The following is a 144,179-nucleotide window of genomic DNA, read 5'->3' on the forward strand; positions in this document are numbered from 1 at the left end:
ATTACCCCTGCCTTGTGGGTCACTTTGGAGCACCTTTCTATTTTATTTATTAAACAGTTTCTGCACAAAGCATGTTTTGCTCTGCTAAGGCATCACGCAGTGAATACTAAAAGGATGCTGTAGCTCTGAAGCACTGGGGGCAGGGGGAGTGCGGGAACGCCCCTTTTATTCCTGGAGTTATTGTTTTATAAATAAAAGGTGCTGCTGACACGGTGTGTACAGCGCAGATAGGGCGTAAAGAATCACTGCAGTGGTTTGATAGGGATGATCTGTCGCTGAAAACCCATTAACGCAGACGGTAGGTGAGGGAAATGTGCTGAAATGTCAGGATGTGGAACGCCGGGAGAACAACCCTTAAAATAGCTCCTCCAAAAATAGCCTCTGTGGACACCAGGAGGGGGTTCTGCCCGCGTTTATTTCTGCTACCAGCTCCTTGACACGCTGTCCCTCGAGCGCAGGAGCCCGGGGACAGGGCGCGCTTTGTCCCGCACACATGTGCCGCTGCGCACCGCTGCAGCCTGCTGAGGGATGGCAGCGCGGCTCGGGAAGCAAATCCCCTCCGTCTCCAGACAGCTGGGGGAGGAAGCACCGTCCTCGAGCAGCTGGCACATACACCAGGTGAAAACCCAGCTCCCCAAACACTCCAGGGTGCCTGAAGCCAAGCACATTCCCGTCCAATAACCCGGTAAAAATCGCCTCTTCTTAGCGTGGATGTTACCCGCAAAGCTGGAGCAGCCCTCAGGGGCTACAGGTGGTGCCTATGCAGTCTTCGTTTGTTTGGGAAACCACTTCTGTGGTTTTGGAGGAAAATGTAGCACTTGAGGTTAAAACAGCACAAAGATTCAGGGTGACAGCAGAGGTGCTGAGCGGGACCGGTGTGACCCCAACCAGGGTGAAGGGGAGGACCTAGCGATGCTTTTTAGCTGCCAAGTACATGTCTCAGCCACATCTCATGAAAGGATGAGACCTAGAGCTCAACTACATTTCCCCACCCACCTTTGGTTTCTGCAGGGGAAAAAAACCAATAATAATAATTTAAAAAAAAAAAGTCATTTAGGCTAGGACAAGGTCAGCACGTATCCCTGAGCATGCCGGCCGCAGGACTAGTTATGCGCCTTTGCTCTTGGTGCACACCACAGGCACAAACCAAAGCAGAGAGGGAAAGGAAAACTGTAGCAGAAACTCACGTTTTGGCACACAGTGAAACACAGCTGTGTCAGCACCGTTTCATCTGCAATGTGTGCAGCGAACATAGGTGGGAACTCAGAGCCTGGGTTTGCAGGCGGCAGCTTGCGATTCAGTGTGATGACTCAGGACTTTCGGTTTCTCTGCAGGCAAAGGCTGCTCAGACCTTACTCATTTTCCAATTTTTCTCAATTTCCATTTTTTCATGATAAAAGGCCACTCCTTGCTCTCCTGGGTCTTGTCCTGATGAAGCTAATATTGCTAACTCACGGCACGTTGGAAATTATGTAGACGATTGTCATAGCCCTGAATAGAGTTGTAATCATTGTTTGCTGGCTTTACAGTCACCTTTTCTGTGCTTAGAAGTGATGTTCTCACACTCTTTTTGAAATCCATTGACCTCATGTTGTATCTGCCCAACCTCCCTGGGATCTACAAGGGAAACATCATTCCCACATCCACCTCCATCAGGTGCAGATGTTACAGGTGCACCTGATGTTACAGGTTACAGGACTCTTGCTCCTCATGTCTGGTTTTGTTTGTACCACCTGTGTACCTCCACCTCATATTCAAGCCCAAAGGGTCCAACCTCTCCTTAAAGCAGGAGGCATCCAGTGCTTTCAACATCTCCAGTGCTTTGCTTTCCTCCGGAAGAACTGACAGCAGAAGATGGGAGGTCAAACCCAATTAAATAACGTGGGATTTGGAATAAATGAAGTGTAAACTGTTCATTTCAGGTGTTGGAAAGGATGAGGTGGAATGAAATCTGAGTGATGCTGTGACTGTGCAAAGAGTGGAGTGAGCAGAGGCGTTGCTGCACTTGGGAAGGTATCAGGAGGAGGCAGAGTGTAGCCTCCAGAAGCGTAAATCACGGATCGTATCCATCTTCTCCAGTCATTAGGAAAAAAGAATGAACGACAGAAAAAGAGAAAGAAGAGAAGGTCAACAGAGAAGGGCTAAAGGTTAATTTCCTGATTGCCGGGATATGAAAGGTAATGGCCCCAGATGCCTGTGAATTTCCTTTCAAAAGAGGCATCATCATTTAATGCACTCTTTTATTACCGCACTCATGTCAGCTTCCTAGTGTTCCAAAACGGTCTTTTCTTCTGCTATTAATGCGATAACAATTCACATAACGTGGTCTTCTGATGGACCTTGAAGTTTTTGACGTGTTAGGTAAGGGCAGTAAATCTGTCAGAAACATAACCTGTTCCTTCTGAAGTCAATGGGAACTTTGCCTCCGATGTCTGTGGCAATGTGAAAGGTCCGATTGTGATGACTAATGGCATTAGTCACATCTTTACTGGAACCTGTTGTTTATGAACAGTTCCAAAATGTTTGTTCAGAGGGCTCAATTTGGATGCAAACATTGCCAGCTTGTACTACGTTTTATGATATCAGGAGCTCTCAAGCTCTGCTGTGTGTCACCGGCAGCCTGCAGGCTGCCCACTGCTCCCATTTTAAGTGAGGGATTTGCATTTGGGACGGCGGGTAGCTTACAAGGGGCTCTTTCTTATAGGAAGCATTGTACACCATGGAAAAGCTGGAGGAGTGATCTTAGACCAAAGGTTGGAAGGTAATGAGCAGGTGGTGGGACTCACGGCCCCGCTTCTATCCTTTTCTAAATGGACAGTCACCGTGGAAGGGCTGAGTATCAACACCCTAGACTCAGCCAATTCACCTCAGTAATCCCATAGAAATCAAAAATTTTTGCAGGCCCTTTCGTATGGGCAACAATTCCAGCTCCATCATTCGCTGACGGTGGGCAAGGGGCACGGCAGAGGACGTCCACGCTGCAGCCATGCAGTCACACGTGGACTGGCACCTCTCCCTGGGAGGATTGCTGCCTCATACCTGCTGCAAGGGGTCCAAAAATGGTCCTCGCTGGGGCACGAGCACCCAGCAGTCCTCCGAAGGCCCGAGCTGCAGGGAAATAGATGGGGAAATAGTTTGAGTTACGCCTTGACCTCTTTAGTTCGGGACAGGAACTAAATCTGGTTGAAAACTGATGTATGGATCCAGCGCGTGTGACTTATCTTCGTACCCTCCAACTACGCCGGAGCATTTTACACTTGAGCAGGGAGCTGATCCCTACACAAACGGGCACTGAACAGAGTTACGCCCTATCGGCACATCTCGGGACGTCAGCCATGTATATTGCCATTTTTCAGGATGTGGGATGTACGATGAATAGATTTCATACCAGGACTTCCAAGCCTCCGTAGCGGGGCTGCTGATCAACTGCCCCATTCAGCGCAGCTATGGCAGCTATTTGTGTGAAGCAGATTGCAGGCTGAGCGTCTCAGATTTTCTCGGGGTGATGTGTTGCTTCAGCTTCTTTTACGTCAAAATTGGTTCGCGTGAGGAAATGCCATACTCACATTCCCTTGGGGAAAAAAAATAAAAATTAAAAAAAAAAAAAAGAGAAAACAACAACAACTTGCCAGTGGACTCAATTTTAGCCATTTTTTGTTAGAGATGTACTGTGATGTGGGGCTGCATGGGCTGCTTCTTGATGACCATCACTTATTAAAACCCTTAACTCTTTCCGTGTCTTGTAAGGAGACCTTTATGGCAGATGCAGTGGTAAAGACTTCACCACCTCCTATAAAAATAAGTTTACTTTTCGCATTTTCGGCCCGGATCCTTTCCGACTGAAGTCACCAACCTAATTCCGTGCTCTATCAGGCAACGAGTAATTCTTTACGTACCATAAGTTACAAGACTCAAAAGTAATCAACTCCTTATGTTATTCGCAGCTTGGTATTTATTGGGATTAGAGTCAGATTCTTTGGAAACACTTTCTCGCACTGTTTAAAGACTCTCAGTTTTCTGTTTTACGTAGTTTAACCACTTGGAAGCTTTTGTTCAGAAATAACTCCGCAAATATTCTTATGACGTAAGTATAACGGGATGATCGCATTACTACAGAAATCCTGGAAATTTATATAAATACGGTGACAAATCTTCCCCTGCTTCCTTCAGGCTGCTCGTGTGTGCTTCCTCCCTCTCGCACGCTCCATGCTACTGATGAATTGATCTGGGCTACTGATGAATGGGTGGATTCCTCCTTGTTTTGGTACAATTGCAGAAACCTCCGTTCCCCTCTTGTAAGAGGATAAGGAGGCAGGAGCACCAGGGCTGTCCTGTGCAGGCAGGGTCGCAGCCTTTATTCCCCGGTGTCTTTGCCAGGCCATCGTCCCCGTTGTCCCGGCACGGTGGTCACCTCCACCAGCTCCACACCGGGCACATCCACCCAAGGGACAAGGAGCAGAGCTAAGGGGGTCCGTGCGGCCATGAAATGGGGTCTTTCCCCGAGTGCTGCCAGCAGCAGGAGAGCAGAGGCTGGCGTCGTGCTCCGCTCGCAGCCGGCTCCTCCGGGGCTCTGCTGCTGCTGCTTCTCAGCGCCGAGGGCTTGGAGTGCCTGCGCATCACCGGAGTGCTTTCCTAAATCAACAGCCTCCTGTTGCCGCAGAAATACCTAACTGGAGCAAAGATGTTTATTTTCAGAGTGGGAGACGTTGCTCCTGTGACAATGTTTTATTATAATGATTTTGATCCCAAGACTGCAATCTTTACACAGAGACAAGACTCCCCTTGATTTCAGCGCGAGCTTTGTCTGACTAAGGCTTTCAGAATTAGCTCTTTGCTTTTATTTTTGTTGGAAAACAAGCTCGCGCTTGACAAGGGAAAAGCAGTAAGTGGATCATGTCAGGGAGACAAGTTCCTGTGAGAAATTTCTAGCAGGAGAACCGCAGCCTTCCGACGGCACCGCAGTAAGCTACAAGGTTACAGCTCTAAGGTTTCTGCAGGGGAAAAATGGCAAAGGCGCTGCTGGAAGGGGGCCCAGTCCCCAGGGGGGGAAACCCAGCCCTGTGCCCACCTCAGGTATTCCTCTGTTAAATCAGCTGTGGCCCCGGAGCGAACCACAGGGAAATATTTCCAGGAACGTTTACAACGTCCGTGTAGCGGAATTAAACCCGTTTCGACCTGAGGGTTTCCAAGGGAAGGTGGCACGGCAGTGCTTAATGCCACCCCAAAGGGCTGCGGTCCCAGGGGGGCTGCGACCCCAGTGCCTGCAGCAGGGGCACCGAGCCCAAAACGGGCCACTCGGCGGCCTCAGGCACCCCATATCCGAGTGGGGTGCCAACCCACAGCCCCCACTGCCCCCCCTAAGGACATTTTGCCCCCCTTCTGGGTGGCTGCCGAGCCCCCACCAAGAATCGATCGCCAGGAGCCGAGGTAGGGCCAGCACGGCTCTATGAAAATGAGCCTTCGCAATGGCTCGTCCTCACAGCAGCCTGCCAATACGCCTTAATGGGATTTCGCGGCCCCGGCGCTCGCGCTTTTCAAAAAAAAAAAAAAAAACCAGAGAGAAAGAGAGATAACACCGGGGTCAATATTTTTAATTAAACTCATTCCTTCGCAGGGTGCGAAGCGCAGCCGGCCGGCCGGCCAGCGAGGCGCGTGGGGGGGCAGCGATGGCTGGGGGACCCCCTGCCCGACCCGCGTGCGCTGATGGAGGGGTTTATTACAAAATAAACTCCATTTCATTAGTTTGTATCTTATTATATTTATATTGATTATTTATTTATATATATTTTATTATAATTTATTATAATTTATTTTAATTTATTTTAATTTATTTTATTATAATTTATTTATTTTTGTTATTATTTTATTTTGTTTTTATTTTTGTATATTTTATTTTATTTTGTTTTTATTTTTGTATATTTTATTTTTGTATATTTTATTTTTGTATATTTTATTTTTGTATATTTTATTCTTATTTTATTTATTTATTTATTATTTTATTCTTATTTTCGTATGTTTCATTTTTCCATCTCATTTTAATTATTTATTTTCATTCCCTTTTTCTCCCCAACCCCCCCCCCCCCATTTTTTTCCCCGACCTGCAGCCCACCCCCCTTCCCCAATTCCACCCCCCCCGCCCCCCAGGGGTGTCAATACACGGGGGGGGGGGGGGGGGGTGCCGGCCCGGCACGCCCGGGGGTCCCCGTGCCGCGTGTGCGCGCACCCCGCGGCCGCCGCCCGGCTCCGCAGTGCCCCCCCCCCGTCACCTGACCGCCGCGCGCGCGCGCACCGCGCCGCCCCCCCCCCACCTCCCGTTCTCCCCCCCCCCCCCCACCTCCCCTCTGTTCCCCTCCCCTCCCGCGGGGGCGGGGGTGCCCGGTATATACGGCCCCGCCGCCCCCGCCCCTGCCTGCCTCCTGCAGCAGGGGAGGCCGCCGGCCGCCGCCGCGCCCGGCCGCAGCCCCAGCCCCAGCCCCGGCAGGTGGGCGAGCAGCGCCCCGCCGCAGCGGGGCCCCCCCCCCGGGGTGAGTGCTGGGGACCCCCCCACACTACGCGGGGGAGTGGGGGGGGGGGGGGGGGCTCGGACCTGGTGTGGGGGCGGCTCCCGGTGGGGTTGGGGGGGGTGTGGGGAGCCCCCCCCCCCCGCTCCGTCCCGGTCCCCGCGGTCTGGGGGTGGGGTGGGTGGGGTGAGGGGGAGCCCCCTGGCAGCGGCTCCCGGCGGAAAAGTTTCCGCAAGTCCTAAAATGCCGCGAGGGGAGGGTGGGAGGGGGGTCCCCGCGGGGGGAGCGGCCGTGGAGGGGGGCTCCGGGCACCGGGGGGGCTCCGGGGGGGCTCCGGGGGGCACCGCGCTCCCGTCTTGTGGTGCGGAGGGCGCAGGGGAGCGGCCGCCTCCCCCCGGGCAGCCGCGGTGCCGATGCTGTAGGGCGCGTGCTGGAAGGATGCTCCCCGCTGTGATTTTGGTGCTTTGGGGTTTTCCCTGAAGTTATAACACCCCCGCCACCCCTCGAGTCCCCCCCCCCCCCCTTACCCCCCAAAGTTCCGCCAGCATCACATCCCGACTGCGCTTTGCCCCGCGTGGAACCACCCTAAAGCACGCCCCGCGCTGCTTTCTCAGCCCTGTTTCCCTCCTGAGAGCTGCTCGGTAAGCCCGGCTGTGGGGCCGTCACAGACCCCCGCCAGGAGCGAGCCCACCTTGGGCATCTGGGAAGGTTCCAGAAGCGCGGTGTGGCCGTGGGAGCGCCCCATGCGCCCACCTCCTGCTGGGGGCTGCGCCGGGGAGGGGTCTGTCAGGATCCAGCCCCAACGCTGGGCGACCCAGGAGGTGGTGGTGGTCCCATCGCTGGGCGTCTGTGGGGCCGTGACAAGGGCTCGGCTCCCCTTGGGCACCATCCGGGCTCTGGCTGTAGGTCGGAGCGGTCACAGAACCTGAACACCACCTGAATGTGGTTTTTGCCACGCCGCTCGCACCGGGGTGGTTATAAGACATCCGTGTTGCTGAAGGAAGCCAAAAAGGATGGGAGTTGGTGATGCTTCCTTTCAACAAGCCCCTTCCTCCTGCAGCGTTGCAGCAACAGCTGCCTGCCCAGCGTAGATGTTAAAAACCCTTGATGCAGCAGGACGGGGTGGTTCTGCTCTCTAATAAACTAGATAAATTACACAGAATTGGCCAAGAGGGGCCATCAACTTGGAGGAGAAAGGGAACAAGAGTGTTTGAGGAGACCTTGATTTCAAACGTTGCCGTGCGAGTCTGCCACTTGCCCTAACCAAGCACCTCCTGAAGGTGTGAAATACATGGCTTAAAGCCTTTTTTCCCCCGCGGAGCTTTGGCGGGAAGGAAATGGTTATTCAGAACTGTGCGTTTCACGTGTTTCTTAAGCGGTCTTTCCTATCGATGGTGTAGCCCTAATATTAAAATACCTGGAACGCGTGTCTCTGCACCTCGCATACCGCATTTAAAAACGAGAGCATCATGGGCGAAATCCTAGGTGGTAGGTCTGGGGAAGGGTGGGGTGTTTTACGGCTCCAACCCGCCTGGCAGGTGAATAACATCTTCCCAAATACCTGGGTCTTGCAGGTCTCCACCATGGCTGGCGCCGCCAGGGCTGCCCTCCCACATGCGGCTCGGTGCGACGCGTAAGTACCAGGCGTGTCGTGTGTCCGTGTGGATTTCGGCAGATGATTATTTTTTTTTTCTCCCCCCCTCTTTAAATAGGCGGGTTGATTGCGACAAACTGGGATGGCAGCATATTGCAGATGTTTTTTGGTTGGGAGGCATTGTGGGTAATAGCCGAAAGACTCCGCTTTTCGTACCGAAAAAAGAGTAACTTGCCAAGAATTTGCCTGTATTTCCAGTGCTCACATCACCAGCACCTATTTCACCTTTTCATGTGAAAGAATGAGATCTTTCCATTAATTTGCGGCAATGCTATGGCCTTTCTTGAGCCATTGAGATGTCGGCAGGTAGGTACCCTAAGGATTGCTTTAATGCCACTCAACACTCAATGGCTAGATGAAAACCACAGAGCAAAGCTAAGGTATGGTAACGTATGTAACTTGTTTCACGTGAAAATTGTGTTTTTTTTAATGAAATAAGAATGTAAACTGCCTTATCAGCATGAAACATCTGCCTATTAAATGCCTGTTCCGAGGGAAGAGTTGGCCACGTTTCACCACAGGTTAAGTAATTGTGGGTTAATAGGATTCTGTCAAATACATGCTGTGAAATATTAGTGTAACGAGTAACTATTCTTCTTACCGTGCCTGCGTTTTTACCTTCAAAAGAAGTCCGTGTTTCTGAAAACTCCTAGTACCGCATAGATGCGTGATGGCTGTCTGGAGACGCAAAATACACTTCAAAAGATGCCGTGGAGGGGGAGAAATAATGGATGCTCATGAGATGAGCAGTTTTAGAAATGGAAGGCGGGGGTGATCGGGCCTTTCTGCGAAAAACGTGCCCTACCTGATTATTTTCCCTTCAGTACCTCGGGCTAAATGATGCTCCATTTTGACTTGTGTTAGCATTGTATTGTTGTTGGCTATTCTCGGTCAGGCTTGCCTTTCAAAAGGCAAATGAGGGCTACAAGTTTTGGTTTTAATTAAACTGAGCGTATGCAGTGAGTCCAAAGAGAATGTGGTATTACTTAAAATTGCTTTGAAAACAGAAAATGTTGTCTGTACTTCAACAGTGTCTTCAGTATTCTCTGATAGCATGTATTTGGTATTTAATGTCAAGGTAAAGCTGCCTAAAGTTGCTCACGTAAATGGCCATTAAGTAAATGTGATGCTCTTTCATGAGAAACTTGCACTTCCTATGAATTAGACGGTTAAATTCATGTGTTTACTGAAAGTTTCAGAACTGGAATTTCATAAAGTTTTTAACATTCTTTTCACATACTGTGTATTTGTGTAGCAGTGCCAATATATATGCATGGTGCAGGGAGAGGAAACAATAACATTTGCTTCATCTTATTTTAACCATTTTGTGCAGTATGTCATATGCAGATAGAGCGAGGGCGATGCAGGCTGCCTTGTTAAAAAGGTAGGGGGGGAAAAATCCTCGCTAAAAATATTTTCAGGAAAAATGATTAATACAGGCTCCCCTGATTTTTGGTGTGGGGGAGTGGGTGCTTTGGAGGAGGGTTATTTTTGCTTCTTCTGGTAATTCTTCATTTGTAAAGAACCGGTTTCCTAGTTTGGAAATCAGCAAGGGAGGGAGGGATGGGAGGTGTTATTACAGGAAAAGGTCAGTGCTGCTCTCTTTCTTCATTGTTTCATTCATGGGGCTTTCCTTCTCCTCGTGTCTGACCTGCCAAAATATTATCTGGGAGGGAATGAGAGGAGGAAAAGTGCGTGTTTAAGATGCACGGGTGTATTAGGGGATGCTTACTTAGAAGCCTGTAGTACAGCCCTACAGCCTAATGGAGTGAAAACATGACAATCCTGAGTCAGATGGGTGGGGCACAATGCAGTGCTAACTGTAAGCCTTTTGTCTAATAAAAATGCCTGAACCAAAGTGGTTGTCTGGCAATCAGCATCCCGCCTGACCTTTTTAAAGACACGACAACAAAGTTAATGAACGTGTCTTTCAGCTGCCCTGCAATATGTCGGGATTTTTGTGCATTACCAGAGAGCCAGGGCTCGTTCCGCTGTGGCTCGTGTCGCAGCATGGCTATTCCGGAGTTCGGGAGAGTATTTATGAAATTATTATTAAAGCCTTGAGCAAAAGGACAGCCTGCATACAGCTCCTGAACTGGTTTGTCTCATTCTCTTTAAGGTTTCTTTTCTTGGGAGTGCAATGAATTAACTTCACGAGTTTCACACGGTTGCTGGAAAATGAATTCCTAAGCTGCGCTCTAAGACTTCTGTAATACCGAATAGTTGGAATTGCTAGATAATCACTGAAAACCTAGTTCATTATGTAAGTTAAATGTGGGCATTGTTTAAAAACCTTAGCTTAATGAGATAAAGCGAAAATGCTTTTTTTTTCGAAAGCTGAAAATGCTGCATGATTATTGAAGAATGCGTTGCGTTTCGTAAGCAGGATGCGTGCAAGGTGCATCAAGTCGAATAATCCCAGATGTGTGAGCAGCTATTTGTTTTGCTAAATTTGCAATGGAATAAAATGTACAGCTTCTTCAAGACCCAAGTAAGCCTACACCTACTGAAAAATCGTGTTGTGCGAGGGACTCTCTGCTCTGGCAGAGAAGATCATCAGTGTGAAGAGAATTCTATATGGCTGTGAGGTACCTTGGAAATAATAAAACTAGTATTTGTGCTGGCTTGTTAGCCCATTAAATGCTTAATTACTTCCTTTAAACAGGATTGAGGAATTTCATTTACAAATTAATACTTGTTTTTAATGCTAGGTGACAGTTTCACCACCGACGTGCAGAATTCTCTGTGGCTTATACTTTCTGTAGAGACAAACAGAATTTAATTTGCATGTGTCGAGAAGAAAATGGTGGCTTCTCCTCTCAGTGAAGACTGAATAGAAAACTAATGTGGTGACATCTTAATGCTGAGGCACTGTTTTGCAAAGGATAATGCATACGCTGGAGTATCATCATAAATTTAGACAAACTTTAAAATGAGCAGTGAACGTTTTGAGAGGCAGCTCCTTTCTGCTATGCTTAATATCTGTATGTTGTAATGGGTGTCTGCATTAATAGAGCCCACTCAGACTTATGATTATAGATAAAATTTAAATAAGGAATAGGCTATGGAGGGAAGTAAAGTGCTATCCAGGAACTGATTTTTTTTTCCTAAGCTTACTCTAGGATATTCAATGGTAGGATGAAAAAGTATAAATGGTAAACGGTACATATTTATCATCTGTGCAGTATTGATCTAGATGAAAAGGAAACAAGTAAAAATCAGCATTTTAAATGGAACTTAAAAATGAATCTCTAAGATTTTGAAACCTGTAATCAGCCTAAATTGGAGGGGAGGAGAAGGAGGGGATTGGGGGAACTGTTGCAGGAGGAGAGCACATGCTCTACTTCAGCTGTGTATTTAAGGAAGTAGGTATTGTGATGGGGAAGATATAAAGCGACTGCTTAAATTTACTGGGTTTCAGATCAACTAGTAGCACTTGTGAATTACACAGCATATTTCTGAAAATCAGCGTGTTGCATCTGTGCTTTGTTTGAGCAGCAGACCTATTTGCGAAGCTGTTTGTCACACTGTCATTTTTATTCTAATAGGGCTTATATGGAAATATTCCTGCAATGCATCTAAAGAGAAGACAAATGGCAGCGTTTATGGAAGGTGGCAGATTGTACCGCAACGTGCGTATAGGGTGGAGGAGGCTGGCGTCCCGTCCCCCCGCTGCAGCCCCTTACTAAAGAGGGATTGACATCATTTTGTTTAAATATGATGCGTGTTACACTGGCCTGATGTAAAGATTAACACAATAGAGTCCTTAACCTGCTTAAGGACTCTGGGTCCTGCCCCAAGGTAAATAGCGAATACAGTTTTGTTTGCCCAGCGGGTCTCGCTGTGTGCAAAAATAGCTGGGAGTCTGCTCTTTTTTTCTTGCTAACTGCTGGTCTCACACACCAGTCAATTCAAATTTGGAGTTTTTCTGAAGAAGTAGTTCAGCCTTTCTAACAAACCAAAAGACTTCTTGGATATAGTTGCTCTACTTCAGCTGAAGTCCCATTTTATTTTTTTATATTTAAAGAACAAACCCATCAACTTCAAAAGAAAAAAAAAGCTGACCTATCTAGCTGATGTAAAGCAGCAGTTGCTCTTGTAGACTTGGGATGTTCAACCTCTGTAGCAAATGCGTTCCTTAGTAATTCAGCAGTATGCTGTTAATTTCGTGTAAGCTTGGAAATTATTTTTTTTAAAGCAGAAGGGGGGAGGACACGAACGAGGAAGGTGGAAAAGAGAAAAATAGTATTTTTGCTAATTAGCAAAGAACTACTTTCCTGGCTGAATGGATTTAATTTTTCCCTCTTCCCTACCAAGGGGTAGCATGTGAAGGAAGGCAAATCTTAGGGTTTAATGAGAAGGAAGGTGCAAGGCTGGACAGAAGCTCCGTGGTGTCCCGATGAGTTGTCACCTTCTTCCGACATCCTAGTGCTGGGGCTGGGAGGCTCCAGGCTGGTGACGGATAGGTCTGGCTGGGGTTTTGGCTGCTCTTTGTTCTGGTGAAAATCAGCATTTGTCTTGGAGGTCGGTGAATAATAAATGGATTATTTTAAGGATTTACTGAAATGCAAGTTTAAATTTGATTTATTTTTTTTGAGAGGGAGTTAAAGTCTAGATTTCTTCACAAATGAAAGAAAAGTATTACTTTACTCTTTTGTCTAGCTATTAAGGTAAGGACACCACAGGTGGTTTGAGAGCATCTTGCAAGGAAGGGCTGCCTCCAGTCATCTCAGCTGTGCTTCCAGCAGCAAGAGCCCTTATCCAAATCGTTGCTGGTGCCTGCTCATGTTGCAGTTGGCCAGGCAAAAGCTCTGGTAGCACGAGCTCTGGGTTTTCACTGAGTTTGCCCATGCACTGTGGGCTTTCTTCCAAAGTGTTTGACTCATCCAGGCCTCTTGAACCAAACCTTCACCAGGGTGAGGCAAAGCACTGCTGTCATCAAAACCATCAGGAACTGTGCTGCTGGCTGCTGCTGAGCTGAGATGTGCATTGCTGGCAGCCACGCAGGGGTTTGCATTTGCCCTCAGAAACCTGTGGGGAAGAGGGTCTGCAGAGGCACCAGAGTAGATGGTCAATGCAAGTCACCTGTGAGGGCTTGGTGGTTTTGCTGGAAGCTGGTGGAAGTGCTCTCTGTGCGTTGTGGTAGGTATTGTGCTGGTGATTGTGTGTAACATCTCTGCTGCTGACGGATCACAAGGTCCCAGTGAGCCAGGGAAGGAGCGGACAGAAAACTGGACAAGACCTAGGCACTTCTGGTGTGAGTTATTCCTTGTTTCCCCTCTGCCCTGTCCTGGGGTGCTGCTGGGGATGGGCACACATGCGGAGCACGGAGCTGGTGCTGGCTGGGCGAAGCTTGCTGCAGGGGGTGATATTGCAGCTGGTCCCAGAAGCGCAGCCTCATCGGGTCTTCTGCTGGTTCCCTAGCTTGGAAAATGCAAAACCATTTTCCTTCGAAGCGCTCCCTGAGGACTAACGCAGGGGTTGAAGGCTGGATGCGCGAGGGACTTAAGACAGGTCAATCTGTCACCAGTGCCAAGCCTGACCTTGGGCACGCAGATGTAAGCTTCCCTCTGGCATTGCTTTTCCAGCCAAGAACTGGGTGCGGTGGTGGGAGTGCTGCATATCGAGTTCCTGTGAGCGTGGTGTCAGGTCTGGTGTCTGTAAAGGTGTTTGTGATCCTCTGGGGAGAAATGGGCAGCCTCCTCCTGCTTCGTAACCCCATTCATATGGGTGAGGTGGGAAGTGGGGCCTGAATTTCTGCCCCTCAAAACCTTGAAGGCTCCTTCCCAAAACGCGGGTGGTGTTCTGGATAGAGGGGTTGATCCCCAGGGTGTCTGCGTGCATCATGCAGCTGGCTGTCAGTACCAGAGCGTACCGGAATACATAGCGTACGGGTCTGCGTGCAGCCTTCTTTTGGGGGAAGAAAGGCTTTTTTCCTTCAGTGACAGCGATGCCCGCTGGCTGGAGGAGTGGTGGGGGAGCACTGTGTGCTCCAGAGCCTGCCGAGGGGCTGTGGCCCCGGCGGGTGGATGGGACGTAGCGCTGTGAGCGATGCGCGCTCAGCAGGAAGGCCATGTGGCTGTCTGGCTTCGCCCCTGGACAGCGTCGCTGGCTGGGTTATGGAGGCTGTCGTTTGTCATCACCGTCTGTGACTGAAAAAGGCGGTCCTGACAAAGCGACGGGAGCGCTGGGGATGGCTGAGAAGCAGCCTGCAGGGCTGGTGGGCCTTAAGTAGGAAAGGGAGTGCAGAGGAAGGAAAGGAGGCTGGGAGCATCCCCCGAACACCCACAGCGGCAGCTTTACCCTTGCACGGGGAGTTGAAATTCTCATGAAGAACTGAGAGCAGTGCAAATAAATGTGCCTATTTGATTGCTAATAGACAGGGATTATTCCTTTAAAAAAAGGACAACAGGATTAATGCTCCTGCCAGTCGCAGTACTTGGTGGCTTGATTCTGCCTCTGCTAGTCCGTCTGGTTTCTGTCCTTGGTTCCAGCAGGTGCCCCTGCTCGGTGGGAAGGAAGTCGCCTCATGGTGGATAAACTGCACAGGCTCACTGCTAGCATCGAGAAGTGCTGAGCACTCGTGTGCCTGCTGTTCATGCCAAGACTGTGGTGCCCTGTACTGCTTCGTGTGTTTGAGGGCTGCTTGCCTACTCGTGCAACATGAGGTGTCCTGGAGACCTGTTTTTCCTTCAGGTATGTCTTCAGTGCCACGGAAATAACTGTAAAGCCCGCTGGCCTAAAGTTTCAGCCAGATAATCCACTGCCTGTCTTCCTCAGCTGACATCCCTGCCTGGATTGCTTCCTTTGGTGGCTCACTGCATTGTCCTCCTGCAGTGCTACCGCTGCAACAGGCACCCCCGTGCTGCGGTGTCACCACTAATAGCAGGGAGTGCAAGAGTTTGCTGCTACGGGTGTCCCAGGGGAGGTGTGGGTGCCAGTCCTGCTCCTGAGGAGCCTGGGTTTTCTGAGAACGTGCACCCCATGAGCAGCCGTGGCAATGGCAGTAGGAAGCTCCAGGACGCATCTCTACTCATACCCACAGCCAAAATAGTCACCAGAACACTTAGCAGTCAGCAGTCCAACATGTCCTGGGTGGTATAGATTTTATTTTTATGTTTAAAGCTGTATTTGGCTATTCAAGAATAGTATGACTTAAAGTTTTTCTGGAGGCTTCATGCTGAAGTGGCAACGGGTCTTTTTTGTGCTGTGTCACGCTACAGCTCAGGAACACCACTGCTTATCTTTGGGGCGTGTGTGTGGCTGTTGGATCATGATGTATCATGTTGGGTATCAAATACCAAGGAACAGCTGAACAAAACCTGTTTTAAAACAAACAAAAAAACCCTACACCAGACCTCGGAGGCCATAGCAGTGCTGGTTTTGCAAAAGAAATCCTGGTTAAGTCAAGCGATTCCTTAACCCTGCCAGCCCTGAAACTTGGGAGGGAACACCACTCTTGTAACTCAGTGGGTCCGAATGTGTAACTTGGGTGCCTGAGGAAATAAAAGGGCCGTCAGGATGCCTGCAGCTTGCCTGCTGCTACGGAGCTGCTGAAAACACAGCTGAATTGTTGCTACTGCCTTGTGAAAAGGCTGGCAGGGCAGTGTTGCTGGATTTCCTCCAGAAATCCAGGAGTATGAAGCGGAGGTGAAGGAGGTGTTTCCGACGGGCAGAAGTGGCACAGGTTGTTTCACAGGTACCTGTTCTCACATTGTCCGCATCTTGCCTTGCGTTGCCTGCTTGTCTTATAACTAGATAGAGGCAGGAATACGCATCATTATATAAATCTGCAAAAAAAAAAAAAACAGGATGTTTTGGGTATTCTGCAGCTCACTTAAAAGGTTTTTTGGTTTATATCTGTTTGTGGAGCGGCCATATGCCTGTGATCTGCAGTCCTAACTGGTGTGTGGGTGAGACATGAGAGGCTGGAGGGCCTCTGCGTGGAGCAGCACAGAAATAGCCTTTCCATGGCAGGGATTTGCAGGGGGCAAGATGGGGATCCATGGCTGGCACATTGGTGCTCGGGGTTGGGCTGCCCTGGGCGTTTGATCCTGGGGGAAGATTGGGAGAGGAGCCGGGTGCAGGGCATATTTTTTTTTGGCATTTATCTGGTTTGGGGCTTTTCTTCCTCTGTCCTTGCACTCAGCCTGCTCTGAAGCCACCTCAGAGGATGTGCCCTCTGTCACAACCGAGCATCCCAAGGGGAGCAAGGGGCTCCCTGCACTGCCAAAACACAGCATCACCCGGAGCCCCCGTCCCTCCCTCAAACACATGTGCAGGGGTTCAAAAACAGCGCAACCCAAGTGCAGCAATTCCAGAGCGTGAGAATCCCTCATGTTTTACTGCTGGGGAGAAAATGGCTCTGCGGGTGAACAGGAGAAAGGAGAATGTAAGTGTGTTTTGTAAGGACCAAAGGGTGTGGCTCAAGCATCAGTAACAAATGCTGGGAGAAAAAATGCTCTTTGTTCTGCAGTCAGGTGGGCTGACAACTACTCTCCTCCATCCCTGGCATGCATAACACCCAGTGCAATTAAAAGATTTGGGAAGGAAGGTTTGACGCTACTGAAAGGGCTGCGAATGCAGCAAGTGAGGAGGTTCATCCTCTGATCTGCTTCCATCTTTTTTAAATAACCAGTTAAGTTGCAGAGCTCATTGATACCAAATTCAGTGTATCTGCGTTGTACTGCTGCATTGTTTGAGTGTAGACGTTTTGCGTGCATAATGCTTCAAATGGGCAAATAAGTTAAAGCTGTTTAGCACTAAAATTTATGTTGGCCTTATATGCGGCTAGAATTGGACCGAAGTGTACATTAAAGCGTATGAAAAACATGTGTATCTGTATATGCATGCAGTACAGCAAATCAGCTCATAATGATAGCCTTGCTAATAGAAAATAATTTGAAAGCTGTTCCTTTCAAACTACCAGTGTTTGGCAGTTTTAATTGCTTTTAAAAAAAAAAAATCAGGTTCAGTTGCTTTTAGATTTTTTTAGATTGTTCCATGCTGAAGGAGCATCTTGAGCTTAAAAAATCATTTTTGAAAAAATCATTTTTTGCTTCCTCCACTCTTCTCTAAGTTGGTTTGATTGAGTGACTAAAATATTGGTGTCATCATCACACACACATACCCCCCCAAGCATCAGAACTAAAACTTGGTCTCTTTGCAGTTGATGGCAAGAAGTGAAATCTTTGTATAAGTGAAAACTACCAACTTTTTAATGAAAAGCAAGTGGGAATAAACATACAAAGCAATAAAATAGGATCTGGCCAAAATACATCTCTTCCAATTTAAGTAAATTCTTTTAAGTTCAGGATCAGGAATTTAGGTGGCTTTTTATTGTCTTTTTATTTTGTGTTTCTGTATAAGTGCGTGTGTATTTTCATATCTTCTAAGAATGTCGTATTTCTTCTGGGAGGGAGAGAAATCTACTTGCAAATTTACATCTTGTGACATTTCCTTACAACTGTGCACTGGCTTATGTACTGCTAGAGGCCAGCCCATCATTTCTTGGTAAAAAGAACCTTTCAGCTCTGTTACCTCCTGTAGAGAGCTAATTTTCCAGCAGTCAGGCTCGATCTGGATAAATAATTAGAGAGCGCGCGAGAGAGATGAAGATGATCACATCAGCGCTGCCTGTAATTCAGTTAATACCGCCAGACCCTGTGATTTCGTGTCTGCGGCGTGCTTGCGTGGTCTCAAAAGCCGCAGAGGCGAGCGGCAACAAAGCCAATCGCTTACATTTGTCTTGGAAGAATTAGCGGCACTTCGCATTCATTTGCCGAAAGCGAGCAAACAGCTGCAGCGTGCATCTGCAACGCGAGAAGGTGATTCTCGACACGTTCGCGCTCCCCCACCCCCGTGTATGCAAAAAATGTCATCGTGCAATTAATTCTGGGGTGCCGCCGTCCTGAAGGGGAGCGCTTTCTCTGCAGCTTCACGCCCTGCGGTGGGTTTGTGTTCCATTTCACGTCGGTACCGTACACGGCAGGGCAAGAGATGACTGGGTGAAGTCTGTTTTGGCACTTTGCGATTTTATAAATGCCAGTCAAAATTATCTGATGGCAGTACTAAGCTGAAGAGGTGTCTGTTTCTTTGAGCGAGCTGTAGCACTTTGTGTGGCTCTTAGCTCGATCTCTTCCACTGATGCTAGAGCAAACTACACTCTTGTACAGTCTTGGAGGTCGTGTTTATTGTTGATGCAACCTCCTTCATCCTGGTGCTATGAAGGGGTTAAAAATGCCTTTAGTTCACTTATTCCCAGTGGTAGCTCTGTAGCATTTATACATGGATCAGATTAAAATAGGTCAATATCTTTTGTGGAAGGTCTTTTGACACTTTGGTGCCTGACTGCAGTACACCTACCTTGAGGATGAATGGACCCTGAGGAAATCCGTGCATTAACAAAAACACAGCCTAGGGATGCTTTAGGATCACATCCCTTTTTTCATCAACTGAATCAAAGACTTGACAGAGGATACTTTGTCATCAAGTCGGTCCAAATAATACTTTGTGAGGTGATGGATAACTTCTGCTGCAGAAATAAAGCCATGTATTTTCAGGGGCAAGAGAGATGTGAGCGGTGTGGGTTTATTCTGTTCTTTACAGTGCGTCATTCGCGTTAAAAATGCGTATATGCCCTAGCTGAAATATTTCAGAACCTGATTGAAAAGAAAACTCTGTATTCAGGAGTTGCCTTATGGCAGGAAGTCTTTGTCTGCCTGTTTGCTTTATTGCGGTTGCTGACTGCCTTGGATTGATTTTTGGCTACCAAATCAGTACAGTGAGGACGGCGCGGGAGGCAGGGGCGCAGTTCTGCACTTGGTGGGACCGAGAAGCTGACTGCTGCCTCTCAGAGTGCAGGTTTTCTTGTTGTTTTTTCTTTAACTTGGAATTTCCATATTATAAAGAGGAAGAGGCTTCTCTTCGATATAATGGAGCCATTAATATCTATTAATAATGCAGACAGGGTAAGTAGCTGGAGTTGGAGCTCCCCGGGGGCCTCGTAAAACAGATGTGCACTATATCTTCCCGGATTTGATAGCTGCTGGGGTCGAGGGGGTCGCTGTGGTTCCCGTTTATTTCCTCCGGCAGCGGTTTTCTAATTTAAGCACCTCTGTCTCCTGGCTACGGCCGCCCGCCGCGCTGCGGAGGGGGTGCTCGCGCCTCGCCGTGCCTGCTGCGAGCAGGGGCACCGCCGGGCGTCCCTGCCTCTGCTCCTCGCACTCCCATCTCAGACGCCTTTCCCATGCAGGTGCTGCTTTTGTTGGCTTCGCAAATGGGCAGGGGAAAGAAAAAAGGTAAGCATTTCCTCCTCCTGAAATCTGCACTTTCTGTTTTCCTTTCTTGCAAGCCGAAATATTTCTCGCTTCCCATGCATTTAATGTACTGCATCGTTTGACAGAAGGGCTAGCCACTGGAGGAGGGTGCAATCACCGTATCCCCTCTTTCAAGATCGTGCTTCTTGGTTTTAGTTGAATGTATTCATGGCCTCTGAATAGATAGTGCTGCATGGTTTCTCTGTAGCTGTGTGCCCAGCTTGGGAACTGCACGCAGGGGAACTCGAAATATCTTGCATTTTATTGTAATTTTCTTACTGCAGATTGCTCTCCGAAAGTGGTGATAAAACATTAGTGCTCATAGTGCATGGCAAAAAACCATCTTTATAATCAGTACTGCACTTGCATCGTGCGGGTTTAGGACTGCCTCCAAGCAAACAGGGGATGTGAATGTCTGTCCTTGTGTGCGCTTGTATTACAATATAGTCTCGCTGTATGCATTTAAATGTAGAGGTATGCACTCCTGCTGCCTTGTCACAGATGTAAGGGAAAAGCCCTGCTACTGGCTCCAGATCCTTTTCAGCTGCTTACACCAGCTGTGTGTTATGGTTAAAAGTTTAGAAACAGAGGAAGGTCGTGTACCTCCTTTTGGAAGGAACAGACGGAATAGTTATTTTTCCCCCATCTCTTTTTTCATCCATTACTATGTATGCAAATGACTGCTAGTGTTGCACTGTGAAGACTACTGTATTATATAGGGAAAGATAATTTCTGCTGTTTTTCCTGCAGTAATACCCACAGAACCAGGTTGCATCGCTATTTGCAGAAAGACAGGCACACGAAGTAGAAAGGAACAAGAGGGGTGTGAGCAGTTTTTTGGAAGTGCTACATAAGCCAGTCTGTGGCTTCAGCAGGCAGCATTTAGAATAGGGTGGATGGGCCTTTCTCTTCCCCAAATTCACTTCAAAACTGAAAATAAAATTTGCCTATGACATTCAAAACCCCTGCATTGCATCCTTCTTTCTATGCACTGAAGTACTGCACATCAGCTTGCCTGTCCTTGTGAGTGTACAGCGATGCGCCAGGCGCCTCGCTCAGCATGGTGCTGCGTGGTCGCTGGTTAAAGTTGGGTGGGAACGGGCATGCTAGCAGTCTGACTACCTGGCAGATCTAAAAGGCATACCTGTAACACTTGTTCAAGTGCATATTTTTTCTCCAATAATGCCTGAAAATTTTACAAGTCAAAAATTAAATTATAAAAATGATTATATACATTTTTGAGGGGAAACATTAATATTGAGTTACATGTAAATGTGCAGTTCGGCTATTATGTGGTTTTATTAGATCCAGACTATACTTGCAGATAGAAGTCTTTTAATATATTGATCTTACGTTTCTGATATACATTTCAGCATAGTATTAATATCTTAGACTTGAAATGTGCAGATTTTACAAGCTATCTAAATTAAGTAGTGTGTAATTTTAATTACTGAATTTACAGATCTCTTTTAAAAAAAATAGAGCTATTTCTCTTGGGAAAACTTGCTGCCTGTTACTTCTGTGTTATTTGGTGAAGAATTGCCAGGACACTTGCTGCTCTCGTTACCGAAGAGGTCAGTAAGGCTTGTAACTGACAGGTTCAAAAGAACAATAAGATGCTGTTTTAAATCGGGTACCGAAGTCATTGCTTTCTGTTAGCATATTGCTAATTCATAATCGGTTTGGTTAGAGCTGTTACCTATTAGTACAAACCTCTAACAGTCAGCCCTTTTTCATGAAATCAGTGCATGATGCTACAGCTGCTGCTGGTGCTTAACGATACTTTTCTCCAGGCTCTAAAGTAATCCAGTCGGAATCAATGGGAGACCTAAACATCAACCAGTATAAGTGGTAGGAGCAAGCCATGCGTTTTGTAGTTCACCTATTGTGTGGTTTCAGGATTGGCTTTAACTTTTTTTGTCTGTGGCATCAGCAGCTTATTTGAGCCCCTTTTGGATTATCAATAGCAAATTTTACATTCAAAATGTGATTCGGATGCGCAATACTTGATGTTTTAACTTGAATCATAATCAGGAATTAGATATGTAATAAATATAAAATAAAACTTGACTTCAGGAAGAGTTTCTCTGTGGAATGCAGAAAGACTTATATGGCTTTTTGGGGTGTTGACGACAGTATGTTTTCTCCTTATTTTCCTGTAAGGAGGCAAATACATGCAGATACGATCAGTAATAGGAAACAGTAATTTTAATTACTTTTATGATTGTCCTATAGATGATAAAAATGCTTTTTAAGGAATAATAAACTAGAAACAAAATTGTATACTTATGGAACTTTGCCAAATGTAAAAATACATTACTAGAAGTCAGGCTTCCGCATTCTTTGGGAAACAAAGGAAAGATCCTCTTTCTTTGTTAATGGTATTTATCATCTTTAACTCATTAGTTGCTGAAAGCAGGGAGGAGATGTTGGAGGCATTACAGATTTATTATTAAAATTTACATAGATTCTTTGAAGAATGCATATGTGCAGGTATTTTGTAGATAAAATGCATACAAAAATACATAAGCTGCAGGCATTGTTCCTTCACAATGTTCCTTAAAAATGCAGTATTTTTATCCTTTGTATGTGTTTAATGCCTTCTAAATAAAGAGCAACAATCATAGGATTCCTTTTTATCTGAACTTTGGATGCGTCCTTCTGTAAAACAGAAATGCTTTGTGAGGCATCTGTGAGAACAGAACAAAATAGAAGGTATTATGGTGTGGTGCCTTACGACATGCCATGATTTGACCTTTTCTGAAAGTATAGCATCGCGACTTGGTCTAAGCAGTTTTAATTTTCTTGGAATGTTAACCTTTAAGTGATTGTCCGCAAAGTGGGATCAACTATGGGTTGACATACAGCAGTATACAAAAAATATATAAATATAAAATTTTCTTAACACGATCTCTTTTGTTTACATCATCAAGTAAAAGACGTACAAAATGTGAGGAATGCTTTTTACTTTTGGGTAGGTGTAGAGTTCTTGTGATGGTCTTTTTGCTTTTTCCAAGTCCAGTAAGTTTTTCACTATTTGAATTTTAAAAAATGGGGTTTCTGTGAACACTTCTAGTGTATCGCTCTTACATAGGATTTACAAACCCACAAGTAAGTTGCGCAGTTTTTTCTATTTATCCTGTGTGTACCCATTCCTTGAACTCTGCAAAGAGACAAAACAGTCTTCCTTCTAGTCTTTCATGTTTTTGTGTGAGATCCTACAAACCTCTAACTAGGCTCCTTACAGTAGCTGCTTGTGATAACCTCCAGTGTGTTGATACGAGGGGAGGAGCAGAAATCTAACAGCTCACACTCCAGACACCCACGCTGATTGCAATAGAAGAAACTCTGTACAGCAGCAAAACAGAATAGTAAATATAGAGTAAGAAATTAGAAAAATGTGGCAAGTTATAATTGTAAAGAGGGGACCTACACCAAGTTGAATTTTTCTGTATATGGCACAATTGAATTTTTGCAGGTGGAAAAAATCCTCAAATGTATATATGGTATTCACTTTTTGTAAATACATGTTTGTGCCTCCTGTTTTCTGATCAACCAGCCTCAAAAGGAAGTCCCTTTCTTTTCCAGGTCGTGGCTTCATGCTTTTAAAAGATACACACTTGAGTGTAAAAAGGGTGTAGCATTGGTTGGGAGACCTGAAGAGCAGCAACAAATCTCTGAGGATATATTTTTCCTAGTCCGTGTTGCTAAAGTCAGATATATAAAGTAAGCACAGACAGAAATATGTATGTGTGACAGGGTGGCTGTAAGTACTACCTGTAAGCCCTTGGGAATTCAGGATGCAGGAACCAGGGAAGGATGGGGCAGCGCTTCCACGCCCTGCAAGTTTCAACATGCAGGAATTTGAATTGCTTCTCCCATACTCTTCCATGTGGGGACAGACAGGATTGTTTGGATCACAGAAGGGTATAAATTAGTCATTTATTGAATGTGCCTGGAAAGACAGGAGACTGTATTTGTGTACAGAATGGGAGACGACTACTGATTAGGTATGCTATAAACCATACGTAGCTTAAATGCACATGTGATTAATGTCTTTATTGTACACCCTTGTCCACTTTATCAGTTGCCAATGCATTCAATCATCTCCCTGAGGACTGCTGTAAATATTGCAAACACCCAGCCCTTTTTAAATAAAACAAAACCTGTCGAGGTAGTGTTTTTTTTTCTTGCTGAAGTGATGAATTTTCCCCTCCACATATCATGCCTGTTTGGTGCTCCTGAGATGTTTGAAGGCAACTGGCTTGTTGCATGCAGGTTGGCCTGAAAGGGAGGGCAGGAACCCCCGTGCTCACCACGGGGCACAGCCTTTACCCCAGCCCAGGAGATGAGAGCTGGTGTTTGCAGGGCTGTGCTGTTCCCAGGAAGGACTGGGAGGATGCTTGGGTGGAGCTCCTTGTCTTGATCCCTTTCAAGGTCTGTCCTCTTGGTACTTTGGAGATGCAAATGGCAGGGGGAGCGCTGCCTTCTGAGTGGAAGGAGTTAAGAAAATGTGACTTTGTACCAACTTGCCTCTGCATATAACAAATTTAATTTTATTAAAATGCAAGTTCACTTCCTGATATTGTAATTGCTCTACTTTGACCTTCCCTCAAGGACATCTGTTATCCCAAAGGTAAGTTTTTTCCTTGAGGGAGTAACATCACTGTCCCTTCCTCCTGCTTATTTTATGCCCCAGCTCCTCATTTATGTGAGAATCGATGTATCTTCTTTGTGTGTTTAGACCATGAACATCGCATAGGGAGATTAAACTGCCGTGCATGACAATTATGTGTACTTGAAACTCTTCATTAGCCTCTGTGCTAAAGAAAGGAGAAAATAGATGTCACAGACAAATTTCTGCCCAGTTTAGCTTCTGCAGCAGATGAGTGGGAGTTCTGAAGTACCTCTTCTGATTCTGGAGCAGCAGCATGTGGGTTTTCAGGCAAACCTCATCTCTGTATTAGATGAATGGGGACCACAGCCACCATGCAGAGGTTTGTGCCTAGTCCTGGCTGTATCCCCAGACTGGGAGCTGGGCGTACCCCTTAAGTTTCCGGGCAAACATCACATGCATCCACGTTGCTCTGTCTGTTAGCCTTTATCTGTTACCTTCAAAGTTAAGGAACAGGGTGCAGTCCTTCATGAAACCATGGCCCCCAGTGGAGGGGCTGGAAGTTCATAAGAGGGCTTGGGTTTTCAATTCTTGCTAAATCTCTGTAAAAAGCTGTGCTAACAGCCCACCCTAGCCGGCAAGGCAAAACATCACTTTCTGCTTAAACACCAGAGGTATTTTTCCTAAGTGTGGTGGAAAGCTCTTGCTCTTAAAGTTGAACTTTGAACCATTTAAAATTCATAAAACATCTAGGGATATGCAGATTTTCATATCAAAAGTCAAATCCAAGAGCCTTTTAAATACCTAAGTACTCTATAATTGGCTTGATTAGGCTAATATTAACTCCAAGTGACACTTCAGTGACATCAACTGTGACAACGGAAGTGACATTTCTGAATTGCCTTGTTTTTAGGGAGGATGTTGATCACTGCTTTTTTGATTGTCACTGTGGAATAATGTTCATAGACCAACATATTTCTGGCAGGCACGATGTCTCTGCTGTCTGCAGAGGTGTGGATGTTCAGGTTTGCTGCTGTGTGTAGGTTTCATGTGCTGACAGTACACAGACGTGGAGTCTCTGTCAACAGAAACCCCTGGATTTCTGTCAATCTGTTCAGAATTAAAAAGATTTCCTGAAGTAGTTCTTGTAGGTATCAGTGATCTTTACAAAGGCGAACAAGAACTGCCACTGTTAATGGTAAAGTCTGTGAAACAAGGGCTTCAGTAGCCTGAGCATATGATGATGATGTCAGCACAGCATCCTTTCTTTTCTCCTCATCAGTGGGTTACGTGTTTTCTATTCTGGTGTAGCTTTCAGAGGATTACAACTTCAGGCACTCAGCATCTAAAGAGGGGCAGCTCATACCATGGTCTAGATCCCTGGTCCTGTGTGGCCTGATGACTCCCAGGCTAATACAAGATACACAGAGCAATCTTCTCTGCAAAGTGCTGTGCAAGCATTTGTTAGGCCCTGCCTGAGATCTTGGACGTAGTGTTAGCCTCGATAATGGAGGCCAATACTGCTCTTTGAGCTCATGCCCGGCAGGCTTTATTTCCAAGCTGTTTGGGCAGAAGCCTTTACTTCTGTCTGGACTTCAGTCAAGCACTGCAGCACAGTAAGAATGCTTAGACCAAGGCCATGACTGCACATCAAGTGGGGACCCAACAAGTCTTTCAGCACCCATACAACATGGTCCTCTACTGATATGTGAATGTACCAAGCCGGCTGGGTCCACTCCTAGAAGAAGGTCATGTGCTGAGGTCTTAGAGGACCATCAAGTTTGAGCTGCCCCTTTAGACACACGGGGCATAGGTCTCAGAGCAAGGTACACAGTGATCTGTCTTTCAGCTGGTTTCATAGCTGAGGGAGTGTCCTAGAACACCTCTTGCAAGGGAGGCAATACTTTGTTCAGTATATAACATTACTAAATATATAAACACTTGAAATACCTCTTTCTTTTGAGAAAAGTAATATTTTTAGTTCCTTCTAACTGCTTGCTTGTTCAGCTATCAATAGGAGATAGTGTCGATGTAATTTATAGTAGTCAAAACCATAATTGCAAAAGCAAAAATTCAGTGGCTAAAAATTCGAAGGATCTATTCAGAAATGCCAGTGTCTTCCATAAACTTCCTACCTACTAGAACAAACCTTAGCATTAAATATAAATGAGTGCTCCCACATTAAGGGGCAAAAGTGTCCCCTAATCAAGAACTAATAGCTCTAGACAAATTTTTTGAGAGAAAGCTTGTGTAGTTTCATCAAAACTTTTAATTTTTTTCACCTATCCTATTTTCACCTATCTTTGTGTAATAATTTTGGTGATAAAAGAGATGGTTTAACTAACTTCTCATCTTGGCAGATCATTGTGATTGGGGTACCGCTTCCCGAAAGATTCAATGTAGGATTTCTTTCTTTCTTGCGTGGGAGCTGCAAAATGGATTGTATCTAAGCAGATGGAGTACTGTCATTGTCTCTCCTGATTGACTACAAATAGCCATATCTGCTGTTCAATGTTCTGTTCTCTTTACCTGCTAATTCTTGTCTTTTAGCTCTGAAGGCTGTTGAGATACAAGCTTGTACTTTCCCCGTCTGTTGCTTGGGCAATGGAACCTTGGTCAGCTTTGCTGATGAATACTGCTGTAACACATAACATGTTGTAAGCTGGAGAGACCACAGCCTGGCTAGAAACCTGATTGCATTGGCCTGTGCTTCCCTTTTGCTTCCCTTCTTTCTACCATTGATTGGATTTTCATCCAGCATCTTTTAAGTAATTTGGAGATTCAGCCTTCTAGAACCTATACAGCCATACATATCCAACTTCTTCCAGTGTACACAACCATATATGTGACAACATAGCTTTGTATCCAGATCTTAAATGTTATCAGGCAAGAAAATTTGCTTTCTATCAAGCATTTTCTTGCAGGTGCATTTTGCGCGTACACACACAAAACATTTAAAGACTATTTTTTTTTCCTGTGTATTCTAGCTGTATGTCTTTTCCAGTAGGCTTGTTGAAATTAAGCCCGTGATAAGTCTCTCATTCCTAAGGATCAGGGACTTCTGTCTGTTCTCACAATTACATGAGGTAAAATCTGTAGAAGAGATATTTACCACAGATTGCCTAATCCAATTACTTCATTTTGAAAATGGGACATTCTTCTGTGCTTTATGGCTCTTGTGGTCTTAAATGCTGACACTGAATATTCCCTCATTGCTGTTGCTTGTAGCAGAGGAAGAGTGTTTTATTCTCAATTTAATATTTTCTATATAAACATATTCTAAAGCCTCCTCACACTTAATGCTATGGATATGACAGGATGAAATCACATGTGATTAACCGGGGCAGTATATCTTGTTGCACATCTATCCAATAATACTAGATAAGTTCATTGTAATATGTTGCAGCTCTGAGGCTAATTATCTAAGAGAAATAGTTATGTTCAGTTTACCTTTGTGTGATGTGGAGTGTATCCATTATTGTTGTATGATATTCTAGGATACCATTTACTATGACAGCTTTGTTATATAAAAATGTTTAATGTTAATGTTCAGGTGAAAAGGAGCGAATAAAGTAGGATACACAGAATAGATTACTTGAAAATTTCTTTGTTGCCTACACAGTGACCTTAGTTCATGTTCAAAGGTCAGACTCTTCCCTCCATTTTCCACCACAGAACTGTGAGACTTGTACGTGTCCATAGCAGCCTGAATTATCTGTGTTTTGGTGAATCCAGCGTTCCTTGCAGCGGATCAAAGCAGATCACTAGAAAGCTTGGATCACCATTACAGTTGAAAGGATGGCTTATCTGTAATGGCTGGAAACTTGTTTGTCGCAAAGTCAATGGAATGCAATTCTACATAAGAATATTCAAATACTCAAAACCAGGAGATTTTTAGTGTAGTTTAACATCATGGTGGGTAAGTAGCCATTACTTTAGTTGTATGCTGTTAGGCAGACATGGTATGTTCACCATTTGAGCTTAAAGATAGCAGTCTTCTTTTAAAAAAGTCTTTTTTAGTAAATCTAAAAAGGATTTTGCATGCAGCTATGTTTTTGCGTTTCTAGCAAAGACGATTAAATAACAGAGTTGTGTGGGATTGTCTGGAAAGGGGCACCTGGGAGTGACTACCAATCTAGTGGCTCCAGCAAATTTTGAAGAAGTTCCTTGTTCCACTTCTTGTGACTGGTCTGTGTGTGGATAATGAAGGGCTGCTGCTGGTTAAGTGGCTGACGGGTACAATCCTCATACTGCACATCTCTGTAACCAGTTTAAAAATCTCAGCTTTATGCACTACCACCAAAGATCCTGCTTACATGTTTGTAGGTTTGTTTTTTTGTTGTTGTTCTTAATATCTGCAAAAAGAAGATGGGTCTGTCTTTAAGATGACATGAAACAGATGGAGAAGCACATGGATTAATGGTCATCTGGACTGGAACACTTGCTAGGTGTTCAAATGAAGTGCTTTTCTAGTTGTACCTATTGACTAGAGTTCACGGGAGGTTCTGTTCCTGCTGTACTTCTGTAAAAACCTCTGACCATGCACATGATCTCCCTCATCTAGCTGATCGGTTGTCCCAGTTTTGCTTATCTGAGAAAATTCTGTAGGAAATAACTATACAGTTGGGTTCTGTGGTCATGCCGTAATACCTTACTCGCCAAATAATGCGAACCCTTAATTACAAACTCTGCCACATCAAAAAATGTGGAGGGCTGACCTTTGTGCCTGAATTGTGTGACGTGTTTTTTGTGGAGGTATGAGGTTGTAAGTAAGGTTTTATATGATATTGTAAAAGGAGATGAATGTGTAGTGTTTCCTTATCATCAGGAATCAAGAATTAGTTCCCTGTGATAGCATGAAGTCTGTCCCTGAACATGTGCTGTGTAGGCATTCACATGGGCTTGAGGAGCCCATCAAAAGGGCTTCCATTAACTAGAATTTTAAAACAGTGGAGAAGCAGAGATTGGTAATGTAGGAAGCCATGAGTGCTTTGGAGGCTTATTTCCAGGTTTTACTTAGTGGCAAAGTACCCCTGTCTGACCATGGCACAGTGCTCGGGTGCTGCAGCAGGGCTATCTGAGGGTGCTTGGAGCCCACCCCAGAGCTGGTGTTCGTAGCCCTGTCCTCCAGACAGTTGGTCAGTGACGAGGGGTGGCCCAGGAGGCGGTGATAGCACCATCACCCAGGTGGTCCTGGTGGGTGGTGAGCACAGGCGTGTTGCACCTCTCACAGCAAAGATCAGGGAGCTGCACAGAGGTGCATCTGGATGCCTGTTAGGGGAGTCCATCTGTGTTTGTCTTCAGGGATCTGCTGTGGTTCCTAAGCTTGCATCTCCACAAAGCTCGCACTGAAACGCCTGTTTCAGCTGGCCAATTCTTCAAAGCAATTTGCTTGTACATCCATCTCCCACTTCCCACACCTACGCAAAAGTCTTTTTATTGTTTTCTCATTTCTTTCTCCCAGCTTCTCTGTACATGAACTAAGCAGCCCAGCGAAGGTGGTTATGAAATCTTTTGCATACCGACAGGGTTGATGTTTTCTACATCTGTCCTCTATTAAGTCAAAATGATATTTTTAACTTCATCTGCAAGTCTCGCTTTTTGCTTTTTATATAAAACACAATAGATGGGAAGGGCCCAGCACTCTGCATACACTCTTCTATTCTTTCGCTCCCTAGACAGGAAGCCCTGATTTCCCTATCTTGTTTACATAATTTCAGGATTCTTTAACGCCACCCACATGCGTATGTAAGTGGTTTACTGAGCCATGCATAATGTGGTCACTTGAATGCTTCTCGAATGCATAGGTATCATGTGAAGATAATGATCCATATAAATGCATTTCCTAGCAAGAGGCTCATCTATGGATTCGTTGCGTGTAGGTTGCCATAAGTGTTGGAGCTGCTTTTTGTTTTGTTCTTCTCTCCGCTTGCTCAGCTTCAGATCCCTTTTTCAGATTTATATTTTAAAACAGATTTTCTTTGTTAGCTGCATTAAAGATATTAATTATACTCGTGGAAAGCCACAGTTAGGTGCATGTGTATCAAAAAAAGCCACTACATTCTGTATGTAGAAGAAAATTGCAGATCATTTTCTTTAGTGATTTGGGTGGTTGGTTGCTGCTCAGTGGGAGAAGAAAGTAGAACTGTATTTCATACATTTTCTATGCTCTTTTTTTGAGGAAAAGTGTCAGGTTTTCCACACATGTTCATCCTGGGTCTGCAGCCTTCCAGAAAGGTTGTTCCGTGCTGTTCTTTTGGACTATAGAAATAAAGCCATAGGTTTGCAAAACTGTTAATTAAAATCTGCTCCAAAATACATTCTTCTTAATTAAACAGCTGAAACAATCAATAATTGTAGGTGTTTGCTGGTGAGAGCTGGAACTTCCTTTTCCTGTGTGCATGTATAAAAGCATGGCTCGCCTTTGATGTGCCAGAACCTCATGGTCGAGCCATCCCCCGTGGCCCCCATTCCTCTTACTCTGAGACTTTGCATCACCCTTCCTCCTGCTGCACAGCCCTGTTACTTCCTGCTGATGGTATGAATCATGCACGATGGGTGTCTGAAGCTGGAGAGCAATTTCGGAAATTAGTGAGCACAAAAGGTAATTATTGCCCTCACCGTGACCATACAAAGACTGCAGTCTGATGTCATGAGACCTAAAAGACCATGCCATCTGGCTAGCCTTATCCAGTAATAGATCTCGCTTAAAATGAGCTATTTTCCATGTTGGTCATGAAGAGTTGATAAGGTAATAAATATTATGACTGTGCTCCTGTTTGTGGCTCGGTGCTGCAGCAGGCTTAGCTGATGCTTTGTGTCCACACTGCCAGTCTAAAGAATGGGCTCAAAAGTGATCTGACCCCATAAACATGCAGGATTTCTGTCCCTCGCGCTGATGTTCTGCCACAGCCTGCAAAACGTCCCCCATATTTAGGAAGACCTGAGTTCAAGCTCAAGTGGTATCCTACTGCTTCTTGCGAGAGGAGATACGTTGAGCTTTGAGGGGCTTCTTGACGAGTCCTTGTTTATATCCGCTTGTGGTATAGCTCAGAGGATACTTAAGCTTCTCTGCTTTCATGGAGGCACCACTACTGTGTTCTTCTTAGGGCTTCTTTGGCAGTTAAATGTGAGATTGGCCTCAGACACAAGACTTTTTTTGAATCTATAAGACCATGACTGTTGGCCACAAGCTAGTACTTTAATAAATCAAAAAAAAAACACTTGGAAGCATGAACAATAACTTATTTTAGGAAAGTACATTAATGTTATCTATCAGAATGCTGAAGACAGACTGCTGACAATTCTGATCCATGTCCAACAGATTAGTTAAAACAAGGAATAAGACTTGTACAAAGATGATCTCAGAATACTGCAAAGCCAAGCTGTTTCCATCATGTCACTGAATGTAATTTATAACCCATTGTAAAATAAACTCCCAAGTTTACATTTTGTAATGGAGGCTGCCAGAAAAAGCTAGAAAGCTTCTGATGCAGTTCATGATTTGAAAGCATTCATAATTTGGGGTAAATAAAATAGTCATAGGCAGTTCTCTATCAATGAGGAGAATGCACCCACAGTCCCTGACAAGGAGCAGGTTCAGTTTTAAGGAGAGTGAATTGGTTAGCTTTTCTTATAGCTAGATAGCTACAAAGGCGTTCTTACTGAGACCGAAATTACATTGGCATAAGATCAGTTTGTAAATGGCATTGTGCATCAGAACATAACCTCTAATTACTATCTGTATCGTAACTTCCAAGTAATCTCTTCTCCAGAGCCTTCATACTGTCTTACCTAATCAAGCAAGAGGTTTTCCTAATGTTTCAGCACACTCATGTGTAAAAGGAAAGCTGTTACAGGGCTTTGTGGCTCCTGAGCAGGTGGTTTTTCCTCTAGTGGTTGACCAGGAACACTGAGCTGGTGAAATACTTGACCTTTCGTGCCTGGCAGGCTCCAGAAACACTTGTTCTGGTGCTGGAGTGTCAAACTTCTGGCTTCCTCTTGGAAATGCAATTAGCCCTGGAAGAAGGTGCCTGCTGGAAAGCAGCATGGGGGTTTGGGTATCTTCCTCTGCCGCAGGTGCAGGGTGGCTCTGCTGGCTCCTTCTAGTCTGTCATGCTCTAAAGAAACTCAAGGAACAAGGACTTCTTGAAATGGCAGTCCTTGGGTTGCCTGCTGAGGTTGCCAGAGGTGTTAGGTGCAGGGGGCACCCATCCCCTACAAGAGCAGCAATCACCCCACTACATAAGAAGCTGCTGTGCATTGATGGCTTCCAGTTTGTAGCTAAGTGCAAGAATTGCACCTTGGTAGGTAAAAGAAAAGAGCGTGATGACAACTTAACATCTTCTCTACCAGTTCTGTAGGGCATTTCCTAACACAATCTGTGTGAAAAGCAGTAGCTATTTCTGTCCCTTCTGTCTTGTCCCAGTATATCTATTATTTTGTACTATGCTATCTCTGTGTCATAAAACATGCTCCTTGTTTTCATTTTGACCTGTAGATTCAAAACACAATTGTCTCATTTTGGGTTTATTGCTAATTCTTTTAGTGAGCAAGACAAAATATGGTAAATGTTATCAATGAACAATTGCAGGAAAACTTAAAATACTTGCCTTCAGAACACTTCGGGATTCCCTGTAAGATGCAGTAACTTCTTTAGATATAAAATGTAATTCAAATTATTGACGTGTGATAGAGTACATAGTGTGGGATTTGTGTCCTGCTTTCATCACATCCACAGCAGCTTCCATGTGAAGCTTGCAAAAGGAAGAACTCTGAGGTTAGGCAAGGCACAGAGCAAGAGGTGTGTTTGGAGCACTGGTATAAATGCTGACACTCACTGCTTTGGTTTGACCATGTATTCTAGCCCTTGCAGTAGCAGTGGCCTTCCATAAACCAGAGATGGAAAAGGAATAAGATGTTACAGTGATTGACCTTTGAGTAAAGAGATGCAGCCCATAAAGCTTGTGAACAGAGCCCATGCAAAATGTGCGCACACGACACCGCATGGAGAGAGAAGCGTTTGCACTGGAGCAAGGGTTTGATTTTTATACACTAATTGAGAAAATTGATCTTTCATAAAGTAGATTTGGAGTCTATCTGCTGTTGTTGAAATTGGTAGGTTTTTTTCAGTTGCTTTTGGTTGGGACTGTCAGAAGAGATAAATAAGATGTGGAAAAAAAGTGCTTTCTTTTTTCAGAAAAGCCCTGAAATTATCATTTTTACCTTTTGGTGTGTGAAAACTGCAAATGGTAACTTCTGTGAATCACTAGCATTGTTCAAGAAATCCACAACAATGTGAAAATTTGTCAAGACTGATACCTGGCTCTTGTGTAATCTGTGTTAAGCTCCTAAACCTTTTAAACTGTACTAAATTTGGGTTGAAATAATAGCCTTACACTACTGTATAATAGGACAGGTATTGGAAAATGTGGTTGTGCTTTACTTACCCACCACAAACTGAGATCACATTTGGTGTCCCTGCCTAGAACTGACCTCATCAATGTCACAAAGGTCAGAGCCAAGGCGTGTGGCCCCTGTGTTGCCTGGCCATGACATTTCAGTTGCAAAAGAACTACAGTCTTAAATGGAGGAAGAGGCAGAAGGGACTGCAGGCTCTGGTCTACAATCGGGAATCTTTATCTTATTAAAAATGTCTGGGCAGAAGCTTTGTTGTTCATCTTTCCGTATAAGTGGATATATTCTCATTGTCTGCTGTTAAGAGGGATATTTTTAACAGCTACAGAAAGGTCCTTAGGGTACACATCTACAATAATAATTTTTGACTTTTAAAGGAAATCATCTGTAAATCCCATTAGTTATCATTTTCCAATTTCCATGTTTCTAAGCATGATTTAACTTCAAGTGTTGCAGTTCTTAAATCTAATTAAGGAATCGCTTTTAGTTCCCATCTGAAAGTCAACCTATTGCAGATTGTTTGATTAAACTTTGGAGATCAATGAATTAAAGCCCGTGCCTGTTCTGGTGTGAAGGACCTGCAGGGATGCTCCTCAGCTGCGGTGCAGAGCTGAATGCGCCCGTCCTCTGCGTGGGAGATGCAGACCTGGCCTTGCAACCAGGGGAGGTGAGAGGGGGATGCCGGGCAGATTCCTGGGTGGTTCCCACAGTTTGGGCCTTTGCAGGCGTTGTGAGCTGGTGGCCCCACGTTGTCCCCCTCTCTGGATGGGAAGTGGTGGTTGGAAGTACCGCTCACATCAAGATGCTGGGGATGAAAATTAGAGCAATCACCAGCCCCTCTTGCAGACCATCTCAAGCTGTAAATTCTGGTTGCTGTGAAAGAAGTGTAATGACCCGCCATCATCTCAAGCACTGCTTCTTGTGCTCTACTCCTTACAGCTGATCCTCACTCCAAAACTCCCTCGAGGACAAAGCCGGGGTTCAGCTGGGGTCCTGGCTGGCTCCCGGCTGCCGTGGGGCCAGGACGGCAGCGTGTAGGACTGGCAGTGCATGGAGGCACGTTCCCATCCAGCACCCCTTTCCTGGGAGGTGCTCCCTGCCGAGGGAACAGGGCCACGAAAGCAGCCTTAGCTCTGCCCTGGGGTGGGCAGCCCCATCCCCACGGTCCCCATCTCCCGCAGAACAATGCGGTGGCCTCCCCCTCCCGCTGCGGTGGCGCTTTGCGCTCTGCAATATCCGATAGCAGAAGCCATGGAAACAGCTGCTGACGGTGGCTTGCAGAAGGATTCGTTAATTAAAAGATTTTAAATTATAATAAAGTCGCTATCTTAAATCCAGCAGGGATATTGCGAGCGGTATCCCATGCCACCATCGCTCTCCAAAACTAAAATGCAGCTGGAGATGAAGTGCCCCTCTGCACCCAGCTGTCTTTTCCTGTTATATCCCCTGTGATGGTGTGCTGAGATATTAGTATTAGCATCTGTGTAGCTGCAGAGGTGAGGGCTCGGCCCATCCCTGTGACCACCCATAAGCTCTGCTATGTCCTCCAACTCCTCGCGTTGTGAGGCAACGTGGGGTTTGTCCACATCCTTGCTGCAGTCGGGGTTTGGTGGTGGAGCCATACGCGAGACTAAAGCTGAAGTAAAAGGATGTGAGTGAAACCCATCTCCTGTGTGTGAGTGTGGGGGTCTCACAGGAAGCAACAGACTGCCTGTGTGTTTGAGGGCTGGAGCCGTGCGATGTGTGAAACTGAGCATCGCTTCCTGCCTTTGCATGCAGGAATCACACGGTGCAAGGGGGTTGTGAACCTGAGAAATCAGCAGGCTCTGCTAAAAACAGCTCTAAATGTCACTTAAGAAGCATCTAGAGAGACCATCTTTTCTTACAGGAAAACACCTACGTGGAACAATGTAAAGCAGGTGAAGCAGAAGCTGATGCAGGAATGCTCTTGGGGAAGAAGAGTTGGTGCAGGTCCGATGCTGGCCTCTGGCTGATGGTTTCCTTGGGGTATCTAAAGGCAGTAGCTGTGGTGGTGCAAGTACCAGCACGGTGGTGTGGCTGCAGGAGCCGGCACCAGCAGGGAGCCCTGAGCTGTGAGCCCTGCTTGCTCCTGGCAGACCCCACATGGACTCTGAGAAAGGGATATTTGGGATTTGTGTGGACAAGCAGGCAGGTGTGCTAAACCCCCACTGTTTCAGGGCTTCTTTACGAGCGAGCTTTGGCAGTTTTCCCCTCCCATCGATGAACAGGCTGTGAGTAGCTTTTGCCAGCGTGCAGCAGCTCTAATAGCTGATACTCGGCGCTGAGCGATTCAAACGTGTGGTATGCGGAATAGGAAGAATTAATTTGCTGGTATGTTCCTTTCATTGGAAAAGGACAAACAACCTGGACATTGAAAAACTTTTTTCTTCTTGCACTCTTTTACATGGGAAAAGAATTTAAAATAAAGACTGTATTTAAACTTTCCCCTGAAAAGTATTAACTTATTGCAAGATTGAAACCTCTCAAATTCTTATCTGTTACTTCATTCTCATTCTTATCTCAAATCAACTTTTTCTAAATCAGCCGTTTCTCCCAGAAAAATAACTGATTCCAGCCAATAACAAATGCTCATCTTTATTTCATTGGATTGTATCTTGGGCAACACAAGGGACGTTGAGTAATGGCTCAAAATATCCCTACTGTATAATGTAAGTAAACCACCACATGAATCCAGTTAAACTTCGTAACCTTCAAAAGTTAAAACTTAAGGGTTTAGATCCTGCCTATAAGTAGAATTGAGCATGCTCAAATCTTTTTTACTTTGTCATTTTCACATTAATTTACACTTAAATGCAGATATCTGTATTGGCTATTTCTGTTCATTAGTGCCACCAAGTAATTAACTTTATGTTGAAGTGAATGCATTAAAAGGAAGAACTGTCCCAGTAACATACCTAGAGTTGAACAATGTTACACTCCCCTATGCTGGAAATTCAAACCAGTCAGTTTGTAATTTGCTTCCCAAGTTTCCTAACCTCCACGAGGAATGAAAATAAACTGTGTGGAGGAAGAAAAAAACAGAAGTTGTATTGGCCTGTCTTGTTGAGTAAAGCAATTGATAAGGAGTAATTCTTTGTGAGCAGCGTAACTTATTTTATTGCGGAATGAAGCAATGTGCTTGGAAAATCACTGCTCTCTTTCTGGCAGGGTTGTTTCCACATCTACCACCTACCACTGCCACTCACAAGGATGCTTATGACAGTTGAAAGTTGCATTAAAAGGAAGGAAAGCATTTCAAGCTGACTCATTCCAATAAGTGAACAATAAACCCTGGATCCCCTGACAAGGGCATGTAGAAAGTGTGTACTCATGTTTTTCCTTTGCTAGCAACATGAAATAGGAGTAAAAGCGTTTTTTTCCCTCATTTCCCCCTGACCAGATATAGCAGGGGAGGACAACAGTAGAAGTGCCATAGCACTGCCCCATCTAATTTCATACCTCTGCCTCCTGTAAGTGCTGGCAGCTTCTTTTCTTCCTCCTGATAAAATGCTGCTCTCAAGAAAATATTACCAAAGTATTTTAAAAATGGGCTTGAATCAGGTGCAAGTGTGTGTTGACTGACTTGACTTTATCAAACTAAACAAATTTCAGATTACTTTTCCTAAGTTTTCACACTAAAAATCCACTTCAGCAGTGGTGTTTCACAAATAAGCTGTCTGCAGGTATGAGAGCAGATACCTGTTTGCTCCAGGTTCAGACCAGAACAAGGATTTGCTTTCTACGTTTACTGTAAAAGTCAGATGCAAGTCAAAAGAGAAAAAAAAAAAAGATCTTTTTTGCCAACTGTTGAGGCTGCGTTTCAGGAAGAGCCACCCCTGTGATCTGCACGCAGCATCCGTCTCCAGCAGAGATCAAATCACGAAGGGGTCTCGCTTTCTGGCTCCCGGGCAGCGCCGAGCTGTTGGGCAGGGAGCGAGCTCTTTGTTGTGAGGGCTGCCTGGGTTATTTCCACACAGGCTTCATGTCGGGCTTGGGGGCCAGGCTTCGCATTTGTCTCCCAGCTGTGTGCTTGATGAACCTGCTGAGGGTCAAGCTGGAGACTGATGATAAACAGGGGGTTAAAAGCTCTCAGTTGAGTGTTGGGATCAAACGTGTAGCAGTAACAGAAATGGGGTGAAACTGTAAAAATGTGCAGGTCTGGTTTAGGTGTGAGCCCACGAGTGGCTCATTGGTGCCTGACGTGTGGGTGCTGAACAGTGCCAGCCCTGAAGTAGATGCACTGGCATAATGTCCTGCAGAGCTGCACGTAGCGGTCTGGTTCAATAACTTGCTCAGTCTTCGTAGTTTGTTACCCTTTGCAGGATGGAGTGATTTGTGTGGTTCACTGCCACACTTACTGAAAAGGAAGGGCCTCAAGTAAATGGAGTCACCAGCCCGAAGCAGGTAGGATGCAGCTTCATGGGACAAGTGAGGATGGTATTTTTCCAGGGGAATGTGCTGCCCAAGCAGGAGACAGTTCTAAAGAGTGTCCTCTGTAGTCTGAAAGTGGCACAAACTAGATGTAAGTCAACAACGGCTGTTGCAAGGAGTCATTGCACGTAGGATGCATGGATTAATCCTTTTGAGTTGGCTGATACCAATAAGGACTCGGCAAGAATATTTGTGTGCTTGCTTTGGGTCACAAGACTTGAAGAAAGATGCAAGGAGGGGGCAGAGGTTAACAACAAGCATGATGAGGAACTTAGAAAATAGGATGTAGGACAAGTCGAAACAATCCAAGCTGTCACCAGGTCTCTTTGCTGGGCTGTGTGACCTTGAAAGGTACAAAAGTCTGCTCAAGAGAAGGGAGTAACCTGTAATCTGTCTGTTGTGAGCAGGATAAAGAGCAGCGCGTCGCATCACGGCAAATGTAGGTTAGGTTTTAAGGAAACACTTTGCAACAGAAAATAGAGAGAACCTCCTGCGTCTGCCTATGGCAGTCGTGGGGCATCCAGCACTGGGGGATTGACAAATGTTGGTCAGGTGAAGGAGACGGGGGCTCCCCAAGGTCTTTGGGCTGCGTTCATCTCCAATTTTTTGTTGTTTCATAGGAGAAAATTACTGCTGTGAGTGTGATTTTTCCTGCAATGCTAGGGGATGGAGGCGAGTGATGTGGAGAGGCGGCTCTGCCGGCCCCTTCAACATACCAGGGCAATTGCAGGTTACAGCATCAGCAGGTAGCACTGCTCCTCTTGAAGATATTTCCTTCTCTACCTGTTAATTTCTTACATTTTTAATCTCTTTTGATTATGGGGTTTGTACTTTTGTCTAAGCAGTATTTTTCTATCTGATGTACACTGTATAGAAATATTATCAGCACATCTTCTAGCCTTAATTCCGCATTGCCTCGTTTTTTTGTCATGTGTCAGGTCACTAACATCACTTCAGTAGGGTTTTATAATTGCATTTAATATGTCACTTACTATGCACGCCTCATCTGATTTCTATGGCAATAATGAGATAATTTATCTTTGCTGGGTTGCACAGTCAGTTGTGTGTTGATAACGCATTTAATTTTACCGAGTTACAGAATCTTGGCTGATTTTAGGGAAGGGTTTGAGCTGAGATAATTTTGTATTTTAAAATACTTATCAACTCCAAACCCTTAATGCTAGCTTTCTCTTTGTCTTTTCAGCTAGGGCAACTCCATCCTGATCCATTGTCACTGCTATCTCCTGCAAAATTTTACGCAGAGAATTCATACAACTTCTGTCGTTTAATTGATAGAGGAAACAAAATGAGAAATTCTGTGCTAATGTTTATTAACTGTTTAGGGCTCGCTTGGGGAGAGGGTTACAGACAGGGAGGAGACAGCCAGTTTTTCCACTATCACAGACATCACACCACAAGCCTTCCTAATTCACAGTGATAAAAGCACAGCAAACAAATCGGTGGGGGTGGAATATTTTCCATGATTTGACAGGAATTTCTGGAGCTATGTTTTGTCATTTTAGCCTGAGCGAGAGGTACCATTTTTAGGAATATTTTTAGGTTTTACCCACTTCTTGAAGTACTATATTTCACTCCGGTACAACAGTTTGGTTGTGAAGTTAATTGCTCTTTTATTTTACAGTGACCTTGACTGTATTTCATATCTGAAGAAAAGCGACATTTGGGTTTTCTAATTTAGAAGCACAAAAGAGGTTGGAAGAGACAGTGCTAGTACCCGATTCGCATGCCAAGAAAAGGTGCTTATGTTAAATTATAGGCGGCTGAAGCTGGGACCGAAGATAACATTATTAGACTTTTGCAATAAATATGATTAATGGGACAACAGGGGTATAATTTGGGCCACCTCTTGTGTATGCAACTTATTTATTTTCATGGGTAGGAATTTATCATTTAAATCAAATATATGCATGCATGTATTTTCTAACCTCTTTCTCCCTCTATTTTGAGATTTAAAAGGTACCTTGTCTAAACATGTTCATGTTTTCCAGAGCCCACTCTGGCAGAATTTTTGGTAAAAGTCGAATTTCCACTTCTGTATTGCCTCTTCCTCAGATTAAGATCTGCATGGTTTGGGAGAATACATGTTATTCTTTGTAACAGAAAAACCCGCCTGAGATGTGAAAAGAGTAGTCAGAGTGCTGCTGGGTTTTGAAAATGTGAAAGGGTAGGACAGAGCGAGTGCTCTGGCTCGTGCTGTGCATTTGGGGCGGCTGCCACACAGGACTTTGCCTGAAAGCCTCGTCCAAGCAAATCATTTAAATACAGAATTGTTGCTTTACCAAAGCTGCGGTCCTGCAAGATCTTTCATGCCTGTGCTCAAGACGGATGGATTGTAGTGTGGAAAGCTACAATGCATCTTTCAGTAGCCACTTAACCTCTTTTTAGTGCAAAGGGAATCAAAACACAGGACAACGTTTGCTTGTGTTTATCAGTAGCTTGTTTTTTGTCAAGTCTGGAAAGAAACTCGGAGTCCAGCAATAATGCTTCCTCTCCCTTACCTCTCCAAATATAGATATAGGCTGTATAAATTTCCAACTGTTTTTAAGACTGAGATGTGGGAAAAATATCCTTTCACAAAACCAAGGGGTTTTTAACCTTTAAAAGCACAGACATGGAAGATAGTGGTGGATGGTGGCATCGGCGAGATGGATTGGCACAATTCCCGTGCCTCCCATGGGGTCAGCGGAAGTGTGCATTATTCTGACACGCTGCTTTTGAGGGGAAATAAAAATCTTTTAGAGCCTTAAATCGTCTTTTGCAAGCAAAGATCAGAAAAGGTTACTCTAGCAGCTGAGATAGACCTATCAGCTATTTTCCCCTCGAAACACTGCCGTGCACTTCTTTTCACCACCTCCTTGCCTTGACTTCAGTGCGTGGCACAGACCAGAGTCTTCATTGTGCGTGTGTATTTTTCCCAGCCTTCATCGTATTTGTGTGTTGAAATTCTGTGTGTCTGTCAAGTCTCCCCTGGGAAACAGCTGATTTCTGTATTTTGGCAAACCGAAATGAAAGCTGAAAAGAGAATGTTTTTCAAATACCAGTGTGGCCTGATAAGCTGAGAGTTCTTGACTGTGCTTATGTCTCTCAGCAGGATGTTAATCACCATCTTAGAAATGGAAAATCAGTTTAAAAGGCCAAAAAGAGAGATTTGGCCTTTCTGAAGTTTGAAATATTAATGTTCTTTCCTTAAGGGCCTGGAAAACCCTTAACTGTTAGAAAGATTTTGTGAGGAATATGAACATTAAACAAAGGCGTTGGGGGCACTTTTCATCTTGGTGAAAAAAAAAATACATTTTAAGCCTATGGATTCCAAATGCTTTCTGCTTATAACCCTACCTGCGGGTGGTAATTGAGCGTGGTCCAAGATCTAGCAACTGCAGGAGGAGCAGCGGGACAGACATCCATCCTGCTTGTGACCCCTCTCGTGGCTGCTGTCACCGCTGCACGTGGGAGTTGGGGCTTAATGTGCGACCTATGCTATGTGTTTTTGAAGCTTATTGGGGCTTTGCTAACAGAGCTTCACTTTGGAGCTTGGGCTGGTGCCCAATGCTGTTTCACCACCGAGTTTTGTTTGCTCACCAAACAAGTTGTTGCTGAGGTGGTACAGTGGCTCTGCAGCCCCGAATGTTGCTCTTCTTCCTTCCCCAGCCCTCCTTCTGTGGAGAATAAAATAGGAAACACAGCTTCCTTAGTATGTCTTCGTACCTCTGCCATAAAAGGATGGATAAAATATGTTTTGAAAACACAGGCTGTCCCCTCCTGCAATTGTTTGAAGTTGGTTTCCCTACTGTAAAACTGGCTGCCTTCCCCTCGGCTAAAATCCGGTGTCTGCTCTGGAATGGTGTTTGTAAAAACGGTTTTAATCTAGGCACAGCGTGTTAAACTGACACCAGCCCAGCAAAAGGTCTATTCCGAGAAGCGTGGCAGCTTGCAATGCTCTCTGCAGAAAGTGCTGTCTTGTAGATGCTTGCTTTTTAAGGGAACAATGCTGAATTTAAATAAGCAGCAGGAACAGCTCGGCTGTTTGATCCCTGTGCTGAAGTACATCCACATTTAAGAAGCAAGACAACTCTGGAAATTCCTACATATTGAGCTGTTAAACGATGCAAAAACCTACAAAATGAATATACATACGGTGCAAAGGTGTTAGCCAAGTGCTGAAAGCAGCATAACTGCGTCAGTCTGTGACAGAGCCTGGATGAATAAATTTGGCCCCTGGGAGTTTTCCTGGCTGGTGGGAGCTGATTGCTATGCCTGCTGCTGGCCCTTCTAGGTCCCGTGGAGCTTGTGCCCAGACTTTTGCACTATGGGTCTTTGCTCAGCCTAGATGGGTGCTCTGATTTACCTCTGGTGTTTGAAGGGCCTGTCTTGGAGGAAACTCTTTGGAGAAACACTGGGGTGGGCTACATCCATTTCACTCTGCTGCCCAAGTGGCTCATGGCTAATGGGTGTGAGGCTTCATGGCAGTGGTGGATGGGTATGTATTTCCAGGGAAGTCACTGGAGGGGGAAAATGTTGAAAATGTAACACTGTCTTCAAAAGGATGTGAACCCCGTGCTTTTTACTCTCACAAATGTGGTGCTTAAAAGGGAAACATGCTGGGGATTTCTAATTCCAGATACTAACACAGTCCTGTACCAGAAATGTAGCAAAAGGTTCAGATAACTCTACATAGAAAGCATCTTTAGCATCTATGTGTTTGGGATTAGCCTTTTTTCTTTTTCTTCTTGAAAAGAAGCAAGTGAAATATTTTTATTAAACATCTTTACTGTTTCCTCCTGTTAACTTATTAACTGATGAATGAGCAGATATTTGCATCTGGCTGGTCTGTAGATGGTTTTAAGTGTCATCACATCAAAAAAAAATGTATCTGGGAACCACATTTAGCTCTTGAGTGGGTAGATATAAAAGAATGTAGGAATCTCCTTAAAACTGATAAATGATAAAATTAAGGAGAAATGGGAAGAAGTTAATTTTAATTTCTGGCAGGTTGAGGTAGAAATACTTTTATGTATCTTGCTTAGCATGTGTTGAAGACGTGTATTTTTTCCTTATCTAGGATCGCTGTCAAATTATCAACTTGGGAAATGAGACGTGTGTTGAATTTTTACACCAGTGACAGCCCAAGGAAGGGATCGGTGTGGTTTTGGTACCAGGTGACACGGTCGTACTGTGCTTTAGCAGCTGGCTTAGTGATCTCCAGGGTAAGAATTTCTTCCACTTCATTGCCAGCATCCTCTTCCGAGGAAATCAGTGTGGACTTCTGCAAATAGCTTTGTCCTTTCTCAAATAGGCTGTGCTCTTAATAATCAGAATGAGTCGCAGGCATTCCATTAATTGTCCAGATAATTAGCTTTAGGCAATCTGGCGTTTCATCTTTGTCTCAGACTTAATCTCAGCTAGTTTTCGTTCAGTCACTGGCATGTGTAATTCCTCATCTATTTTGACATTTCTGTCGCATTAGCATTTATCATATTTCCATTCCTCTAGACCTGAGGAACCTTTAATCAATCGTACTGTTCTGTGACTTACTTATGCTACATAAAACACATCATTATAACTTTTTGCATCCACAGACTTGATCAATGTGCATTTTCTGTTTCTAAAGTTCACTTGCAGCCTTAGCTGACTTTGTTTTTCTCATAGCGCCTTCGTGTAGGTTGTTAAAATCTTCAGTAAGAGTTCTCCTTCCCTGGGCACGTTTGTGGTATTTTAAACCTAACTTTGCATTTATTAATCCCCAGAACAATGCCAGATGGTGAAACCCAGGAATATGCGATATGGATGCATGTGTGCGCCCATGTGCACACATTTTATCTCTGTGCATGGCCGCTCAGGCTGAGTTAGTGCAATGGGAGGTTTTATTAGGTAATAAAGCTGTGTTTCAAGTTATGCAGGTCACTTCAAGTGAGGACCCAAAAAAAGGGGTTATTCAGCTCTGCTGGATATTGCTTCTAGAAAAGCTTTTTAGAAAGCTCTGCTGTCGCTGGCGGGGAGTTCTTATATTACTTTTCTCCGGAAGTTGGACACCTTCTGCTAAGTTCAGACAAAAAAAGAGAAACCGTTACCCTGTGTTCATTTGGAAAACTGTGAACCTCCCAGTTAGTTATATTGGTCCCAAAGTGCTAGTCTGAAACACTGCATGGGCATCAGGGGCTAGGCCTTAAATCTGTCACTGCTTCCCTAGGTATTGCGTGCTTTGTGTCTGAGGCTAGTAACGAGGTGGAGAGATTTGGCAGTAAAAGGAAGGAAGCATCTTTCTGCTAAGTAGACTTTTAATTAGGTTTGAAATTGCTGAGAAATTCAGAACATTAGAGCAAGGTGGACAGGAGGAGCTACGTGTGCAGAGGAAAAAAGTGTGGTACCTATTTGAAAATGGGAGGAAAGATCTATAAAAGGTGTGTGTATTAGTATTCATTGTAGAAAAAAAAATATGCTTCAATTAGCTCCGTTGCTCTATGCTCTATTGATTTTTCTATCCTCAGTTTGTTTTTAACAGGAGAAACACTGCTGTTTCTTCCCCTAAGACCAGAACTTTACCACTGCCTTGTCACAGAATCACAGAATCATTAAGGTTGGAAAAGACCTCCAAGATCATCTGGTCCAACCGTCCCCGTACTACCAATATTACCCACTAAACCATGTCCCTAAGTACCACATCCAATCTTCCCTTCAACACGCCAGGGATGTTGACTCCACCACCTCCCTGGGCAACCCATTCCAATGCCTGAGTGCTCTTTCTGAGAAGAAATTTCTCCTAATTTCCAACCTAAACCTCCTCTCGCACAACTTGAGGCCATTCCCTCTTGTCCTATCACTAGTTAACTGTGAGAAGAGGCCAACCCCCAGCTCCCCACACCTTCCTTTGAGGTAGTTGTAGAGAGCAATAAGATCTCCCCTGAGCCTCCTCCTCTCCAGACTAAACAACCCCAGCTCCCTCAGCCGCTCCTCACAGGACTTGTGTTCCAGGCCCTTCACCAGCTTCGTAGCCCTTCTCTGGACATGCTCCAGGGCCTCAATGTCCTTCCTGTAGTGAGGGGCCCAAAGCTGAACACAGTGCTCGAGGTGCGGCCTCACTAGAGCAGAGGACAGGGGGACAATCACCTCCCTGGTCCTGCTGGCTACACTATTCCAGCCAGAATGCTGTTGGACTTCTTAGCCACCTGGGCACACTGCTGGCTCATGCTCAGGTGAGCATCAGCCAGCACCCCCAGATCCTTTCCTCTGCACAGCTTTCCAGTCACTCTGCCCCAAGCCTGTAGCACTGCACGGGGTTATTGTGACCAAAATGCAGGACCCGGCACTTGGCCATGTTGAACCTCATCCCATTGGCCTCTGCCCATCAACCCATCCTGTCCAGGTCCCTCTGCAGGGCCTTCCTACCCTCCGGCAGATCAACACTTCCCCCCAGCTTGGTGTCATCTGCAGACAACTGAGGGTGCACTCAATTCCCTTGTCCAAATCATCAATAAAGATATTAAAGAGGATGGGCCCGAATACCACTGGTGACTGGTCGCCAACTAGATTTCACTCTGTTCACCACCACTGTCTGGGCCCAGCCATCCAGCCAGTTGTTAACCCAGCAAAGAGAGTACCTGTCCAAGCCGTGGGCTGCCAGCTTCTCCAGGAGAATACTGTGGGAGATCGTGTCAAAGGCTTTGCTGAAGTCTAGGTAGCCTACGTCACCAGGCTTTCCCTCATCCACCAGGTGGGTCACCCAGTCATAGAAGGAGATAAGGTTGGTCAGGCAGGACTTGCCTTTCATGAACCCATGCTGACTGTGCCTCTTCCCCTGGTTGTCTTGCACATGTTGTGTGATTGCACTCAAAACGATCTGTTTCATTGTTTAAGGATGGAGGCAGTGAGGCAGAGGAAACTTTGTCAAAACACAAGTGCCTTGGAAGCTGTGCTAGGACAGTGACCTACCCTCAGCCAGAGGGGTCTGATCTATGCGTGACCATCAGTGGGGGAAGCATCAGCAGCATGAGAAGCGCAGCAACCAGAGCACCACTGCCATGAGGCCCACCTTCTGTGCTCACACTGGCACCACTGTGGGCCAAAGCTGCACCAGGTCTCATGCAACCAACTGGCCACTGGTATCAAAGGTGCTGTGTTTCTGCACAGAAAACCTGCATTCTGCTGCTTGTGTTTTGACAGGAAAGTCCAAGGGGGCTTCAGAGCTGCTGTGTGGTGCTGCTGTGAAATATGTGGCCGAGGTTGAGCCGTGAGTGGGCCTACCTCAAAAGGTGCCTGCTGCTCAGGAAGGGTGTCACATGCAAACATGGATTCAGGGGAGAATAATATAGAGAGCACTACTTTTGCATGTAATAAATAATGCAAAAATAAGTGCCTAACTTTCTCCACGTGAGTAATCCTTCCTAAGTACATCATGGATTTGGAACCCATAAAATTCATGACTTCATTGATATCTAGTTGCTGTGTAAGCCATCTAAACAGTTTAAGTGCAGCTATACCATTTTAAAGATCCTCATCCCCTTTGGGCTGACGCTGCAGCAGCTATTTTTTGTCTTTTTCCAAGGACGTAGAGTAAGAGATGCAATTTTCTTGTTTAGGGTTCAGTTTCTGAAACATTGTAGTAGATGAGGTGTTTGTAGATTTTGGTAGATTTAAATGGGACTCACACTATAATCTGTTCATTCTTGTGTATGATTTCTTCTTCAAATATACTGGCACTTCGTGGCAAGATTATGTTATTTTCTATAGTCTTTTAGAGTTTGGTACAAACTGGTCAGAAGTTCCAGGCTCAAAGGTTTTCCCATAACTCATCCGATCTCTTTCATAACCACTGGCTTACATGGGTCATTGTTTGGTCTTTAACAGGAAAAAAGAATTTCAAGGCCAAGTTCACTTTTCTTTTGGTAGAATGATTTACTACTTGTAGTGGACTTCGTAGAGGAATAGGTAGGTTTCCCTCACTGAAAGGTTTTAAAACCAGAAGGAAATACTAAATTATGTAGTCAGCATAACACGAACTATAAAACGTGATTTTTAACTAGATATATTCTGCAGTGAGTCCCCCATCTGTAATGTTGAATGTGCCATACAGTACCTCAGATGTTGAGGATGCTGTTGAAGCAGCATGGTGATGAAGGTGAGTAGCAGACCGGAGCCAGCTCTGGCAGAGGTGAGGTAGGGAGGGGTAGGAGGAGGCTCGGAGCAGCACCTTTTCTGCCCGCCTCAGGTTGAAAAAATGTTTTTCTTTTTGGCCTGTTCTGGAGCAGCTCAGTTTCTCGGTTCATTTACTGAAGGAACAGAGACAGCGTTGGTTGCTTGTCTGTTCCTTTGGTGTATACGTACCATTTGTTTCTAATAAGGATGACTTGAAGTCGTATGAATTCTTGTGCTTGCAGATGACTCTTTCTCAGCCTCCCCACGCACTTTGCAGCTGTGGGAGGAAGTATTTGAACACAAATATGATTCTGGATTTATGGAGGCTGCTCGTGTGAGTAGAGTTACTTATTTGCATTACTATTTGCCGGCGTAAGCTCATGTGCTGTGACTTCCCCTCCGTGGATTTGCTCCTGCCTTGCACTGCTTTCATCAGGGCAGCAAACCTTCACTACCGTGAGCTTGCAGGGAGGCATACAAGCATTCAGTGGGTTTGGCTTCAAGCTGCAGCTTCAGCTAGGTTTTTACGCCTCTGCTTTTCGACATCTGGACCGAGAGCTTTTCTGATTCATTGCTGGTCTTCCTGGAGTACGAGGTGAGCTGCTGCATCTCTGCCACATGTGTGAGTGCTAGATAGGCGTTCAGACAAGATTACCTGAAAAATGGGCTAGGGAAACTTTAAAGCCGATGGAGCTAATCAGCATCCTGCATGCCTGGTCTATCGGGCACATCAGATTCACCAGCAGGACAGAAATCTGGCGTGCGGGAAATTAGGGTCAGGAGTGACGGGTGGGGAGGAGAGGGAGACGCTTAAGAACCATCCAGCAAGAAAATGGAAGGAGTCAGAAATGCATTTGTTGATGCTGCCTGTCAAAAATCAGAAGCTGATGTATGCTTATGAAAGGAGCTGTGTTTTTTTTTTTTTACTTCAGTGTCTCCTAGGTTGTTGTTCTGTAGTGGGTGGACAGTGTAGCACAATGAGGTCCTCTGATTCTTTGGTTGTCTTTGTGGTACTCTCCTAAATTATAGCAATAAATCTAATAAATTAAAGTAATAAGATTTAATACTTTTTTGGGGGTGTGACAGCAACAATTTGCCTTTAATCAAGAAGTTATATCTTCCTGAAATTTCATTTATAGGCTGTTTCCTAAAATTGGGAACTTAGACTATTTCCTGTCAGTCTTAGTCTGCACTATTTCTCCTAAATTATTTAAGGGTATTAAAATTGCATAGCACATACACTGTACCAAGTTTAATGAAAGAAAAGATTGGTCCTGACTTTACATGAAATTACGCACTAGCCATTATTTATTGTTGCACTTTATTTCATTTGGGAAACAGGATTAACTCAGATGAGTACTCTCTGACGGACATTTCTCAGTAATATCCCCCATGTTATTTAACATATTTTGTAGATCTGCACATTCTGTTTCCAAAGAGCTCGTTTTCCATTTGAATTGAGATGTACAAAGTTACCTCTTTAAATTACAAGAATTTATCATGATAAAATAGAGCATTTTTTTTAAAAAAAAATCATAATGTGTATTTCTGTCTCCAGTCAGGCTGGAGGGAGTTGAATAAAAATTTCAAGACAAATCCTTTCTTCCTCTCCTCGCTCTATAAGTCTCCTCTGCAATATATTTGTTTCAAGGCAAAAAATCAAATCCTTAAAACTGTAAAAGAATGTCATCAGGAAGTTGCAGCCTTGTTGAAGTACTGTGAAGTTAAGTATGAGTCTTGAATAACTTGCCATCCTATTTAAGTTGCCATCGTATTTGGGACCTTCCTTTGACTGGAGAGTCTAATAGGGTAGTAAATAGTAAAGCAATTCCGCTGATAATTTGACATGTAGTAGCCTGGCTTAATAGCGAAGTATATTCTTGGGAGAACATACGCATTGGTTAGAGAAAGGCATAATACTTTGTGCAGGAGCTGGCAGTGGTGGGGACTGGGGCTGAAGACCCGTGAGTCGCGGCTGGGCTCCGGCTCTGTGCATCACTGTTACAGCAGCAGCATTTGCATGGACGGATGAATGCCATTTGATTCAGCTTGTGCTTTCTCTCTCTTGCATCAGCAAGGCTCATGCGCTGGTTGAGATCTTCTAAATTCAGCACTTCAAGGAAAAAAAAAAAATAGGCCATTTGAGCAACTGTGCGCAGGAGGGCTGTAGTTCTGTTGCTTAGCAGAAAGGCACCATACGAGGCTGTAGTTGTCCAGATCTCTCTTCCAGGTTTGCCACGGTACTGTTTCTCAAGGTGTCTTTTCTTTTGAACCTGTGACGAGGAGTGGGATTGTTCCTTTAGCAGCCCTCGTGTGTCCGAAGCCCGGCTGGTACCCTATCTCTCACACCTTCTGGTGAGTGCTCGACCTGAGAGCTGATCTCCTGGCCATGGTGTCATCAGGAGGCTGAAGCCCTGGTGTCAGAAATGGTCTGTTTTGTAGTAAGACAGCCCCAGATGAGAAAATTTTAGCCAAAACAAGGAGTGACCTTGTCATTTGTGCTGGGTGCAGTAATTTTGCACATTTTCATGAATGTTGCTAACGTGCTATTGCTGCTGTATGAACCGGTCCTTGCTTAACTGTAGCACAGCACTAAGCTGTTAATTATAGGAGTCAGAGGAGAGGTACAGCTGCAAATCTGCCCCGTCAGGACTTATCAGGCTCCATTTTGTAATCAATGGCTTATTTATTAAACCATCAGAAAATCATGCATGCACTCTGGCCACAACAGCACGCAGCTCTGCTCGGGCATTTTGTCTGAATCGATGGAAGCAATCATCTGCTTTACATCAGGTATCGAACCCACACGGGTCCTCCAGTGATGAACGGCTTTATCGTCTGCGTGGAATCGACTGCTGCTGATGCCTGGAGCTGGGAGGGTGGTGTTAAAAACACTGAATTTCTCCATAACTTTCATTTTCATGCCTTTTTATTTCTGTATCTTGCTCTGGCTTCTGTGAAGCAAACCAGAATCCTTAACTCTGCATGGCTGAATCCCCTGCAATTAGGGAGAGGCTCGTGAAATGGGTTGAGAGGGAAGATGCTGGGAAGCACAACGGAGGGTGGCTGCAGCACTGCAGCCAAAGCCTGCTGGTCTCATTGACCCGGCCAGAAGGTTGATTCTAGGGTCAGCAGATGACAAAATTTCAAAGCACGATAGCAGCATCCTTTTATTTTTCAATCTGCTTTGTGTTTCCCTGCATGCCTGTGGCGGTTGATTAATTTTGGGAGATGGCAGGGCATTGCCTTATGTTCATTTCTGAGCACAGATTTTAATGGGGGTAGCACATCCCTCTGAAACACAGGGTGTGGGGGTACATGTTTTGTATTGTCCTAGCTTTCATTTTTCTCTTACCTCCTGGCCAGAAATCTGATAAAGAAGCCAGAGCTGCTACAACTCCCGTCACCCACTGAGTGCAGCCCCTGTAACATAAGAGACCACTTGCCTAAGGACGTTTTGGTTTGGAAACTCACTTCAAGGACCATCATCTTTTCCCTGTGTAGTCATCACGGTTGTTACAACAGCAGAAGCTCTATTTCACCAGACAGTGCAATAGTGACTAACTTTGTCTGGGTGGCACAAGGCTTGAAAGATGCTCCGCTCGTGGTGCTCGTCCTGTTTTCTGCAATGTGCCCGTGGACGTTACAAGGGAAGAACCTGGCTTGGTGTAAATCGTTTGTCTGGGGGTTAATTTCAGCCCCAACCTGTTTTTGACAGCTCGTTCACCCTAATGTGGGCTGCTGTACAGAAACCGTACCATTTGCCTGTTGTGTGAGGTCTGTTATTGACATAACGAGGCTTTATGGGATTAGAGGGCTTACTGCCAGCGCTAATTATTCAAAAGAATATATAGGTTTTTATAATCCTCCAAAACTAGCCTTTATTAGATCTGCATTAATACATTTCAGTTCTTTGCCAGCAGTAGTAATTCAGGCATACTGTTCCTTGCTTATGACCAGTGCTTACGGGAACTTAGAGGATTGGCAGGGAGATGGGCACGCAAGCTAGCGCTTCTTGTTGCAATATCTTGAAGCGGCTCCTGCAGAGTGCTGTTATCGGGGGTTAGTGTGTATTTTGTGCCATGCTGGCATGAGACATGTTCTAAGTGTCCCCTTTAATGCCTTGGTATCCAGTAGTGTAGTACTTGAGGAAAGACTTGTCAGTGTATTATAAAAAATACTGCTTTAAGTATTTATGACCAGTGTTTACTAATACTAATGAATTTCTCAGAATGATCCCTACAGCACAAGAGACGAGGGCACCCAAACCACGCACGGGATAGATGTCTGCCTGTCCCCTGGGGCGGCTGTTACAAACCAGGTGTTCACCACTCCAGGTGTTCATTTTGGTCGGTTTTGTGCTGAGTTATTGTGAGACCCTGCAAGATCAAGAGTTAACTAACTGGTGATTAATGCAATGATACCCTTCACGTATGTATCTACACTTAATGTTTTCCCCTCCATTACTGTTAGTAATAGAAGCTCAGTGAATGTAAGAATTGTGTGAAGCTGCAGATGTTATCTTCTTTCCATCAACACATTTTCTGTATAAAAGAGGTCAAATCACATTAGGTTTTTACCATTGAGATCCCAGGGCTTCAAAGAGAGCCCTGTGAGTCTGTTCAGTGGAAAATGAAACTAAAGTAACGTGTACGTACATCAATGCACTAAGACCTGCACTGATTTCTTCTTTTTCTTGCATTAGTTTAGAAGAGAGAAGTTAAATATCTGATGATAAAAGTGGATGGTAAAAGATCATGAATGGAAAGTGATTACTCTTTCGAACATCTTGTTGGACAGCCAGTTACACAAAAGGGAAAGATTGTTACCTCAGAGTTACTGTCTTGCTCCTCACTTGGGTATTAAACGCATTCAAATTTATACTAGCCAGTTCTTTGGTGTGCAATTTGTGTGCATGTTGATAGGGTTTCAAAAAGTGCTTCTTTTTTTTAACCCTCTGGGGACTCTTGATGTGCAAGCCAAGTGCTTCTACACGCATGACAGAGCAATTTCTTCGCTCTGGAAAGTGCTGCTAGATAGAAATAATAGCAGAGCAAACATTGACTTCCTCAGAATTGTTACTTGTTCAAATAAGGATACCATAACAAAACCGTACACTGGGTCAAAAGTGCTCTGCTCTGCGCTGATGAGATCTCAGTAATTTTGGTAGCATTCCAACAGGAGGATGTAGTTGATAGAAAGTTGGTGCACAGTATAGAGAATAAGCTTATATTACAATCCTGATCTTGAAAGTCACTTAGTTTAAGTTTTAAATCTATTACTAAGTATTTTCCTAACGCTTTAGGGCTTGTTTCCTAGAATAGATTGGCAGGGTTTTGTTTTGGTCAAAGGACTCATACTGATTTGCCCTCTTGGAAAATCTGAAGTTTGGTTGAGAGTTTTTTTTGGGGGGGAACTTAGCATTTTTTCATTGGAATTTATTTAATGTAGTGCCAGTGGTGCCTGGAGAGTAAAGGCATGTGTGTATATTCATTTATAAGAGGAAGAGCAGATGACTCTTCTGCGTGTACTGTACGCTATTATTTGGCAATCTGTCACAGAAACTTGAACCCAACTTAAGCGTGTGCATGTATATGTAGAGCTGATTTCAAGAACAGTTTCACAGCACACACTGATTTCGAGGGGATTAATAATCGATGAATAAAACATATCCAAGCTACATAGCAGCACTTTGGGTTTTGAAATGGCGACTGGCATGTGAAATGCAGAGGCTGTGTCCGCCCTGAAAAATGACTCGGGGCAGGTCTCCTGCTCCTGCACACCAGCACGAGGCCTTTTCCCTTTGCAGAGGGGATCCTGTTATAAACCCACGGAACATCCAGTTCAGTCTGTGTAGCGTGCTGCGGTGTCTGTCTATTACCATTGCGTGTAAGTAACAATTTCATACTAGCATTTTAAACTATTACTCCCTTCTTAAACCGTATGCTAATTTTCTTAAAGAGAAGTCTAATTGCTCTCTTTATATGCAGCTCCAAGTCAAAAGCTTAATTTCTCCCTCCAGTAGGATAATTAAATCATGCAATGTTCATCTCTTGTGACTCCTCCTGTCCCAGAAATCTTACATTTTTACTCTAGCTGTCTTCCACAGTGCACAGCCACTGACAAAGCCTTCACCTTTAATTTACTTGTGCCAGTAAGACAGCAGTTTGTTTCAGTTCAGAAGTGAGGATTCATTTTCCTCTCCTTGAGTTTCACTGCGTATTTCTTTCCCTCGAAAAGAAACCCCATCTTTCCCACAAGTACATTCTCCAGGCATTATAAAACAAAGGAATTTTTTTCCCTGTGACCTGATTTTGCAAACCTGCAAGTGCTCCTGTTTAAATCAGCAGCCTGGCTCGCATGGGGTAATAGTTTCGGGAATGGATTAACTTGAAAATCAAAGAAAGCAATTTGACTGCCTTTGTGGCACAGTACGAGGCATACTGTTTGTGGGCAGCTAGAGCTAGCGCTGCAAGAGCGAAGCTGTCGCACAGGAACATGTGGTCCCCTTGCTTCATTTCTTTTCTTCAAAAAAAAGCACTTTTGAGAACTGTGGGTGCTCAGCAGTGGATCAAGGAGACCCAGGCACGAGCAGCCCTACTAAAGTTGGGCGGACCATGCGTGTGCCAAAACTGAAGGCCTCCCAGTCAGCCTTGCTCAGAAATTTGGAAGGATTGAGCCCAATAAGGAGGGTGAACATCTCTGAAGGACTTTTCCCGTGGTCTGCTTGTGGAGTTTTAAGAGATGATGGTACAGTTTGCAAAGTGGTGATTCTGGTGTTGAAACATTGGTTCTGATGTTATTTCTTGGGCACAGCAGAGCCTATCATCATAGTCTGTTAACCATGGCTGTTTTGTTGTAGATATTTTGCTATCCAGATTGATAGATTGCTGTGTTAGTGCACATTAGGGCAAGGGTTTGGTGAAGCAAGAGAAGCTGACTGCAAAAAAAAGCTAGTGAAGGGCTAGCTTTGTGCTCTGCTTTGTGTTGGGGTGCTGACTTGCTTCTGAGTTTTCACAGTATAACATGTCTACCGGTAACGCTGACTTTTCCTTACGGGAGCTGCAGGTCAGCATCTCGTCATTTCCCCATTGATTTTTAAATGCCCATATTTTCCAGTGCCTTTCATTCGTGCCGTTCTTCAGCATCGGTACTTACAACAACAATGCCGGTTAAGGAGGTGCTCAGATGCTGCTCACCTTCTTTCCCCATCTTCCCCAGAACTTCTTCCAGTTCTTAATGTTTTAAATAAACACGTTTTGTACCCACATGTGCGCTGAGTGCGTTTACTTGCAGCGTGCTCAGCTCGGTTCATGCAGCAGTCTATTTTGTGGCGCAGTGCCTTGTTGGAAAAAGGTATCGGTTCTCCCGATGGCATTTGTAGTGTTGGCTTTCACGGATAAAGCCCTGGCTGCTTTGGGCCTTTCCAGCTTAAATGGGAGCACAGACGTGATGGAAATGTCACTCTCCCTGCAATTGGCAGGGGAGCAGAGGTGGGTGGCATCACAAGGATGAATTTTTTGCCTTCCCTTTGATTTTGAAATAGCTCAGTTTTTTGGATTTCAGGTAATCGTCTTTGCTCTTGCAGAGGTTGTAGGGTCTCAAGGGAGCAGGTTTGAGCACAAACGCGCTGCTCTGTGCAGCTGACAGGAAGGCGGGCTCTTGCCTTGCAGTCTCGTACCTGTGTAGGCTTTCTTTAAGCATCACTAATGGTTCTTTAAATGTTGTTTTATTGAAAAGTTGTTAGAAGAGCACTGCTTAAAGAATTGACTGTAGTTGAAAGAAGGGGTTGAATACCCTGAACTAGTTTCTGAAATAATGTGCTCCATGCTGGGGGTCAGCTTTAGCATCTAGCAATAGGGTTTTTGTGCGTACATTGGTCCTGAGACAGCAAGGAGCCGCATGGGAGGAAACACTGTGATACTGGGGCAGCGATTCTGCCAGAGGTCCTGTGTGCCTCTCGACAGGCCTGCTCCCGAGATCACCTGGGCTGCTGAAGCCACACAGAGATGTGGACTAGGAATCCCTTTGAACACCGACCTTTCGCTGTTCCCGTTTTAGTGATAAAATATTCAAGGGAGCAGAAAGTGACCCATTTTGTGCGCTGCCTGTCAAAGCGAGCAGAAGAGGGAGAGTACAGCGAGGGCACAAGTGGAACCCAGCAAATACAAATGATTTATGGAGTAGCTGCTTTAAGCCTTTCCAATTACCTCTATCATTATCCAGTAACATCTGTTTATGAGTATGAGCTTAAATTACGTTGTCTAGAAGAAATGGGTGACATAGGCAGCGGTGGGACTGATGCACGGTCCAGCATCTCTCCATCCCTCTGCTAACCCAGGGGTTTGCCTGGTGAAGGCGGTGCAACCCTGTGCTTCAGCTTGGCTTCTCCTTGCCCCACAGCTCAGTAAAGCAAAGTTAGATATTTGGTGCATCCAAATGATTTGCCAGCTTTAACAGTGTTCTTCTTGTAGCCTGGAAAGGAAGGAACTTTACCTGACCTAGCTGCACCTGAGCAGGAAAGATGCTTGACACGGCAGCTGGTTACTCAAGTGTATGTTCTTCTTGTCCAAAATAACATCTTCAAACAGGGTTTGCTGAAGGAGAGGAGGAGGTTGGGTTGAGCTGACCAAACTGGTTGAGCTGAAGTTATGTTAGCAAGAACCACCCAAACCAAAGGAATCAACCATCAAACTGCCCATCTGCTCTCAGTTTTGTGCTGCATAAGGTGGGCTTGGCACATACCTTGTGAGGTTGCACATTGGAGGTTTTGCAGGGCTTCTTGCAACAGTAAACAGAACACTTTACATTCCTCAGAGGCTTGAAATATTTTTTTTTCCTCCGTGGTGACAACAATACGGCCATATGAAAATATGTAATTAAAAGTGATAGCAATAGATCAGCTAAAAATATGACCATTAGATGAGACTTAAAGGGTGTTACAGATATTTTTCCTTTATGCCAAAATTTTTGAGCGTTTCCAGGAGTGAGAGCTATTTCGGGGAATCTTCTTTATCTTTCCTGTCGCTTCTTAACTTTTCTATTAAACAGTGTCCTATTTCTATCCAGCACACCGAAGAGCACGCGTTGCACTGATGCCACTAGTGAATTGGAGCTATGTCATCTTCAGGAAATGAAAAGTGATCAGATTCTCTTGTCAAGGAGGACGCCGATTTGGAGAGGTTGCATCCCTCTTTTTATAAAAATAGAACCCAGAAATAAAATTTGAAAAAACTTGCGACCCAGATATAATTACATGCCTTTAAAATGTAAGGAGATACAGTTGGATGTACGTAACCGCTTATAAGCAAATAGCCTCCAAAAAACCACTGTACTGTTTTTTCTGTATGGGCACTTAGGCCCTATATAGTAACTGATTTTATGAAATACAGGATAACTGTTAACCAGCAGAACTGAACTCTTCAGTTGCCTTAGTAACTAATCCAATCCAAGGAGGAAATAAAAATAGAATATATAATTTTAGAACCTTTAGGCCCTTTGCCAAGCAAAATATTCTCACTAACAGCAGTCAGATTTGTGATTTGAATGGGTTTTCTTAATAGAATAGATTCTATTTGTTTTATGGAGATAAATGGTACTTGCTTTTCAAATCTGATTAATTACATATCCGGGCCATTAGGTCTTGTAGCTTCTGTACTCTTCCACAAGTTTATTTAACTAAAAATATAACATAACTAAATATAATATAAATAAAAATGGAAAAAATGTTTTAGTTGCCGGCTCCTTTTCAACCTTAATCTGGTTAAAAAAACGAAGACTGCAGTATAACTCAATAAATCACATTAAATTGCCAGGAGGAATGTCATAAGCATCTGCTTAATTCAAGTGTGTTCTTTTTCTATATTGATTTGTAAAGCTTGTTGAGAGAAAAAGGATATTATTTTTTAAAAGTTATTATTGGCGAAAACTGCCGTATCATACCATGGCACTGCTCATTCAAGCAAGGTAGGAACTTGATACCTTTTAGTTGCTCTGAAAGGAATTCTCAGGCTGACAAAATATGCCTCCTGTTTTAAAATACGTTGTCAAAAATGTAGCATTTGTTGTCAGCAGTTTTAGAGGCTTGCGCTGCTCGTGCGCATTGCCTGTGCTTTTGCCAAGCTTCATACGCAAGCCTTTTGCAAATTCTGGTGAGGGTCTGCATTTTTCCCCCCTACAATTTTATCGGTGTCAGCAGTGGATGAGGGGCTTGCCGGACTGAGTCCTTACGAGTGCAAATAGCATTCCTGAAGCCAGCTCTCTTGCCCTTGTTCCTGAACGAGGTACGTGGTACGGGATCCTTTATCCTTGTAATGCCTGGATCCTGAAACTGTCTTGGTGCTTTGGGTTATCAAAACAGAGAGCGCTCCTTCCACAAAACAATACGAGTACCTGCTTCTCAGTACGTGAACTCTGATCTAATTCCCCTCTCCTCTGAACTGTGCATTTGGGAAGTTTTCAGGTATTCCTTAATCTCTCTCAGTCCAGTAAGTATTTTAAGGCAGGGCAAAAGGCAAAAGATTTGGTTTTCTGTGGCTGGTGTGTTTTGCTTGAGGACAACTACATTTTTAAGGTGTATGATTCAGCAGGTTTGCTGTTCCACTTTAGGATTATCATCCTATAGGGTAAAAAGCTAAATATAGCAGATACGTGCTCTGCACAGTAGCTTTAATGCATTTTGTTCAGTGCTTTTTTTTTTTGCTCGTGGAATTTCAGGCGCTGCTATTCTTATTTTCGGCATTGTAATTTATTAATACAGCTAACAGGCTCCTCTGAAGCAAATTAAGATTTTTCATCATTGTGCTCTGAAAGAATGGCATGCCAAATCAAGCAGGAAGCTTCCACTGGAACATCGCTGTAATTAGTTTACATGCCTGGCACTAGGAGAGATGGAGTAGGTATGCCTGAGACTGAAGAACCAAGCCACAGCAGTGCGAGCCCATTGTGTGGCTCCGCTCTCCAAAGCAGGGGTTTCCAGATGAAGGTTTTGTAAATAACTAAAACAAGCAGGAGGTGTGTGCCCACCTCTAATTCAATAATTAATCATTGCCCTTCATCCTCTTTCCTGTGCCAACCGTGGGTCATTTGCAGTTATTTTGGTAACACTTCCAATTAAGCGTGGCAGCGTGGCAACACGCTTGCCATTTCCCAACGCCAGATCACCTCCCGCTCGCTAGGTGTTGATCTTCAGCGGTAAGGTAAGTTTGGATGTGAGGGCTCCTGCAAGCAGTTGTGGTGGCCAAGAACCAGCCCTGCAAGGCTGAGGAAGCCCTGAAAGAAATCTGCCTTCCCAGCATGGGGCAGCGCCCGGCCACACGCGTCGTTTCTGTGTATGAATATGATAATTGGAGGCCCTGTAAGTTAGGAGGAGGAAATTTGGCTGATTCCCCGGGGAGGATGAGAAGCAATGGTCTGTAAGGACCCCAGCTTGCTGGAGGCTGTGGTTGGAGGAGCGGTGCTGGAGGTGCCTTCCCTCCAGCTGGTCTGACGATGCACCCACTGGTGCTGCAGCTGAGTGAGTGCACATGCTGGCAGCCAGCATTAGCTGGTAGCAGGGGTATCATCCCAGGGTTGAAACGGCAAAAAAAAATGATGCCCAGTGGCATCTGCAGCCAGGTCCTGGGCCTGAGCACAAGGTGAGGACCTTCCTTCCACCCCAGCTTGGCTCTGGTGGGTTGTATCTAGCTTTCCTAGCTTTTCCTTCATCTTTGGTCATACAACCTTCTCCCAATCTGCTTGTGTTCCTCACTCAACTCCACGGGTTGCTTGTGATATGTATTTCAGTGGAGAGCGTGCCTGCACAAAGCTTAAAGCCCCTCTGAGACCCACTTGCAACCTCCAGTAAGTATCTGGGAGCTGTACAGCATCCTGTGGTGGTGTTTGGGGTGAAACCAGCTGGAAGGAGGAAGCCCTTGTGTGGAGCCAATGCTCATTTTCTTCCTGGAGCTCCTGGCCTCTGCTGCCTTGGCAAGTTGCCGGGCCTGAAAGGTCTTGCCTGAATGTTTGTGTCTTACTGAGGATAAAAACAAAATGCAAGTGCCATGGTAAAAATGCAACTTGATCTGCTACTATTTTTTTCCAAAGAAGTTCAGAAAACATTACATTAATACAATGATTTGTGGCCAAAATGTATTATGCAGTTAATTCAAGTAAATTGCAGTTACTCTGTAGCAAATAATTACCACCTGTTTCACATCTGCCTCAAATCCACTCAAAAAACAGCAATCTAGTCGTCATTCTTGTATTATTTATGTAGTTTTGTTATTTGCAGTCAGATTTCTATTTGCTTACCCCATTTATAATAATTTTTCATGCCTTCTGTACACAGAATGGCAAATTTAATAACCTCCTTAGGATTTGTTTATAAAACCTTTCCAAATATGTTTGCAATGCATGACAGGGCTCCTGATACACCGCAGATACTCGGTGGCCTTTCTCGTAATGAACTGCGGTGCTGAGAGCGCTGCTTGCTGCTCTGAGATCCCCATGGCTCCATCTCCTCTTTAAAGCCAGTGCACGTTGAAGTGTCACGCACAGTTACACAGTTTGCTGAGCTTTTTCACTCTCAGTTGAGACAGAAGCTCCTGAGATGCGTGTTCAAAGCATTTTGGGGACAGACAGATGTTTCGCTGAAACAAACGAGGGATTTTAGCAGGGGTGGTCACCTCCTGTTACGATGGAAGTGCAGAAGAAGGACGGTGACAAAAGCCAGATGTACAATTCTTTAAAATTCTCCGAACGATATGCCAGTGGAGCTTGTGCTCTGTGATCTCTCAGAGCAAGATGTGCCATCGTAGCGTTTTCTTTCAATACTGCATTTCACAGCAGAACTGAGGGTGTGGCAGGGAGGGTGAGGGGTTACCTCCTTGTGGCACATCTAGGAGTGCTCCCTGAAACCACAGGAGCAAAACCAGCTGAGCGGCGACTGGGGCCAGCATCCCTCTGCAGGGCAGGAGCAGCAATCAGAAACCTTGCCCTCAGCTGTGCAGGGTGTGAAGAGATACAGAGGAAAGGAATGGGGAAACATGGCCCGTTACTCACCCAGGAGTTTGTCTTCTCCATCATACCCAGCCCATATGTGTGCGTTTGCAGCTCTGATACCAACGGAGTCCCCCACACTTGAACTCTGAGGTAGGGTTGCTGGCCCCCATAGATGTATTTCTGCATCAACACCCTCTCTCCTCATAAATTTTGGGCTTCCATACAGGCAACTCGATTTCTGCAGTACCCCACTGATGTTAACAGCTTTCACAGCAGGGATGTGTTCCCCTCCCCAGAAGCATCTCCGTCCAGTTGTGTCGTAGAGCTTGTGCCCCGCGTGCGTGGGTGAGGGAAGCCTGGACATGCGTTTCTCATCCCGATGCCCTGCTTTGGGAGGGGAGGGAAGGCAAGGCGTGGGCTGGGGTCTCAACGCATCTGTGATTGTACCAACCAAAAAAAAATTGCAGATCTGCTAAAAGTTAAGCTTGGAGGATTCCGAGCGAATGAGTTGCAAACTCAGCAGCGCTATTGCATGTATTTGTGATACCTCTCACAACTGCCTGTCAAAATTCCCCATCAAGGAACATCGTGGATTAGTAATTATGCGCATCTATTAGCTGAGCATCCATTCTGTCTGAAACGCTTTGTGGCAATATCTCTCCAAAGAAGCGCATATCTCATCTCGGTGTCTGCTAGATGGCCGTAACACCTCCCCGAGGGAGATGCCTCTGATAACACTGTATTAAAGACGGGGCTTGGTTTTGTCTTTTAAACCTCTATCATACAAGCCAGTGCACAAGGAAAGACACCTATTATAATTTGGTAGACAAACGTTAACAAAAGCTGCCTGCACACATGCACACATGGAGAAAAAATTCAATGTTAACATTGCAGGAGGCTGTGATGATGACAGGAGTACTTTTATTGTCATCTCTGCTGGGGGAAAAAAAAAAAAAAAGCCTTATTTGTGCAAATAACCTGAGCTTAGCTTCATTCCCGAGCAACCCATTTGCACATGTGAGTATGTTTTGTCAGCTCTGTCTTTAGGTACAGATTAAAATGAAATGCTGTGCAGTTCTCATTTTCAGAATAGTTGTGCTTGTTTCTGTTAAACAGATTAGTGCCATAATAGTCCCATCCCCCCACGGAGACGTGAACGTTGTACAGTAAAAATCCCAAATACGTGTTTTTCTCCCCCCCCAAAAAATGCTTAATTGAACTATTATGCTTAGTTTTCCTGATTGTATTCTGCTCATTAAATGAGAGTGAATCTGAATAAGAGCTAAAAGCAAAGCTAGAGGCAGAGGACAATAAAATCTATGGCTATTAATTCAGCTGAAATCCTCAAACATGACTCCTTCCAACTTGTTATCTTCCAGACACTAGATTACTTCGTTCTTTCAGTGACTACTGCTAGACAGACGCATCCTGTTGTGATAAAGGAGACCAGCTGGATTTAGGACTGCAGCTTCGTGTTTGTGGTATGACTGACCATATGTGATTCTCTGTCAAGTTTGCAGCTTTAATGGTAAATCTCCACAGTATTTGCACTTCGATTCATGTTTTTTCGCTGATTGGGTAACAAAATAGGGGGTGGCTTTGTGCAGCTGGCTTGTACTAACAGAGGTTGCACTGCGGTCTCTGCAAAGTAAAGGAAAGCTCCTGCATACTTAAGAGTTGCTTTGAGCTGGGTTTTTTTCTTTGTTTGTTTGGTATGTTTGGGGGTGTGTTTCCTTTTGTTTTATTGTTTTTCTTGATTTCTTCATCTTGGTTTTATTTTCTGTTTCTTTTTTTTCTTGCTGTTTTTATTTTTTTAGGAAGAAATGGCATACCCATGTTTCGTTAGGAATATAATTTTGAATTTGTACTCTAATCATGGTTTTTATCTGGCTTCACCAGAACTGAATAATTCTGTTAATTGTTACTGTCTTCCTGCCTGCTTTGAGAAATGTATGTCTCAAGCCTCTGCAGAGTATGGGAACAGAGGGGTATACGCCTGTGAAAGAAGCGTAACAGACAGCAGATAGAATTTGGAGAAGTTTGGGTTCTTTTTTTTTTCCTAAGGAGAAGCACTATCATAACCTGGCCAGTTTTGCTTTATTTCTGATGTCAGTGTATTTGATTCATAAGTGTGTAAGGATCATGCTTCCCACCCTTTTGTCCACGTAAGGCTCTACTACGTCGACCATGTCAAACCCTCCATTACAAAAAGTGCCAGAAGCTTTGTAATGTCACAGGCCTGAATTTCACATTTATGGTTTTTGATGCGTATACATGGTTGTTCTCTTGTTCTCATGGTCATCCTGGCTGGAGGGAGAAATGGTACATTGTGCAAGCCTTGCCTGCTGAACTCTGCCTGTGCGCCTGCATCCTGACCTCCAAGGTCCTGTCCTGCACCGGGTGAATCCTTCCCATCCACTGAGGGCTGCAGCAGAGCCTTCCCTTAGGAGAGGCACCAAATGCCTTTACAGTAATATTTCTGTAGGAGCCTGAACAATCAAGCCAACCACTTGCAGTAGAGGTTTGCCAGAGATGCTCAAGTTTATATGTGCAGTGCTGCACGCACATTGTTAAAAGCCTGTCTCCGCACAGCGGGTGCGCAGAGTTGGTTTTGGAGGCAGAAGCCAGTGCACCACCTCGCAGTGACTGCATCTTCACCTGGGGTGGAGGGTTGGCATTTTGGCTACGGGTTTGTAAAGCGTCAGAGTCTGTGCTTTCACGTACCTTGTGATTTTTGGTCTGTTTGATGCTTCAGAAATACCACGGAGCTCGGTATCAGAAAGGACAACACGATGCATGTGAAGCCCCAGCTAAATGCAGTGTTGGCTCCTCCACATTCATCTGTTTTCTGTTTCTCTCCCCCTTGTTCTTCTGCCACACCACACCACTGAAGAAAATCCCGCATTCCTGCAGCTTTTGATTTCCAGTTCCCCTGGGTTATTAAGCTGTCGTGTTAGCTCTCCCTATCCCCGGCTACGATTTGGCCATAAAAGGCACGGTGGGCAAGAGCTGAAGGTACCTGTGACATTCGGCTGCGGGCAGAAGGGAGAAACCAACATTAATATTAGTCTTCAGTTTTATTAAGGCAGAGAGATGAGGAGCAGGGGCCTCTTCTCAGTCGTCAGGGTTGAGAAATTACTGCAGCCTGAAGACTGGTTTGCTTTTCTTGGTCGTCCAGACTTGAGAGCAGTATACATAGGAGCAAAGGCCAGTGGTGGTCACAAGGATATGGGGGAAATACAAATAGGAAAATTCCCCTCTTTTTCCACTCTACACAAGTTTTACAAGGAACACGCAGTGAGTTTATTATAATTTTCAATGGGTTACTTTCACCTCCATTCTCTTGGCTCCTCTGAGCTTTCTGAGTTTCAGCCAGAAAAGTCAAATGCCACAGGAAAATCTCATCATCTGAGATTCGTAGCCTGAGGGCAACTGGAGAGGCATCAAAGCTGCTAAGCCAGCCAAGTGTCTCCAAGTCCCCTGTTTAAACAGAGAGAACGTGTAGGTTAACACCCCGTGCCCACCCCTGGGCTTACCATTTTCACTTTGGTCAAATACTCACTGTATTTGTATCTTGTATCAGACTGTGTCTTCTCTGCACCTTATCAAACACTTGACCAGCACCTCTGCCGTAGTGATCAATGTTTGCAGACGGCATCTTTTGAGAGAGGGTGGCAGGAAGGGAGCAATTCCAATTTCTTTTCGCCCTGGACCGTCAAAGCCCAGCGGCTGAGCGCAGCAGGAGAAGGGGGGAGCAGCTCCATCCTCCACCAGCGAGGAAGATGCTCAGCAGTGCCGGGCGACAGAAGATGGGAGGGGAGGGATGGTTCTTGATGCATCGCTGTGCCTTTACACTTCCCCTCCAGGATTTTCAGTGTAAAGCTCCTGAGCCAGGAGGAGCAAGAGAGGAGACACCCCATGAGCAACTCAGGCACGTGAGCTTCTGCTCATCCCGTGGGGGCTCGACGGCTTTGCATGCATTGGGGTGAATTCCTGCCCTTCCACCACACCTCAGTGCTGGGAGCAAGAGGCGAGGGCACACAAATGCTCTTCCCAAAGCGTCCCTCTTTTGGGGTAGGTGCTGGCCAGGCGGGGAGCTGGTGAATAGAGGCGGAAAGACTCAGGCTGGTGATTTGTCACTTGGTTTTGCTGGTAATTCCTCTAAACAATGAACAGGCAATCTTGTAATGGGCCATAGATTTCCGAGATGAAAGCCAGCTCATTACCGTGTAGATGTGAGTGTTTTCCGACAAAGAGTTTCTGAAATTGAGGGGTTAGTATCCAATTATTTATGAAAATTGTGCCTATATCTAAGTGGAGGCTGCATTATTTAAGTACTCTGAAAGAAAAGGGTGCACTTAAGCATTTTGTGCATATCTAAGATCTGTTTCCTTTGAGGCAAAACTAATTTTTCCAAAGCTAAAAGCTGTTCAAATTGAAAAGGAGCAGTGCAAAATAAAAGCTCTCAGCCTGTGTCCCCCACGGGGCCAGACCACGGCAGAGCATTCAGCAAGGACCGCGCCGCTGCCTGCTCCAACAGCGTGATCCTGGTGTGGACGTAGTGTTGGTGCTGGGGCAAATAATACCAGCCCCACCTTCTGTTTTGAAGTGCTGCTCCCTATTGTGTAAATCAGTTTCCTAAAACATATGGTAGTGGTGGTGGTTGTTTTCTCAGACAAGTACAGTTCAATACTCCTCAATATTTGGTTTTTGAGGCACTAGACCCCAGTCTCCAAGCCTGTAAGACGGGATGCATGAGGTACCACGGAGTGAGCTCTGCGATGAATTGTAACAGCCCTGTCCTGCTGCTACTAGGATGATAGGGGGACGGCTCTGACTTGTCCAAGTATTGCATTCAGCAGGCAAATCTATGTGTTATTCCTTTAAATCAAAACAGGCAGTGACAGCCTAAACTAATGCAGCGCCTACCAGAATGGTACGTTCGCTCTAAATGTATCCCCGAGACTATTTATTTTCTCATTACAAAGGGTATGCTGGCCCAATGTAAATGTCAGTGAACTCAGCACGTTTAGTGCAATGAAATGGGTAGATCTAAAACAGTGGCAGGTCAGAGCTGGAGCCTAGGAGCTGCTGAAGAGCACTTGCTTCCTCATTTCTTTAAGTGCTCTGCTTCGAGTCCCCCTGCCTGCTGGTTTGAGCCCGTCGTCCTCAGAAGTGCCGTAACTGTACATGCACCTGCAGGACCTCAGGGGGGAGAAGTTATTCTTCATGAAGTAGGTGAATCTAGTGTGTCGTGGTGTGTTTTTTTTGTTTGTTTTTGCTTTTTTAAGAAATGTTTTCTTAGTCTGGATTTTAAACATCTCCATGTCCACTACAGGAAATGTGAACGATGTGTATTTCTTGTACAGCTGTTGGTGGGAGTCTCCGCTGTGCAGGCAGGTCGGTGTACAGACGGCATGGTGTTAAGTTTTGGTGTCTGCAAGCAGCGACACTTAGGAAGAAACAGTAAAGCATCTGTATTATTGGGACATCTAAAAACTGTCCTGAAGTCCTCAGTGTTAATGATCAGCATCCAGTACAAGGTGATTTTTCCAACAAAGAATCAGCTCACTACAAAAGCGTCTCGCTCTGCGTAGCACATACCAGCCTTTATTAGGGGAACAGCTGATTATTATTCTGCTACCAGCCTTTATTTTCTTTTTCCTCTCTCTCTCTCTCTCTCTGTCTCTCGCAGGAAGACTGCATACAAATATAGCAATCGATGGAGGGGAGATATTCTTCCTTTACGAGATTAATTACAAACGTGGGGATGCTGTGTCTAGCCTGCTTGTATGATTGATCTTGCAGGAGGAAATGCAATAGGAAACTAACGCTTCCTTTTATCCAGTAAGCAAAGTTCAAAGATGTTTACATTCTGCTAGGTAAGCACAGCTGTCTAAAGACGCCAAGACGGATGGACTGTCCTGTCAGCACAATTCCTGCCAAGGTAACAGGCTAGCCGTCTCTGTGGACCTCTCTCCGGCCAGGAGGCTGTAGGGCCAGAATCACTAATTTAGCAAACAGCTTAATTGTTGCACGTTTTCATTAGCGTGGAGAACCACGCCGAGGCGATGCACTGTGAGGGGTGGCGAGTGGGATGCGGAGGTTGGTGGGACCATGCTGGTGGGCTGAGGAGGAAGGCTCCTGGTTACGCTGTGCATAGGGTGGCTGTCACAAGCCAGCTTTCCAGATATTATGAGGGTTTTTTTCTCTTAAAACCTGGCTGGTGTAAGGAGTGTTCTGCGTATTCTTTCAGCAGCTCACAGCATGTAGTTGTGGAAGCATCTGCAAGAGGTGCAGTGCTTAGCTGCCCTTGTCTCTGTTTGTGCATAAATACAATCTTACAAGCCATGGATTTGGCTCGGGGTCCTTCCTAAAAGGCTCATTTCATTCTTGGGCACAGGCTGGTGCTTGCATTTAGGATGAGAAACAGAGTTAAAGGTGATGGATCCAGCTTAGTGACTCAGCCCTCTTCCTGGCAGCATTTTAAATAATAGATGCACTACTGCTGATATTTAACTCCTGCCAGAGCTGCTGAAGTATATGGAGTATTTGAAATATTGATAAAATGCCGAATCTCTGCTCAGACAGAGGAGATCCCCACCTGGGGTTGGTTTTCTCGGAAGGAAAAAGAAACCAGCGGGGGGACCCCAGCCATAATACCTCGTAGGGGCCTGAAGATGCCCCTCACTGGAGGCAGCAAAGCAGTCGGCTCTGGCAGCGTGTTTGCGGAGAATCCCAAAATCGATGCTGCAGCCCGTGTTGCGTTTACACGCGCCTGTAGAGAAAGGGCGTTAAAACAGTCAGTGTAATAAATACAGCGCGGTGAGCGCGAGGGGAAGGAGGGATGCCTTTGTTCCCATCTCACCCCCTGTCGCTGGGTCTGGCGGAGTTAAGCTTCAGATGGACTTGGCCTTTTATTTTCTTCCTCGAGGTCTGGGGCAGCGTGTCCTGCTGGTGCCCGAGCTGCAGCCGGCGTGGCCGCCGTCCTTTCTCATCCCTCTCTTTGTGCATGCAAATCCTGCCGGATGAACACGGATCCGCTGGCTGTTTAGCAGTCAGTTTACGAGGCTTGACAAAGGTTATTGCAATAATTGATGTTCCTCTTCTAATAATTAATGTTAATGAGTCCACTAAACAGTAAACAAGACAACAAAGAACTGTTAATGAGACAGTCTTTACTCATTTGTTTAATCTTTTAGTAAGATAATGGGCGATAAATATATCGCTATTCAGCCATCTTCAAGTCCTTAATGCGTGGAGAGTGTTTTAAAAAGAGATTTGAGCTGATTTTTTACACTTGCCTTCAGTAAATTCAGCTGACTGGGTAGGTGGGGCATCTGAAAGAGTTTGGAGACCTATATAATTAAGTGCCTTGACATTCTGCGGCTGAAGGACATTGGCAGATATCCAAACACTGTGTTCTGCTCTCAAACCATTTAATTGAAACCATACAAAGTTGGGGGGGGAGGGCAAAAAGAGAGGGAGATCTTGGCAAAAACCTTCTGTGCGTTTTTTCGCTATTGGATTGACCAGACAGGGCAACAAAGCTGATAAAACAGGATTAGCAAAATTGCATTGTTGGATATTATATGCCGTGTGACATGTACTACAGCAAAGGAATTTGGCAGGATTAACCTGCAGAGGATAAAGATGTACCAGACAAGCAGGCTGAATTAATAGACTGCTGTGACCAAAGCAAGGAAATCTATTTGCATGGAATATTAACAGTGATAGCAGAGCCGTGGCGGTGGAGCTGCACTTGCTGTTCTGCACGGACCCAGAGACCCAGGCTCGACGGGCAAAAATTCGGGGTAGAAAAAGCATTTTATTGGCAGGGTTTCTCATTATCCTTTCCTGTTTCTAAATGAAAAATGCTAATTCATGGGGAGAGTGATCTGCATTATTGGATTGTCTCCCCCCAGACAGAGAAGTTAGTTTTCCTATTTATAGGAGATGAGATTCTTCTCCTAATATACTAGTGTCATCCTAAAATAAATATTTGGTTTTGGTGTTTTCCCTCAGGGCATGTAGAGCCAGCCAGCCAGCCAGCCAGCATGGGAGAATGCAGTGCCGTAGGTGTTGGTTACTCAGCTGTTGAGGAAATTGCACGCTTAAATACGTGTAACCTAGTGGAAATTGTAGGAAAGCTTTCCAACCATGTAGTGTTAGAGAACATGAAAACTATACCCCATAGAATAAAACCATGCTAAATAAAAATGGAAGCATATGGATATTTCCGGTCAGACATATTCTAAGACCATGTTGGACTATTGGAGGAGGTAAAGAGGCAGAAAACCAGCCTCCATCTCTGGTACAGTAAGGGCAGAGAAAGTCTTAGATTAAGTGTTCATTTCTCACTTGTCTGCTGTACTTCAGTGCAGGTTGCCTGAAAGGTTTCATAACGTTTTAAACAACCTTGGAAAAGGCTTGTGTCATTTGTTTTTCTGTTCCCACCCACAGTCCTAGTGGCAGACTCTCGTGTTCCCATGGAAGAAGGAATGTACAGAAAGCATTTGGCATTATTCTGGGTGTGACACAATGTGCTTCACCCAGTGTGCTCAGTGCCACAGTGCGCAGGGAAGGATCTGCTCAGGGGAAGCTGTTCACCTTCATCCGGCGTTACCATGTCACCGTTGATCAGGGCCAGCCAGAAAACAAGTTCCACTTTCAGGCTCTTCCTCTTCTGGGTTGAAGGATGAATAGCAGATTTGCATAAAATATAAATGCATTGTTTTGCTCCATGTAGCCTTGTGTATTAAAATTCCAGGAACTGCTCTTTAAATAAAAGCTCTGTTAGGATGACATGACTGATACTTTACAAGTACATGCACAGGTGTCAAGAAATTCATCTCCATTTCCTACAGCAGCTCCATTGTAGAGCCTGTTTCTCCAGGACGTCTCCTGTTAGTGCGTATGTTCATAGCTTTTCCTGCCTAGGTACTAACGTGACCACATCTCCCATCTCTGCAATGAAAAGACAATATATGAGGTTTCCTTTGGATTAAATGGCGTGGTGGGGAGGCACGGGGTGTACTCTCTTTGTCAGCAAAGTCAGAAGTATTACCTCCACATCAAACACATTTCAGGAGAACTACTAGAAATGAGCGGCTTCTCCCTGGAGGACTGCTAGGCTTCACATCACTTGCTTTCTGTCCGGTTTGGCTGAAGGGCTCCTGCATTTAGTTCTCACCCCAGGGATGGTCCTGAGCTGGTTCACAGAAACTCTGCTTTCTTTCGGGCTCTGATTGCTAAGGAAAGTCTGTAATACACAGGATGTTTATTATCTGCCTGTTGTTTGTGTGTGTCTAGATGAATTAGCCCAATAAGGCGTCGTTGGTATCCTATCCTGTTAAGAACTACCCAACCATTTCAAAAAAGTCATTGTACCACACCTGGAGCATTTTGAGGGAAATCAGTCAGAATCCCGTATTTGTTTCCGTATCTTTTTTTGTGTGCTTGAAAAGCTGCAGGATGACCATGGACCCGTGCTTTTCCCAAGGCCATTTCTGCAGCATTGCAGAGCAGGTCTCGTGCTGCCCAAGAAACACACTGCTTGCAGGCTATGATCCTCCATGTGCTCACTAATATCAGTGCTGTGCAGGGGAAGGGAGGCTTTTTATTTTTTTCAAGCAATATGAAAGTCCCAGAATCCAGAACTGCCTGTGTGATTTTTAAAAATCGTCTTTACTGATAAGCAGTTTGTTGTTCCTCCCAACTTCTGCAAGCCCCAGAGGGATGGGGCCATGGAGAGGAACGAAGGCCTGCAGACTGGGTATTCACGGGTCCCAGCAGGACTTCTGGGGGCGGGGGGCACCATCCCAAATGCCAACACACCGAGCAGCTTCTGGGGATAGACCAGGCACATGCAGGTGTCTCACCTGCCTCGGGTAAGGTGCGTGCTGAGGGGTGTGAGGCTGAGTGGCAGAGCGGTGCCAAGGAAGCCACACAGTCCCTGGGGCACCGTTCTCCTTCTGACAACGTCCTGGCACCAGCGAAGAGGCAGCAGCCTGTTTCTTCCGTGTCTCTTGGGGCTTGGCTGAGTTTCTAGGTTACTTCCCCTGCCTGCAAGCCTCCATCCTCCTGAGATGAAGGCAGGACGTGAATAGCAAGGATGCAGCTGTACCTGTATCGCACTGCAGCAGCCACCTCTACAGAGCCGTAGATATCGAGAGTGGCGCTTGCTGGGGGAGAAGCACACTTCATACTTTCTTACCACTGTAACTGCGTGGGGGTATGTAACCTGGTACGTAACCTGTGGGATCGACGGACTTAACCCTGTCCCTTTGCTTTCCAGCACGCGATGCTATGGACGACAGACGGAGCGCAGAGGACCCGGGGCCCCGTCGGGTGCCGTGCAGCAGCTGGTGTTGTGAATCAGGCCGTCGCCAGTCGGAGAACGGCTACTTCACAACACCAGGGTGGCACCGCACCACGCTTCGACCGCCGGCCGGGGAGGAGCAGAGGTTCCCGAGGATGGGCACGGCAAGGGGGAGCACGGCCTCGCTGCCTCCGCCCCAGCCCAGACCTGCAAAGGTAATCAGGTGCTCAACTCCTATTTAGGCACCAGCCTCCCACGGAAGTCTGAAATAGAAGTTAGGCCCCTAAATATCTCTGCGGGTCTGGCCCCGAGGCCCGGCCTCGCTGTGCGGCATGGGGCAGTCCTGTCACGGCTCAGTCACGGCCTGCACGTGTGCTCCGTGAATGGTGAGGAACGGGTGACTTCTGGCGGGTGGTGGAAAGCTGCGGGGTGAGCAGCCTCTGCGTGCTCCACGTGTAGCCTAGCGGACACCTCATCGCGTATCATTCTGTAAAAGGTGCTGTAGGCACTGTGGAAGAAGCCGGGCTCCCTGGAAATGACATTAAAACAGCCCCAGGTGTGTTGTAATGAACGACAAAGTACCGAAAATAAAGAGTGGGGTTGGCCAGAAGTGGTACCCTCGTCTGCTGTTGTTAAAATGGAGAAAATATTTGAATTTGCATTGCTTGAGAACCCCACAGAAAATGGTTATTAGACCCACACTGTCCAGAGGGGTCCTATAACACTTGCCCTGTGTTTCAGGTCTGAATTTCAGGCTCTTCTGCCTCCTCCCTCATACCATAAAGCCCACATGCTCTTAGCTTTAAGGGCAGGGGCTGCAGTGCAGCACTTCCCACCCAAAGCCACGTCGTGTTCATGGAGGTCCACAAAAGCAGATGGCTGCGTGCACCCCGTAAGCGAAACAGAAACTCTGCTCAAGTTTGATCTGTGAAGGCAGCCACATTCTCTTGGGCTCAAGATGTGCTTTTCACTGGTGAGGTCTTCCCTTCCTCCCACCCCACATAATACTGACTATATGCTCTTACACATTTGCTAGCTGCTCGCTCACTTGATGTGAAACACTGTACACGTCTAAAGCTAAGAGAGGAGAAATAAAGAGAGCAAACAATTAAGGTAACAGAAAGTATTAATGTAACAGAAGTGATGAAGGATTTCTTGAAAGTTTTCTCTGTTATCCTAATTTGTCTGACTGAAGCCAGCGGTAAGAATTACTGCAGTGTCATCCTGGATGTGTGATGCTGGCAGGGAGATAGATGTAGGGGAGAGTCAGGACACACCCAAGATCAGCGATAGTATAGGGCAGCCTGGAAATGCAAGTGTAAAGTGGCAAAGGTGGTTGCGTTAGACACATCCTAATTTTCCTCTTCAGGTGGGCTTTCTACAGAAGCAACCCTGCATTCCCTTCATAGCAAAAAGCTACAACTGACAGGGTGGAGAACACAGGAGATGTTTCGGAGGCACTCTCGTTCATTAGGAGAGGGCAGTCTGGTGATGCAGTTTAGCACGGGCGTTTTTACATTGACAAGAGGGAAATTAAGACCCCATTTCTATTTCAGGCACAATGGCAAGAATGGGCATGAATTTGTCAATCTGGTGTGCAAGAAGTATGTTTTATTAAACTTGTCCTCTGCTAATGCAAAATGTGTCCCCTGTGTAGTAGTCTCATTGTTTATTATAACCTTGTTTTAAAGCCTGATACCTTTCACCGTAAGGTTTGTTTCATGGGGTAAAATATACAAGCCTTTAGAAACAGGAGGTGACAATGCAATAACCTCAGTAACCCCTGCTCATACACTCTATTTACATCGGCAGCTATTCAAATATGGAACTAAATATCATTTCATCTTACAGTGTGAACTAGAAAACTGTTCGACCTATTCAGTTGGTCTGTAAATACACATAACATTTGAAATAGGTTAGTGCTTAATATCCACTGACGGATGACCTGGCAGACTGTCTCCGTACTTCGCTAGGTGTGCTGTGTGAAGACACAGTATGGGTAAGACGGCTCATTTTCAGTTCCCTTTGTTAAAGAATTTCTTGGGAAGTCACACTTCAGAGGTACCTTTGGGGCCTTTATTGTACTCTGTGTTTCTAACTGGAATCCATCACACTTTATGCTCTTCTGAAGTGATTTCCTAGCAAATTAATGCGTGCCATAATGTAGCACTGCTGCTGGAAATCAAACGCTCCTGCTCATCATTAAGGAGCCTGAGCATGCCATCCAGTAGGGAGGATCGTGGGCTGAATAGCCGGCTGTCAGCTTTAGATGATGGAAGCAATTTCTGTTTGCTCCATTCAGCAGTTAGAAGTACTTAATTTTAGCATGTACTACAAATGAAAGGTGAATGCACAGAATAAATAGCTCAATATGGGTTTTAAATGTGTGCGAGTGTTATTCTTAAGTAAGCCCCTGTGGTTCCTGTTCATTTTAACTGGAGTTCTGGCTGCTGGGATGGAAAACCCTCACGTGTGCTGGGTTTCTGGGTAGCCCCCCAAACTGGAAGCCCTTGCAGCCTGTGGATACACCTGGAGACCTTCCTGGTGCTTTCTGGATCCTTTTTGGTACTTGTGGTCTGTTTCCCCCCCCAAAATACCATATCAGAATCGTTGAAAGACCTACTTTTGTAGTCTTAGTTCGGTGATGGGGGTTAGAGCAAAGCCTATCAAAACTGAAACATGGGGCTGTAATCTTGTGAGATTATTATTATTATTTCTGAAGGGTTGTTACTCTGGAAGTGCTTTTTATATTTAAGCAAATAATACTTAATTTCACCCTTGAACCCTTTAAAATCTGAATCTGATGGGTTTATTTTTTCAGTGCATCTGCGTTGTACTATGGCTGTTTTTCAATTATTTTGAATGGCTGACTCTTGTTTCTTTCTTCCACTTGCCAGCAGTGCACGCAGCACTTCAGAGAGTAGCATCCTTGTGATTTTTGTACTCTCCTGCATGCAGAAGCCATGCTGACAGGCACAGTAGGGCTAAGCAGCTCTCATGTTGTGTGTTCACATGCATGCTGCTATGTTATCGTGGAGTTCCTCGTGAAATGTGGCATTAATGGATTTCCTTTTCAACTCTTTAATAGGGCTTCCTCTTTTGGAAACAACTAATAAGAAATTAAAATGATACTTCAGACCAACACAGCATTGAAAAACAAACAGGAGGTGGGACTGAATTTTTGTATCCACAAACCTGAGTCAGGTTTTATCTCAGTGTTATAAAAGCATCTCAAGAGGAGGGAAAAAATACAGAAAGTGTCTTCAGGCATCTTAACTCAGTGAGCAAGAGGTGACACTAGGTAGGAAGGAAAGGGGCTTGTTCACCGCTACCATTTTAAAAGCCAAAGCAGGTCTTTGATAGAAAGGCTGATCAGATTAAAGAAACCTAAGAAACTCTCCTTTATTTATTCTGACACCTTGCCTGGACTTGGTGCTTCAAAATCACTTCTGTACAACTTGTGCTTTCTCCAGCATGTGGCAAGACAATGGCCAGCGGCAAAGAGAGCACAAGAATGGAAAAAAGGCAAAATGAGCAAACAAAAAGGAGCCGAGAGGGATGGGGATGGCATCTCTGCAGCGGAAGCTGAGGATGTGAGGCCAGTCTGCCTTGCCCAGGTTTCCCTGTGGTAAATGACTGACAGCAATGTTTACAGTTCACAAATACAAATATTTGTATTATATACATGGCAATGAAATCAGAGTCCTTTCAGTATATCGTCAGGCCTCAAAAATGCAAATAAATGGGGCTGAAACACTGCCATTGTGCAATAAAGTTGTACCACAAATAGCGTAAAAGTCACAAAGTAAAGCTAAAAGGCCATTTCACTCCAAGGTTGATATAAATGACAGATGAGAATAAGCAGTCTCTGAAGATCATATGGACTAAAAGAAGTTTTATAACCTATCCTTCAGGGAGATATGCCCTGCCTAAAAACCAAAGCAGAGGAGATTTTGCTGTGTCATAGTCCTTGTCCTTATTTTTAAGGGAAATTCCCAAAATTACATTTCTTTGGCAAACAGTTGCTGCCATTCTTTAACAAGGTTAGCTACGTGTGCCTCAATAAGTGAGTTTTTATGTTGAATTTGATGAGATCTAGTCCTCCAAGTATTCACTAACAAGAAAGAAGTACCCAGCCTAGCTTGTATTCGCAAGCTCAGCGCGCAGAGCTCCTGCCACCTGAAGCAGCTGCTAACACTGCAAATTACATCTTGTTCCAAAAGCTGTGGCTGAGTTTCACGGTCATAGAGCTGAAAAGTCCAGCAGAGGTTTGAGGAGGCGGCTCTGTGTTGGCATCATCTCTGTGGCAAGGTGCGTATCTGCAGGAGAAGCTCAGAAGTTCCTGTAGCTCACATGTTAGGGCGAGGGCTGGGATCGTGCCAGAAGGTGGGCCTTGTGAAGTGGTGTGGCAGTTGTGAGGCCATGGAAGGCGGCTGAAGGGCTATGGGCAGGTCTAAAACCACTGGAGTTACCTGGTGTGGTGATTTCTAGAAGGCACGCATGCACAGGAATAGAGGCAGCAGCTCTGGAGGTCCCTGCGTGTGACTGTGAAGTCCTTTTATGACCAGAGGCGCACTAGAGGCACCAGCTGAGGAGAGAGGCAGCCCCTCCAGAGGCTGAGCTCCTACCTGGGAAGAAGGCTCTGCAGGCTGGGTGGAGGAAATAAAGCACTGGAGGAGAAATAAATAGAAGGTGAAGTGCTGGGGCTTGTGAAAGGCAACACGCAAGGCCGGGCCTGCACCTCTTCCTCAGGGAAGGGGAGCGATGAGGGGGGAAGTACTCCCTGACCAAAACGTGACATTAAAATACAGGCTTCCTATTTTGGTAGCTGCTCTGCCAGGAGAGCAGGGGGCTCCCACCCAGCTGCTCCCATCTCCCACTGCCTCCCAGTACAGAGATGCCCACGGCCCTGGGCTGACCCAGTGCGGGGCAGGCTCCTGGAAGAGGCGCCTGTGGCTCTCCCACAACCATGCTCCTCACCGAGAGGCAAAAGGCAGAGGGCTTTTGCGAGGGTTTTTCCGTGGCTGTTTCTTAGGATGTAAAAATACTAGTTTCCATAGTGACAGCCACGTGGCCCAGCACTTACCCCAACTCTGGAGACACGTTACGGAAAACTCTGAGGATACAAATCCCCATGCGCCCCAGGAACCTCGGCACTGCAGCTGCTGGTTTCCAGGGCAGCACTCCCACTCTGCACAGCCTTGCCCTTCGTCATAGTTTAATTTATCTAATTCATTATTCGGTTGTTCCATCTAAACTTGTGGTTTGTTTTGTCCTACCTTGGGGACCGCCAGTCTGAGCTGTGGTACGACGGTGGCATCTCCCATGATAGCTCTCCAGTGACAAGAAACGGCTGTTTTCCTCCAGGAATGGGTTTGGTCTCTTCCCACTTTCTGCTAGTCTAAATTCAAAAGTGTTTCATTGCATTCTGACAGCCGTGTTGCTGAAAAAGCCCTTCTAGTTTTATTTTGTGAGTTAAAACCATATTGTCCTCAAGCCTGGAAATCAAAATGGCAGCAATATGGCCGCCTAATTGCAGGTAAGGGAAGCAGAGCTGATGCTCACCGTCACTGGCCGTGCCAAAGGAACAGCATTATCCTGTCATGGGGGAGAAGTGTGCATTTTCAGGGGAAAGTAACCCAGAAATCCCCCTGGGCAATGCAAGGGTGAGCCTGCGGGCAGCTCCTGCCATGGGAGGTGCCCTAGGGCTGGGACAACCCAAATGGGCCTCCCATGCTCTGGACTTCGGCAAGTGGAGGGAGGAAACCCACCTAGATCAGTGAGCAGATACCTTTAACACCAGTGCCTCCAGCCTCAGCTCCCCTGACAGGGCTGCCCACGTCCTGGGTGCTTCACAAACTCTGGCAGCTTCACTGGGGCCACATCTTCACTCACGCTACCCCAGACTGACTCCCTTAAAGGTAAGATGCAGAAAAATACCAGATTGCAAAAAACAGCTGTTCGAAGTGACTGAAACATACAGTGACCAAGAACAGCCGCACATGAGCTTTCTATTTTAATAAACTGAACAGCACCACCTTGTCATGGGAGCTCGTATCCCTGCAGCATGGCTTTGTGTATTTATTCCTTGCTGATGTTGCTTTTGATCGCTACTAGATGAAAATGAAATCTTTGATGCTTCGGGGCTGCTGGTAGGACAGAGTCAATGAGATGAAAACGCATTTGGGGAAATACCACTGAAGCCAGTTTTTGTTTTAATTTCCGGGGACATGCAGGGCTCTAATTCCTTCACCATAAAACCCTAGAGATATGAGAAACCACAGCAGAAGAAAGGCATGTTGGAAACACACATCAAAAGTCTGTCCTTCTAACCCACAGAAGCAAATGTCTTTCAGAGGCGGGACTGTTCCCCCCATAATCGCAAGACTATTCCTTTTGAGGGCAATATCTGGGGAATCCTTTCTTCACAGGCTTTTTGATCACATCCAAGGATGTAGCACAATAGCATGCTCTGCGTGCCAGCCCCACGGCCTTCAGTCTGTCCATCATCAGTCCATCAGTCTGTCCCATCACTCCTATCTCCAGGTTCCTCACAACCCCACTGGGGGGGAGGGGGGAAGAGGGGACCAAGCCCCTTCAAAGCACTGTGTCCCGATCCTGCACACCCCGCTCCTGCAGCTTGATGAAACACATCCTCTGCCTTTGAACCGCCCGTCCAGAGGAGGAATCATGGCTCATTTTTAACCACACAACCAGCCTAAGGCAAATAGTGCCATACCGGATGATTTACACGGTATAAATCACTCTTGTGCACAATCCCCATGGCTCAAAGCTGATGTGAATCAGTTTAACCTACATCTGAAGAATCAGGTCTCTTCTTCTAATTTAAGCACATGACTGGAGTCTACTGGGCCTCTTAAAGCTGGTCAGGGACAAAAAATACACTTTTCCCCATACATTGATAGAAGGAAAAGTCCAGGTTTGGAAACAGTTTAATTGAAAAAAAATCAGACTCTGTTCCTGAATATAACTGAGATCAGCAGTGAGAAACACTGGGATTTTCTCAGAGGGAAAAAAATACCCAAACCACTTCAAAAAATTTTGTTTTCCTATAAAAATAGCACTAAATGGGAGTGAGCAAAAATTCTAGTGAGCTGAAATTAAAGTTTGCTTCTCTTGAATGTAAGGAAAAACTCACGGCTAGTGGTACTTGCAGCTGCTGAAGGCATTTATGTACTGCAGGAGCGAGCCTCAGGCCAGGCAGGAGCATGTCCCCCTCTGCCTGCACTGCGGCAGGCACGGTGCTCTCCTGCCTCTTCTGCCATGTCAAGGGGGCTCAAAAGGCCAAGAAATTCAGACCTTTTCACATTTTCTTTCAGCATTTCCCCGGCTTTCTCTGTCTATGCCTAGCACATAACACAGAGGGGTTATGACACACAGCAGGGTTTCTAAGCACGCTTACAAGGAATAATGACACAGCCCCGACCATCCCAACTGAGGGTCTCATAGAAACAGATTTAAAGACCTCCTAGCCGATTGTGTGCTACGGACAGGGACACCGGCTACAGAGGCCAACAAAATCCCACTGGGGAGGAGACCTCACAACGCTGCAGCTCAGAAGTGTCTCTGCCACCCAGCTCTCCGTGTTGGACAGGTTTTCTTGAGAGAGGAAACAAATTAAGCTGGCTGCAACATCAGCCCTCAAACCTCCCAACAAGTCACCAGACCTCGTACCTGGTGTTATTAGCAGGACTTAGTTGCAGAGTGAGGTCCTCCACCATGCATAAGGCTTGGGGCTGTATTTCTATGGATAGGCCTGCATCAGTCCTCTGCAGCATGAATACACTAATGCAAATACATTGGTGAAGCAATCTGGGAATTAATAAAAAAACTCGTTAACTTGCTCTTGTTTAAAACCATGGTTTGGGTGAGGAAGAGGTCCATGAGAAGAGAAATAAAGTTTTGTGTTCGTTTTAATTAAACTGTGAGGGAGCGCAGCAGCCTGGGCAAGTCCCCCATTCATCCCATGGCAGGCTATTATTTAGCACAGAAAAATAAAGCAGAACAACTGCAAACCCACGTAAGAGTTCCTGAAACTCCCTATAACGTGTTTGCCCTGATGACATGAGCTCTATTACATGGCCACTACATAATAATTTCACCTTCATTTAGAGCAGAAGACTCTGAAATGGAAACTTGGGGGGAAAGAAGCTCTTCCAGACTGAAATCAAAACAAATCACATTTTTGCATATTAATAAGGCTCCTGATTGAAAGTGTTCTAGCTGTTCACGGAGGAATATCAACAGTAGTTGCTGCTAATTTAAGCCTGGCTAATTAAAAGGAAAAAGAAAAAAATTGCTCCCCTAGAAACAGCCACACGAAAGATGCATTCATCCAGCACATTTCATCAAGCTCAGCTTATTACATGTAGGCTTAGGGAAACAACCCGATGGCTTTTTTTCTCTCCATTGGGTGGGCTTTTCACACGGTGCGTGGTCTCCAGGCCCCTGCCCCTTGCCTGCAGAGCTGCAGTTGGGACCTGCGGGAGCACAGGGATGTTTGCGGGGGCTTGGGCAAGGCTTCCCCACCAGCATGGGACATTAGACGTGGCTGAGCTGGAACTGTCCCTGTGATGGAGCTTGCCGAGATTGTCAGCTGCCAGCATGGTGTTGAGAGGGACCCAGCTCTTTGCCCAAAGTGTCAGTAGTGGAGGGTGAAATTAAAAGGTTATCACAACCTAGAAGGATGAGGAATATCAAGATCATTCTCCATTCAAACCCAAAAACGTATCATCATGAACTTGTTGCTGGATCCACAAATTCAGGAAAAAAGAATTAAGTCTAGTGCAGAAAAGGTGTGGGAGGAAGCAGGGCCATGTCCTTGACTGCAGAACGTGGGTAGTGTCCAGCAGGAGTCAGGTGAGTGGGTGGCAGAGAGATGCCACTTTCCCCAAGCAGTTTTGCAGCAGAGTTATTCTAGGACCAGCTGATGATGTTCTCTGAAAAAAAACGCTGAGAGCTCTGCATTAATGGCTCGGAGATGTATGAATGGAATTACCGGGGCAGCACGTCCGCTCACATTCACTATTTTGAAAGAATCGGGGAAAAGGGTCAGATCTGCAACCCTCAGATCTGCGGGGACCATGCGGGAACTGGGTCTCTGTCCATGGCTGCTCTGCCCCCATGGCTCCTACAGTTCCTTCTTACTGTGCTGGGTCTGGGCTCTGCAGCCTGAGCTCAGCAGAGAAGCCTGGGCAAGCCTGCTGCCGGTCAGCACATTCGCACTGAAATGGGAAGACGGGGTTTGTTCTCCGCCCTTTTTTTTATGGTTATTTATTGTGCCTCTTTGAATTTGCATCCCAAGGGCTTCTGTATGACAGAATGTAATACTATTAGTCACCGTTTTACATATTAGGGAACATAATATTTAGCACTTATAACAATTTCCAGCTTCCAAGTGCCACACAAACATTAAAAATACATAGTATTTATTTTTTATTTCTTTATTTTTTTCATAGAGCTTATTCTTGCCTGAAGCTGTACAACCTCTCTTTCTATTATCCCACATGAGAAATGGGGCTTTTCTGTCACCACCTCTGCCAAGTCAGAGGCTATCAGTTTTCTGGCCTCTTACTCTGAACAAAAGAGAATTCACTGGCTCTGCTTCTCCCCACTGATCTGCACATCCCATGCACCTACCATATTCCTGACCACTGAAGCCCATGTCTAGCAGTAGGCAGCATCAGCAGTGGTAAATCAATCCTTCCTTCAGCAGCTTGTCCCATTGCCTGTAGGATTAAAGCATACACTGTTAAATTAGCTCATTCTTCATACAGGACTGGAGACGTGCTGTAACCCACCTCACAGCCCCGTGGTTTGAGTCTTTACGATGACCCAGGTGACATGCAGAGCTCGTGGGGGTAATCGTGAGGCTACTCTGCATCATTTTCGGGATCAAAAAGACCTTGTCTAGTAAATCTGTGTGCTGAGAGGGATGTGGAGTACATCTAACAGGGAGGTAGATCACATTTATGTAGGGATGTCTAACTTGTAATACAGCCTCATAACTTTCAGTCGTCCATAAGAAATGCAATTGTACCATCAGTGATATAACATTTTACATGCTGTGGCATATCCTGAATTCTTAGTCCTAGAAAATGAGAAAATTGATTAAAAGTTTTAAATCTGTTCTCTTAACATCATTTTTCCACCTGCAATGGAGTCTGAAACTCTTGCAGGATCTGTGAAGTTCCTCCAAGTGTCCTGCAGAAAAGGACTAAGACGAACAAGCTTATCTGTTATTCAATATATGCCTACATTCCTGACATCCCCAAAGGGCTCTTCACCTCTGCTGGAGAACATTTGGGATCCCCAAATCAAAAAGATAATTTCTTCATGTTATGCCTCAAGAAATATTTTTTGATCCTTTGCATAACAGGTCTTAATCTCGCCTTCAATTTTACTGTGTTTAGACAACTGTGAAAGAAGGATTAAGAATACTGTCTCAGTCGGACACATCACACGGGATTTATATTCGTTCCCTGATTGTGATTTGTAGTGCAATGAATTCTCAGGAAATATCTTAGGCTGGCAAGTGTGTTTCTCATGATGAATGATTCAGGCTGGATGGGATCTCTCTTGGGTCATCTAGCCCATGCCCAGTAGTCACTGCTTCAAAAGCCAGTGATGTGGCATCAGTTGCACTGAAAGGTCTGCAGTGAAAGAGCAGGAGACTCTGTCATGATATGTATGTCACACACGTTAGATTTGACAAATAGAAAATACCAAATCTAAGAACAACGAAGCATATAAATATGCCAATTCTGGAGTCATAACAATCCACAGTTTCCACAAATTGCATGCATTTTTCTTCCACCAGCCACAGCCCTGCACGCCTCGCGCATTTTAATGCACACTTGCTATGCAAATGAGTTTTGAATAACTCCTGTTTGTCAGCTGAACGAAACCCACAAGTCTCAACCACAAAGAGTTTCTCCAGACTCAACAGACGACAGGCCATGCTTCCAGGCCTAGCTACAGCCACGTTGGTGCTTCTTTTTTGACAGGGCTGAGCTCTGGGGAGAGAGTGGTCCTCCAGCAAACTGGGTTGGGAGGGAGGGAAAAATGGCCACCGGGAGTCTGTTAAATTGAAAAGCGGCCCGGTTCTCTCTCCCTGCCTGATTGCCAGGTAAAAGTGAATTTTGTAGACTGTTTTGGGAGAAGAGTAAGACGTAATGCTTGTAGTACTTCAGCTGGTGCCTTTTGCCACTTAACATCAGGGTTTATACTTCACTGAGTGCTTCATACCATCTCTCATTTGCCACAGATGTAAGCACAGATGAATTCTCCACAACTTCAAAGCCACACATCTCTATGAAAACCTCCCCAGCCCCATGACGGAGGCACCAAGTTTCACATGTCCATGTGCACTTCCCTCCTCTTATCCTGGCCTCCACAGCCCTCCCACGGCCCCCAGGCCTGTAACTTGCCCTGATAAGGCTGGTACCCACTCCCAAACTACCTTTTCTCCTGACACATTTAAACAGGAACAGTCCAGGGTGCAAAGCAGCTCTACTGTGGGTCTTCACAGTGCTTTGCTTCTGAACCTGTAAAGCTGGAACCTCTGTTTTGCAGGATGGTTGAGTTTACCATCACAGGAGATAAAAATGGTTTGGTGCAAATTTGGTCCTATCTACCTGTATTGATTGTTTTCTAGCACAACAGAGGGATATGTGGCAAAAGAAATTTTTATAATCTCTGTGCAAGCATCGTTTCTGAACTCCTCTCAGATCCATCTTTTTGCTCCCATCATCCAGGAAGCTCCCAGGAGGCAGCATGATCACCTTGGCGCCAATTCACAGATTCTTTAACAAAAGACGAGAGTTATACACTGAGTAAAGCCTCATTCCATTGATATGGGAGTACAGAGGATCTCCATGGAGAGAATAGTTTGAGTTTTGATGTGTGTGATCAACTCCACGCCCTAGAAGGATCACCTCTACGAACAGGCCTTTGTTTACACCTACCAGGCCCATGCGTTGCAGGCTTGACCCAGAGGCCCCTCACAAGGCCACAGCTTTGAACAGTCCTGTCAGCTGGGCTTGCACGGCCCTCCCCCAGAATTCCCCACATTCCCTGAGATTTTACAGGGCTAGATGTAACTTGTTGATATCTAGCCGGAGATCTTCAATGTATTTATTTATTTGCAACAATTCAGCTGAGAACAAGGCCAGATACTTTTTCTAAACCATAAATTTAATGCTGCACTCAGCACCCAGCATTCTCCATATTAGCATTTGAAATGTTCCAGTTCTTCTAGGGCAGAGATATCTCTGAAAGGAAGGACAGGTTGGTGATGATACGCTGCTCTTCCCTCAGCATCTCCACAGTCGGTGCCACACTGACTGGCAGGTGGTGAACTGCAGGCAGAAGGAAAAGTCATTTTGTAAGCAGCATACGTTCCTGGTTCCAGTTCGCAATTAGTAGGTGCATAAAGGCACCTAGGATCTTATATGAGGTTAAACTGGAGTCCTGACCTTGCCCAGGTTTACAGCAGAGTCAAGTAATTTAAGGGTTATTGTCCACAGGCTTTGCTCCAGGGCGCACACTGTAGAGCAAGCTGGGAGGAGGTGAATCTTCCCTGGTGGTGGCTCCTCTACGTAACAAAGCATTAGGGTCATCCAGATTTCAGAAAGGATGGAAACATCTGCATTTCTGTTTCTCCACCCAACCCACAAACCTAAAATAGACCCTGGATAAAGCCACGGCCTTGTGGCCACCCCTTGTGCTGACTGAATTAAAGCTATTGCTGAAGGTGCCCTATTGGCAAGGCTAAATGGCTATACGTACTGCATTTGGACAATGGAAAGAACTGATAAAAGGCACTGAACAGCTTTAGAAATATTAAAAGGTGTAACTTCATGAAGAAGGAGGCATTCAGCCAGTGCATGTTCATTCACTGTGACCCAGAAACCAGAAGCAGGGATGCTAACTGAGCAAACCAAGCAGGAGAAGTGGGCAGCAAAGAGAACTTGGAGTGACTGATGATCAGAATCGGCAGAGAGGTCATAAAATAAATAACGGGATAAGGAGCCAGACGTGAAGCAGAGACGTCATGCAGAGCATCAAAATGAGCAATTGCCAGCGGGCAGCGTATCCATCACACAGACGTGATGCCTCAGAGGAATTTCACAGGTGATCAGATGGGGAAAGCACATGGGGAAGTGGCAAAAAGCCCCCGTGGTGCTGCAGGACACACTTCAGGCAGGGGCAGAAAATGGGAGCATGGGAGCAAGAGGGGGCTCAGCCTTTTTCTGGGAGTCAGTTAACTGAATATCACTCACAGCATAGCTGCAGCAAGCATGCAGAATTTCAAGTGTCAAGTAAATTTGTATTAAAGTAACTGCAATTATACACAGTCTGCACTCACTCCCATGGGAGGCTGCAGCAGGTTTGCGATGGACTTCACTGGGAGTAGAATTAGGATGATAATCGATACAAGCACAGCCATCATTTTGCATTTTCCTGTAGCTGCCAAAGCCTACGATAGTAAAAAGCAAAGGGCTTTTTAGATTACAGAGCAAAGGCCTGCAGAGATTTCAGCTACTCTTGGAATAATGGCATGTGATCAAGTCCTTTTGTGAACAAAAAAAAAAAAAAAAAGAGAGAGAGAGAGAGAATTTCCCACTACGTGCATGTAATTCCAATGCTATGATAAGCTATTTGTTTCACTGCTGGTTAGATCACTGTACAGTGTTTAGTGGCACAGAAGGTTTTGGTCAGTTGATGCATTTTTCATCTCTAGTATAAATATTGTTTCATTCCCTAACTGCGTTAGTGTGAGATAGATCTCTGGTGTACCAAAAGCAAAACTAGTTTTAGCTGTGCTCAAAAATTAACCATTTCCTTCAACTACACACACTATCAGGTTTCTGAAAAAGTTGTTCAGTGTATTAAAAGCTTGATTGCATTTTCAAAAAAAAAAAAACACTGAAAGAAGAGAAGTTTGCCAGCCCTTATAGTGGCTGTAAGCTGTCTTTTGGCAGCAGGACAGAGGGGATAAATGGGGAGCAACCAGTGCTGCAGGTAGGTGTAGAAAGATGCTCCCCTGGTGTACCTGGAGTCAGCTGGGAAGAGGACTGCTTGCTGAGCACCACTACCATGGAAAAAAGCTGAGGGCTGCAAGGTGACAGTGTGATGACACTGCTGAGTGTCCAGCACAGAATACGATCATCCCTTCCCAGATAGCTGCAGCTTATTCCATACTTGTGCTCTGAAGATTATGGCAGGAAAATCCTCATTTGGCTGCCATGCCTGGCTAACCTAAAGAAGTAACAAGGTCTCTAAACAGAGTTTATTTTCCAAGCAGATAACTCAGCCTGCTTCAGAGTGAGCCCAGACAATTCCCACGGACCACACTCAAGGGGGACTCACTTGCCATCTCCTCCAAGAGCCCACCTGCCCTTGAGCAAACTGACAGTGCCGCTCTTCTTCCTGGGACACTGACTTCCTATCAATGAGATCTCTAGATTTTTGTGGGTACTTACAGAAATGTAGTGAGAATTTTGTGCAAGGAGCCAGATGCTCCATTTTGCATCCCAAGGCAGAAACACAATGCTTGCTTGCTTTCATTTGGTGCCAGTGATGGGACTTATTAGGAAACTTCAGTGGTTATAGGAGAAAGAGACAACAGAAATCTCAGAGGCAAATAAAAGAGGCAAAATAAAAGAGTCCTGAAGGAGCTTCTGATGGAGAAGAGGCTCTGCCCAGCAGCTTGGCGTGCGGAGTCCCAGCCCCAGGGAGATTTAACATTTTGCACAGTGCTGCTAATAGAAAAATTCACAATGTGCATCTTGTAGAGATTGCTAAGGCTCTGCTAAGGCAGAGACAGGGGGAGGACAGAGGAAAGGTGCATGGAGGAGAAGATCTTCACCAAGCAGAAAACATTCAGGAAGGAAAGAAAAGGAAGGTGATGATGATGAAACGAGACTTGGGCTTAGTAGATTTTTCACCTCTGCTGTATGGTGAAGATCATGGGGACTGCTGACCCACTCCCTGTTGGCCATTGGGCTTAGGGGCATGCATGGATGAGGAATTGTGGAGTAAAACCTCATGGTGGTGTTCTGTGATGATAGGGATTGGGAGACAGAAAAGGGGGATTCAGCTCCACGGTTCCCCAGGCAATCACCCTTCCTTCTAATGGGCAAAATCCTTTCACCAAGGGCTGGCAGGACGTCTGTAGTTTTCATAATCTTTGTGTTCCCTACACTGTCTTGGGGAGAACCTCATCTCTGCACAGTTTTCTTCTCTACCAGCTGATCATCGAATGCTGCCTCTTTGCTCTGCAGCCCTAGGTAGAGGGGCTCACTGCCCCCTGGGTGCCCCAGGGCAGGGGCAGAGGGGGATACATCATCCCTCATTCCTCCATCTGCTTGAATTTCTCTTGGGAAGGTGGAGATGAGCAGCAAGGACTGCTTGTGCTCACTTCTCTGCTGCTGTAAGAGTGCAACACTGAGACACAAGGCAACTTGTCGTGAAGGGTTTGCTCCTTTACCCAGATAATACCAGAGCCTGGGAGCATTTTTCCCCTCCCTGCCTGCAGTCAGGAGCAAGGATATGACTGCAAAATGGTCATATAGTCCTGTTGGTAGAAGGTCCTGCTAATATTCAGCACGATTGCAGGGGTTAAAAGGGTTTCAATTTTCAGCACTTTCCTCTGCATATGCTCCCATTTGACAGCACGATGCCTTCTCGCAGCTATTCTGCGGCTCTGCTGGCGATCCAGGAGAGAGATGTGACAGCAGATTTGGCTACAGCCCGGGCCCTCGGACAGGGCACAAGGATGAGGAGGGTCACAGCCAACCTCCGGCTTCCCCTGGGTGCCCTGGGGTCAGCCAGATTCGATGTTTGCGTTTTGTTTGATTCATTCACCGCACTATCAGTGCAACCCAAGACAACATGGGGGACATTTGTTGTGAGCTGGCCCCTTTTTCATTAAGAATTGGCCTAAATCCATACACATTTAGCGGTAATTGCCAGGCAGGCAGCACAGAGCAAATACCTTTTATTTCAAATCCAAGACAAGTCAGAGCTGGCTGATAGTTTGTTGGCGCTTTCCTACATTAATTAAGTACCTCTCATCTAATATTACACATGGTCTTTCTGAAAACCTCTAGTGAAAAGTCTATTTGTTAAAAGTGCCAGTTTAAGTCAAAACAACATCCAATATTGCAAATTAGGATTCCAGATTCCAGGATGAGATCTATTAGTCTTTCCCTGTTTAACTAATTAAAAACATGGAGGGACAGAATTTGTTTTGTCATTCTTCTGTCCGTAGGACTCCTTCCACTAGCTAAGAAAAGAATACAAAATTCCCTTCATTTATCTTAAGATATCGGCTGGCTTACCCATCTGTGAGCAAAGAATGTTTTTGCTTAGCTTGCTTAACTAAATGAATCTTGGTTCACTTGCTTGCAGCTGAAGACAAATTAGGCTGATTATATACGAAAGGGCATACAGTACATCTAGGAATTAAACTGCGACTGGGTATTTAGGATGAATGAAATGAATAGGCTGCAACAGCTTTGCCTCGCTTTGAACAATCAGCAGTTCCCCTCTGTTGCGATCTTTTTAAAGCACTTTCAAAATAATCCTCCGTGTTATTCTCGTGTGTGTTTAAGCTGCTGTTTTGCAAGGATGGATTTTTAAAGAAACAAACAAACAACAAAAAAAAATCCGCATGCAAACTTTTCCACTTTGGTACGGAAGCACTGCAGAGCTCAGCCACTAGCTGCGACGCCGCCCTTCGTACATCAGCCGCAGAGCTCCTTCCAGCCCACAGCCCCAGGCTGCTCGGAGTACAGATACAACAACGGCATCCATCGCATCCTCCAGCACTTTGTTTCCCCCCATCTCTCACTCCCTGGGATGCTGGGGAATGCCTGCCCTACCTGGCGGCTGGCACCTCACATTCCCCGCTCTCGGTGGCATGGGGAGGAGGCTGCGGCGCCGAGTTCTTCACGTGCGGGTGGTTTTCAGTAATTAGCATATTTCAGCCCGAATCACCAACATTGCCCCTTGAAAAGAATGATCACTGGTGACAAAATCTGTGACACGCAGTTTCATCAAATGCAAATTTGGGTTAATAAGATGGGCTGCACCCGGGGAATAAAAATGCACCACCCTTTTGGTAAGGAGTAATTTCTGCTAACACTTTGGGCACCACCATTTTTGAGAGAACATTCGTAATTGTAGTGTTTACACAATAAAGTGGGCATTCAAAATACACAGATTAAAAAAAAAAAAATCTTATGGGAATGTTCTTGTGGTGTGGAATTAACGTAAGACCAGCCATTGTATGATTCTTTCCCGGTACGACTGTGAAATATCTATACATCTCAATACAGACTCAGGTCAGTGCTAGCTCCTTTGCGGTGCTGGTTTTGCAGCTTCACAACCCCATCACGGGGTCAGGAAGATGTTTGCACCTGTGATTGATGTCAACAGGGGAAAGGAAATCTATTCCTCTAGCAGCAGAAAAACATACGTTTCTTGAATACTGGGTGTTGTCCCTATACTGAAATCGGATGAAAAATAAAAGGGAAATATTTGTGCTAGGTCAGGACAGAGGTTTTAACCTCTCTGTTGAAATCAACAGTTTCTGGGAAAGGTGGTAGAGGCTTGAAGTGGTCAGAAACCTGTGGGAGAACTTCGCAAGGAAATCCCGCTAAACAAAGAACTACACTGAGGTGTTGTTTGGAGCTCGTAGACCAAAAGCCTTTCTATATTATGATCATCTTAAGGAGAGGTGGTCTTGAGGGTCATCTTGACTGGCATTTCCAACTGAAAGACAGCAATATTGGGTTGTTTCACCCACTGAGACACCAGGACCCTGAGCCAAAGCAAATATTGAACCCAGGTCCTTGGAGTCTCAGCTCACAATTTCAGTTAAAGCCATCCTTTTTTTCCCATCACACATTTACAAAACCTGGTATTTCTTTCCATCTGCTTTCCTGCAGTTTGGCTAGCCTCTCCCCCAGCTGACCCTGCCTGCATTCCTACGGCCACCTTCTCTCCCTAGCCACCCGTTGCTGTGGGTGGCTCCAAAGCCCGGTGTCATTCTTGTGTTCTGCACTCCGTTTTAGCAGCATGGATGGTCAGGGTAGGCTGGCTCTTCTGCCTTCTCATTTCAGCTCTTTTAATGAATATTCAGGCTATGGAGAAGCAACAGAGTACTTTCTAGACCACAGGCAAAACCTTTTTTTCTCTTAATAAACATATCCAGTCTACTGTAGGAACTGCAGACCCAGTCGGTCTCTGTGCACTGGAACGTGATTCTGATCTTATTAAGAAATCAGAACAAAACTTTTCTTTCAAAGACATTCTGGCTGCAAAAACATTGGAAGGAAATATAACAAGCCAAATCCCCAGTGTGAGATAACTTGGTTGATACAAAGCAAAATATGGCTTTTGGCCTGAATTGGCTGCTCTTATTAAATGCTGTTAGGTACTCATGAATATAGGTTAGTAGTTTCCTTTTATCTAATGCTTTGGTTTTCCTCTGATACGACAGGCTTCTGTTATATTATATAGGCTTGGTTTTGATGTATTGATACACCAAGAATTTATCAATCAAGGGGAAAACAAGACAAACGATCGTAATATTATTTTTTTTTGTAACACAATTGTTGAGCTTTCATGATATAAGCACCAGAGTAAAATGATTAACTACACATAGGAGTGCACATCCAGCTTTATTTTGAAAAATTGCATTCCAAATGCACGCACATATATTTCTATAACAGCCATACAAACAGATATTCAGTCACATCCTACCTTACGAACCATACACTACAGGCAATCAGGGAGATAAACCCTCGTCTAACAATGAACAGCTTTGTCTCTTCCCCAGCTACAATTCTCTACCATGCCGAAAACAATTCTGCGTCTGCTGGAGGATCCCGGCTCTGAAATCTGAAGGTTGTTCTATCACCATGCGGTACAGTTATCAACTGCCAGATTAAAATACATGCAGGCATCATATTATTCCATTATCAGAAGAACACAAATGTGTCTCCCTTCATCATTATTTATACGTTTTTTTAGAAGCTGCATTTCTTTCCAGAAAAGACTGCTTTGGAATTTCCATTTTTATAATATATTAATATTACAGGTAGCTAAAGGGGGAGAAAAAATTGCAGCAGTTCATTTAATTCATTTTGTACAGAATGGTTAGTTTCTTGAAAATCAGGACAAAGTTACACCCAGCAGAGCTGTGAATATTTTGCAAAATAACAGTGCTTTTCTTGTTGTCACGAAGGATGAAACATAATTAAAATTTTACATGACATGACTGCTGGAACACATTTAATGTAGCAAAAAGCAGACCCTTAGCAATGTTAATAGCTAGCTTGCCCTAGCAGCTATCAACTACCTGATCCTCGCAATGACTTTCAGCGGAACAGAAAGCTGCAGCGTCCCCAGAAGTCTTACATGCGGCGAGATTTCACAGAGCAGCCACACGGCGAGAGATAAGCCGGGATCAGAGCAAAAGGAACCCCAGAAACTCGACTGTTTTAGCAGCACAGCCGTGCCGGCCCTTCTCTTGTTTGCAGCATCAGTGTTTCCCGGCAAAGGAGCGCCAGCCCTGTGGCTCCGCGTGTCGGGAAATGCCTCGTCCTTCCCGCTGTGGGGCTGCAGAGCAGTCGGGGAGCGGAGCAGGGAGATGCCCTGTGGGGCCCGGGGAGCCAGGGATAACCCCAGCTCCTGGGAATGAGCCCCTCACGGGCACCTGGAGGAGTTTCGAGGGGAAAAAGATTTACACGCAAGCCAGAGGGTGCCGGTTTTCTATAATGCGTGAGAACGAGGCAACATGGCTTACAAGTAAAATTAAAGCTAGCTACACACACTGGCATTGCAGTCTCAGTCGAGCTGCTTCATTCACACTACTGCTGTATAAAGAAAAGCACGTACAGCCTGAGCCCTCTGGACAGACAGGGATTCCTCAGACAGAAGATTAAACATATGCCCAGGTAAGAGGCATAATGAACATTGTTTGAGAATGCCTTTGTCTAGAAAATACTCCTGCACACAGATATGAGCTGTGGCCACAGTTTTTAAACCATTCACAAAAGGCTTGTTGTTAATAAAATAAGATTTCTCAGTCAGAGTCTTCCTCCTTCTCCTTCCCCCCCCCCCAAAAAAAAAAATTACAAATGAATTTACAAATTTACAAATAATTTTTAAAAAGGTTGAAAAGAAGAACAAAGCCAGAATTAGGGCTTATTTCGACTAACATTTGTCTACACGTTGTGGGTTCAGACAGGAGAGATCAGACCAGTCCTGAGCCCCATGTCTGTGTGTCCGTAACGCTGAGCAGACATGAAAGCAATGTGTAAGCCACTGCCAGCTGCTGATACAAGCCCACACTAAGGAAAAGCAAGCCATCCTGGGATGAGAAAGTGAAAAACTTTTCCCAGGATAAAACTGGGTTTACCACATTTTGGTTTGCTATTTCTCCTCGTTACATTTTAATTTTGTGTACATTGAAATTTCCCAGTTTTGAGCAAAACTGAAGATAAGTGCCAGCTCTGTTCCACAAAACCAGGAAAGCACAGATAGCTCATGACCACATTTGCAGGCTCTCTTCTTTCCCAAATAATCTAAAATATTTGGTTGCTAATTCCAACTACACAGCAAGCTCTCCACCCAGGACTCCCTGGAAATGACCAACCTATTCAGGGCACCCAGTAACTCCCTTTTCTGTCAGGTTCACAAGCTAAGAAAATAAATGTGTCAGGCGAGCGTTTTATAGGAATGATTATGGTAGCACGAAACACGAGCCAAAAATGAAGCCTGTGCCTACCATCCTCTAACGTTTCCCTTTTCATACTATCAAAAGATCAAGTTCTTAAGCCTGCTGAACCACAAGGGCTATGAAACCCAGAGCTCAAACAGAAGCTGACAATGAGAGGCATTTCCTAAAGCTGCCTTAGCAGGTGTTTCCTGCTGAAGCAGGGAGGGTCACGAATGTAAATCTCATTTGGAAAGTTCCTAACCCCAGGGATAATATTCAGCGATGCTGCCACTCTCGCTGCCATCTGCACTAGGCAAGCGCTTCAAACCGACCGCGGCGGCGCTCCGTCCCACTGAGTGAGCCCAATTGTTTGCATTCTTGCACAAATGTGTGAATGGCAGCCTTCCGGCGAAGCAAATGCTGGGTCTGCTCCCGTCAAAGGGTTTGCGAGTGATCCTTGCCCTGCTGGCTTCATCCTTAATTGGCCTACGCGGTGGGGAGCAATTAAAAATAAATGGTGGCTTGCTGCGCTGCTGGAAGGGGAAGTTTCGCGACTCCAGGCATGAGCGCAGCTACCTTAGTCCACTGCATACACCAAGTGCTGGGAAAGGAGATAGACCTGAGTGTTGTGAGTGAGCCCCGTGGAAAAAAATCGCCTTGTAGGCTGTGATGAATCACCACCAGCCTCACGCTTCAAGGCTTGATTGTGTGGGGCAGGAGCACGCTTGCCCTGGTATTCCTGCTGGGTGCGGGAATGGCATTTCCTACCATGCCCGTAGCTCAGAAATGGGATTTTTCACACTGCCTTTGCAGAATGGCTTGTATCTGAGCAGGAAAAGTAGGTTTCTTCAAACGAGACATCCACTATCAGAAGCTGTAAAGCAAGTTTTTAAATGAAAGACAACTAAGCTGGGACAATTTCCAACCACTTGTTAACGAAAGTCCACTATAAGGATGAACCAAAAATCCCAAATAGTTATGGAATAAAAAACTGAATTAAAAATAGAGACTCTCACTATATAGCAACCCATACTTCCACGACATCCAGAAGCGTATTAAAGCACAGAAAGGGGGAGCTGGGAGTCACTTGATTTTCCTTCACCCCTAGAAGACATTTGACACTGAAGGTGGTCAGCTTCTCCCAGGAACCAAGACTTTTTGCATCCTCACAGGGTAAACAGGTTATATATATTGGACCTCTGCACAGAAATATCTTGGGTCTTGTGTGGCAAAGTAGGAAACCCTCTGAATTTCACTCACAGCATATGATTTGCTCAGCTGCTGAACTAGGACATTTATGTACGAGCACATACATTCGATGCATTTTTTGTAGACACCTTCAAAACACCTTCAAACCTGCAAGATTTCAGCAGCAGTAGGACACTGTGGGGGCTGCGGAGACGCTTTTCATGTTCTCTCCATAGAGGGTTGGAGAAGAGAATATAATCCATAATTATTCTACAAAGCAATTTCACTCATCCAAGGCACTTTTCTTTTAGTCCATTAATTTGTGATGGAGTGTGTAAAAAAAGAGAAAGTTCGAAATGATGCAAATCTCTGTAAAACAGCTCTGAGCAGAGAAACAGTGAGGGGCCAGTTGCTTAGTGATAATCACAAAGGCAGGGGAGAAAACACTGCAAGCCCAGCTATATCTGTGCAGTCAATGTGATGAAAAGGCCATGGCCTTGCAAAGGAAACAACATTGAGCTGCTTTGCTGTGCTGCTTGTGAAGATTTCTTATATGCTCATTCTACTTGATTACACTCAACACTGATAATCAAGTTTTTTGACTCCAGGGTTAAAAATTTCCTACTAAACAATGTTCAGGGTTCTAATATGATGTTACTGTGACCTTGGTAATAACGTCCTTAAAATCAGGTATTATTTCAAAGCACAGAAAAATCTAAAATGTCTCGCATATACTTTATGTTCCTCCTACATATTTAAAACTCTCTTTTTAAGCACAATGAAAGGTGTTTTGATGAGGCACAAAACAGGCCAGCGATATGAAGGCTGCCCTAAAAAGTATGTCTGCTCCAAAAATTAGACAAATCCCACTAGAATTTAATATTAAAAGCAGGAGGAAGTCAGCAAAATGACTTCTGACTCTTGCTAGTGCCTTCCTGCTGGAGATATGCAAGCCAGCTTTGTTGGCACTCACGTTGCTTATGGTCAGTTCTTGGGATATGCTTACAATTACAATGGTAAAAATGCAATTTCATAAAAGAAATGTAAAAACTGCAGTTTTGCTTATCTAAATGCTAAGTGCTTTTCACACCTACAACTCACCCCAAAATAGTAGAGCCCGAGGTAACCAAACAGTGTTGTGTTTTTTTTTTCCTTTTTTAAAAGGCTTAATAATTCTTTATTAAGACTGGAAGAGGAGCACTGCTTTGGCCCATTTAAGAGGACTAACGAAATGAGGGTGCACATTATTTCTAGCTGTGTATTTATACAAGTTCTGCAAACCTCGAGGCAATGCAATACAAGGCCAGTAGTGCAAATGAACTAGAGCTTTAAGAACCAAATTTAAGAAATGCCACAAAGGGAAATTCAGATTGCACAACACCTATGCATTTGTGCAAACAGATCGCTTCCACTCCGCATGTGCACAGAGAAATTTGCAGTGTCTTCAGAATCCCTGATGCTTTCCTTTGATAATATATGTACACACCTGTGGCATAGGAGCTGTGTATCAAGCTGATGGACAATTACTAGCACTAGGAAGACAACCAGCCCAAGCCCTTTCCTCTGCTCCATCCCTCGCTAAGGTCCACCAGCGCAGCACCATCTGCTGGGAATAAGCATGCTTTGGACAAGATCTTGCCAGCACCAGTGGCTGTCCCACCTGCCCCTCCTCAACACAAGTGCCCTGAAAAATTCCACCTCTCTGCTTCTTCTCCCTTTGTGATTAATCATGGCAATTGACAGCTAGAAGGACCTGGCAAAAAAAGCAGAGCATGGCCCACCAAAAGTTTGCATTTTAAGATCCTATCCATGAAGTCAGCTCGATACAGCAGCCTCTAATCTCTGCAGGCTGACTTCATGGGCAGGAATTTTCAAGAGGCTGGTGCAGGCAATTGATGCCAAAATGAGCCAGGGGACCTGAGGTGGGACCCCTAGTTGATACCTGGACAACTCAAGTGGCAAGTGTTAATTCAGCAGAAGGTGCTGCTAGGTAAGAGCTCTCAGCTAATGAGCATAAATCACAGTGTTACTTTGCCAGCGTTAAATCTGTGGAAGAATTAGTCACATTCCCACAGTCAAAACTAAGCTTCATGATAAAGTAGGACGTAACATCTTTATTAGCTATGAAAAACCTCATGCCTCCTGCCCACATTAACAGCAAGAGCCAACTGGAAAATTTTGGCAGGCTATTTTTTTTTTTTCCTCTCAGAAATTTTTGTCTGCTCAGAAAAACATCCACTGGAGGAATCTGAACCTTTAATGGAAATCAGAAAACTTTCCTCTTGACAGGGTATTCCACGACAGAATTTCTGCACCCCCTGAAGGGCTGATAGGGCTTAAGCTTATCTCAGGCAATGCGCTGAAATAACCATACTGCTCCTGCTACAGGAAATATCTCAATTTGTCCTTCCTTGGGGATTTCCTCACCCCATCCTGCTGAGGGGCACAGGCAGGGCCAGAAAGACATTACCGAAAAATGGCCAAACTTTTTGCTTGCATAAAGAAATACTCTATTTAGTGATGCTCTCGAGGGCTGGGGTTTGGTGGATTTGTTTGTTTGTTTGTTTTTGAAAAAAAAATCCTGAGTTGTAGGCATTATTTAGTATCAGCAAACCAGCTGTGCATGCTGTAAAGTGGCTTAGGATGACAGAGAGAGCAGCTGCATTTAGGAGAGCCAATTCATCTAGTTTGTTAAAGAAACTCCTTTCCACTCTTACTGGTAATCCCAGTGGACTGAGTTAGAACAGACAAATCTGCTTGTTTGTTCGGGTTTTGAGCGAGAGCTAACTTTTTATAAGTTCTCAACGATCAAGAAAGGGTTATCCATTATGTTTTTCAAATAAATGCTTCCTGTCTGGACTTATTAATATATCACAATTTTACTGTGTTTTCATCGCTGTTTGTCTATGGCTTTGCAAATCCACGATGCCACTGTGTCATTTTCCCCGCAGCAGAGGCTGGAAGCAGAGCAGCCATTCAGCCCTGAAAAATCCAATCTACCCTCCACAACCTATATTTCTCCTAAAACATTTTATTATTCTGCAAAACAATTTATATCATGAGAATTTCATAAAATAGCAGGCAAAATTGAGTGTATAAATCTACATAAACACCTAACTGTAACAATCTCTGGCACTTTAATTCAACATAGTTTAGTTTCCTCATCATAAAAATGGCTTCATTTCTCAAAAGGTACATTTTAATCTAAAGATTACTATAGTTTGAATAATCTGAATGACATTTCTGATTAATTCTTTTTCCAGCTCCCGTTAGTAACAACGAAGAACAGGAGGGAAGGTCACTCTGACCAACAGTGTTCCCCGAATCCAGCTGGAGACTGCTAGCAGTAGCTATTTACAGTTTCAGAAGACAAATCTACAAGCCCCAAATATTTTTCAAGTGCTAAATCAATTAGTCAATATTTAAAGGCCATATATGATTAAACTTTTCCTTTGGTTGCCCCTGCAAACATTCCTGCTGTTACTTCACATGTACAGTGAGTGCACAGTGGCAAACTGCAGTCTCCACTAGCAGGTGCTTCATTGTGGGGAGTCAGAATAGCGGTCCCTGACCCAAAAGCCTGAAGTTTAAAAAGCAAATGTCCCCAAAACAGTGATGTAAATGGGAGGATATATGAGAGGGGACAATGAAAATGTACGGGTTGTGCATTGTAGTGAATACTATTGCACTGAATACAGCTCCTTTTCAGAACATCTTTGAATCTCTACATGACTAACAAGGTGTGCTGGTTTAATTTGCTTTCATTTCACATCAGCTGTGTAGTATTTCATATTATCTCTCAAAAGCCTCCTGCTTCTTCTTGTCTTGTCATCCCAAAATGCAGAAGTTTGCAGGTGCGCAGGCTCCAGCTGATGGGGCCAGTGTGTGCTGGCTGAGGAGCATAGCTGTTGCTTTGAAAGAGAACAGACACAAAACCTGAGGTGAGGGTTCAAGGCCATAGGTTTTGGCAGTATGGGGTTTGTCGTACGAACTGCTGTTTTCGTTCACACTGGGGCACGCCTTTCACATCTACTCTCACGTAAAAGATGAAGACACAGGCATCAGGGAAATCGTTGGCCAGCCATTGACTTCAGGCAGCTTTCAGGTCATTTTTAAGCCTTTAGTGAGAGAAAAATATGGTCAAACACGGGAAACGTGGGTTCTCATTCAGAAACGCAGGGTCAGCCAACAGGCCAGCGAGGCTTCAGGGCCCAGAGGCAGCGCTGGGCGGGAGCAGAGTCTCCCCGCCGCCTCAGGCCCTGCCCGAGGCCTGTTCCCGTCACACAGAGCCGCCTCAGGCTTCTGCCTCCTTTCCACACTTTATGGCGACGCTTATGTTGGGTATTGTCCTGCTAACACTACCCAGTTGAATCTGACTGAAATTGCTGTCTCTCTGTCTAGTTTTGCTGCTCAGGACTCTCAGGGACAAAAGGGCAAACCCGTGTGCCAGGGTGTCTTACTGAGATATCAGGCAGCTTCTTGCACGGGACCACTTAACAGCTATTTTTCTACACTCAACCAATACCAAAAAAAAAATCACATTGCTCTGTGTGACCCCATGTATAGCCTCTCGGCAATGCATTGCACTTGGCTGCACTGAGAATCACCCAGAGGCAGCAAGGTCTCAGCTATTTACATCAACCTTCCTTCCATCTCACTCTATGGAAAACATTTATTTAGGCAAAGGGGAGGGTATCAGAAAACAGGTGTCAAAAATAAATGCTGCACATCTTGTCCAACCTCCCAAACAAGGCAGCAATGTGTTAATTCATCGTTTTAACAAATACAGCCTCTAAACTAAGGGAACATATTGCGTTCACAGAAGTCTATAATTACACTGAAGTAAAGATGTTCGTTAGAAATATCCAAACACACTCACAATTAGGAATAATCATTTAACTTTGGTTACACCTTTGAATTTGCTCAACAACCAGGAATAACAAGATGACACTACCCGGGGAGACCACAGCGCGGGTTTATGTGACAAACCGCTACCTGAAGATGAAGCTTAAAGGTTAGGGGATGGTGGGGAGAAGACAAGGCAAGACAATCCTGCCCCACAGGATCACAGGGTCCAGCATTTGTCTAGCCCTGATCACCTGGGTGTTTTGAGGCATCATTCTTAGCCCACAGAAGGCAAGAGAGGGATTTCACTTGTCTTTTTCAGACAGCTGAGCATACAAAATGAATTTACACTATTACCTGGCTCTTTTCAAGGTTCAAAACAGAATATGAAACTCAAACATATGCAACAAGCAGAAATAGCTATTTGAAGGCATTTATGTTTATATAATGTAAATAATAAATATCTGCATATTAAATAAGTTTAATAAATGTTAAATAAATATATATAGTTTTATTACACAACATAAACTATATATAAAAAATCTTTTGCTGTAAATTCACACGGACCAAAGAGGAGGCTCATTTATAGAAAGAGCCCTGAAAAGTCATTCAGACACATTACATGTAGTAATGAGACAGTCAACTCATCAAAGTTAGCTGCACAGAAGAACTAATATTATGTCTTTGGGAGCCATGTTGCTTTCCTCTTTTGCTTACAGGTACAACTCAGGCTCTTGATTTCAAGTCTACCAAAACCAAGCCTTGTTCCTCTCCCTTTGGGAGGCCATGATTTTAGACAGGTAAAAAGCCTGGCAGCTGGGCTCGGGTAAGAGTTTAAGCAACAATTCCTCAGGACTAAGGACACGTGGCTTGTGGTCAGTGGACGATTCTTAATGCTATCACAGTTTTACGGGCAGTGGTCCAATGCGGCTAAAGATAGCAGACTTTCAGGCTTATACCTTTTAAAGTTTTCTGCAAGGAATGCGGCTTTTCCTAAGTTTGTTAGGAATTATTTTTAGGAATTGTTAGGAATCATAAATCATTTTTATGGTAAATTTGTATGGACATCAAGTCTTGAGATATTTTCCAAATTAATCAGTTATGTAAGTTAAAATATGAAGAGCAGTGGGAAAAGCCACCAACCTCATCTCCCCGTTACCACAGAGATATTTAATTAGCTTAAAAGACAATAGAAACCACAGGACACATTTCTTCTCTAAACCTCACAGTACTTCCAGTTTACATGTCCAGTACCTCACACCTTAATTCTGTTTTCTTGGAAAAATCAACATCATTTTCATCCTATGTTATAGCTTGGCTAGCGTTAATAAGATTTGACTAGCAAAAATGGTCTGTAGATATTATTTTGTTTTATTTACATTTTTGTGTGACTCCAAAAGAATACAAGGACACCATTCCACGTTCTAAATGCACAACGCGTTTCGGTAGCAAGAATACAAGATGAACAAAAATATTCAGTGCTGCAACAGTGTCTCTCCTGCTGTCCCCCTCAGCTGCACACATTATGGGCAAGAAGGGCTCACACCAGCTCCACCAACAGGCAGGTCGATACCAATCAGCACGGACTGGAAGGAGCAATTTTACTAGGAGGTCATAGTAGACAGGAAGGATGAAGAATTGTGGCCAGAATAAAGGACGTCTCCCATGACACCAGGAAGGAAACAAAGGACAGAATGCAGCTACATTTGCTACCTGCTAATATAAAAGTACATAAAACTAGTACTGAATCATACTGTCTCAGATAAAACTGTATTTGTTCTTCCTTTAATGAAAATTTAGGAGCCAAACTCTGAGATAGATTTGTTTTTATGCTTTTTGTGATCAATATCTGTTCCCTGCTGTTAGTCTTTTTAAGATGCTTCCAGGTACAGAGCAAGGCATCTCTTCATATCAGGTCTGGATAAATTGAGGAACCCAGTGTAATATGTAACACAGGTATTTGTTGATTAAGCAAGGCAGCTTTCCCAAATTTGGAGTACATGCAGTTATTTTTTGACAGTGGTGGATATAAACAAGAAACTACAATTAAAATGAGAGAAGAAAAAACTTCTTGCAAAAATCTTATCACCTCACCCTATCCTCCCCTTCATTCAGCCTGCTACAAGCTGCCAGCAAAGCACACAGCAAAGGAGTCCCAGCCAGCTCGCTGAAATCCCTTCCACAAAGCTGAGGTTATTTCACTGATGCCAAATTTCAGTGGCAGATGTTAGATGCAGGCACAGCCTGAATGGTAGTGGTACCACCAGCAAGGGAGACACCTTTACATCCTCATCACTTCCTCAGAAAGCCAGTAATCCACATGCAGTGTTTATGCAGACTGCAAAGAGTAATACCACTTTGCAGCTAGTATCCTGTGTGCCCCAGCTTCAGGAAACCCTGAAGTGTGTTCTGGTCAGCAGGCTCTGTTACCAAGTGTAATTCACGTGAAAGCTCTCTGCACCAGCAGATCTTCTAATAACCAAGATGTCCCCAGACAGAAAGTCCTGCCTGAAACCCTGCTGCAGAGCTTATAACCCATGGCTCTGTCAGCAGTAGGACAAGACCTGGTATCTGACATTTCTTCTGTGGACTCTCTGATGTTTAATAAAGGGTGAGCCTATTAGCCTTTCCCTCCATGGACCATTTCTCATCTACATGGATGTCTATCTTCATGAAATATGCAGGAACTTAATATCTCAGAAGTCTTCATCCCATCGCAGTCAAATTTAGATGAAATTGCCCAACATTCAATACTTACTCAGAGGCCAGGAAGGAAAGACTGTCATAAGCAGGCACACATACACTAAGTGCAATACCAAGAAAGAAAGAAACTGTGTTGATGTTCTGACTTGTCCTTTAGGTGGTAATGACACTGCATTTAATTTATAATAATCACTTATTGCCAGCCTTAATACCAAAGAGTAAGCTTTTGAAAGAGTGCTTTTGAAAGGGTGTCTCTTACCATAGGTTACCCTGGTTATGCCAGCTGCATAACATTCAGCAGTGGTGATGCTACCGCATTTTAAAATGGTTGTGTGCTGTGTTTGTCAGGGACATGCTCAATATTGTTCAGTACAGTCAGCCTGGCTGAAAAAATGTTTCAACTGCAAAAGGTATTTTCATTGTTAGAGAGTAATACTGTCTCCAAGGAGAAAAAAAAAAAAGGCAAACAGCAGCCATTTCATAGATCTGCAGCTCTGAAAAAATATTCAAGTTCTGAAAACATACAGTAACTGTAAATATACTCCTCAGGTTCAAAAGCAATATAAACTACAGAATTTATTGGTGGATGTGATCTGATGGTTATGGATGAAGCACCCAAGGAGAAAAAAAGTCACAGAAAGCTATTCTGACTATAAGGCTCCACACTTGGTATGTCAGACACCTTGACACTATTAAACAGACACAGATGTAAGGTCTTAATGGATGTCCACAGAACAAGAAATTGAAGCTAGGAGCCAGTCACTGAGGATAGCTCAATGTCCAGCAGTAAGATTAATTAGGATTCAGATCTGGATTCTAGTTTGCCACTTATCAGTGTCACCATCCAAATTTCAAGGCTCTCTTTCCTTTTCCTTAGAGCACTGCTGAAGATGCTCCTCTACTGCTTCTTCAGTCTGAACCACAAAGAAATTCCCACCGTGTTTTGTCTTCAGCTCTCCTTTCTTTCCATTTTTCTTTCATTTTAAGAGTGATTTTCTGAAGCAATTTTATAATCTTTTTGTCTGATTTCTCTATGGTACACTTCCCTCTGTTTATTTACTGTTTTATTACACTGCTTATGTCTCATTCACCCCTACTGTCTCTAACAGTACGGCTTTTCTAGCTTTGATTTACTGAACTTCCATTTCCACTTTTCCTTTCTTCTTTAATTTTCTCATTCAGAAATCACATTTCAAAATCCTTTTTGGCAGTGAGATGGAGGCGTCATGTACTTGCTGGCTTGCAGATGCTTTCCTCTAAAGTCTAACATCTCTTTCATCCAGCCACTAAAACAAGTTTATTCTGAAGGCAGACTTAGTAGTAGGTACGTGGTTACATACTATATAGTTAAAGCAAAGATATACTTTATTTGGAGAATTTTAAAATAAATTGAGACTTGGTCTCAATTAATAAAAGTGAGACTTGGTCTCACTCTCCTACTTGACTAATTCCTCTACTGCATCTGTATTTTCTGAATTTCAAGTTCCAGTTAGCTAGTTAAGTTTTTAATCTCCTAGCAGTGTAAACTAGGAGAAAAAAAAAAAAAAAAAAAAAAAGAATGTGAATAGAACGGAGTATGAACCTAAGGCAGAAATTCCCTCATGGAAACTTAAAACTGATTAGTGCCACTTTCTACAAGGTTCAGATCAGATGTGATCATCTGGAAAGTAGGTCTTCCAGAATAAATGTCAAGCAGCATGATTACCAAAAAAAGGCAATTGGTATAGATGACTTTAAAGCTTTGCAAAACCTCAGTGTGAGAGGTCCTTATCCCTCCTAGGACCATCCTTTGACAGAAACTGAAGGAGCACAAAATGTGCCAGAGGGAAACACTGATTCCACACAATCGATAATTTTGATTTTCATGCTGTCACAATTCAGTAATAAATTAGGAATCAGAGGATCTACCAAAAGAAGCCAGATGGTTCATTATGAAATACACCAGCTGTCCTTTTCCCTCCAATGTCTCATTTTAAACTGGTGGAAAACGCAGTTACTTTAATCTACTCTGTACAGCCCTATAATAAAAAGCGGCCACCAAAATAAAGGTTGAAATACCAGCTACTCCCTGGATTTATGACTCAGGATGTCACGCAGTGTAGCCACTTTGCAAAGCGGATCACATACCTCCACTGAGGTACCTCTGCTCCCAACACCATACTGGTTGCACATCAATTAATTGTTGTTGTATTATCACTGTATTTATTTCTAACAATGTCAGCAGTGAGCTCTTTGGTTTCCAAGCGCATCCAGTGGTTTTCAAACATGACCCCTGTCTAACTGAGTTTGTAGTGCCAGGGTGGAAAAGCTGCTAGTAAGAACTGGGTCAACACCTATACAGCTGAGCAACCAAGGAAGTCAGTCCAACATGCACATTGTACCTCAGCATAATGAGGCAAGTTAGCACGATTCTCATTACAACTCATGTCAAAGGTGAATGGAAAGCAAAGGCATTTTTAGAGGGAAGTACACATATTGCCTGAGACAAAACTCCTTAGTTCAACAGGCTAGCAATAAACCTATTTCTAAAACAGCCATATATTTGAATAGAAGGCAGGGGGCAAAAAAGTTACTTGAAATCATATCTGTGCTAATATTTTGGGTGCTAACTTCACAAAACCAATACATCAGAACTGTTAAAAAATAATCCTCGGGGCTGTAGAAGTATACTCTCTTGGACATGTTGGACTAAAACCCTTCCCTGTTTGGTTTTATTTGTATTAATTTGGCATATTTTAGGAATGTAACAGACTATGAACATTCTTCAGAGCTCAATCTCAACTATTACACCACAACACAGACAAAATCTTTATGCTAAGGTTTGCTAGAGATAACAAATCTACTCCTCAACCAAGCATGAAGATGTAAGGACTGCAAAAGGAAGCAGTCCAGGGGGACATTTTTAACATTACCTCACCAAAAAATAATAAAAAAAAGACAATTCATTTTCAAGTTAATTGCTTCCAGTTCCCTAGCTCTAATAGAAGACTTAATTCTTGTTGCTAGGTGAGTATATTAACAATGTCTGAAATACAGCCCAGTAAAAATTGTGTAGGATTTGCTCACCTATGCAGCTGTTATTTACGGGTTTCTAGATATCAACCCTTCAAAAACTTTTGGAAGATTGGTCAAACGTATCCGTGTTAGATCTGCAGCTACAGCTTCTCCACACTGGTAATGAAAATGAAGTTGGTTGGGAGGCTAAGAGCAAACACTTGCTCCTCTGGGAGAAGAAAGAAAGAAAAATTTAATGGACTTTGCATAAATGTAGTCACATAAATTCCATTTTCCTTCTTGGAAATTGCCAGTTATCTTTGAATGTACCAGTTATTCGGGGGAAAAAAATATGTTTTTAGGCACCAGGGTTCCCTTTTTACTTTCAGACACTGGGTACCTAGCATTTCTGTGACTGTTTAAGTGTCTAGCATGAAGAAGAAACCAGTGAAACAAAGGAACAGATCAGCAAAAGCTGAATTCAGTCTAAAGCTTAGATATTGTATTGAGGTACACAATTTACAATGCTCAGGAGAAACAAGCATTTATCTTTTTTTCCAAACAAGACAGAATTTTACAATAAAGCTTAAACATCTGCTTGTAGTATTACTAATTCAAATGTTGTTGGAATGTGACAATAATTCATGTTTCCCCTTAAGCTGTTTATTTGATTTTTAAGTTACTTACACTTTAATAACCTGCAGTTTTAATAAACGCTTGACATGGAATTTCCTTAAATAATACGTCTGTGTATTAAATCTCTGCCTCTTATTTCAAGCATTTTTAAAAGAAGGTTAAATTGCTCTGCTTTGTAAGATAATGTTTACACTACCTCTTCTTAGCAATATTTTTAACTGAATGCAGTCTGTTTTTTAACATAATCTGCAGCTGCTTCAAAATGTCCTTTCTGAGGCTCTAGCTCTTTTTTCAAAGGACTTTCATGAAGAATGTATTTAATTAGTATTCATTTCAAGTACAGTTTTTATTCATTTCATAAAAATCTGGTCTGACTAAAATTCTTATTATTGTAAATAACTGACTAGATACTAAATCTTGAAAATGATACTGGAGAGCAGTAAGCTAAATCAAATGCCGTTCTTCAGGTTTTCCTTTAATACTGCTTTTCGGCATATTTTTTTTCCTTTTTTGGCTTGCTACCAAACTTAAAAGACTATGTTACACACATCTGAACCAGAGCAGGTTAGATTTTGCCAGAGCTGAACGTTTTATGTAACAGGAATCCTGCAGCACATTGAGGATGGTAAGTACCGTACAGTCGGCTCCCTTTTATCAGTTTTTTTCTGTCCCAAGGACATGAAGCACTATACTGAGCTGGAGCAAAAACTGACTAAAAAAAATGTATTTTCTGCTTTGGTGAGTTTTAGTTGGCCACTCACTGACTTTTTTGTACTTGAACATGTGTGCAACCTAAGAAGTTTTCAAGCCTGCCTTTTATTTTTTTTTCACTAATTTAGAGGTTTGCCCCCTCTCTCCCTCAAAAAAAAAAAAAAAAAAAGTGTCCCTGACTTTATTAGGATAGTGATGTATTATCTCTACCTGTAGATGGAAATAGAAAGGTAAAACGAGTTGTTTAGCCAGAGTCGCAAGTGGGCCAATGCCAGCTGGTTAGAAATCCAAAGATGCCTTTATTAATTTCAACTCCTCTTTCACATCCACAACACTACTTCTGGAAAGGAGTGACACAGAAAGTTTTATTTCTGGTCCCAGGTCTCACATGAGGGAGCGGTAAGTCAGGGTGACTGCCTCCATTTGATCCGTGAGTGGATAAAGGGCTGTGGCCTAGGAGGAGGCCATTTATGAACACCTGCCATTATGCTGACCGCGTTGCTGGTGTTAAAGTAACGCTTTCCTAAGTTTCAGCATTTATGATTTTCACCGCATTTACCACACAAAAATTCAATCTTTGTACAACATTGCTTTCGTAAGCTAGTTTCTATGTGTTCATGTTCACACACAGTGAATGGTCCTTAAGCTTTGGTGGCCTCCATTTTCACTGGAACTACTCCTGCATTTGAAGCCCAAACACCAGTTTGGGCTGTGTTCTGGCTACACAGTGTTTGAACTATTTTGTTCTGACTTTAGTATCTCCTCAGAAAATACCTTATTTGAAATACAAAGCTTATGTAAGGTGCTGATACAAACACAAGCATGTTCCCTCCCAGTTTTGGAGGGAGTTATTCTGGTGGATGAAAGACCTAAAAAAAAAAAAAAAGGCTGGGCAATGTGGTTTGGGGAGGGAAGGGTGTGTGGGAGGGAAGGGGGGTGATGTCTGTGTGGGCAATGAATGTGTTTTTTTGTGGGGCTACGGGGTTGGTGTTTGTGTTTTTTGGCTGCGTGACTGAGGCCCGGCCGAGCAAGACGCCTGCCGCCATTTGGCAACGCCACCACAACGCCTCGGCAGCTCCAGCCGGCCCCGGAGCGGTACGGGGGAGCGGAGCGAAGCGGCCAGGCCGCCTCCCGGCCCGTCCCCGACGGCGGCCTCGCCCGGCCGCCCAGGGCAGCCCCGGGACGGCTGCGGAGCCTCCCTCACGGGCTCGGTGCGGTGCGGGCAGGCGGCGGCGGCGGCGCCCGGCGAGGCGTCGAGGGACGGCGCGGTGCACTGCGAGCGGGGCGAGGGACACGGGGCTGGGGGGCGGCGGGGGGCGAGAGGCGGGGAGGTGCGGGGCTGCTGCCTCCTCCCTCCCGCTGCTCCCGGAGCCGGGTGGTGGCCGCGGGTGGTGGCCTGTCGCCCCCGCTGAGGTGAGGGCTGAGGCGGGAAGAGGTGGTGCTGGCCTCCGGGTCCGGGGTAGGCGGCGTGCGGGTAGGGGTGCGCAGGTGAGTGGGCTTTGTGGGCTTGGTGGTGGCTTTTTCAGGGCCCTGTGATGCCCCAGTTAAGGTCGGGGAAGGTGGTGACCGGTGGCAAGGTGAAGGTGGCCCGGAGGGTGGCCGCCAGCCTGAGCTGTCTGGGTGCAGGGGTAGGGTGTGAGCCGGGGGAGTTGGCAGGCAAGAAGAGCTCTCACCTGGCACCAGAGAGAAAAGCTGAGCAATCCTTACTGTCCTCTGCCCACCTTGCTGCGCTGTCCGGAGTTTCTCCTGAGCAGCATGCTCTTCTGTTGCCCATGCAGAAGGAGCAAGTCGAGAGCCGTCAGAGACTCCCCGGTAAGAAAAACAAGGGGATCCAGTGCGGGGTGGCATCGCAAAGCAAGAAGGGTGTCGCTGTGCAGATACCAGACGCTGCCCTGTGTGAAGACTGGCGAGCAGCAACCAGGGTGGCAGGAACGTGCTGGGAAAAGATTGGAAGCAGAAGGACGGGACAGGGTCAGCAGCCATCTTTCTCGCGAGTTACCTTGCGGAAGAAATTCTCAGGAGAGACCGGTAGCCCAGAAGGGCTGAACCTCTCAGGCTTCCCAGAGAGTTCGAGGAGCTCAGGAAAAAAACGCAAACGTTCCTATATGGAACTGAAATTGCAAATCCCGACCTCGGAGGAGGAACTTGACAGCACAGAGAGTACTGTTCCCTGTTTGCCAGAAGCAGAGGTGCTGCAGCCTAGAAACAGCGCGTGTAGTACTGAAATTAAAGGCATTGGTTCCTTAATGATACTGAAACTGCAAATCCCAGATCTTAAAAGGAATTTGGGGAACGAGGAATCGGCCTTGTCTGAACCACAACCTTGGGAAGTGGTAGATAACCCAGGGAAGATGAATCCATGTTCTTTAAAAGGTTCAGAAAAGCCCAAGAAAAAAGGAAAGAAATGCTTGAGAAAGAAAACCAGGCCATCTTTGGGGAAATCAAAACTACACAGGCCAAGAAAGAGAGGTGGATCTGCCTTGGTAGAACTCCATAGAAAGCGTCTAGAGTCCAAGAGAGCTGTGAGTCTGAAGAAGAGGGACTCACTGGCGTTACTGCATGCACAGGGTGTAAGCGGCCAAGAACAACCAACAGCCAGAGGAAAGCTGCACAAGCGTTGCGTGATAGAACAGCAGCAGAGCTCAGACCCTCAGAAAGGAGCAGATAGACTGGGGGAAAGTGGTAAGCATTTGTGGAAATACAGGTGGAGAATTTGGGCTTCCAGGACGAGGGGCTGGTGCTGCAGTAAGACCTTGTTAGAAAGTGAAAAATCAGATTTATTTTTTTTCCTGTAGGTTAGTGTATGTGTGGGACAAAGTCCTGCAGGCAGGAAGGGGTGGTCTGTGTCCTATCTCAAAGTGACTGTCAGCATGCAGCTGGTAACCTAGCACTTACCTATGTGCTTCTTGAGCTAGGGACTTTACAGAACTGTGAATACCAGTCTTGGAAGAAATTTTTAGGAAGAGGAGAGGCTTTTGTTGAAAAGCAGTTCTTTAGCACAAAGGAGAGGAGACCACATAAACTGGTGGGGGCAGAAGGGGAAGAGAGAAGGGGCATCAGCAGCAGGCCCTGAGTAAGAATTTTTCTTTACTTGTTTTCTCCTCCAACGTAGTGTACGCGTTTACATGTAGAAGGTAAGGCACAAGCAGCAACAGAGGCAGTAGTTCCAGCAAAGCTAAAATAAAAGATAGTAAATTCGACAGTTTTATGTTATTTGATTATTTTCAAATGTGTATCATGCAGTCATTAGTGCTTGCCTTTGTATAATGCTGGGTTTTGTTGTCAGAACTTTCGGCTTTTTTTGTCGCTATTCTCTGCGAAGTTCTAAAAGATGCAGAAACAAAGATTTCATTTTGGTGTGCTAAGAGAATATTGTATCAAATGAACAATTTTGAAAGAGGATTTTTTAGGAATTCTCATTATTTTCAATGCAGTTGTCTGTAAGGCATTCTTTTTACTTCCAAAATGAGTATATTCAGATGACAAACATTTGCTGTAGGTTATTAATGAATATTTCATCTAGATACCAAATCCTGAAAAATTTGAGATACTAAAATTATGTTTGAAAACTGAGGTCTTATAAAACCAAATTTTACCAATACTTTCTCAAGTTTGTTCTCCATATGAAATTTTCATGTGTACAGTTTACATAATCTGTATGTGCTCTCAAATAAAAAGTAGTATTTTAGAAAAATGCAAGTCCTGGAATTTTCCAGGATTTAATCGGACGATATATCTGAAATAAATTATTGCATTATTATAAACAAGCTTTCCTATTACAGAGAATGTACTATGTAAACAAAAGATTTTAAGGCTGATAGTGCAAACAACATCAGTGTTTCCTTGCCAGACTTGCTCTAATTGGTTTCCACCTGTTTTAAATACACAGCTTCCAATGACCCTGTGACATCTTCAGGTTCTGTTCTTTTTTTTATACATTTTCTAAAGACAATTTGGTACTCTTACGTCTGCTAATAGTGCTCATTAAAAATGAAAAAACAAGATTTGGTGAATTGTAACAAACGTTTCAGTCTTACACAGTGTCATGTTCTTTACTAGCCTTGAATGTTTTTGTCCTCTTTATAAAATAATGCATTAGGGTGTTTTTTTCCCCTTAGTGTATTCTTTAATGAGACTACTTTGTTTTTAAGCAGCAAAGAAAAAATGGAAAAAAAATGAGCAAGACTCAGGTACGCAGGCTGTGAAGAATTGTAAGGCAAATCTAACTAAGTCAGAAGATCTCGATGAAAAGGAACCTTGCTACTCTGAATCTCCTACAGTTGCTGCTTTAGGTGGGACTCAAAACAAGAGTTTTCTTTGTCATCCTGAAGCAAAAAGGTCTGTTATACAGCTTAAAAAAAGGAAAGCCAGAATTGATTGTATCGCGAGCTTGCAAAGTTTGAGTGTAACTACAGCAAAAAAAGTGATAAATAAATCTGCAAAACGTGTTGCTGACCACTGCAGAAACACCCTAAAGCATTGCAACAGCTTGCTCTGCGTAACAAGAAAGAATCCAGTTGTGAGATTAGAGGCTTGTAGTTACGTCAACACATTTGTAAAATCTTTACTTGATGGAACTGCCAGCACTTTTAAATTAAGTAGATTCTTCCATTTAGCCCAGCATAAGAGAAAATCTGCTTGTCCTGACAGTACAGTAGAACAGAGTGAGTTGAATTGCAGCACTAATACAATGCAAAAAGAAAGCTCACCTATAAAAAGTAGTTTATTGTTTAATGAAGTGAAATCTCAACATAAAAAAGGGTATTTTTCATGCCATCAGAGTCAAAGCAATAAGTTTTTAAGTGAAAAAAAATCGAATATTGGTAGAAAGCGTGCAAAAAAGATGAAAATCAGTGAGATGTCAGCCGTGCAGAATGTTTTCACGAATGGGGCTAATGAATGCACTAAGTGTGAATTAAAGACAGAAGTTGCCACATCAAGCTCCTCTGCTGTCTTGGGACTAAACCATAAAGAAATGGCTCTGTCAGATTCATGGGATTGTACAGATGATCTTCATACAGGAAACAATACTCGTGAAGCACAAGAGGCATCAGCACAGAGGAAGAATAGTACCAAATCACTTGCATTTGAAGGTGGCTTTAAGAAGACATCTAAGCTCTCAGTAGTAGCAAAAGGAGAAGCTTCAAGCTGTGAGGCACCACAATGGCACTCTGCTACCTCGGGTAGTCTGAGAGCACTAACTCAGGCCCGTGGTGTTTCTGATTGTCACAAAAGCACGACAGGTGGAAAACTGAATAAAGTTAATAGGAAACTGCGTCAGTTTACCTGTCAAAGAACAGTACCTATGACTGGTAAAAATGTTTGGCCTCGTGAATCTTGTGCCAGGACTTCTGAATGGGTTCCTAAAAATCACTGGTCCCTCTCAGAAGGAAAAAGACTTCTAAGTCAAGTCTTCGAGGAATCCTCTGATAAAAGCAGCCTCAAGGCTGTAGGAAACAGTGCTGTGACAGAAAATTCAGGGCAGTTGGATTTAAGTACATCATTGGCAGAAGTTAAGGAACGTGCACATAATGCAGTGGATCTAAATGCCAAATGCCTGACTTCAGTTGAAACATCAGAATCCTCTTCTATGGATATTGATGAGACTTGTGGAATGAGCAATGAAAATGTGGAATCACCAGTTAATATGGTTACAAGTGCTGTGGCTTTTAACCCTGATGATATGCAAGAAGTTAAAGCAACCTCAAATTTTACAGCAAAACCAAAAAATAAAAACAAAGGAGCTGTAACAAAGAGAAGCCCATCTGTGACAGTCCAGAATAACACATCTACAAGTAACAAAAGCAGAATAAACTTAAGCCGTAAGGCATCAGTTGTGAACCAGACGCTTTCTGATGTAAAACTAATGAAAGCATTAAACACCGGAAACCTGACGAATTTCAGAATTCCTTTACGCAGAAACAAATCCGAATCCAGGAAATTGGAATGTGTCAGTTCATCAGAAAGAAAAACCTGTAGCCCACTAGAGCTCCTGGATAGCTCTAGTGTTTCGCAAAGGCAGAAAAAAAATGAGGAGACTTCGGTAAATTCTGAGCAGCAGCCCCTTCCTGTAGTTAGTGATGCTACATCTGCAGCTTCCATGAAGGAAAATGCTGGTAAGATCAACGGTAAGGACTTGCATCATGATGGCTCTGAAACCCTTTCGAATGAGATGCCCACGCTCCCTGAACATGCCTCCTTACATCCGTGTCCTGCTCCTGAGAGGCAGCTGGAGTCATCTCCATGTGGCTTCAGCGCTGCTCAATGTGTATGGAAGTCAAATTTTCCTGAGCATTCGGGGAATGCAGTTGACCATCCCGTTGCATTAGAAATACGTGGTGGTGGCAAATCAAGAGTGAATCGTTCACAGCCCAAAGGTGATTTTTTTCCAGATATTCTTGAAGCTTACAAAGAAGATGTTCTTGTCATTGATGTGATTCAGGATGACCCTGATCTTTTTGGAACCAATGACGACGAGGAGCTTACACTCACAGCCTGTGAAAATTGGCCCATGAAGACATCCTGTAGTAGCATCTTCATTAAAGAAGAGAAGCAGAATCTTAAGCCTGAGTATGCTGTTATTCCAGAAAATAGAGGTTCAGTAAATGCTAATTTTAGGTATGCTTATCATTCTTTTCGATGACAACAATCCCAATTACTTTGATCACATATCAGTATACTTTGGTTGTAGTTGTCAGACTTCCTTAGAGAATTTGGCTAGTATCTGGGCTGGCTTTAAGCATCAAAGTTTGATTTGAGATATGGTAGGATTCTGTGTGCAGATAAACTATGCTGTGGTTTCCTGGTAAGAACAAGGATAAATCCAAAATGGAAGAAAAGCCTAGTCCTCAAGAATTGGTCTCGATGATGTGAAATATGAAAGTATAAGGAAAGCTAATTATTAAGAGTAATATTCTTAGTAAACAACAATATTTTAAAGTATCTGGCTTAAGCAGTATCCCTTTGAGGGTAGTTTTTTAGTTGTGAAATGGTACGATACTTAGAAATACGTCTTGCTTTTCCAGGTGTAGCTAATACTTTTGCTGTCTGTGTATGAGTTAGTGGCTGTCTCTGCAGCAGCCTTCCATTCTGTCTTTCTCCTTCCCCACTTCTCTTCTACCCCCGGACATGTGAATAGCTTTCACATCTGTAATTTGGCTAACACGTTTTGGATGTTTATAAGCCTGCGCCGTCATTCAGCAGAAGCCTAGTATACATTATCAGGCATTCATTTTTTTTTCTGGGTTTTGAGGTGATAATAAAAGTCACTGAAGGGGGGAGCACTTTAAAGTAGCCACAAGCTTTTATAAAACAAGCAGTAGTCTCTTGTGGAATAGATGAACTTGTCAACTCACTAGTCCATTTTCTTTTCTCTAAGCTCTGATACCTCTGTTTGATAAATGAGTTTTGAGTTTGAATTTTTTATCTTAAAGAGAAAGCCAAAATTGAGAAAGCAACTGCATGAGATTTTTCTTCTGAAGATAAGGGTTTTTTTGTTGTTGTTGTTTTAATTGGATGGTGTTTGATTTTCTTCCTTGGCACTTTGTGGGTTGTTTTACATTATCTTCATTTTAAATAAAAAATGTAATTATTTTCAAAGTTGCACCATCTTATAACAGCATTCATTTTTTGTCTCTTTGCTCTCCTTTCCCTCCTTTATCCTTTCCCTGTCATTAAACTTGCGTGAGAGAGGACAGGAATCTTCTTCAATGTGCTGAGCAGGTTTTAGACATGAGAATATATATATTTTTAAAAAATAGAATAATACTTTTTACTAAAAAAAAAAACCCTCTGAAGAACAGAGCTCAAAAGACAGGTCTTTAGTAGGAGCACCAGTCTTCTTAGGAAACAATTAGGCTGTAGCATACTGAATTTGTTAGAATGAGCATTCATTTTCTGTTTTTGTATAGTGTATATTATATCTTAAACATGCTGTATATAGCAGAATGAGTGGTTTCTATATATTGCCCCTGGGTAATAATGGCTGTTCAGAGATGGACAGAGTTTCCAACTGACTGTGTCCAGACAGCTCTTGCACAGAGTGGAAGACCAGACCTTCCGAGCCCTTTCCTACCATAACCAACATGTGGGTGTAAAGTTTGCTATTTGTACAGTACTAACTGAAGATTTATTGGGCCTTGTCAATAGTTTACAGGGAGGATAAATATTCCCTTTACTAAGTAATGACATTGAGTTGGAGTAACATTATCAAACCATAAGATGAAGACTGAACTTGCTTGAAACCAGATTTCAACTTTCTACCTCATATCTGTAGAATTTGTGTGCCATTGCCAAGGAAAATTGAAATGCACGGTTCTGATTTCTTAGAATTTCTCTTTAATTTGCTTAAGAAGCCGGCAAAATCAGCTGTTGTTGCTTTGTACCCGCCATAAGTTGACGCAAAGATCATTAGGAGGTTCCTGACTGTAGTTGGTAACAGTCAAGAACATACTAATGAACTGAATAGGAGAAAATTAAAACAAGGCAGTAGACCTTCCGAGAGCTTTCTGAGACAGCTTAGATACCACCAGGTTTGATGGTGAGAGTGGCCAGTTCATGCTGTCATTTTTTATTTTGATGGCATTTACCTGATAATACCGTGACTTCAATTTTATCTGCCCAACCAAAAAAAGTGATTAAGCTGTTTATATCATTATTCTGTTTATATCGTACTACATATTTTAAAACAAAATGCTGTTTCTGTCCATGGCGTTTCCTTAGGAATATCCTGGTATTGTATGTGTTTCATTGTTGGCTTCTTACTTTATGCATACTCAATTTTGCTTTGCAGCAACATTAGTTTGGAAAGCTGCTTCCATCTGTCTGCATAGAGCAGTGAGTCAGAACTGCACTGTCATCAGCCATCTCGAGCTCATGTCAGCTCTAGTATATGCATATTTTGCTTCGTGTTTGGTTAATACTAACCATTACACTCCACAAAAATACAATCGAAATGATCTTAACCAGAACAGAGGTGCAAGGTCTTGATGCTTGCAGGTGGTGGTTGTTGCTAACCGTTTTCTTTACCTGTATCAGAACATAGCTTTTGCTCTGATTTCCCTTCAGACTGATAAGAACAGGCAGATGATGAGAGAAAGGATCTGGATCTTTGCTAAAATTGTTTCAGTGCTTGTGTATGGGGATGGACTTCAGTAGATTAATTTTTGTGTGATGGTGTTTTGCTCTGTAGATACAGAAAGTAAGAGCAGTATGTCTGCTAGCAGCAGGTTATTCTGAAAGTACATGGCTAGGTTGTTAAAGCTTTTTAAATTGTGTTGAGTAATACTTAGAAGTTTAATAGTATTAAAATTGTAATTGGAAAGGACACCGTTGGTGCATTCATTTGTGCTCTTCCTCCAAACACAAAAATCTGAGATCTAGCGGCTCAGAGCCAGAAGATCTGGTGGCTACCTTTGGAAGAGCATCAGCAGCCAGCCATTCTTGCTCTGAGGACACAAGCATTTTATTGTTTTCCTTTCAGATAAAATCTATAAACTTTAATCCCTTTTCAAATGCAAAACAACAAACTGAACAACACTCTGGTTCGTGTAACTTGTTCTGTAAAGAGAGATTTGTTTAAACTTGATCATCAACAGCATACAAGAGCATCCTGCATTCACTACTCAAAAAAATCCTAACGTGATCAGTCTGTTTCCATTTCCGAACTCAAAAATGCTTTGACTTCTGCAGGTTCTGTCAGTGCTCCCAGATTTATCAGGCTGGTGAGCAGCACCCAAGTGTTGTAATAAATGTAGCTTTCTGTAGATGTTTGAGGCACTTTCTTTGCAAGAACTTGAAAAGTGGTTCTCATAAATATTTCAGACTACACAGCAGAATCTGGTAAGGATTTGGACATGGCATTTGACCTGAACATGAAGATTTCAGTCTCTTTATGTTGTTACATATTTTCCATTTTAAAAAGCCTGTATGAAGATGACAGCTTTCTGGAAATGTCTGCACTGCGATTTTACAAAAAAAAAAAAAAGTCAATTGTAGGCGAAATCACTCAAGCTCTTCATTTCATAGAAATGTATGGCCATGTAGGAGAGAGATGAAATAAGCCTGCCGAGAGCCTGCTTCTAGTAAAAATCCACCTTACCTCTGCAGACTTGCTGTAACTTGATTAAACTCTGTTTCGTAGTATTTCTAATAGACCTACATAGGTGTCTGCGCCTGCATATCGGGTAGTTCAAAGTTACACATCCTGGGAAGCTTTCGTTTCCATTAGGTTCTTGCAAATTTCCATTGTTCCATTTTACTGGGTAGCTTGCTGCTGTTATACTTGGTCTCATTCACCAGGTACAAGCTTCCAAAATCTGTGATGATGACTTTGTTGTTTTATTTATTCTATATATGATTTTTAATTTATTTTTACCTTCTGCGTAAATACAAGATATTCTTCTAACTTATCTTTAAATAGGTGAACTAAGTAACTTTCCGTAAACCTTTTTCTTACTGTTTTTGGGATTCGTTGTTATGCAAAGTGTCTTGAATGTAAAATTGCTATAAATCGCATTTTATAGATACTTATGAATTGGTTTATTAGCCCAGTATTTCCATAATTTGCTGTATAGAGAAGATTCTCTTTTTCCCTGATTCAAGCAAAGGGGAAATGAGATGATGAGCTTTTACTAGGAAATTTGGATTTTGAAATGTCTTGTTTTTACTTGACATGTCTAGGTGTATGTCTGTAGCAATGGACATAGGATAGCCAAAAGAGGTTTAAGAACATTCTGATGAGGATAGCGTATTGTAAGTAAGGATTCTGTCTGTAGCTAAAAGTATTACTGAAAACTTTAATTTTACAGAACTGGTTAGATTAATTCTCTTTTTGCAAGATGGAGATCTTAAATGTACTTTTTGTTCAAAACAGAGACGTTACCGTACAGGAATCTGGAATGTTGAATCATGCTGAAAATTCAGAGGATTTGGCAATAAAAGGTAAGCGTCTGAGAAAGGAACCACAAAGATGTTCAGTGGGAAAATCTAGGATCTTTGCTCTCCATATAAAATGAGAACTTGTCAGTTAATAGTGTCTTCTTGTAACAGTGATTTATTTCCTAATTATGTAAAGTGCACGTCTTTTGAGATGGTACAAACCTCTTACAGAAAACATGTCTTTCCCTGTAGTTCTTGTCTGTTGATAGTACTGTCTTTTTTCTGTCCTTTTATTTTTTCTGTCTTTTTTTTTCTGTCTTTTGACATCTCTGGCACTTCAGGAAAGGAACTCTGTTAGTTGATGAGACAATAATAAGACATTAAGTGTTTTTATATTAATGTGTTATATTCATGTAGAAAGAGTGAGTGGTTGGAGCAGAAGTAGCATCTTGGAGAAAAAGGATTGAATTTCCTTGTGGGAATAGTGAGCATTTGTGGGAGGAATGGTTTCAAGCTTCAGTGATCAGAAGGCAAAATAAATGGTAATGGGGTTGTAAGAGCTCAGATACCAAGACCGCTGAGGTGCAGTAGGTAGCAAGTGTACAGCTAAGCCTGTTCTTACATAAAGGGCCAGAGGATGGAGCATGGCACCTGCACTACTGACGTGTTTGAACCCAAACCTGGAATCCAGTCTTGTAATCTTTAGTAACTTCTACTTTGCATAATCTGGTTGTTGTTTTATATCATATTCTAATGAAATTAGAGGCCAGAAGTCTATGGGTCTTCTTCTGGGGCTTAAAATAGAGAAAAAGGTTTAAGCAGCTCGTTCTTCACAGGTCTGAGTAAGTTAGGATCCAATCGCACACTTAAGTTACCACATGCATATTGATCTGTCCTTGATGATTTTTGACTGTAACTTTTTAAAAAGATAAATGACCTGATGATGATACAGACACCGGTGACTATGTGATATGATGAAATACTGAATTTCTTTTATTGTGCTTAAAGAACCACTTCAGAGAGCTGCAGTTAGGTGGTCTTTTCATTTCCTGTGGCACTTAACAAAAGGTGCTGAAATTCCCTTGCACTGAATTCTCATTGAGTTTACTGTATCACAGGAATTTGATTTTTTTTCAGAGCTATCTGTATTTACTGCTGAGTTACATCATGTCATTATGATTAGCTTAGCCTCTTCTCCAGCAGAGACTTAAGTCTTTATTTGCATAGCAAATTAACATACATGTCTTTGGCTGTGTTTTAATAATAAATCGTAACTGAATTTATTTTTAAAATATTGAATTCAATGTGATATAAATAAACCTGTTACACTGTTCTACAGGGACTACTGCAGAACATACAGCTTGGTTGGAATTTTAATTGCAGATTTAGTTTAATGTTTATTTGAAAGGGTTTGTGCTTTAAAGTGAAATAATTTTACATGTAAATTCTGCATTTAGGAAGTCCTAAAAGCTCTTAAATGTCATAGGTTGTAAGTCTTTGTAATATCTAGGAAATAAAAAGTTTTGTTGTCTTGTAGTATGGGAAACATAAAGTAATGTGTTTGTACGTTTTCAGCTACAGATATTAAAACCCATAATTCATCCAGTAGAAACAGTCCTTTGCGAGGTGTTACTGAGGACTCTTTTGAAGATGGGCAACTGAGAAAGCAAGATGGATTTCTAAAGAGCTTTGAAATTAATGAAAAGGTACCGAGAAATCATTCTTTCTGTTGCTGAATAGTTTAAGAAATGGTAATTCATGTGTTTGGATAGTTTTCATTGCTAAGTTTTAAATTCCTGTAATTAAAAGATATTACATCCAGAGTTTTACAATTACTGTATGCCGTTGACATTTTAAGTTTTGCTTGATGGAACTTGTTTTTTGTTTTTAACATGACATCAGTAATTTATCTACAAATTTGAAATGAAACAAGATACTGTCATCTCACTTGTTAAGATAATTCTCTTTTACCAGTTGTATGAAAAATACTGTTTCAATGGACACACAAGAGCACTACTGTGCATATGTAATGTTTTTAGATAACATACCTAGTAAAAGTAGGTGTCAAGTATTTCTCACCGCACAGCCGCAGGAGGAAGGATGGCATTTGAACCCTGGGGAGCTGCACAGCCATCCTGCCTCCAAGGAGGAGCATTATGTGACTGATCACTTGGGCAGAAGTGCCATGACAGTAACATACTGATTTCCTTGCAATTCTGAGGAGAATGTTAAGCAATTTTCATGCTCAACAACTTTATTTGACCTTTCTGCTCTCTCACCTCCTTCCTCAAGATAATAAGTCCAGGTATTTTAAGCGTTGCTAAAGTTTTATGCTGTTTACCTATTTGATAATGGATTGGAATTTATATTTCACTGCCACTCAGATGTAGGTGCTGATAGTGTCTACTGTTTTCCATTACATCTGGAGTGGATAATGGTTTTAACTGGGTAAGTTAAACTACAAAGTTCAGATGGCTAAAAATTGGTAAGTGCAATTATGAGGTGATAGAACAGTAAGGAATGGGTTTCCCTGGCAAAAACGATTTTTAAAAGCAGAATAGAAGCATTTCCTTCAGCAAATGGAATTGGTGCTTCTAACATGTGATTCATAAAGTGAACGGCACTCTTTTGTCCCCAGCGTGTTAGAGAGGATGAAAGGGTATGTCAAATTGTGTAGGTTGCTGGAGAAGCAGTACTTGCTGCAGTATTGCCAGGCCAATCCCCAGATGGGCTTCTTCGTGGTGTTGTGGCTTTATAAAATCAGCGTCCTAATATGTGTGCTTTTCTGTGCCGTGTTGGACAACAATAAATATCTACAACTAATCTCACCCAAACCTCAATCTTAACCAAAGTTAAGCCATAAAGTACATTTTAAATATCTTCACAGTTCAGGTTTGCAGATGGAGTGACTGCTCTTGAACCGGAAGAAAAAGGTGAAGCAGAAAAAAGGTAAATATACCGTGTCCTTCAAGTAACCTGTGATGTTCGCCAGTCACTTCACAAATGAAAGGTGACGTTTTTGCCAAAGCACCATTGGCATTTTAATTCTCTTTTTCTGTTATATTATGACTGATTTAAAAAAAAAAGTGTCAAATAGTATAATTCATAGTGGTAAGTACAAGAAGAATATAGCCATATTGCAGTAGTAGCCTAACAGACAACAGTTGGTATTTTGTCTTCTGACTGGTGACTAAATATAGCCACTTTATACCGGCGTCTCACCTGTGTTGGCATCTCGATATAAATACAATGTAAGATAGATTTCCAGCCACAATAGCATTTACTAGAACATAAAAGAAACTCTCAGCTTTCTTTTCTGCCTCTTGGGACTTTATAAATTCATGAGGCGATTTAAAGATTTCATTCAAATTCAGACTGACAAATATTTGAGCAGCAGTAGAAAAAGGCTCTTAAAAAAATGGCATGTGGAGTTAAGCATGTGCTTAACTGCTATGCTGGCTTCAAGCTGTGCTTACTTCGTTTATTGTACTTCCAACCTGAAGCGTCAAAGTAATACGCTTCCATTCAACCTCAGCCCAAAAACAAAGCAGAAGACAACTTTGTGGAAAAAATAAACTTAACTAATGGAATACTCAAGTAAATAAAAGATAAAGTGAGTCATAGACATTCAGAGTCATTTTCACAATAGTCAAGAAAGTTTAGCTGGCATAAAAGAGGGTACTGCTTTTTTCCAGTACCAGTCACGTTTCTGTGACAGACTTGAAGTGTACCAAAAGTACATTATACACAGAATATTATGTCTTTTCTTTAATCGGCTAGAAGCTTCAAGCTCTTCTTCCTGTTAAAAGTATTTTAGGTTTACTATATGCCATAAATGGCTTTTCATGCTACAGAAAAAATAGATTATGCTGGATAAAAATATTTGTGCAAGTTGTAGCACATTAATTCACGTCTTTCCTTAACAGAGCATTAGAGCTGAGATAAACTTCCTTAGTTGAAACACAGCACTCTGTGCTTAACTCCAGTCCTTCATTCGGAGTAAAACTCTTCTCTAGTCTTACTCAAAAATGTTACTATTGCAAAGTTTCACCTAGAAGAAGACATGGTTACTGTCCCTTTTTAGCAAACTCTGGCTCTAGTGATGATGTCAGTTAAAAAAATGATTTGGTTGTTCAGCTATATAGTTTAGAGTTCTTGGCTGAATTGTGTAGTTTGACATCTAGATTAAAAAGCAATCTGAGATTGTTATCCTGAAGGTAGGCTGTTACGAAAATCCTGATGTATCACATCTGAGGCTGGTGTGGTGAAGAAGCATAAAAAATTTTTTACATGGTAACTTGAAAATTCTGGGTGATGAGATCCACAGATTTTTTTTCCTCTGAGGACTAATGCAGTATATTGACTGGAATAAAAGTAAAGATAGATATTAATGAATTTAGGCTTATTCTATGGAATTTATTCCTCTCTGCATTAGCATTTTTGCTTCAAACTGTATTAAAAACAGTCTGCAGTTTCGGAAAGGTTTATCCTTGCTATAAGAAGTAATAAATAGCTAGAATGTGCTTCTCGTAGGGGATAGCAAGACTATTGCTTTCTCCAAACAGCAAGCATGCTGAATTGTTGTTCATACTGAACCCAGATTCTTAATTGAAGGGAAGAAGATCTGCTAAAAGGGGATTTATTATAATAGCCCCTTAATAAAGTTGTTGGGACTGCTAGCCATTTAAATATACAGTGAGTTTTTAAGTGTTGCTTTAATTTTTGCAGAAATTCTCATCTTTTATATACTTAATCCCCCTTTATAGGTATTTAGTATATGAGAGAAGCACATGTTTAATTTGGCTAACCAAATGTTTGTTTTTTAACACTCAACAGTGACTGTAAATACACAGACCTTATGAACTGTGAGCTGCTCTCAAGACTGCCACTGCATGTCCCGAACGTAAATGTCCCCAGTGAAAGTACAGTGCTGAAACCCTGGAAGAACGGTATCATATGCTGTATTAGTGAACCCTCCAGAATTTATTCTTACGTGTGTGTTACCTGCCTATAAAGCCATAAGGATTTTCTTCAATTCCTGAAGTCATTGGCTGAAATTTGTTTTATTTTTATACATGGAAGCAAAAATAAACACGCTCATGTAAAAGGCTAGGTTTTTGTTTGTTTAGGTTTGTTTTCTTGATTCTTGTTCTGGATTTTTTAGCAGATTCCTATTTGGTTGGATGAAATATCATTCATTTTATATTATTATTTATAGCTCTCAAATACTTTAATGGTACAATAATGTCTGCATTCTTAGTATTTTGACAGCTTGTGTTTGAACCATGTTTTTAGCAAATAACTTATTTTTCTTTATTTGTGGTCGGAGAATGTGACAACAGGTTTTCTTGATTGATTGTTATCTGTCAGCAATGCTTGGCAAAGGAATTTGCCCACCTTGCCGAAGATCAGAAATTTCTTATGTATGCCAACTCAAACGTTTGTGAAGCATTTGCTAAAGTGCATCAAGGAAATGATCTAGATTTAATAAGCAGCACTTCATTTTGACCTGGTATATTTCACAACTGGGACAGGTACCGCTGAAGTGTCTCTGCTACCAGAGAAATCATAACGTAATGGAACTGTAGTCATAGCTTCCTTATCTTTTTCCCTGCACATGAGAACTCTGATGTTTAGCCTTACATAAATGCATAGTTTTATTTGGCAAACGAGATAGAGAAAAACCAGGACTTGATTACTTATCGATAGATAGTCATTCTGTTCCTTTGCAACAGCTGTTTTGGGAACTGATGTTTTTAGAATGATTGGTTAATGTGGATGTTTATAAATGCGGATTTTCTGAATTGAGATCAGTGGCAGACGTTCTTGCTTTATTTCAGATTATACTGTCAGTCGGAGTTTGTAGAACAATTTTATCATCACATCACTTAACAGTATTTTTAGGAAGTGCAAGAAACATAACTGCTATAAAAAGCAGCAGTGAAATATGTCTCCAGACTACAGTGGTTTAAAATTGCTCATGTCTTTGGCCTTAAAAGTGTACTCATATTCTGAAGAGTTCTTGTAATCCTTCTTAGTATCAGTTGAAATGGTTACTAAAGCAAGAGCTTCTGTGCTGGGAGAGAGTAAAACAGCCCTTTTCTCCCCAAGAACAGTGCGGGTAGGATCAAGCTGCTTCACTTTCTAGTGCCTGCTCCCCTATGAAATTGGCTTATGGTGGCAGGGAGAGTACAAACTCTTGTTGAAAGGACCTGGCCAGAAACTCTAGGCTGCGGGGACAGCAAGAATCTAGAGGAAAGGCTTCCGAGCTGAAGTTCACCGTGGCATTTTTCTGCAGCTGCTGGCTGTTTTCTCAGTCTTGTTCCTGTCACTAAATCCGTCCCTTCCTAAATTTACTAAATTCCCCATCATCACTGCACAGAATCGTGCAGCCATGGTAGTACTTAACATTTACATATTACATTGTTCTATTTCCACTTCCCATCCTGCGATGGCCCTGTCTGTGTAGAATGACATACCAATGAAGAGCCTAGCGCAGACCTCTACTAGAATGTGCCTCTTTATTGGACGTTCTTTATTTAAACTGTAGTTTTTCAGAAAGCACTGAGCACCCTGCCTTTTGAATAACCAGTTCTTTCAAGATGCCAGATGGGCACCGTAGAAAGCAAGGCATTCAAAAGCTCTTACTTCTCTTTAAATGTGAAGTTTAAGAAATTGAACTCTTATCCTCTATTAACATTATTCATTCTTCAGAAAAAGAAATCTCCATTATCGGCAGAAATTAAAGATCTAAACTCAAGTTTCATGTTTAAGAAACCAGTTACTTCCACTGGGCTTGAGCTTGATATTGCAGTGCTTGAAACATACAGATTATGAAAGGTTTTATTTCAATTCGGAAAATAGTTTAAACTTTTTGTTAGTGATGTGGCAGTGCAAAGATTACTGGTAAAGTCGTCATTTTTTTTCCTTTTGAAATTAAAACTTCTGGATATTTTCATTCCATTTCTTTTCTCATCTCTGTAAGTTAGATAAGAAACCTTGCATAACGTTGTGAAGTTTAATTGTGAATGTTTGCTATTAAGCCCTTACTCTTGAAGTTTGTTTAAAGTCTCAGTTTCAGGATAACTAAGAAAAGTACAAGTTACATTACTTGTTTTAGATTGTATTAATCAAATTTTCATTAATCATTGCCATGACTTGACAGATTTCTAAATATAAGGGAAAATAAGATAAATGAGAATGGTTTCAGTATGACTCATTTTATTACATGATCCATTTATTGTCTTCATCCTAATTTTTAGATCATACATTTTCAGAAAAAGGCCTTTCACTGCCATTGCAAAACCATGGAGATTCTGAGCCATGGACGACAGACAAAAATGCAAAAGTGAGTTGCAGAATCTGTGGTGATTTCTGATACTTTGGCACTAAATTTGTTACGGATGTTGAGATAATTCTCCACATGTCCAGTAAGAAATTAACAAACCTGTTAGATTTATGTTTCTGCTCCTCTAAAAATGTTATGAGTAAATAGAATTTCTGAGAACAAAACCAGTGATTTGTTCACAGTGGAGCTTCGATGATTTCTGTTTCCAGCTTAAACAAAAATGAATAATGCTTTTTGTTTTACTGTTTTTGTAGATGTGAAAAGCAGACAAAGTTTTGTATGTTTAGGAGAGACTGCATTATCCATTATGCTGGGCACTGAAAAGGGTAAAGGAATCTGACCCACCCAGAATTGTCATCTTGTTATCCAGACCCATACAGTGCAGTAGTTTGTCATCTTTCTTCTTCTAACATTTCGATATTTTGAAATTCTCAAAAAAAAAAAAAAGAGCACGTGTGCTTTCAAAAATATATATATTTTTTTCTGCTTGTTTTAATTTTATTTTTAGGCTTCTCATTCAGTCCAGCAGATCCTGGGGATGATTGATTTGCCCCGTAGATATTGCAGATACTATTTCATGACTTTGCGTGGCTGTGAAAGGGCAAAATGTTGGTTTCGGCATGTTCCTGAACAAAGACATGAAAAGGTAAAGAGATTTATTGAAGAAAGAAGCAGACTGTAAATGTGAACACTTTTTAAAGCCAAAAAACATCTCCTGTGTTCATTTATATATTGAGAGAGAGTAAATGTCAGAGATCGGTGGATCAAAAGATGTTCAGAAGATCTTCTGAAGTTCTATTAAAAATATGCTAGAATTTTGAACTTGCAGACTTTCTGAGTGCAAACATCAACAAAAGAGCAAGAATTAGGCCATACTGATGTGGAGTGGTAGGATGGGGAGGTTCTGAGAAATTTCCATGCCAAGCATCAGACACCTGTAAGCAAACACAGACTTTGTATAAGTTCTTAAAATCAAAAGCCATATATGATATATTACTTTGTGCAAGTTTTGTGGAATGGGTGCTTGTCTGTTTAAAGATGCTGTGATCTCCTCCAGTGGAGCAGAAGTTCCCATATTTGCAAGCAATACTACTTTTCTGGTGGGGGGCAAAGTAGATGTGTTTTCAAACCCCCTAACAAGTTCTTCTTCCAAGAACTGTGCAAGGCAAGCTCGTTGTGCTGTCACGTAATAAGATTTTGGCATTAGCTGAGACTTTGGTGGTTATGTAAGTCACTTAGAAAGAAATGAAACATTAAAACAACTAACAAATGCCTAAACTTGTCCTCATCAGGTCTTATGAGATTATTTCTTATCTAGTTGATATGAGTTAGAATTTTATCATTAGCGTCCTTAAGTAAGAAATAACAAAATAAGCATGTAAAAAATAATTTGGTGTGTTTTTCATTGAACCTGATAGAGGCAAATAATATAAAAAATAATAAATTAATTAATTAATTAAATGTACTGTGTCAGAACTTTAAAAATAAGTCCCTGTAATTGGGTGTTATTTTTCTTGATGTTGTTTCCTTCCTTTTTATGTTTTGAAAAAAGCTGCCTTTTTTTCTGATGCTTTGCAACCTCTTTGAAAGTTTATATGACAGCTTAAAAATACTAAGATCATTTGAAAATAATTCTTTATGGTATGTTTTCCTTTTGCCTCAGTTGTGAAATGTTTTTGGCAGGCTGTGTTGAATATCAGTGATTTTCAGCTAGTTTATGTGAATTATCATATTTGTAGAGCTTCTTTCTATATATATACACATTGCAAAACGATAATTATTTGTGTTAAGGTATTGAAATCCTTTCCATATGATTTTATTTATGGTGTAGCACCCCAGCACATGTACAGTTCTGCCCACCAAACATAGCCTAACTTTCTTGGTAGTCCAGAAGCATATTTTCATTTTGTTTTGTTTTGCTTTATTTTGTTTTTTTTTGGAACTACGTAAGATGATAATAGGCCATACACCTCATGGTGGCACCAAAGTACATAAATGGAAGACAGGTACAGCAGCAACAAAGAAGTCATCTAGTCAGTTTTAGGGCAAAATAAATCTCTTTAGGAACTGTTAAGCAGACTAGCAGTCTACTTGTTCAGTATTAAGTTTCCAGTGGTGGTTGTTAGCAGAATTTTTGAAGAGAACTATCTTTCCCCATAATGGAGCTTCCTTCATTTTCATTAGGTAACGTGTTGATGCCCGATGGCCTAACCTACTAGGATTTAATACTCTTCACAGTTGTGATTAGTAACACAACAAAGCAGTGATCTAATTCGTGAAAACATCGTATGTTTTGGAAATCAGCATACTCTTGAGCTCAGCACGTTCTGCAAGTTACCAATTTTATTTATTTAAAGAAAGTTGCCTTTCATTTCACACAGTGAAATCTCTTTTATATTAGGCAAAGTAAACAAGACTATTAAGACTGTTTTAAATACTCCCCAGAGATAAGGTAATGGTTTTAACCAGGTTTAGACATCAGTTAGCCTTCCAAGGATAGCTGTCTTTCAGAGTGTGTACAGTTTGGTTCATCCTGTCCATTCAGCAGTTACAGGAAATAAGGCTGGAAAATCCCGATCACTTAATATTTAAAAGGTCATACAAAACTAAATAATGTATTGATTCAGATGTCTGATAAATCTAAAGGGTTTTGGAGCATCCTTCGACATTGAATAATGATATGCTTTTGCTGAGATTTTCATACGTCTCCCTGGACCATCAGTGTCTCTGCAGCTCTAACAGCTTCAGTAGTTGCGGGCATTTTCAGAGAGCTAAGTGGAGTTGCTGTCATTAAAATAAATAAATAAAAAGGTTCTGCGTTTGTCCAAAGGCACCTCACTCCAATTTAAAAATTTGTTAGGAAAAAGGAATGCTTTTGACATTTAAATTAAAATGGCAAAAATAGTTAGTCGATAGTGCTGATTTGGCGTGATTGAAGTGGCAGTATTGTCATCAGTTAAGGGTGTTTTTCATGCAGAAATGCAAAACTAGTTGATTAAAATAGTGGCTTACTAGTATGTGGAAGCATCTTCCCTTGTTGTATCAGTTGTCTTGTTCTGCAGTATAGATGTGTTCTCTGCTACCACTTACTGAAAGAAAAAAAGCTGTGTTATTTGGAGGAAAAAAGGTGCCCAGCATCCTTCTTTTTGACTTATTTCCCTGAATTAGCTTGAATCTCCTTCTTAAATTTGTTTCCCTTTGGTTGCAAAAAAGAGGTTAAGCATTTGCCTCTGAGGACGGTAGGTGCATATAACATCCTGATGAGATACTTTAATTTGACAGTTGAGATTTTTGCTGTGTATTTTCTAGTCCCCTGTGCTGATTGAGGATTTGTGTCACCAAGACACTGAGGGCAACAGACTGCACAGTATCAGAGGCTAATGCTGCACAAAAAAAGAGGTTGTCTGGGTCTTCTCTGAGACCATGCAGACACAAGATGGGATTGTACCCCCAAGGAAGTGCAGCCAGAGTCTGAGCATAGCAGACTGGGAAACAAGAGACGGCCGTGATAGCAAAGGCTGGGAGCTCATGACTTCTGTTAGCATGAGAACAGTCCCTGCTCCACATTAGATGATCTGCAACAACACATCAGATTCAGGGTCCAGGTAGCAGATGAGAAGCTGGGAACTCTGTCCCAATAAAGCATTAGAACTGGCCGATGCTTTTTTTTTAGGCTTCTTAAAGAAATAAGACTTAATTGTGCTGTCCTATTATTGCTATCTCTAATGGCCTTTAAATAATTTTTTGTTGGTTGGCTTCAGCCACATTTATTATGGAATGTACATCTTAAAGGTGCTAGTATCCTGCGAGAAAAGAACCTCTTGTAAAAAGGATCCTGGTTTTGATCTCACTGAGTAAAGGGCTGCAGCATGAGGTTTTCCCTCTTACTAAACATCAGCACGCACACTGACAGATGCTGAAAGATTTCATGAATTTTGATGATTGTTCTTGTAATTTAAGCACCTCTGTGTTACTGTAGTAAACCTGTTTTACTGGGCAGCCAGCTGCTTTTAGAAGATAAACGGCCATTTTGTTACATTTCTTATTAAATTGTCATATCAAGTGATTTCTGGAATCAGCTGGTGGGTGACAGAATAGTGTGATCTGTGCTACTTTTTTTTAATGTAATTTTGTCTCTTTTCTAGTTTCATGTACCTTCATTTTAAACCTATTACGATTAACTCAAAGTTTAGAGATTCTCACATTTTATGTGGTCTATAGATTCAGTTATAACTTTAAATTTAAACAATTAAATCAACTGAAGCCTCCTAGAAGCTGTAAATGAAGCACACAGTTCACTTCTTTTATGCATGTAGTGTAACATGTCCCATGATTAAATCCTACTACAACTGGATTTTCCAAGCAATTTCACTAATAGTTGGAACAGTCAGAGCTCCAGATGCAATCTTGGCTTTTTTTGGCAGTCAGTCCAAAGGAGGAGGAAAACAGATTCCTAAAGAAAGCAAACTAATTTACATACTGTAAGCATGTGCTAAAGTTTGTTTTGGAAATGCCCTCAGCCACCTGGGAGTTTGGATTTGGATTAAAAGAGTTAACCCCTTGCAGAGTGACAGCACATACATATTAAAGATCAAACATACCGCATGATTTTCCGCAAGGGATAGCTTAGGCCACAGTTCAACAACATCATGATGCTGTTTGAAAATAAAAATAATAACCTTTATAGTCAATGTATTTGAATGTACAATTTTGTGTTGTTTGCCTTGGTGATCTGAAAAGGTTAATAATCTTAAAGATGTCTTGGCCACAAGCCAGTATCTCCTGCTTTCATGATAATTCATTCACTGTAACAGACTCAATGAGTGGATCCTGTCTAATCTTGAAGTTTCGTTTAAAAATAAACCCAATTCAGTTCTGCAATAACACATCTACAGTTGGGGGGCGGGGGGGGGTTGTGTGTCTTGATTGTTGTTATTTCACAAAATAGTATTAAATGTAAGACCCATTTTAAAATGTTTTGCAGAAAGATTGTAAATTTTTCAGAAGTGACAAAGGGGATGCAAAAGGGTATTGTTTTTGTGTTTTTTTGTGTTTTTTTTTTTCCTAACTCGCAATCTCAGAATTCTAAGATTTAACCTAAGTAGTTTTTACTTTTTCATTTACAGAGACATACAGAGACATACAGCAGAACGTGTATCACAAAGCTGAGGTTAATGTATTTTTAAAGCAGCTTAAGATGTTAAGACAAAAACATTTCAGCCATCTATTAGCAACTTCAGTTCTCGATGACTTGGTGCATTCGTGTAATTTTTACTGTGCTTTCACTTTCACCTCTTTGCTGTTCTGTTTGTTCAGTGTGCCACATTTTTACTAATTCCAGGTATTTTCAAAATCCTTTTTTCGTTTGCTACGAGTATACACACACACGCATGCAGTTGTGATTCCAGCAGCTCCTCTCCCGAACATTTCATGTATGTCATTTTCTGTTTGATTTGCTGTCCTTTGACAGTGCCTTTGCCTTCAGACCCAATTACCTTCTTACAGCACATGTTGGTACGTATGGGTCAAATAGTTAGAAGCAATGTAAAGATTGTTTCCTGGTACAACTCACGTTTGTGGATAGTTTGGCATAAACTGAGGTAGTGTTTTACTGTGTGTTTTTTTTTTTCCTCTAGGTTTGCATGGCAGTACTTAAGACATACATTAGTATCAAAGAAAAAGGCCTTCTACAACGTGCAGGTATGATAAGTATCTTTTTATGCATATCTGATATCTAGCTTAATTAAAACAAGTAGACTTGGGAGAAAAATAGATGACACTTCCAACAATGAATAAAGTTCTCATTTAGTAGGAATCCCTATGTTTTTCATGTACCAGTTTCCCATTGAGGATGTGTGTTTTGATATGCAGTTGTCTCAGGAGGTTGTTAAAATTCTTAACTTCCCTAGAAAATGATCTAGACTTTAGAATAGATATTGGGGCAAGGGGAAAGGTTTATCAGGACGAAGATTTTGTTAAGGCAGTTTTACACTACACCCTAACTAAATATTACAAATCCCAAAACTTCAGAATTAAGCGCATTAAATGAAGTGCTGTTAGAGCATCCAAACAGCTTTAATTTAGTCCTTTCACACTGTTACGTATACAGACAATTAAAATCAACACATTTTAGAGACCAGAGTTTATTCAAATCCACGTGAGCCTATGAGTTGAGTCAGAAAGGGATAGATTTTAGTCTGGACAGTCATTCTCTTTTTACCTACGTTTTTGAAAGCTTAGGAGGATGTAGTACAGTATGAACGTGGGATCCTGTTGCACCCTCTGTAGTAATGTTGCCTTTCTGAAATACTGAGTGCTGTAATGCAGGTAACACTGAGTACTTGCAGGCTACAGTGCGTATCTGTCACGGTTGGCCCTGGAAGAACTATTAACACCAACCGCCGTGACAGCACTGCACTGCGTAGAGCTTCATGTCTGGCAGGAGCTTACTACCTTCATGTGCTACCACATCTAACCTGTTTTTTGTGCATTCCTGTGCTGCACTAAATTAGCTAAGCTTTCTTGAAACCTCCAGAAGTTCAGCTCAATGATGGGAGGTATTTCAGAACAGTCAGTCTTGGTTTAGTAATGTTAACGTTGTGTTCAATCTTTCCTTTTACCTATTCTTCTCCATATCCCAGTGCCATGATATCCTGGATAATTAAGAGTTGTTACACTGCTTTTAAAATTTAAGGTAATTACTTGTTTAGAAAGTATCAGTGCCCCCGAAGTGAAATTATTTTAATTGCTTTTCCAGTCCAAATATTTGTTAGGTATTACAGAGAAGTTACTCCTGGTGAGGATTTTGCTTTTCAAGTGCTGAATGATCTTCTCGTTTGTTTGCTCAAGAACTGTTTGTTGCAAGAAGTATTTGAGATACTGCATGTAGCTGTACAGGTTAATACACTGGTAGGTGACCTTGAAATATTCTGAAAATTTTTGATCCATAGTTTCTCAGTTTTGGGGGCAATACCATTTGTAGTATTAAGTTTGTTTTTACTTCGGTACTTAATTCTTGAAGAAAAAAATTGTAATCTCCTATTTTAAAAACTCTAACCTTTCTAGTTGAACAAAGACATAAAACTAATTGTGCTTTTTTGCCTAAATTATAGCCGGCTGTGGATGTTCTTCTGAAAGTTTTCGAGCATGTGGCTTCTTTGAATATAAGAAATGCTGTGCCTAAATTAATCAGTACCTTTCGTAAGGTATGAGTTTGTACTACTATTTAAAGGAATTTCTGAAAATAGCTTGCCTGTTTTAAAATGCAAGATATTTTTTAAATATTCTTTCAATGGTATTTTTTAAAAGTTAAACTGTGGCTAGCTGAATGTTTGGTATGGGTTTTTGACTGAGATTCAGTGTGACGTGTTTTTCACTGATGCTTGGCTGTGGAAATACACGATGACAATTCTTGTATGCTTACTTTTCTTCCCCCTGTTTGATATTACAGCTCATTGATGCTGGTATGTTTCTTGAGTTTGAACATTTTAATTACATTACTAAACTCCTTCAACAGTTGCAAGTTTCCAGCCAGGAAATAAATGTTGTTTTGAACATAAAATCCAGGTATGCCTTTAAGGAGCTATTTTTACAGTTATATCTGTCTAGTTCCTTCTTCAGGTTCTATTCCATAAATTTATGTAAAAACTTACAAGGTGATTAGAAAGTGTAAATTTAGGGGTTTGGAGTAAAATACAACCATATTGTGCCCAATTGTATTTTCAAATGCTGTCAATTTGCCGTGCTTCAAAGATCAAGGATCATTACTCAAGACTTAGATTCAGACTGCAGTTATGATTAGCCTTTTGAATATTGTCATAGTACAGTCTGATAGGATGCTGTTCTCAACTATTCGGAGAAATTTGTACAAGCGTAGTCAAATTAGAAATGTCATGATTTAATATATATTTTAGGCCAGCATAAGCAAACAGTACTTCTGCAATAAAAATCATGTAGGCAGTAAATTGTTAGTTATAATCTGAAGTAGTCTTCTAGTTTCATTCACTGTGCATCTTGAACACATGTGCCTCCACAAGACAAGTGTCAAGGAGGGTGATTTTTTTTTTTAGTACCACTAGATTATGCTGGGCAAAATGTGAAATAAGAGCCCACACCTGTTCCAAAACTGTTGATGTTTCCCATCACTTGCCCAAGTTTTTTCGTTTCCATTTTCTGCATCACATATGTACACACAAGTTGAGAAACTAAATTTGTGGTTCATAAAGGAAGATTTGATTCTTAAAGGAAACCAAACACGTGGCAGGCATCTACTCTGTAAAACCAAGCCATCACTGTTTCAAGAGAAAGCACTCTAGAAATTGTTTGCTGCTTTTCATACTTTTCCCATAGAATACCTTTCAGCTACGGATCTCAGTGTTTTATACGTGCAGTTTACCATATGTTGGAGGTGATTTCACTTTTCAGATCAGGAATCTCATTCACAAAGAAATGACCCTTTCCAAGTTGCCTCGTATGTATTGTGTTTTCAGCAGAAACTGAGAAAGAGTTTGTACCTGTGAAGTCTGAGCAGCTTTACTGCTTCAACTACACGTGCTAGCTCATTCATGTGTAGGTGAAGTGTATCTGCATGATAGCATCACACTGGGTAGGTGGATTCAGTGTTCCAGTGGCAGCATCAGAATAAACCATTTCATTCTGAGGTATTTGAAGCTGAATTACACTTTGGTTCATGTAATTAACTTTTTTTTTTTTTAACCTTTTTGTCAGACATGCACAATGAGGTCTGCATTTACTTAATGTATTGCAAGTCTTATTCCTGCCTGTTCAGTTATATTTATACCAAGAGAAGGGAATATTATCTGTGGAAAATAGCTCTCTTCAGTTATTTGCATAACACATGTACTGACTCCCTTCGGCACGATTGTGAATGTCTGTTTTCAGTGTCCATTTTGTATATTATGTGTAGTAAATCAAATAAAAAATTACATCAGTTTGCGATCCAAATATGATAAATTGTTGATCACCTGCTAGTTCATAGTTTAGTTCAATAGGGTGTGTTAAAATTAATTTTTGATATTTTTTTCCCATTGAAGATTTCAGGAAAGACATTTTAAAAGCAACTGGCTCTTTGACTGCAATTTGGTAATGGTTGAAATTCAGGTACAGTGTGTATTTTTTAAGCCTTTTGGAATGCTTAAATCATGACTTTTTTAAACCTACATAAAATAGCAATTTGTACGTCATTTTAAATTAATGTGATGATAATACATTTCTATGTAAAACAGTTTTTGGGAAAGATTAACATGCAGGGAAAAACTGTCTGGCTTTTCTGTGATGTCAGTACTTATTTTAATTTACATACTTGTAGCTTTTATCCTAGTTCTGCATCTAATTCAAAAATCTTAGAATTGTCAGCAATTTTTTGTTGTGCTTGTAATTAGTAATGATATATCATTTTTCACCAAAAATTACTTAATACTTTAGCAGAATCAATACCTTATATAAAAAGGCATAATTGTGAAAGGCAGGTTATTTTGAAGAATAAGAAAATATTACAGCATAACTTCTTTAATAGGCTACTGCATTTTTCACACTGAGAGACAAATTACTTCTTATGAACAATTACAGTATAGTTTACATATTACTACACTTATTGCACAGATCCTGAAACCTAAATTTAAGAAGGCAAGAACCGGGACTGTGACCAGGACTGGTCACAATTTTGTCCAGTCAGTTCCTGAAAACCTCTGTAATTCCTTGTTGGCACAGATCTTATCTCAGTTAGCTTACCTGCAGACCCTGCAACACAGTCCTATGCTGTTACCAATGGTATCCTGACCCCCATGGTTTAAATTTAACTTTTTCTAAGTGCATGTGCATATGCAGCGTGTGCCTCTAGATTACAGTACGTAAATGTAGCCTGAGCCCTAAACCTCTCAGAAAAGTTATACCAGAGTGGTGAGTGTGTCATGAGGACCAGACGTGTGATTATTCCTAGCCTATATTGACAGGAGGATTCAACTTAACTTAATCCTTGATGAAAGAAAATGGGTTTGGTGATGCTAACAAAATTTTAATGATATATGTTATAAAAATATGTAATATGTTATAAAAATACAAGTGTTGAGAGAGAAGAATATAAAACATTGAGGTTTAATCATCGTGCCATTAGAAATGTCTGTATTTGGTTATAATCTCTTCAGATTAATTTCTCTAGGCTCTGATCTGTTCCTTTAAGAAATGGGTGATACTCTGTTAAGTGAAATGTCATAAATCAGAATACATTCAGTAATGTCGTAGGACACAGGGTATATATTAGATGCATTGTTTTCTGCTTTAAGTCTGTCTCAGGATTCTCTCTTGAATTTCAGTATATTCTATTTGGTGTTCTGGAAGCAGGTTTGCTTATATTTGTCACTCGTCATTTTCATAGCATTGCAAGGAAAAAAATGATTGGAGTAAGATGGGAACTTTGTATGTTAATGCAAGAACTGGATGTGAACATTTTGATGACCTTCAGAAATTGTCTTTATGTATTGCGGAAATACTAACGAGAGATTCTGAGAAAGACAGACCAGGAGTTCCTTTTTGCGATTTTGCTGATGCAGGTAAAATGAAGATGGGGTAAATGCTTTATTGCTCGAGGTGAAAAACAAAATCATGTACTGACTTTTCTTCATATTAGTTACTTTTATCTAATAATATTCAGAATTTCTTTACATGCAAATACAGTCAGCTGAAATAATCAACAGAAGTCATTTTCTGGTAGAAGTGAAGTCTGTGGTGCTTACGCTTAAAGAGCTACTTGTTCTGAAAGAAGCACGCTTGAGCTCTGTCAGATTACAAAGAGAAACCAAAACTCTTGGTCTTTAAGAAAGAATGTCCTGTTTTCAGGACAAAGGCAAGCATGTTTAATTTTTGTCATCTGAATGCAACACTCTTAATAGCATAAATAAACTTCAGAGCTGTAAATACAGCTGCATGTACTAGTACATCAGGTATATATCTTTCGTTTGGTTAGTTTGGTTTCTTTGGGTTTTAGCAATTTGGATTTTCAGAATTTCTCAGTCCCCTAAAGAACCAAGAATTTCTGCAAGGGTAGGGTCCTCAAAACACCTAGTTTTTTAGTATTTCTGGCAGGTTTTCTTTCCACTTTCCACTCAGTGCCTCTTCATTTACTTATCTGCATCCTTCCTCCTAATAAGATTGTAGAAGACGGAGGCTTAGTGAAGTGTCAGTGGGATATTAAAGCTTTGTATAATGGATGAGTCAGATCTTTTTCAACCTGTATTAACTACTAAAACCTGATGAATATTTATTTCAGTTATGTGACACGACCTTTCTGATTACAGACTTTCATAGTATAAAACTTCTTCCGTTTATGACACAGAAAAAAGGCTTTGATGGAGCTTGAAACTTGGTCTGTCTTCTCTAGAGCAGTGGTCTCCAAACTGATAGACACCCCATCAGTAAAAAATTTTTGAACACTTACTTAATGTGTATTTATTTATAAATTATATACATGTACTACTGCACTAATACATTATGTGCATTATAAAACATACATCAAAACAGAAATGTAAAAAAAGGATGAAATAAAGACGAAATAAACACTATTTTAAATTTTTTATTTAATTTATCAATGGCACAAAAAATACTTTCCTGCACCTGTGTGGGAAGAATTGTGTGTGTACCATCCCACACTGGAAACCACTGTTCTACAGTGCCAGCAATGCTTCCAAAGTAAACAATATGGCTTGGAAAAACTTGCAGTTACCCAGATCTATAACTGCCATTGTTTCTTCACAGTGCCAGAAAATTGAGAGCATACTTTACAAGTAATGATGTTGCTAAGTTATGATGTTACTAAGTTATGCCATTACTTGTCCAAGCATCTTATGGATAAACTAGAGAAAATAACATCCGAATAAACTATTGTTATTGTCAGACTTAGGAAATTATTGTATTTTCTGAAATACTTGGCATTAAATGCATTTAATATTTTCACAATGACTGTGTTTTTCAAGTGTAAGTTCAGGGATCAAGTTCTCTGAAACTGCATTTACATGTGAAAACAAAAATAATACATATTTTTTCTTTCTAGTAATAACAAGTTTGACATGTAATGAAGCAGACAGGATTTTCATTGGAAGGACTGGCATAAGCATGATGAATTCTTATCGCAACGTACTACAATGGAGAAAGGTACACTGGACTATAGTAACCTGTTTGGAAGAAAAACCATTTGTCTTTACCTTGCTAGATGCTAAACTGTTTCTCTAGTAGAGTATCTGGATGTGCCACCTGCCTCCCCACAATCTTAGTGCTTCTTAGTTGTCCAGCTGGATCAAAGCATTTTATTGTGCCTTTCTGGGCAGTAGTCTTCTGAGCTTTGCATGTGTGGGGATTTTTTCTTGCTTGCTTTGTTGATTAGAGTGGAGGAAGTTGCTTGTGAGAATGAATACACTTTTCTTTTTCATACATTATGTAATTACAGCTTTTCTATGAGCAAAATATACACGGATTGTGGAAATTGTTTTCCTTGTAGTGATGGATGTACAAGGTATTCGTACTGCTTGGTAGAAGAATGCAGTGTGGTTCAAGATAAAAGCACATAAATATTTCTGTCTGGTAGAAGACATTTCTGTCTGGTAGTCTGTCGTAAATCGGTCTTGCAACCTAGAAATTTGATTGCTCAGGGTCAGCTTTGCATTTTCTGAGGTAGGGATGAATGAGGGTTAAGAGATCGATCTTCCTGAGGTTTTGGACCAACCTGGTTTACCACAAACGCCATTTTCCTCCACCTGGTAATACTGCTGTATTCCAAGACCGCCCAACTCAAGAAATATTTCCTGCACCAATTCTTATGAGCCTGACCTCAGATGGAATGGCTAAGGTCGAGAAGACAGGAGAGAGGCATAGCAGGGCTCCTGCCGCACTTGGTAGTGCTTCCCCAGAATGTTACTGGAAAGGCTTTTCTTCTGGGGTTCTTCTTTATCTCACACATCTTGCCAGATTTGGATTTATGAGCTGTGTGAATCTTGCAGAGAGTTGAACCTCACAAAGAAATACCCTTTACAGTCCTTTCCTGCTGTCCAATATTACAACGAGCCAGTGTTAAGAGACTAGACCTTTCACCGGATGTTTTCCACTCTTTAGGACTCATCCAGTAATTGATCCTAAGTTCACTGCAGCAAGCTCTGCTCCGATGTTATATTCTTCTTTTTCATCGTGGAATGAAGCAGTTTATACCAATCTGCCTCCCCTGTGTAATGCAGCGTGACCAGTGCGAATGGGAGGGAGAATTTGAAGCACCAGTGCTTCTGGGATGTATTTTGGTCAGTGATTGTATTCTGAACTTGCCTTTCTGTCATTAGGGCTGATCCTTACAAGTAATAATTACTCTGTACTGGGACACTTCTCATCCTATACATGATTTCCAGGATGTTTTTTTTTACAAACAAAATTAAACTCTCCCTGTCCCCTTTTGTCTTTTTAGACTTGGGGAACCCTTTCTAGTTTGCATTAAAGAACTAAATTGTCTTTTGAACTACTACCTATAAGGCATGACCCTGAAGAATTCTGTTACGTGAAACCCATGCGCTGCTGTCTGCTTCCAGGGCCACCCCAAGTCCCAGGGGATACCGGATAAAGGTGCTTGGTTTAGACATGGTTCACACGTTTTGATGAACGAGAAATTTTGCAGCATTGGTGTGTAGTGTAGAAGGGTCTCCAACAGGTCCTGATCGAGCTACGGCACGCTGGTTGCACCCATCACAAAAGAGTGCCACAGCACAGTGTGACACTGTTTTGAGAGTAAGGGGGAGGAAAAGGGCTTTGCACTAGCAGTTTTTTAGTACCGCACTAGAATTTTTAAAGTGTTTTTGTTCCACAGTACTCGCTTGTAGAATCCTTGGGAGATTCCTGGCCTCTGCTGAGGTGGTCTAAATTCTTGTCATTGAGAAGTGGTTAGCGCTCTTGTTTCTCATTTAAGAGCTTAGTTTGGCTTGTTTTCTGGCTGTCGTCTTCAGCAGAGGCAGCATATATTCAGTGTTTGCAGGGAAATACCTTCATACTGAGCTGTTTTTCAAGATCTCCTGTAAGGAGAGATCTTGATATTTGGTTGCAGGATCTCATATTCCCAGGAAGTTCATCTTCATTTCCTGACATCAGAGGTGCAAGGTGTCAAAAGCATGTGTATTGTTTCTCTTGTATGATAGAGGTTACTAAGAGCAGGCAGTTCTTACGTTACTACTTTTTTTTTTTTTATGTATAGAGCAAAAGATCATCACTCCTTTGACAGGGTGTCAAATCCCTCTCTCAATAGACTGCTCTCCAAGATCCTCAAATAGCCTCACAGACAACCTGTGATGACCATATTGGAGTGTGAATGAGGTTGTGCTCTGAGTGATTTTTATCGGAACTGACAACCTCCAAATTGATCTCTGCTTCAGGGATGAACTAGAACTGTCATTACTACTTCTTTCCAACCGGCTTTGCTCCATTGTATCTATGAAATAAGTCCGTAATCCTGTGATTAGGGGCTATCTTCTTGATGCCCTGTCTTGCTTCTTCAAAAAAGTAGTCCAGAAAATAAGACAGGATGAAGGATTTGATCTAACCATAAACGATAACTGCAATCATTTAGTTTGTATTCTTTTACAGGTTATGTTGAGATAAACCATTGCAGATACCTGTAGGTATCTTAAGTCTCGAATTTGGGGCATGTGCCAGTTCACAGTACTTACATGCATACACACAAGGCATTTTCAAAAAAAACAGCTTCTTAATAAGTATGTTTCATTTTCTGTCAACATCTCTTGTTTCCCTAAACCTCCCTTTCCCTCTGCCTCCACACCCTTCCTTCCCATGCCACCTGCGTGCACACACACACGGCCGTGCTTTTTAATAAGTCACTTCTTCTTTGATGCACCCACTAAGCAAGAGCTGGAACATGTCTAGGCTGGAGTTGTGTTCGTGTTGCTTGACCAGCAAACTGCTGCCAGATGACAAGTGCTAAATCCTGCCTGTTTTTGCCTTGCTGGGGACATTAATTTAGTATCCCTTTTCAGCTTCATCAGTACTTTTTTAGGTTGGTCAGATACTCGTTATCTTTGAGATTGCTACCTTTCTTTTATCTTTGACTGAGAAAGCCAGCTAAAAAGCAGAAGAAAAAGAAGTTTGACAAGAAACTTTTCTAGGAAACCAGACTAAAAATCAGCTTGGTATATGATGATAAAGTTGTCGGTTGTTTTACTGTTGGTCACATAGGCACGACTTCTTCCATTTTTTGTCCTGCTAGGTAGAATTATCTGTTTTGTTTGGCTTATGCTGGAGTAATTATTTCAGGTTAACTATTATGTCTCTACTGCAAAAAGAAAAGTCCTTATATGATCTTCTTAGAATTATACAAGTTATGTAGGGCTGAACAGAATCAAGAGTAAAAATATTAATATGCTAAAGCAAGCAAATGCAAATAAATTACAAAGCATATTAAAATACTGTCTAGGAACATTATACTGTGAACATATTGAAAGGAATAGTGTGCTGGGAGCTGTTGAACAGTGACTGTTTTATTTTGTCTACAGAATCACAAATAAAAAAAATCTGCTGTTATTCATTAGAATTTTTACTATGTGATCCTTTTCTTGCTCCCCCCTAGTTTGGATAATGTCCCTAAACTGATGTATACAAAACTTTGTCACTAAATTAAATGTGCCGTATAATGTGTAGACATTCTGTGTTCATTCATGTCATTGCTTTCTCAGACCTTCCTTGTTTCCTTTCTCACTCTTATGCTAGGGAAGGAAGGTTTTGGATAAATTGCAGGAGCTAAAGATAAATTTTACAGTCTTGAAAGGACTTATTGGTGCAGAGAACTTAGCATCAAGATGTCAAATTGTTAATAATGCTGCAGAAATTTTTCTTAAAACTGGAAGTTTGGATGGAGCGACATGGGTATTGAGAGGTAAACTCGTCTTACAAAGAACGGAGTTTTGACATTTAAATTTGAACTGTCCCATTTTGTGAAAGCTTTCAGCTACAAGTTACGTTGGTCTGTGTTATTAAAATAAATTAAAATAATACATAGTTGTTGGCTTTTTGGAATTCTGACCTACTGAAAGAAGAAACTCAGAAGTATAAACAAGAACAGGAGGTGTTCTATAAAGTAACATTGAGGATCTAAAATTTTCTATTCACGTTTGTTTTATGTAATCAAATAAATACATACATATCTGTATACATATATAGTTAGATATGCCCCTGACAGTTCATTTTACTATCGTGATACTCAATAAAAGGGATTATTTAAAATTAAAAGGTTCTGAGAATCCATCTGAGAAGTATTAGTGATAAGGAATAAGTTATTAATAACAAAAACTGCATTTATGATAAGTTTTGAAGTTTGTTTTCTGCTAGAGTTTACAGCATACTCTTAATGGCCAGAAGTCACAGCATCCAGCAGTTCTAGTTCACAGAAATGACACTATGCCATTCTTTGCTGCAGAGTCAGAATGGACCACAAATACACCATTGTGGCCCTGTGATGAAGAGGACATCCTCAATCGACATAATCTGCTATGTTCACTAGTGCACAAGTACATGAGGCAGAGCTTATACAGGCAGGCATTGGAAGTTCTGCAGAACTTACCAGGTTTCCAAAATAGTTCTGGTAAGTAAGGAAAGGTGTTGTGTTAAGAGCTAAAAATGTAACAGATTATTCTGTATTGTTCTTTTTCTTCGTTTTCCTGGTAACATTTCTTGAAGCAGATGGATTTATACAAGCTCATTTTTTTCCAAAGAGGGTAGTGTCATTGAACTCTGCAGCTTTTGCCTCACACACATGCACTCATGCACACAGTTTGCATGCCTGTCCTCTTTCTCCAGTTGGCTCAGTTACACAGGCCTACAAGGAAGATCCAATAAATCTTTAAAGAGCATACACAGTCTGTACAATAGGATAGAAAACTGAGCAAGCCACCCTAGACATCGGTACATGGAATTGAATGCTCTTTTAGGCTCAGTTTATCTGACAAAGTTCAGATGTGTACTTAGGTTGAGATGGGTAGTTACTTAGGCTCCACTGAGAAAGCCTCAGCTGACTCCTGTCTGTAGGTCTCAGTCCTATTATCGGTGTGTGCTTTTAAGTAGAAGACAATCTAGACTAGAAGCAGGACTTCAGACACCAAGATGTTTTTATTGGTGTAGATTTTGAGAGGTCAGGTGAGGATTTTGTTTGTAGACTTGGGCAAGTGAATATATTTTTATCTGATCCTCTTGGTTTTCACAGCAAATTATTACTTGGACTTTAATACTTCCTCTCTCACAATGTAAATTAAATGAGTATGAAAAGAATTTTGATGAATAAAGTGCTACCATAAATGATCTCAACCTTGTGCCATTTTGCTCATAGAAGCAAAAAGCCTGATCTTGGTGCTGGTCCCCAACATTGAGAAGCGATTCTGCAAGTAGGCTTTGATTTGATTTGAATTCAGTAGTAAATATTCTTTTCATTTCAGATACTGTTGATGTTTCTCAGTACAGCTGCGATTTTAACCTGCTGATAAAAGCCTGTTTTGAGAGCAAGAACCTTGGGGTCTCATCTTCTGCAGTAGACTTCATGCTTTCAAAAAATATAGCTGTTGATTTTTTTCTACTTAGAGGATTAATCACAGGTTTGGGAAGAAGTTGTTTGTGGAGTAAAGCTAGAACCTACTACAAAAGTAAGTGGCTTTTTAAACATCCTTCCATGATGTTCTGTGGATAACATTAGCAGCTCAGTGTGTTCAGGAGAAACGGGTGAGAGAAATGAGTCTCCCTTGTAAGAAGAAAACAACACTTTCTTTGTCAATGTCAGGAATTTATTTGTAACCAAAATATTTATTGGGAAATAGCGACAGTTGGGAATATGAATCAGTGGCTACTACTGGACATGAAGAAAACAGATCCATGTTCAGTATTGGTAATCTTAATTTCTTACGTTTCTGCATTTACTCACAGCTGCTTTATCATTGGGTTGCTACCCGCCGCTAGAGGGAAATTTACATCACAAAATTTTGCCAATTCCTTTTTACGTGTCTGAGGTTGAGATGCTGTTGGCCATTGAATTATTCCTCGTTTCAAATGCCAGCGATATTCAAAGCCCAGGGGCTACTACTCAGTCTCTTCAAATAATACTGAAAAGGTTTGTGTCAGACGTGTACCTTATTTATTGTACTTATCACTGTGAACATGTAATTAATGAGAGAGTTGATTTCCTATTGGCTAGGAAAGAGAATTGTTTAAAAACTTGTTTTTAATCCTTTTTTTACAAACTGATGATATAACAGTAAGTGTTTCTGCTTTTATTTTCTACATGTATAGCAAAAAAATAATTGTTCCTGAGTTATACTGGCCTGTGTTCCCTAGCTGAATGTGTCTAGCATGCTACAGGTGTGCTCCTGTATTTTCAAAAACAGGATAGGTTCACATCTCAGCATACAGAGTCTTGTGTTGTGGTTAAGCATCGGAGGAGAAAGGCACAGTCAAAATGTTAACTCCTTTCATAAAGCAAATGCAACTTCTTTGGCTGTTCTTTGGAAAGTGCTTGGAACCATTTTATTTGATTCTCTCTCTAGGGAGTATCTTGGTATTAAGTGTGATTTTTTTCCCTTCCTGTGAGACTGAGTAACTGCAAGACAAAAATTTGTTTCACTGCTTTTCCCTCTTGTCCATAAACCACCAACCACTGTCACTGGATTATGCCTGTAATTTATTTTTCGAGACCCTATTTTCTCTGGGATTATTTGGCTCAGTATCAAGATGTGAAACTGCATAGCAAAGCTGCATTTGTTAAGTAGGATGAATGAGGGCATCTCAAACTTGAGTACTGTGTCTTCTTTCAGCTCTACCCGTCCCAAGAAATACATCTCTTAATTTTTTTTTTGATAAATGACTTTTTTTACCTTGTTTTTTTTGAACATCTTACCTTTAAAGACACACAATTTGTTTTCTTTAAGTTTTTCTGCTGTCTTTTAAGGGAACGTTAAATTTATGTTTTGAACAGTGGTTACTTCAGGTCAAAACAATCATGTCCTGTAAAATAAGAAATGTATATGTTGCATGCAGCAGAAAAGAAAAATCATGCTCAGTTTCAAGTATGATCAAATTATTAGGAAAACGGTACTGGCCAGAACAACAGTATCGTTTTGAGAATTCTTGTCTTCAGAGGAATTTTTCTGATTATACTTAGGATATATTCTTCAGCTAATTTGACACACAAGGAAATTAAACACCATAGAGAGATTTATTTTTTTGTGAAAATTTGTTGATGTAGAGGTTGCAGCCTATACTAGATGACAGTTTTGCTAGTATGCTATCGTACCTCTGCTTGTCTGCTTAAAGAGTAAATTCTGCTCTTGCAAAAACATAGGCATGTCACTTAGGCACATCCTTATTCCAAAAGTGATCACATGCCAAGCATGAGTAATCCTTTTGGATTCAAGCATGTTACATAAATTCTTGGAATATCCAATTCATAAAATGGTTTACATTCCTTTACTGAATTTGCCAGCCCAGACTAGAGCATTTCTTCATGAAATGTGAATATTGCAGACCTGCTTTGCACTGGCATTAAATCCTATTACGTTTCAGTACTGTAAAATATGTTAAAAAGATGTCTAACTTATTAAATTCTAACTTATTAAATTTAACTTCTTAAATTCTAAAGTCTTAACTTATTAAATTCTTCAAAATAATCAGCTAAAATTTGTCTAGAAGTTAACATCTATCCTAAGTGAACACAAGGCGTTAATGTTTTTGTGATCTTGTTGCCAGCATAAACCATGAGGCAAATGGCAGAGGGACGGCCTGCATGTTGCATAATTTTGTATTTGTGAAAATTCACTTACAGATGTGAAGACCAGACAGTTCAGAATAACAGTGACTATCAAGCGGGAATGGAGAGACTTAGCCTGGCTGCTCATGTATCTGATCCAAAGCTTTTTCTTAAGCGTATGACAGTGAATGTTAATATGGAAGAAGTTTACAGCTTGGAGCATACATCTGCTCTAAAATGGCTTCAGGAGAACATGAAATGGGCTGGAAAGGTCTGGCTGTTTCAGTAGTCAGTAATTAATAAACAAAGACTTCGGGGGAGGGTGTTCAGTGGTATAAGTGATCATTGTTAAAACCAATAAAAATTACTAAAGGTATTTGCCACTGTGTTCAGCCTTATTAACTTAGAGCAAGGCTTCAAAACTCAAGTTGTGTTTTTAAGTACTTACGTTGATGATAATGCAGATAGTAGGACAAAAAGAGCAATTTTTTTCCTAACTATATGGCTTACATAGGTGTATTTTAATGACATCACTATATGACAAGAAAGTTCTAGCCTCAGAATCTGCATTCTCCTTTTTAAGGAGAACATAGCACTAGCTGTTACTACTTTCCCAACAAGTGCTATTATGTAGGTAACAGCTTTGATTGTTTCTGCTGTTCCAGAGTGAGAGGTTTTCCACGTTGTTTCATAATTTGTAAAAGTAATACGTTTTCTTTTGTCTTCCTTACAGTACCTTGTGATATTGTCCCATCCAAGTGAAGGCCCCTTAGGCCTTCATTTCCTTACTCCAAACACCCAGTAAAAAGCAGTGAGAATAAAATTATCTTCAAAATCATTTGCTGCATGAGGCATGCCTGACTTAGGATACCTTTCCTTCACAGAACTGAAGGTCTGTGCAAGTTGCTCACAGCTGAAGGTTTAGTTGTGTCTAGATAACAGCTTGTATATGGCTTCACATTTGTGTGTCTGTGTGTTTTCACTGAAAAGGAAAACTTTCTCTCTCCCTTGATGGTTGCTCTCAGTGGGAAGTGTTTTTTGCCTTCACATCTGATAATTGACTTTACCATTTTTAAGTTTCTGCCAACAGTATGAGAAGATGGAGGCCTGTAGCAAGCTGGTTCTAGCATTCCTATTTCTTCAGGAATTCTTTTTTCACCTGCAAATCGTGAGTCATATCTGGGGCATGGAATATTTAAGTCAGACTTTATTTACGGATCTGCAACCTGAGGAGGAAGGACTGAATGGCAAATCAGTGGGACCTTTGTCAAAGCTGTTACTTGCCCAAGCTCTCCACTTCTGTAGCGTTAAGATCTCCAGTACCAACCTTCACAGACATGACATGCGGCTGTTTTGGTCCTGCTCTCCATCCGCATTAGAGCTTCTTGTGCTGAGAATTTCTGCTCTCTTGGCTATGGAAGCTTACGTGTTTTTTCAAAGCCTGTTCCATCATTAGTGACAGCCAAGGTGGTGGTGTAAACCCTCAAGTTTTTAAAAATCTTTCCTTCTGAGGCAGCGTGAGTCTCAGTTCTCACAGCATTACTGCAGGTGTTCTTTGAGTCATGAAGCTATCATGATTTTAGAGCTGGATGGTTGTTGAGGATTTTGGAGTGGTGTTGGTGTTTTATTGGTTGGGGGAGAGGGGGGTGTTACTCTAGTCTTGGGGTCTGTCTCGTTAATCTGATGTCATTTATCTGATCTTTGGTTGTTGTATGGCCCTCTTCATCTGATACCACTGCTCATCCAGTCTGTCTTGGAACTGCTACTGGAGGAAGGAAGATTCGAGTCTGATGACCTCTGAGATCACTGTCCCACCTGTACAGAAAAATACAGGGATAGAAGCTCTTAAGTTTTTGCAACTTATCATGCTTCTGTAGGGATCTCACCTGCTTTCCTTACAAAAACTAGCAGGTTCAGTAGTAACAATCAGATGGCA

The 144,179-nt window shown here is 42.8% G+C and overlaps 2 protein-coding genes across 6 annotated transcripts; both read left to right on the forward strand.

The window, feature by feature from the left end:
• Positions 1 to 6,355: 6,355 nt before the first annotated feature.
• Positions 6,356 to 72,051, forward strand: LOC310894655 (uncharacterized protein). The gene is made up of 6 exons (XM_083825060.1): positions 6,356 to 6,481; positions 8,075 to 8,133; positions 19,409 to 19,454; positions 43,037 to 43,181; positions 70,385 to 70,623; positions 71,150 to 72,051. Exons 2-6 carry the CDS (start codon positions 8,115 to 8,117, stop codon positions 71,337 to 71,339), a joined length of 639 nt encoding a protein of 212 aa, XP_083681186.1. The 5' UTR covers positions 6,356 to 6,481; positions 8,075 to 8,114; the 3' UTR covers positions 71,340 to 72,051.
• Positions 72,052 to 103,843: 31,792 nt separating this feature from the next.
• TOPAZ1 (testis and ovary specific TOPAZ 1) lies at positions 103,844 to 143,839 on the forward strand. 5 transcript variants are annotated; one of them, XM_083825907.1, is made up of 22 exons: positions 103,844 to 105,335; positions 106,019 to 106,922; positions 108,392 to 110,858; positions 115,114 to 115,181; positions 116,694 to 116,824; positions 118,006 to 118,067; positions 119,955 to 120,067; positions 122,381 to 122,466; positions 122,975 to 123,112; positions 128,103 to 128,166; positions 129,224 to 129,375; positions 129,579 to 129,671; positions 129,917 to 130,032; positions 131,520 to 131,586; positions 132,860 to 133,034; positions 134,531 to 134,631; positions 138,229 to 138,394; positions 138,935 to 139,099; positions 139,947 to 140,150; positions 140,428 to 140,611; positions 142,319 to 142,514; positions 142,977 to 143,818. In XM_083825907.1, the coding sequence occupies exons 1-22, from the start codon at positions 105,180 to 105,182 to the stop codon at positions 143,046 to 143,048; spliced, it is 5,880 nt and encodes a 1,959-aa protein (XP_083682033.1). In that variant the 5' UTR covers positions 103,844 to 105,179; the 3' UTR covers positions 143,049 to 143,818. The 5 variants fall into 5 exon arrangements, 4 of the variants coding, with proteins under 4 accessions (XP_083682033.1, XP_083682030.1, XP_083682032.1 ...); XM_083825904.1 differs by lacking the exon at positions 103,844 to 105,335 and having other exon boundaries at positions 105,736 to 106,922; positions 142,977 to 143,839; XM_083825906.1 differs by lacking the exon at positions 103,844 to 105,335 and having other exon boundaries at positions 105,736 to 106,922; positions 122,396 to 122,466; positions 142,977 to 143,839.
• The last annotated feature ends 340 nt before the right edge of the window (positions 143,840 to 144,179 follow it).

The sequence above is a fragment of the Anser anser genome (assembly GCF_964211835.1).
Source record: "Anser anser genome assembly, chromosome: 2".
Classification (NCBI taxonomy): Eukaryota; Metazoa; Chordata; class Aves; order Anseriformes; family Anatidae; genus Anser; species Anser anser.

Bases quoted from the DNA above. Each gene is read 5' to 3' on its own strand.
- TOPAZ1 (XM_083825904.1), top strand. From the start codon at position 105,776: ATGCCCCAGTTAAGGTCGGGGAAGGTGGTGACCGGTGGCAAGGTGAAG. The intron at 129,376-129,578 runs GTAGGTGACCTT...CCTAAATTATAG, and splicing joins CTGTACAGGTTAATACACTG to CCGGCTGTGGATGTTCTTCT. The intron at 134,632-138,228 runs GTACACTGGACT...CTCTTATGCTAG, and splicing joins ACGTACTACAATGGAGAAAG to GGAAGGAAGGTTTTGGATAA.
- LOC310894655 (XM_083825060.1), top strand. The intron at 43,182-70,384 runs GTAAGAATTTCT...TTTGCTTTCCAG, and splicing joins CTGGCTTAGTGATCTCCAGG to CACGCGATGCTATGGACGAC. The intron at 70,624-71,149 runs GTAATCAGGTGC...CCTGTGTTTCAG, and splicing joins CCCAGCCCAGACCTGCAAAG to GTCTGAATTTCAGGCTCTTC.